Source organism: Lynx rufus, unplaced genomic scaffold, assembly GCF_022079265.1.
Source record: "Lynx rufus isolate CCGP_SWC_20201006 ecotype Redwood Valley unplaced genomic scaffold, mLynRuf1.p SCAF_38, whole genome shotgun sequence".
Taxonomy (NCBI): Eukaryota; Metazoa; Chordata; class Mammalia; order Carnivora; family Felidae; genus Lynx; species Lynx rufus.
In genome coordinates, this window is record NW_025814854.1 from 2,569,758 (window position 1) to 2,697,398 (window position 127,641).

A 127,641-nucleotide genomic window follows, 5' to 3' on the forward strand; every position below is an offset into this window, starting at 1 on the left:
TAATTATATTAAATATCAATAATCTAAACCACCAATTAAAAGACAGAGATCATTACACCATACTGAGAAAAATCCAACATGCTGTCTATACAAATCTGCTTTAAATATAACTGTATAGGTAAATTAAAAGTTAAAGGGTGTAAAAGGATAGACTGTGGAAACACTAATCGGAAGAGAGCTGAAGTGGCTACACTACCATCAGATGAAGGAAAATGACCAGGGGTAAGTGGACAGTACATAATGATAAAAGGATCAATTCACCAAGTAGACAGAAACCTAAATGTGGGCTGTCTGGGTGGCTCGGTTAAGCGTCTGACTCTGGATTTCGGCTCAGGTCATGATCTCACCGTTTGTGAGTTCAAGCCCCACCTCAGGCTTTGTGCTGACAGTGTGGAGCCTGCTTGGGATTCTCCTTCCCTCTCTCTTTGCCCCTCCCCTGCTTCGGCTCTCTCTCTCTCTCAAAATAAATAAATAAACTTAAGAAAAACACACGTAAATGTGCATTCACCAAACAACAGACTTTCACAATACATGAAGCAAAAACAGACAGAACTGAAAGTTGAGATAAATTCACAATGATGGTTGTGACCTCAACCGTTCTCCCTGTGTGTCGACAGAACAAGTACAAGCAGATCAGCTCAGGAGGTAGAACTGAGCGCCAATAATGGACTGGTCCTAAATGACATTATCCTTTACACATGTGCATGGAACATTCTCCAGAAAGATGAGATCCCGGGTTATAAAACCAACCTAACAAACTTAAAAGAATTCAATGTACACAAAGTATGTGCCTGACCACAGTGGAATTAAAGTAGAAATCAATACAGAAGGGTGTCTTGAAAACCCCAGAGGCTCAGACATTAATGCCCTTGTAAATCACACAGGGATCAAAGAAAATGCCTCCGGGGAAATTAGAAAACATTTGAAGTAAATGAAAAGTTTCAGTATCAAAATTATTTGTGGAATGCAGTTAAAGCAGGGCTTAGAGGGAAATTCATAGCATTAAATGTTTATACGGGAAGAGAATAATCCAAGCTTCCTCCTGAGTGAACTAGAAAAAGAAGAAACCCAAAACAACCAGAAAAAAAGTAAATCATAAGGATGAAGCCCAAATCAGTAAAATTAAAAACAAAAAATTTACACAAAATCAATGAAGTAAGAGATGGCTTTCTGGAAAAGTCTATTACAAAGATAAACCTGCAGCCAGGCTGATGAAGAAAAAAGAGAAGACGCAAATTACCAATAACAGGAGTAAAGACAAGGTTATCACGACAGAGCCCAAGGACATTAAAAGGAAGAGTAGGATCTACACAGATTCAGATTCCACAATCTCAACGGATCGGCCAAGTCCCTGAGATCCACAAGCTATCAAAACTTGCCCAAGAAGAACTGACAACCCGACAACCCTCTATCTACAAAAGCAATTGTGTTCACAGTAAATAACGTTTCAAGGAAGAAAACTCCAAACCCAGAGCGTTTCACTGGCAAATTGTAAAAAATAGCTAATAATTAACAACAACAACAACAACAACAACTCTACATAATCTTTTTAAGAAAATAGAAGAGGGGCGCCTGGGTGGCGCAGTCGGTTAAGCGTCCGACTTCAGCCAGGTCACGATCTCGCGGTCCGTGAGTTCGAGCCCCGCGTCAGGCTCTGGGCTGATGGCTCGGAGCCTGGAGCCTGTTTCCGATTCTGTGTCTCCCTCTCTCTCTGCCCCTCGCCCATTCATGCTCTGTCTCTCTCTGTCCCAAAAATAAATAAACGTTGAAAAAAAATTTAAAAAAAAGAAAAAGAAAATAGAAGAGGGGCACCTTGGTGATTCAGTCAGTTAAGCGTCCAACTTTGCCTCAGGTCACTATCTCACGATGCATGGGCTTGAGCCCCACGTCGGGCTCTGTGCTGACAGCTCGAGCCTGGAGCCTGCTTCGGATTCTGTGTCTCTCTCTCTCTCTGAAAAATAAATAAACATTGGGGCGCCTGGGTGGCTCAGTCGGTTAAGCGGCCGACTTCAGCTCAGGTCATGATCTCGTGGTCTGTGAGTTCGAGCCCCGCGTTGGGCTCTGTGCTGACCGCTCAGAGCCTGGCGCCTGTTTCAGATTCTGACTCTCTCTCTGACCCTACCCCGTTCATACTCTGTCTCTCTCTGTCTCAAAAATAAATAAACGTTTAAAAAAATTTTTTTAATAAATAAATAAATAAATAAATAAATAAACATTTAAAAAATTGGGGGGGGGACATCTGGGTGGCTCAGTAGGTTAAGCCTCTGACTCTTGATTTCAGCTCAGGTTGTGATTTAGTTTGTGAATTCGAGCCCCACATCAGGCTCTGTGTTGACAGTGCAGAGCTTGCTTGGGATTCTCTCTCTCCCTCCCTCCCTCCCCCTCCCCCGCTCGCGCTCTCTGTCTCTCAAAAATAAACTTAAAAAAAGGTTTTTAAAATGTTTTAATAAAACAGAGGAGATAATATTTTCCCATTTTATGAGGCCAGCGTTCTCCAACTCCAGCAAGAGACAAAGATAGGACAAGATAAGAAGCTACCGAACCATGAACATCTATGCAAAATCTTCAATAAAACGCTAGCAAATCGAATCTGGCAACATACAGAAAGAATAAAAACATCACGACCGAGCACCATTCCTTCCCACAATGCAAGAGGGGCCTGGCATTGCGTCACTGACCGCCCTGCCCGCCACACTAACAGATGAAAGGAAACCACAGGGCCCTCAGGAGATGCAGAGAAAACACTTGATAAAAATCATCTGTTCGTGATAAGAACTCTCAGAAAACCGGGATTAGGAAGGAACTTCCTGAACCTGGAGATATTGTGTAAAAAAAAAAAAAAATTAATTTCAGCCTCAAGTTATCGATTGCTGGTACATAGGAATTCAACCTTTTGTAGGTCATCTGACCTCCCCAAGTGGCCCTGGGAATGGCTCCTAGGTCTGCACAGGGCAGGGGCGGTTTGAGTTTTTCCTTTCCAACCTGTACACGCTTCATCTCCTTTCATCGACTGAAGTGGTTACAGGCGAAGACACCTGGTGTGCGCAGATGCGCTTTAAAACGTCCCAGAGAGAGAAGTGGGGTCTTGTGACGCCTGCTGGGCCCGAGCGCTGGGTACCTCTGGCTCTTCTCTGCGCTTCTGTGTAGACTCGACATAGTCTGTAATAAAGGGTTTTTTTTTTTTTTTATTTTTTTTTTTCAACGTTTATTTATTTTTGGGAGAGAGAGAGACAGAGCATGAACGGGGGGAGGGGCAGAGAGAGAGGGAGACACAGAATCGGAAACAGGCTCCAGGCTCCGAGCCATCAGCCCAGAGCCTGACGCGGGGCTCGAACTCACGGACCGCGAGATCGTGACCTGGCTGAAGTCGGACGCTTAACCGACTGCGCCACCCAGGCGCCCCTGTAATAAAGGGTTTTTTAATCTATTACAACAACCCCAACACTTGGACGAATGGAAAAGGGACAAAGGCCATTAAAAACACACACGACCAGCATTTCATCAAGGAAAACTTGCATCCTCACCAGCACGTTCCGGCGAGAGGGTTTGCCCCCTGTGTGTGTGGAGGGGTTGGCACGAAACGATGTGTGTCCCGGCTCGTTGAGTCGCTCCTGCCCGTGAACCCAGGGACTCACGTCTGTTTTCCCCTAAAGAGGGGAGGAAAGTCCAAACACGGGTCCACACAGCAACGTGTTCAGAGTAGCAGGAAGCTAACTGAGGGGTGGCCAGCCCGGGCCCCTCGAGGTGAGCAGGGACGGTGTGTGACGTGGGGTCGGGGAGCCGAGACCAAAGCTGCACGCGCAGCGCCCACGAGCACGTCTTCAAAGAGCAGGGAACACGGTAAAAGGGAAGCGGCAGGATGTACGCCGAGGTCCTGCTGTGCTGCGGGTTCCAGAACATGCTCCGGCTCCCTGCGCCTTCTCCAGGAGCGCGGCTTACTTTTGTCGGCAGAAAAGAACACGGGGGCAGCAGGATCCTTCCCGGGCCCCCAGGCGGGGCGGGTCTGGGTCCGCAGGGAGCCCACGTGGCATCCCTCCCACGGCCGGGGCCACAGCCCCCGCGCCAGGGCCCCTGCCCCCTGCCACCCCGGCTGGCCTATGCCAAGTGCCGCCTGAGCTCCCGTGCTCACCAGGCCCTGGGCTGTGTGGCTCTGGGGAGGCGGGATCTTTGAATGTCCCGCAAACGGTGCGGCCTCCACCCGTGCCCAGTAAAGTGGGCGGCCGGTGGGGGACAGGAGCGGGGCCATCTGGGCAGAGCCGAGGGGCCAATGACCGGAAAGGGGAGACACCGACTTGCAAAGGCAACAGCCCTGCAGAGGTCAGGAAGTTCACGGAGGGTCAAGGTACCCAGACTCCTTGTGGGTCCGAGGCCGCTGGACAGAGAACACTGGGCTCCGAGCCACAGCCTGACCCTGTTTTCTAGGACACGTGTGGGCACCCAGCCGCACGCCTCCCGGGGCCACCCTCTCAGGGCCCGACTCCTGAGAACCAGCTCATTCTGTGGTTTTAGTAGAGCAGCCCAGTGGGGGAGGGCCGTGTCCCCCAGGGCTGACCGCCCAGAGCAAGGCTCCCCGCGGCACCAGAAGGCCAAGGAGAAGCAGCACATCGCCCAGCAGCTGCTGTGGGGGACGCACCCAGGCACGGGGCCTGCCGTCACCCCGCTGGAGCTCACTCCAGGCCACTGCCTCTGTCTTGGTTTTTCCCCGAAGGTCACTCCCCTCCGGAGCAGCAGAACCGGTGTCTGTCATACCTCCATTCCGCCAGCAAACAAATACATCAAGCCCTTTGGGCAGTCTCGGGGAAGAGCTGAGCCAGGGCCTTTAGGGGGTGCTGCCGGGGCAGAAACGAGTGTCGGTGCGAAGCCGGGCAGTCGGAACCAGGCGACCTCCGGTGCAGAGGCCGTGGCGAGCTCGGCTCGGGGCCCAGCAGCGGCCGGCGGCCTGACGGGGGTGTGCCGAGCCCAGCAAGGAGGGGGACGCGGGCCGAGCCTCTGTGACCAAGGCCACGGGTTTGGGTTTTGTTCTCTGTGCGTCGTCTGGAAGATGCTGGAGCGGGTGAGGTGAGCCTTGGCATGCACGCCCTGGGTGTTGGGAAGCGGGGGGCCCTCACTGCAGAGAAAGATGGGAAGGCAGGTGGGGGGGGGCGCCCGGGGACCAGGGTGCCCGCCTCCAGCAGGACGTGCAAACACCCCTCAGCTGCTGGGCCCTGGGGTCAGAGACCCCATCCTCCAACAGCCCCACTGCGTGTGACCCCGAGGACCCCTGGTTCTGAGGGAGCCGGCTGGCGGGGGGCAAGGCCAGCAGGACAGGCACGCGTCCCAGGCCCGCCCGGCCCTCCTAGCACCTGTCCCCAGATTAGATTTCTCTTTTCTCATTACCGCGGTAATAGGTCCTTCAGACCTCATTCCAGCCCTAGATATTATCTGACCCGTATAATTAATTAATTATAGCCCAAATATTATAGATTATTAAAAATAGCATAACTAATAGTGTAATATCTCAAGCTGTCGACTTTAATAGTCAACATTGTCTTGGCCGCGCTTATCAGCCCGGGACACCCGGTGAGAATATTGATTCCGGGTAATTTTAGCCGTCATCTGCCATCCTGACGGGGAATTGTCAGGGCCTCACCCAAGCCGGGGCTCATTTGAAATCGTTAAACTGCCGCACGGCTCACGGTGGATCTTAATGTTCCTTTTTCTCCCCTTCAATATGTTTCAGCAACAGAGAGGAAAATAAATAGAGAAGTGGAGGGGGAAAGGCGGGGGGAGGGGGCGAGTCCGCTCTCGAGGGGAGGGGAGGAACGACTGATTTGTCTCTCTCCCTGGGGACCCCGCACTCGCACCGCAGCCCCCCACCCCCACCCCTCTTTCCCGGAGACCGTCCAGCGCCGGGGAGGCTGCGGAGAAGATCCACGCGCGCTGCAGCTCGGCCCGGATCCCGAAGCCCTGACTTTGCCGGCAGCGTGGCCCCCACCCCCCACCCCCATCCCGGGCTGCGCCCCGGCGACCCCCGAGACCCACCCGCGCGCACAGGGCGCTCAGGCCACAGAGTCAGCCCCTCGCGGGGCACACGCGGCGCACAGACCCACACACGAGCGGGCACACGCACGCGGAGTCACGTGGACACCGCCACCACCCCCACGGAGCAGACTCATGCAGGGCCACACGTGCGCATGAACACTCGGGCACATGCGTGTGGAGCGCACACACCGTCAACCGGCGCGTGCACTCACTGAGGGCCTCCCGGGGGCCGGGTTAGGTCCGGGGGCTCGGAATGCGCGGGGGTGCCCACGAGGAGCCAGGACCCCGTGGAGTGACCTTGGAGAGGGGGCCTGGGGTGCCGCACTGCCAAAAGGCGTCGGCGAGGGGGGTCTCCGGAGAAGAGGGAAAGTGGAACCGCGAGCCCCTCCCGCCCATCACCGCCCCCCCCCCCCCCCACTGCTGCAAACCCATCGCCAACTTCGCTTGGGGAAGGAGGGCAACTGCCAGCAGGCAGGCCGCAGGGACCCTCTCACACGCAAAAGACCCCCAAGGGGCGGGGTTCGGTGGGGGGGAGCAGTTGGGGCGTGCCTGAGTCTCCCCCCAATCCTCCCCATCCGGGTCCCACGCAGTTCAGCGGCTCACCGGCACCGGGAGCGCGCTCAACACCCCCACCTCTGGGCGTGCTCACCCCACCCTGACCCTACTCGCCCCTCCCCCACTCCCCCTGCCCGCTGGAGGGGGGGGAGCACCCCCTGGAGCGGGGAGGGCGCCGGGGCAGCGGAGCTCCACAATCGCTCCTCGGAGGCTTCCCTTGGAGTGTTACTCAAACTTCTAATTAGGATTCACGCATGTGATAATAATTTAATAATCAGGGAGCCGTGCAGGAGGCATTAACCTCAATTAAGCTCATTACGCGGCGTGACTGCCCCCACCGCATGCCCTCCCGACCCGAGTGCGTCCTGCGGGGGTGACGGTGGCATATACGTGCTGGGCGGGAAGTTTCACTGCATGCATTTATTGAACACTTTCTGTTTACCTTGCCTGGCCCTCTCCTCGCACCCCAGTTCCCGGTGCCCTCTCCCTTCTTCCTCCCTGGAGGACCCGGCTCCCAGGACACTGTCCACTCTTCCTGACCAGGGAAGCGCCTGACCTTCCCACCCACCCTCACGACCTCCCGCCCCCTGTCAAGGCCTATCAGGTGGAAATTGAAGGACCGCTGGTGGCAGCCCGCTCTCCACGGTAACTGGATAACTGCCTACCCTCCTTGATGGCAGACCTGCCTACCTTGCCCATTTCCGCCCCCATGCCCACCACCGGACTCACCCTGTCAGAGGTGTGGCATGGAGAGTAGCCCAATGCGTGGTGGGTGAAGGAATGAGCCCCCCGTAGGATGTGGGGAGGGGGGAAAAACACTGGTACCTGGGTCTGGGTGACTGGAGAGATGTCGCCCAGGGCTCGTGGGATAGGCGAGCAGTGGATAGGTCAGCTGGTGGACATACGGAGGTCTGGTCACAGAAACCGAGGCAGGTAAGCCAGGCGAGATGGGAACTGAGCAGACAAGTGGGCGGGTACTCCTCAGGCCGCACCTTCTCCACTCTAGGATGCCATGGGTGGGTTAAGGGCCCCACTTGTATCAGTCCGGTTTCTGCTACAACACTGCCGTGTAACAAACAGCCCCACGGCTCTCAGTGGCCCACAGCCGTCACCCCCATTTCCTGCCTGTGGACCATGATCAGCTGCCATTGGGCGCCCCCCCACTGGGCTCATCAGGTGGGGTTTGGGTGGGCTCCAGACCTTGATTCCTGGTCCCAGCTGAGGGAACAACGGTGTCCAGAGCATGATCTCTTCACAGACGACAGTGGACGCTGCAAGGGGCAGAAGCACAGATGCTCTTGAAGCCTGAGCTCAGAGCTCCTGGTCCCTTCTGCCCACGCGGGTCATGTGGCCAAAGTATAATTTCAGTGGGTGGGAGGTATACTTTCCCCATTGAAAGGCCGTGACCGAGTAAGCGGATGAAGGGAGAGAAAAACTGGTTAAACTATCCAGGGGCACCTGGGTGGCTCAGTCGCTTAAGTGTCTGACTCTCGATTCTGGCTCAGGTCATGATCTCACGGTTTGTGATTCCGAGCCCCATGTCAGGCTCTGTGCTGACAGTGCAGAGCCTGCTTGGGATTCTCTCTCTCTCTCTCTCTGTCTTTCTCTCAAAATAAAAAAAAAAAAAATGAACTTTTAAAAATTATCCAGTCTGTGATATTTCTGATTTAATTCGAGTTTTCCCATTGGATGGGGCTGGGGGCAGGGGGGAGGGGCAAGAAGCACTACTGTGACGCGCCCACGTGCACAGACGCATCTTGGGTCGAGAAGTAAGCTGTGCACTGAGACACACAGCCCAGCAGGGGTAACGATTCCTTCCCTGGGCAGGGACTTCCCATGTCGGTCTCCATGCCATCCCAACCTGTCACCCCTGGTGAGACCCAGGCAGAGCCCGGGAAGCATGGATTTGGGCACCTGGGATTTACTGAGGCAGGAGAAATCCAGGAGGTCGCGTAGGAAAGGCAGGGACAGAACACAGCAAGGATGCCTTCTGGAGAAGTCTCGTCTTGGCCTGATCTGCAGGGAGCCCTGGAGTGTAAATCCCGACAGCTGTCTAGCCTTGAAGGAGGGACAGTGTCCCCCCAGGTGTCTCTAGGAATGAGTCTCTTATCAGCCAAGGACAGTTCTGAGTAGCTCGTGGGTCTGAGCTGGAACTCCTTACACTCCTAGCAGCAGGGGCAGGGATCCAGGTGGGAATCGGGGCAGAGATGTGGACAAGATCTGGAAAAAGATCTAAGCAGGGATCTGAGTGCGGATCTGGTCAGGGGTCTGGCGGGGGATACCACCTTCATCCACCACACCAAGGAGAAAGTTAATCAGCACCAGACCCGTCTGTTGGTGGAGGACAGAGCCAAGGCGGCCAGGGCCCTGACTCCCCAGCCAGGGCCATCTCCCTGCTCACAGGGGCCAGGGATAGACCGGGAAGTCAGACCACGGCGGGGGTGAAAGTAGAGTGTGTGGGCTGAAGTGCTCGCCCCACCCCTCAGCGCCGTGCCTTCCGATTTGCCTCGTCACTTTTTGCATTTTGCATTCCGCCTTTACTTTGACGGGGGACACAGAGCTGAGTGAGACACACACAGTGTCCGGGAGCCCACAGTCTGAAGCCGGAGCCACATGTGAACAGATAAAGACCCCGTGATGTGTTAAAACATGACAGAGTGGAGCTCGGGTTTCGGAAGGACACTCAGGAAGGTGTCTGCCTCCACACAGGGAAATCAGACAGCTCCCAGGTGGTGCTGCCACTAAGGTAAGTGGGAACGATGCACGTGGCCAAGTGGCCAAGGGCACTGGTCAAAGAGGGAACTGCAGATGTAGGCACATGCCAGGTTGACCACTGGGCTCAGGAGCTCTGGGCACAGGGCACAGGTTTAGGGACTGTGCAGGACAGCCTACGGGGTCCAGGGAGGAAGTCCTTAATGCCGGGCTGCAGAGCCCAGAGGCCGGCCCTAGACCCTGGCAGCCTTCAGGTGTTTCTGGAAGGGGCATGTGATTTGATTTGTGCTTTAGGATGATGGAGAACAGACCGGAGGGCTAGGCTGTGGCAAGGGCAGTAAGGGGTGAGGGCATTCATCAGCGGGAGACTCTGACACCACACGCCCAAGGCATCCCCAGACCCCCTACTCACAAGGGGTCTTCTGACCGCCCACCTCAAACAGGGAGGCTTAGGGCATTCCCCCGGGTAAAAAATCTATAGAAAGCCCAAACTGCTGTGGTGATTACTGATGGCGAGAATGCCTGCGCTTGGAGCCCTGGGTACTAACAGAACTCTGTAGGTCAGGGACACAAGGTGGCTGTTCTGGGCAGGACTGAACCTGGACATCCTTGTCGCCCTTGTGAGGTGGACCAGTGGCAGGCAAGCAAAGCAGCTGGAAAGACCAAGGGCAAAAAGGGCCATTCTAGAGAGAGCCTGCAGTGGCAAGGACCCCTCGGGGCACCCCACCTGGACTACCTTCCCTTTGGCATCTGGTAGCTGATTATGTCACTTTGCATGAGTAGGACTCGCATCCACATCAAAGTTCACCACATACGGGCTGGGTGACATTGGAGCATGTGATCAATTGTCTTCATCCTCAGTTTGCCCACGTGTGAGGTGGTAATCCCCACTGCTGCCCTACCTTCTGGTCGGAAAACTCTTCGGAGCTAGGATGTCCTCCGTGGCCAAGGGAGGAAGCTGGCCACCACCTCCTCAGTGCTGATGTGGGAGTTGGGTGCCCTGCCCCCCCGCCCCCCCTCCCACACAGCACCCTTGACTGCACAGCCCGAGAGCCACTTTCAGTTTTGATGATTCAGGATTTTGTCTTTGTTTTAAAGGGTTTAAACCTCACCTTTGCGTTTGACTGACTCCTTGCCATGATCCAGGACCAGTGCTACGTGCTTTTCATCTTTGAACTCATGCAGCTTAGAAATAGAAGCATTCAAACCTGGACAGTGAAAACCTTGTAAAAATCCCTACCCTTTGGTTGGCCCTGGCTTGGCCAATGTGAATGGGCTGGGGGGTAGCACGCACTGTGCCCGGACGCCACACCACACACACAGCCTGCCGCCCTCGTCCTCCGGTGGGATATCCTAGAGTCCAGGGAAGCGAGCCAAGCTCGGGGCACAGATGTTACAGCAGGTGGACAACCGAGGAGAGCTTAGCCGTGGGTGGCAGTTTGCGCTGTCCGCGGTGCTGAACGCTCGAGCGCGCGGGGTGGGGGGGGGGGCGCCCGGCGGCGGGTGCGCTGTCCGTGGTGCTGACGTGCTTTGGCTCTGTCTGTGGGTCTGAAGACGCCCTCGGTGCCGCGGCTGCGCGGTCCGTAGGGCGCAGGCAAACGCCCGTGTTTCCATCTCTTCTCTGCTGTTGAGTGTGGCGTACCCTTGCTCGAGAAGTCAGGAGACCCCAGGAGAGGTATATCTTAAAGAAGATGAATAAAGAAATCCATAACTAGAAAGTTCCCCTCTCGTTTTTCAAACTCGGGGCGAGCAAAATTGTTCCCCGAGGAGCAGAGGGGGTGCAGAATCCTCTTACCTCTCGCCTCTCCACGAGGAGGGAGCTTAAAAGCCTCTTGTTCTCATCCTCCTCCTCTGCCTCCTGCATCCTCCCCACAGTCGCACAGGAGGTTGGCCTATTCGGAGACACCAGCTCATCAGCGGGACTCGGCATGGACTCGAGGAGTCAGAACACTAATGTGTAGATGGAGGTGATAATGCCTTCCCTGCATATTTCACAGCGATGTTGGGAGGGCCCTGGGCAGTCTGGGGTGGGGGTATGCTTTGCATGAAACGTTGTACAAAGCGGGGGTTATCCATCCATGTGCCCCTGTAGACCCCTGAACGTTGCTGCCCCTCCATCCTGCCCGATAAAGCTTCTCCAGCAAGAGAAGGGAGGACCCCCCACCCCCATGTACACGAAGGCTGTGACTGTGTTGTTACTCGACTCCCAAGGGGAAGGTATAAAAATCACATAGAATCCAACCCCCTACAAATGACAGGTGGAGACACTGAGTAGGGGGTTCATAGGCACATATGTTAGTGGTGGGGTGTCCCACCTGCTCTTGTGCACCCCACACTCCCAAAAACTCTGGTGTTGGGGAGAGAGTACGGCTGGAAGCTCAGCCCTCCCTGTACCTCTCCCTCCAACACCTCCCCTTCCTCTTCTGCATAACCTCAGTCCCCACCCACTACTGTTCCCTGGGCCACTTCTAAAACCTTGCAGCCCCAGTCCCTCCCCCAGATTTCTACACTTGTTCCGCGTCGGTCACTGTCTTGGTGCACACCCCCCACCCCAGCCTGCCAATGACCCCATCTGGTCCTGACTGATGTGAGGTGAGTGGAGGCTTAGCAATGAAGGGGTGTCTCCTGTCCACCGGGTAGGCAGAGGCATCCCTATCTCAGGCACTGATTTCACCTGTCAGTGCCCACCTGGGGCCCTGCAAGGGAAGCTGGTGGCTTGGAGATAACCCGATATGGCAGATGGGCAAAGATTGCACAAATGAGGGTCTAATTGACAATCAATTGTGATTAGGAGCAAAAGGACGTCTTTATAGCTAGCCCTAGACGCTCCGAGTTGAAGTTGGGGGGAGGGGAGGGTTGTTCCGGGTATCTGAGAGAGTAGGGTGGGTGGGTGCTGTGCATCCCTGTGAACGGGGTTATTTCTTAAGAGATGGGGGAGGGGGAGGGCAAGAGAGGATGCTAGGATCTCCCTGAGCCTTGTCCTCACACAGCAGCCCCCTTCGCATGGGAACGTGACCCGAGGTTGCCTACGGAGCTCTGGAGGCCTCCCCTCACACCCCATTGCCCTCCCCCTGCTCCCCTGGGCCAGACTTTGCAGTTCATTACTCAGACCACTGCAGCTCCCATTAGACTGTTGAGAGCACGGAAGAGAGAGGGAGAGGAGGACCAAGGAGGGAGTCTTGGCACCTCCAGACTCCAGGACACTCACAGCACTTTTGTCCCAGTAACACTCAGCCCCGAGCCAGCCCTCGCCTCTGGGCAGGGAGCACTTCCTGCTGTGCTGAGTGTGTGGATGTGCTTGGTTGTATATTACAATATGTTATTTGATTATGCCTATTACATATCATATTTAATATACTGTGTTCCCTCTACTATGCTTTAGTGATACTCACCATACATTGTACTGCATCTCCATGACATAAAACATCATCTTACGTGTGTTTGTGTTGAATGAACGTTGTAGCGAGACGCCTCACATCTCTCTTCCTCACCTTCAGGTGCCCAGTGTGTATAACGGGGGTGAGAGCAGACCCACGTCCACACCCTGCCCACCCGGCAGGGTGTGGGGGTTGTGACAGCCATGTTTGTGCCTCCCTGGTGACCTGCAGTAGCTAGGGGACAGGTGCTGTGTGGCATGGAGTGTGAGCACGCACATGAGGGGTAGAGCCAGGTCAGAGGTCTGTAGTTGGGACCCGCCCCTAGGGCACCTCATGCTGTGCCGGGGGGGGGGGGGTGGGCGGGAGCAGTGGCAGCTCAGGGACTGGCCAGGCAGAGGCCCTGGGTGCCCTCCTCACGGAAAGCGTTAAAGAGGGGACCGAGACCAGTGCAGAGCTGGTGGGCACTGGTGAGGCTGGCTGCAGGGACGTGAGTGCATTAGTGGGTCATGCGCCTGAGATGGTGTGCCCAGGTGCTCATGAATGAATCTGCGACTGTATGTGGTGCCTGCTGCTGAATGAGTGTGTGTGTGTGTGTGTGTGTGTGTGTGTGTGTGTGTGAATGGGGTGTGCACATCTATATTCAAACTTAGCTGGGGGAGGGGTAGAGAGAGCCTAAGAGTCCCACCAGGAAGGTGGGGGCGGGAAGGAAATAATTACCTCCCTGTGATGAGAGATTATCCACCCTCCTTCCCCCAGAGGTGATTTATAATTTAAAGATAAAGAATAATCAAGTCCTGGCAAGGAAGGACACAGTGTTGTGGGTCTGATTAGAATCTCGGGATGGACCAGCACGCGGGGGAGGGGAGGGGAGGGAGGGGAGGGGAGAGCCCCTGCCTCCCCCCAGTCCCAGCCTCCCTGAGGCTCAGCATGTCCGAGCTGGGCCCAAATTACAGCCGATTGGTCCCCCATTATTTCTCCCAACTTTTAATTTCTGCTTCCAAAGGATCATTGCCCGCGGTAATTGCAAAGGACCCGTCCTTGTGCGCGGAGCAGGCTCCGGGGACCGCAGTGTGAGGTGGCGCGCACACCGCTCGTGCACACGCCCGCGCGCACACTCACGCCCGTCACACACAGCCTCACACCCCGCAGACCCTCGCACGCGCGCTCCCACCGCCCGCTCCCACCTGGGTCCCACCGGCGACGCGACGGCCGAGGAGCTCGCGGGCTCTGCGGCGGGAGGAGGGGGGAGGGCGCCGCCGAGGGGCAGCAGCGGTCTTACCCTCGGACGCCGACGCTGGCCGGTCCTTCCGAGGGCCGCAGGGCCCGGTGGTGCACACGTGGCAGCTGTGGGTGAATACGCGCAAACACAGCCCCGGCCCGCGGGGCTTCTGGTTTCTCCGGGCGCGGGGGGTGGAGGAGTTTGCCGCACGATGCCCCCTTACTTGAAGGGTATCGATTCTCGTGTAGGCCGCCTGCCGTTTGTACGATTCTTCCGTCCCCATTTGGGGGGGGCGGGGGCGGGAGAGCCGTCCGGCCTCCCTCATTTTCGATCCCACTTCTAACGAGCGACCCAGGGGCCGCCGGCCCCGCCCCTCGCGGGGACACGAGGCCGGGCCCTAGTTTGAGGACGCGAAGGGGGCGGGAGCGGGAGGGGCCGGAGGGACCGAGACCCTGAGCCAGGGAGACCCAGAGACTCGAGAGGCGACCCCGAGACGAGCGCCCGGGAGAGGCGGGAGCGAGGTCCACCGAAGGAGAGGGAGGGGGCCGGAGACGCGCGGAAGACGCCGAGAGTCTGCCTCCGGGGACACCCCCCACCCCCCGCCACGACCCCACCCCCTGCCCCCAGCCGCGGAGGGACGCCGGGGCCTCGGGGACCGCGGTTGCGCCGGGACTGCGCGCCCCGGAGCCGGACGAGAGGCCGCCTGCCCGCCGCGTCCCGCGCCGGGATGTCCCGGCCGAGTCTTCGCGCTCGCCGGCCCGCGCGCCCCGGGGCCTCCGCGGCCCCTCCGCCGACCGATCCCGCAATTATTTAAAAGCCAGGGCGGCTCCTCCCCCTTCGCCCAGGAGGCAGGCGCACCGTTTCTGGACGAGCGGAGGCGCGGCGACGCGCCGCTGACCGCGACAGCCGCTCGCGGCCCGCACTCGGGCTCCGGGCTGCGCGTCTGTCGGTCGGGCCCGGGGCTCCGTCCGTGTGTCCCGCGCGGGGCCCGCCTCCTCCGCCCGGGGCCGTTCGCAGCCAATTAGGCGCGCGCGCTAACGAGGGCGGCGGCGCCCCGCGGCCGCCTGCGGGCGCACGTGTGTGCGGCGTGTGGGCGCGTGGGCGCCGCCGGCGGGGTCGCCATAAATGCGCGGGCCGGGCGCGGCGGGCGCCTGAGGCGGCGGCGGAGGCAGCGCCGGGCGGCAGCGGCCGAGAGCCAGCCGAGCCGAGGCCGCCTGCGCCGGGCCGTGCGGCGGCGCCCGGGGCCGCCGGGGATGGGAGCCCAGTAGCCGGCGGGGCCCGAGCGGCCGGAGCGGCGGGAGGCCGGCATGAGCGCGAGCGGCCCGGCGGCTCCCGGGGACGGCCCGGCGCTGCCGCCGCCGCCGCCCGGGCCCGGCCCGGGGCCCGCACCGCCCGCCGCCACCGCCGCCGCCACCGCCCGGGACGCCATGGACGGGCGCGCCGAGCTGCCCGCCTTCGCCCGCGCGGGACCCCCGCCGCTCGCCGCCAGCGACACGGTGCCCGCGGCGCCCGAAGGGGCCGGGGCGGCCCGGCCTGGCCCGCCGCCGCGCCCCACGTCCTTCTCGGTGCTGGACATTCTGGACCCCAACAAGTTCAACAGCAGGAGACGCCGCTGTGTGCTTCTGGGCCCCGCCGCGTGCGCCCCGTGCGCTCCGGCCCCGTGCGCCCCGGCCCCCTCCGCCCCAGGGCGCCCGCCGCGCTCAGAGGACCTGGAGCGCCGCGCCCTCGCCGCCGCCGGAGGAGCTGGGGCCGCCACCGGAGCTGAGCCGCCGCGTGAGTAGGACACGGCCCGCTCCGGGTGCGGGGGGCGGGGGGACGGGCCGCATCTACGCGTTCACGCTCCTGGGCCCCTCGGCGCGCCTGGCCGGCCGGGTGCCGGGGCGGTGTGCGAAGTTCGCAGCGCGCGGGGCTCCGTCCGACCCGGACTCCGGGGCCCGCGCCGCCCCGCGCCTCCCGGGATGGCTCCGCCAGCGGGTCCCGGGGCTGCGGGGCCGCGGGGCCGCGGGGCCGGCCTCGGAAGGTAGTTGGTGCCGGAGGAGGAGGGCGCCTGCGAGGCTGCGGGCCCGTGACCTCCCCGCCCCCACCACGGCTGCCCGAGGCCTCCCTTCCTCCCCCTTTCCTCCTCCTCCTCCTTTTTTTTTTTTTTTTTTTTGGGACAAATCAGACTAATTGTGACAAAACGCTGGTTATCTCTGGAAAAACAATTAAATCCCTTCGATTACAGTTAAGGGGAAATGTGCTTAGCGGCGGAAAGCGGCCGGTAATGGGGCGGCCCGCGCCCCCGGCCCGGTCGATATCCCATTACGGCAGCATGCATATCTCTTTCAAGCACCTTGCAAACTCCCCCCGAACATCTAAATTATAGGGTCAAAATTCGGATAATTACTCGATTAAAACCTATTACACTTATTAGGGGCCGCTATTGATCGAGAATTGCATTCGACCGGCTCCTGATTGCTTTTGGTTCCCCCTCCTCCGGCCCTTTCTCCCTCCAACTTCCCAGCCCCTCGCCGAGCAGGGACGGGAGCGAGCGCAGGGCAGCCAGGGCTGGGGCCGCAGCCTTGGGGCATGGGGGCCTCAGGTACTTGGCTTTGCCGGTTCCAGGTGGGGTCTAGATGGAGGGGGAGCAAGCCCAGGCCGGCCGGAGGGAAACCCTCTGGGCTTTGGGCCTAGCCTGGGTTCTGGGAGTCTCCACCCCGAGCCTGCACCCGCATCGGGAGCCCATCCCAGCGGAAGGCCCTGGCTCTCGCAGCTTCAGGGAGGGAGCCAGGCCAGGCCCTCTCCCTCCTCAGATCTCCCCCGGACAAGGCAGGGCTGTAAGGCCAGGTGCTCTCAGGGTCCCCTAGGGGATAGCCCCTGCTCCCGCCAAGGGGTGTGGCTGGGGGGCCAGGCCACCTGCCGTGCCGACTTCCACCTAACCTCTGCGGTTGCCCTGGAGGAGTCTGCTGGTACCGAATTTGACGTTTGTTCCCGGGTTCTCCATGTCAACCTGACTCAACAGCAGGGGCCTCGGTGCCGACTGGGCCGCACTGTGTAGGGCACCTGCCTGGCTTTTCTCACGGTCGGTCGGTGGTACCACCACCTGTGGGGGTGGAGTCTGCGCGGATGCCCTCCCAGGGCCTGCCCAGGACAGACCCTTTCTTGCAAATTTCCGCGACTCAAAATGCAGCCACCTCAGGGGCCTCTGCTGGGAGGAGCCCTGCTGCCGCGCAGACTGGGCCTAGCGGGGACACGCCCCCGACTGAGCGCCGGCTCCGGACCCCCACCGCCCAGGACCGGACCTCCTGGTCAGGACCCCGACCCACCCGGGTTTCCGCGGCGGGGAGGACGGCTGCCAAGTTCCAGGCCCAGGAGGCTTGAGGTGGAATCGGGGCCAGGGCGGCCGGTTCTGGTCCCCAGGAGCCCCCCACTCCTTGCAGGCGGCGCCAACCCCACCGCCGCCGCCTCTGGCCCGCAGGCTCTAAAATGCCGGGTAATTGGCTGGCCCTCGCCTCTCCGTAATTGGAGGGTAATCTACGCCGAAATAAATTAAATGGCCGTTAACTAGTTTGTACATTACACAAAATGAGTTTAATTAAGTTTGTATCTGCCCCGCGGATCGATCGGAGCCTTCACTCCGCTGTAAACCCCGCGCGCGGAACCGGCCCGGCCCGGCCCGGCCAGGGAGGCTCGGCGCAGGGGAAGCTTCGAGAGAAGCAAGCGAGGAAGGGATAGCGAGGCGCCCCGGGCGCGCGGGAGGGGAGGGGGGGGGGAGAACGAAAGCGCCCAGGGGAAGAGGAGGGGGGGAGCGGAGAGAAGGGGACCCTCCCCGGGGCGGGAGCGGGAGGGAGGGCGCCGCGTCCTGACTGTGCTGTGCTCCCCGCCCGCCCGCAGACGCCGGCGACCCCTACAAGGCGGAGGAGGCCGAGGCCAGCGGCTACAGCAGCGGCGGCGGCGGCCGCAGCCCGAGCGCGGACAGCGGGGACGAGGCGCCCGACGACGACGACGACGACGACGACGGGGCGCCCGAGGCCGGGACTGCGCGCGGCGCGGAGGAGGCGCGGGGAGGCGGCGGCGGCGGCCTCGCGGCCCGCGGGTCGGGCTGCCCGGGCGCGGCCGAGGCCGAGGCGCCCCCCGGCGCGGTGGACGAGGCTGCAGCCCCCGGCCCCCGCGGGACCTCGCCCGGAGCCCCAGGCCCGCCGGGGGTCGCGGCGGCGGCGGCGGCGGGGGGCGCGGGGACGACCCCGCAGGGCGCGGCCGCGGCCGCGGCCAAGCCCAAGCGGAAGCGCACGGGCTCGGACTCCAAGTCCGGGAAGCCGCGGCGCGCGCGCACCGCCTTCACCTACGAGCAGCTCGTGGCGCTGGAGAACAAATTCAAGGCGACGCGCTACCTGTCGGTGTGCGAGCGCCTCAACCTGGCGCTGTCGCTGAGCCTCACCGAGACGCAGGTGAAGATCTGGTTCCAGAACCGCCGCACCAAGTGGAAGAAGCAGAACCCCGGCGCCGACACGAGCGCGCCGACCGGTGGCGGCGGGGCCGCGGGGCCGGGCGCGGGGCCGGGCGCGGGGCTGCCGGGCGGCCTCAGCCCGCTCAGCCCGTCGCCGCCCATGGGCGCGCCGCTCGCCATGCACGGCCCGGCCGGGTACCCGGCGCACGGCCCCGGCGGCCTGGTGTGCGCCGCGCAGCTGCCCTTCCTGTCGAGCCCGGCGGTGCTGTCGCCCTTCGTGCTGGGCTCGCAGACCTACGGCGCGCCCGCCTTCTACGCGCCGCACCTGTGAGCGCGGCGGCGGACGGGGACCGGGAGGCGCCCGCCGCCGCGCTCGTGCAAGGCCTCGGTCGTGGACTCTGTACATAGCCCGTTGCTACAGGAGAGTTTTAAATTTATAAACGACTGTTCGCGTCGGGGCCGGGCTCGGCCCGCTCGGAAGCACTTTGCTGAACTTGACTCAATCAATAAACCGCAGGAGGCCGAACCCGCGTCCCTCAGGCTCCCGCGCTGCCTTGCGCCGGTCCCGTCCGGTCCCGTCTGTGCGTACTTGGCGCGACCGAGGCGCCTCGGGGGCTGTTGCGCCAGGCGCCGCGTTCAGGCCTCGGTTTCCCCGCGGGCGTGGTGTCCCGTGGCCAAGCTCTGCGGTCGGAGGGCGTCTGGGTTCCGCCACAGGCGCGCGCTTGGTGCTGGCCGACTGAGGCTACTGTCCGAGAGTCCCGCGTCCCCGCGTCTCCCCTTCCCCCACCCCGGATCCTCTAGCTTCGGGGACGCCCCCCTTCCACCTCCGTGGAGCCTTGGGGGGCCCTCAGGGGTGCGGGAAGCCCGGCGGGACGGAGCCGGGCGGGGCGGGGGCCGCGGGTGTTGGGCGCATCCTCCCCCGGCCCCGCAGGGACGAGCTCCACCGTCGCTTCCCAGCGGAGGAAAGCTGGGGCGCGCCGGGCTCCAGACACTTGCCCGAGAGCGCCGAGCTGGACCGCGAGCCCGGCCCGCACGAGTCCAGCGCTCCAGCCCGGCGCGGCCACCTCTCCTCCAACGACTGGCGGGTTCCCCTCCAGTCGCGGTCCCCACGCGGGTTCCTGGAGCCCCGGAGACGCGGGGAGGCTAGAGGCGGCGGCCCCCGGGCGGGCGGCTGCCCGACGCGAGAGCCGAGGCTACGGGGCCGCAGGCCGCCGGCCCGCCGGGACTGCGAAAGAGCCCGCAGGGGCGGCAGGACCCGGGGCGCCGTGGGGCCCGTGGGGCTGGTCCGCGCCGAGCCCGGCGCCGCAGAGGGAGCCAGGGCGCGGCGGCGCGTGTCTAGGCGAGCACCCCCCTGCGCCTGCGAGGAGGCGGCTGAGCTCTCCCAACTTTTCCCTGCGCCAGGCAGCCCGCCACGGTCCACTTTGGGGAGGGCTGGCGGCCGAGGCTGGAGCTGCGAGCGAGACGGCGCTGTGGGGGTGGGCGGCAGCGATCCCCCACCTGCCTGGGTAGGAGTGAGGAGAGCGCCCCCCCACTGGCTTCACCATCACTAGTGGGTAAAGGGCGGCTGAGGGGCAGCTGGGACCACCCTGCCCACCACGCCCCAGGCTCCACCCCACCTGCCACCCCCCCCCCGCCCCTGCTCCCCACCTGCACAGCGCCGGCACCAGGAGATTTTCCGCTAAGTAAGCCTGCTGACTGACTCCCTCAGCCCCAAGAGGGGGGCTCTCCCACTGGCCGAGCTCAGCACGCCCCAGGAGTGGGGCTCAAATCTGCTGAATCTAACGGGAGAGGGGAGAGGACGTGGGGACACCCCTGGTCTCACCACTGAGGCCTGGGCACCCAGGGTGTAGGCAGCTGACAGAGGAGACCCAGAGCTCCAGAAAGCTCCAGAAGGCTCTTGGCCTGAAATCAAATCACAGCATCGCGGTGCACTTAGCCCAAGTGGGCTCAGGGGCGGCCAAGGCAGGAAGCCACAGCCTCCGCTTCTGCCGAGCCGAGCCGGGAGGACAGGCCAGAGGAGGCAAGCCTATCAACCTAGAGGGTGTGGGGTCCGCGCTCCAGGGAGCCCCTGCTTCCCCTAAGCCCACCTGCTGAGCCCAGTGGAGTCTGCTGCTCCACCGCCCTCAGAGGGAGGGGACGAGGCAGACCCCAGGTACCGCGTCTCCAGCGCGCCCAGCCCGAGCTAGAGGCAGAGGGGAGAGGCGGTTTTCCGGATTCCTCAGCACTGCCCCTGCCCCACGGGGTGGGGGGGGGCTGACTTCGCTGTTAGTGCCAGGAAGGGCTGTCTCAGTCCTGGGATCCGAGTGCACCGAGGGATGGCCCCTCCTCGAGCTCCGAGGACCAGTCCTGGCTGCAGTCGCAGCCGTCTGTAATCCCAGAACACACCCACGTACCTTCCGTCACCTGGAAGGAGTCTCCTGTCCAGCAAGGCACAGGCCCTGCAAGTATGAGCCCAGACGAATACAGGCCTCCCTGAGGGCCTTGCTGGGGAGGCTCTGCTCACCACACTGACCCCCAGGCTCCTGCCCAGGAACCGCCGAGCCCAGGCAGACGCAGAGCTCCCTCCCCGTGAGGCCACTCCCCACACCACCCAGCCCTCCTCGTCTCCCTCCGTGCCCAGCCCACAGCTGGCGCTCTGTGGTCCCCTGCTGGTGGGATTGGCTGTGGCTGCATGAAAGAGAAAATCCAAAGAACACAAGTTGAAAGGTTATTTTCTTTTGTGTGAGGAAAATCTGGCCGCTGGCAGCCCCAGGCAGCCATGACACCTACAAAGAGCCCTTGGAAGCCCTATTCCATCCCACTATCTGCTACAGCTTCCCTGGGCTGGGTCCTCATCCTCAGAGATCCATATGGAGGGTGACGCTCCAGCCATCACATCCCCATTCCAGGCAGCCAACAGGAAGGAAAGGAGCAGAGGGGCACACCCCTTTTCCTTTTAAGGCGCTTTCCCAGAAGCCTATGTAACACAGCTGCTCACAACTCATTGGTCAGAGCTTGGTCACATGACCGCTCCTTGCCACGGGAGGCTGGGGAATGTAGTTTTTTAGAGCCGGTGGCAACTCCTAGTGAAAAGGGGAGAGTGGATGGATATGGGGGCCGCTAGCCGACCGGCCACCCCCGCATAGCACCCTCCAGCGTTGCCCCATTCCTTGCCTGCCTGCCCAGCTCCTTTGCCCATCTTTGTTCCGTCCCCCCCCTCCCCCCCCCCCCCCCCGCAGCTGGGCACGCGGGGGCCGTGGGCTCACCCAGCTGTTGGCCACACCCTCCAGCGGGCACACCCCAGTGTGTTCATTTCCCTCTGTCCGTGACCCCCCACCGCCCCCTCGCCCCCACTGCCGGCTCGGGCCACCCTCCCATCCCGCCATGTGCCCTCCCCGCCCACCTCGGACTGACCCCTGCGCCCTCCCTCCTCACCCACTCTTTCTGCTAGGCGGTGTCCAAACATGCTCTAGGGTCCACACCCTCCTTCGAGCCGACCCTGTCCAGCTGCCCTCCCAAAGCCAGAGTTACCCAAAGAGCTGTCTCCACTCGCTGTCCACTTCGGTGTCTCCGCCCGCGTCTCCCCTTCAGCCCCGCGCGGCCCTGGCCCCACCGCCTGCCGGTTCTTCTGCTGGACCCCGGGCCCCACGCACCCCTCGCGCCCCACCTGCAGTCCCGCAGAGGCGACCCTGAGCGCAGCTCCGCCCCCCCTCTGGGACCGTGCCCGCCCCGCCCCCCCACCGTCTTCCAGCAAACGCTGGTGGCCCGTGCGCCCTGACCCACCTGACTCCCCACCCTGCCGCCCCGGCCGTGGGGCCGCGGTGCCCTCGTCCACGTGGTCCCCTCCCCACACCGCAGCCCCGCAGCAGAGGGGCCATCTCTTCAGCCTCACAGGCCTCCCCGGCGTGTCTAGAGCTGTCACCCGACCAGTCCCCGTGCCCCTCCCGCTCCTCCTCCCTTGCCCGCGGTTAGTCACGTGTGACCACACGCCCCCGCTCCCAATCAGCCAGCCTCATCTGTCACATCGCCCGTCCCAAAGTGGCCCCCTGAGGGCCCAATGTGGAGTCCCCAGGTCTCTGCTCTGGGTCACTTGAGGTTCACAGGGCTCTGTGAAGTGTCACTCAGCTCAGAGGGGTCTCCCTAGGCTATTCGAGGGATGGCGGGGGGGGGGGGGGCTTCCTTCCGGGAGGGAATGACGTTTACATAGGGAGGGCAAGGCTGACAGACAGCCTGGGCACCAGGGGCACCAGCTGGGGGAGGGGGGAGGGAGGGGAGGGTCAAGCAGGTCACTCTCAGGGACGTAGGCACTGTCACGTGGAGGGACACGGGTCCATTCCAGGGCCCCACCCCCCACACGTCCCACCCACACCTGTTGATGGCCCCTTCAGAGCAGCCCTACTGAGGGCACATTCTCCCCCTTGCCCGGACACGGGCCAATGGTAGCTGGAGGCTTATCCCCATTTCTTGCTTTCTGGGCAGCTAGGGGCTGCCATGTGATCAAGTCTGGCCAAGGCCATGCAAGCAGTGTGTGTCTTCCCTTCCCAAGAGGGGTTCCCGGAAAGGCCCTTCACAGAAAATGGAGGCAACACCCCACCGTGCCTCCTTCCTTCTCCAGACCCTGTGATGGCTGGAGCCCCAGCAGCCAACTTGGGCCAAGAGGTAGTCTGGGGAACGGAGGTCCTACGCACTGGTGCTGGGAAGAGACGAGGCTCCAATGGCACCGTGGGTGGCTTCTCACCAGCTTGGGGCGCTCACCTGATAGGCACACATACAAGCCAGGGCCACTCGGGGGTTTCCCATTCTGCGCAGCCGGTTCTGTGACACGCCATTTCTGTAAGCTCCGTCCAACCCCAGTCCTGAGGCCGCGACCCTGCAATGATGCTCCCTGGGCCCTGCCGGTCGTCCCTCCTGCCATCCCTCTGCTGTTCTGCAGGCTGGCCCGGGCGGGGGCAGCAGTGCCCTTCGGGACCACGTTCCTGGGCTGAGGTATGCAGGTGCCACGGCCCCGCCCTCGCCCCTCTGGGCTGGGAGCCCCTTCGCGGGGCCTGTCACCACAGCCCGGCTCCCAGCCGGCCACGGGCGTCCGCGCTGCACCAGGCCAGCGGGCCTGCTCTCCCACCGGCTAGAAACACACGAGCGCGCAGGCCTGTCCTTCAGGAAACTCCGGCAGAGGCAGCACCAGATGAGACACAGAGGCACTCAGGCCTGAGTGAAGTCTCACAAAATCCCTCCTCCTCCCTCAGCGCACCCCTCGTTTTCTAACTGCCTCAGAGCGGACAGAAAGACATCTCTGACGTAAAAACGCAGGACAAAGCCACAGTAATCAAAACAGGTGTACTACATAAACGGGCGGGCTGACGGGACAGAAGAGAGTTCTGTCTTCCCTGGGTGTCGACCTAAGAGAAAGGCGGTGTTCCACGTCTGCAGAAGAGACAGCTTGTTAGAAATGGATGACACGAGCAGCCACCTATTGGGAATGGAAACTGGGTTTCCGGGCTCGTATTTTGTATCAAAACCAATGACAGATCAGTGAGCGAAATGTGAAAATGAAGCCCAAAAAAGTACCGGGAAATGTGGGAACATTTTTTAATGTAATCTTGAGTGGGGAAGGGACACAAAACACAAGAGGCAGGAGAGGTCGGGAAGACGCAAGGCACACAAAATCCACCCGGCCGAACGGCGATCGCAGAATCGGCAGACGGCAAATACTCGAGGCTCATCACACTGAGCTACTTGTCTTTTTTTTTTTTTAGTTTTTTTTTTAATGTTTATTTATTTCTGAGACAGAGACAGAGCATGAACGGGGGAGGGGCAGAGAGAGAGGGAGGCACAGACTCCAAAGCAGGCTCCAGGCCCTGAGCTGTCAGCACAGAGCCCGACGCGGGGCTCGAACTCACGGACCGTGAGATCATGACCTGAGCCGAAGTCGGACACTTAACTGACTGAGCCACCCAGGCGCCCCTGAGCTACTTGTCTTAACTAATAAAGAGCTCCTACAACTCACACAAGTTAGTAAGTCAACAGGAAAACGAGCAAAGGATATGGACATCCAGCTCCCAGAAAAGGAGAAACGACCAGGACTTTGCCACAGGAGAAATGCCCAGTAGCTCATCCCCCTAAGAGGCACATCAACCAGAACTCCCAGGTGCCACTGCTCCATGGGGCAAGCACCCGGTGCCGCCACCGCTGCATGCCCAGGGCTCCGGGAGTCCGCGTCTTCGCAGGCTGCTGCCACTGGGAAAGCGAATGGAGCGGTCCCACGGCAACTAGCACAGTAGCAGCTGCACAACCGCTGGGGCTCCGCACTTGTGATCCCGGGGGCCCAGAGAGACACCCGTGGCTGTCGTGGATGCGTGTGTGCAAGCCGTGTGCTGGACCTCCGGGAACGGTCAAGGGCTAGGAAGGGCCTTCCTGCCCAAAGTCGGGACTGCTCAAAATGCCACAGAACCCGAGGGAAAACGGCCAAAACTAACATTTTCAAGACTCCGGAAATCAACCAGAGACCTGGACCGATAGGCTGAGTCATGGTGGGAGGTTGGCGATTCCCAGTCCCTCTCCTGCTTTGCAGTGTGACCTTTAAACCCAGCAGCCTCACAGCCACAGCGGCTGTGGGAATCAGTCCGGCAGTCACTGGGAGGTGAAGACGAGGTGTGGAGCCCCCCGAAGCCCTCCCCTCAGAGAACTGGCACCATTTGACCTGTCTGGCTGCTGCCTGGAAAAAATCCATTCGCCAGGCTGGTCTTTTTCTGGCCTGACTCAAGTGGCCGAGTGTGGGTTTGTGGCAAACAATCAGCGGCGCTGTTTAATGATGCGGCCGCCCACAGAGGCAACGTGCGCTTGGGCAAACGAGAGGCTGGCCAAAAAAACCTCAGAAGACCTGAGAAGTACCTAGCTCTCACCTCCGGCTGAACTCGAGGCCCTGTACAAGCAGGAAGTATGAGTTCTCGGTGAGAACTGACTGGCTGAGCAAAGTGAGCCCCACATGCACACACAGCTTGTCTACAAAACCACAAGACTTCTTGGGTCAAAGCATTTAAGGAAGTCTCTGTTCAATCATTAGCTGATCACTAAGCTAACCACAGAGACTCCAGTGACCAAGCATAACAAAGAATACAGATTTACATAATTAGTCCAGAAAGGACATTAAACAAACAGCGACAACAAATGTGGGGGGGAGGGGGGAGGATCTGATTTCCAGAGTTGTCATGTTGTATTATCTAAAATGTCTAATTTTCAACAGAAAAATTATGACACATAAGGTATCGGGAAAGTGTGGCCCATACACAGGGACAGAAGCACTCAATGGAAACTGTCCCTGAATAAGCCCAGATGTGGAACTTGTTAGACAAATGTTGTAAATCGGTTATTATAAATATGTTCAAAGAATTAAAGGAAGACACGTATAAAGAATGAAAATGAGAATGGCGTTTCACCAAATAGAGAATATTGGTAAAAAGAAAGACATTATAGAAAAAAAAAAACAAATAGAAATTCTGGGCTCAGAAAGTATAGGTGAAATGAAAAATTCATTAGAGCAACTAAACATTAGATTTTTGTTGGAAAAGGAATCTGTGATCTTGAAAACAGATCAACAGGTTCATTCTGAGGAGCAGAAAAAAGAATGAAGAGAAATGAACAGGGCCTCAGGGACCAGAGAGACATCAACCAGCTGACACACACATAAGGGGAGTCCAGTGACAGGCGAGAGAGAAAGAGGCAGGAGAAGAACAAATGGCCCCACACCTCCCAAATTTGATGAAAAACCACCTCTAAATCCAAGAAGCTCGACCAATCTCAAAGACGACACAAGCAAAGACACACAATCAAACTGTCAAAAGTCAACGACAAGGAGTACCTTGGAAGCAACAGGGAGAAGCCCCAACCTGTTGTGTACATGGCATCTTCTAGAAGGTGAACACTGGCTTCTTGTGAGAAACCATGGGTGCCAGAAGGCAGTGAGATGACACAAAGTGTTAGAAGAGAAAGACTATTACCAAGATTTCAAAATCCGGCAAAGCCATTCTTCAGAAGCGAAGAAGAAAACATTCCAGATAAACAAAAATGGGGAGAATTCACTGCCAGCAGACGTCTCCTACAGGAAATAACTGCAGGGAGCCCTTCAGGCTAAAGTGAGAGACACTAGTCAAATCCACAAGAAGAAACACAGAGTGCCGGTAAAGGCAACCACGCAGCCAAAGGGCAGACAGAATGAATGTATTTTTGATTGTAAACGTTTTCTTTTCCCATCTGAGTCAAAAGAGCTGCATAAAGCGATAATCACAAAACTATGCTGACGGGCTCACAATCTATCAACACGTAATTTGTACGACAAAAAATGGCACAAAGAAGCTGGGAGGGAACAGACTTATGTTAGAGCAAATGCTCCTGAAATTAAGTTGGTATGAATCCAAACTAGACCATATTCAGTCGTTCACTCTGAAGGTTCCAGAGCAACCACTAAAAAATTGCCCCCAACACAAAAACAAACACCCAGTGAAAGGCACAGGGGGATTAAGTGAACGTCCATCCAACATACAAGAGAAGGACAATGGGGAAAAGAGAGATAAAAAGATGTGTAGAAAAGCTGAAAGGTGACAGATGTAAATCTTTCTTATCGTAATTACATTAAAGGTAAATGGAGTAAACTGCACTATAAGTGCAGAGATCGGCAGAACAAATGAAAAGCCACAATTAGCTACATGCCACCTATAAGGAGCACGTTAGGATCAGATAAAGATGTACCACGCAAACAACAACCAGAAGGCGTACTGATATCACACAAAAAGAGACTTAGAGACAAAAGCTGTTAGAGACAGAGAAGGCTGTGTTACAAAAGGGTCAGTATATCAGGAAGAAATAATAGTATAAGCATATATGCACTTAACAACAGAGCCCCAAAACACATGAAGCAAAACCAACAGAAGTGAAAGGAGAAACAACTGGACAGGAATGGCTGGAGACCGCAATCCCCCACTTTCAATAGTGGGTAGAACAACTGGGCTGAAGGCCAACAAGGAGAGAGGGGAGGTAAGCAACACTACGAACCAACTCAACCTAACATGTGTCTACACGACACCCAACAACAGAATAGTTTCTCAAGTGCATGTGGAACATTCTCCAGGGTCGCGCATACACAAAATAAGTCCTAAAGGAGTGAAACCATACATGATGTGTTCTTTGGCTACGTGGAATGAAATCAGAAATTAAGTAACAGAAAAACATTGGGAAATTAACAAGTATGTGGAAATTAAACCAACTCTTAAATCACAAGAAAAATGAGAAAATACTTGGAGATAAAGACGAGGCAGAGCACACACAACTTACACGATAAGCTAAAGCAGCACCTAGATGGAAACTTCCAGATGTAGACACCTAATGAAAAAGAAGCTAGACCTCAAATCAGTAAGCTAATCACCTATCTTAAGTAACTAGAGAGAAAACTAAGCCCAAAGCAACCCGAAATAAATAAAAGAGTAGAAAATAATGAAACAATGAAAAAATAAAAAAAATCAACAAAACCAAAAGCTGGGTTTTGAACAGATAGTAAAATTGGTAAGCCTTTAGCTAGACTGGCCAAAAAACTTGAGAGAGAGAGAGGACAATTTTCTAAAATCAGGAATGAAAGAATAGATGTTACCACCACACTTACAGAAATAAAAAGGGCTGTAAAGGAATAGTATGAACCACTGAGATCAACAAATTACAATAAAAAACCTAGGTGAAATGGACACATTCCTAAAAATACAGAAGCTACTAAAACTGGGGAGCCTGGGTGGCTCAGTCGGTTAAGCGTCTGACTTTGGTTCAGGTCATGATCTCACGGTTCCTGGGTTCGAGCCCCGCGTCGGGCTCTGTGCTGAAAGCTCAGAGCCTGGACTTGCTTCAGATTCTGTCTCTCCCTCTCTCTGCCCCTCCCCTGCTCATGCTCTGTCTCTCGCTGTCTCTCAAAAATAAACGTTAAGGAAAAAAAAAAAAAGCTACTGAAACTGACTCAAGGAAGAACAGAAAATCTAAACAGATCTATAATAAATGAAGATAATCAGTTAATTAAGAAAAAACAACTTCTCACAAGGAAAAGCCCAGGACCAAATGACTTTACTGGCAAATTCTACCAAATGCTTAACGAATTAACACAAATCTTCCATAAATTGTTCCCAAAAAAGCAGGAGAGGAAGGAACACTTCCCAATTCAACCTATGAGGCCAGTAGTACTCTGGTACGAAAGCCAGACAAAGACAGCACAAGACGAAATACACACTGATATCTCTTATGAATACAGACACAAAAGTCCTTAACAAAGTACTAGCACAATAGGTCAATGGAATCACAGAATACTAGCAAACCAAATGCAGCTATAAAAGGGGCGCCTGGGTGGCGCAGTCGGTTAAGCGTCCGACTTCAGCCAGGTCACGATCTCGCGGTCCGTGAGTTCGAGCCCCGCGTCGGGCTCTGGGCTGATGGCTCGGAGCCTGGAGCCTGTTTCCGATTCTGTGTCTCCCTCTCTCTCTGCCCCTCCCCCGTTCATGCTCTGCCGTTCATGCTCTGTCTCTCTCTGTCCCAAAAATAAACGTTGAAAAAAAAAATTAAAAAAAAAAAAAAAAAGAATTATCACGACCAAGTGGGATTTATCCCATGAAAGCCAAGAGTGGTTCAACGTACAAAAACCAACTAACATAATAAACCGTATCATCAGAATAAAGGACAAAAGCCACATGATCGTTTCCGTAGAGACAGATGGATGGACATCGGACAGATGCAACGTCTTCTCAAGACAAAAACACCTGACAGAGTAGAATTAGAAGGTCACTTTCTCAGCCTGGCAAAAACCATCTTCAAAAGCCCACAGCCCACACCGTACCATGGGGTGAGACTCTGAAAACTTCCTCCCCAAGCCCAGGAACAAGGTGAGGATGTCCACTGTCACCACTGCTACTCGACACTGTACTCGAGGCTTCTACTTTGCCAAAGCAGTTAGGCAAAAGAAAAAAACGAAAGCATCCAAACTGAAAAGGAAGCATTTTGTTTGCAGATGATGTGACTGTGTGTTGAGAAAATCCTTAGAAATCTGCACGCACGTGCTAATCTATTGGAATTAACCGAGTTGAGCAAAGTTTCAGGCTACAAAACCATACAAAATTCAGTTGAGTTTCTATAAATTGAGAACAATCTAAAATGAAATTCAGAAAAAGTTCCATTTGCAACAGCATTAAAAAGAATAAAATACTTGAGAACACATTTAACAAAATGAGTGCAAAATGTGGACACTGACAAAACGTTGCTAAAAGAAGCTGGGGAAGAGCCTAACGATCATGAGACCCCGAGTGCATAAGCCACACGGCTAGGTATTAAGTATAGTGACCCCTAGATCCAACAAAACCTCTATCAAAATCTCAGCTGCCTTTTTTTTTTTGGCAGAAACTAACAAGCTGACCCTAAGACGCATTTGGAAATGCAAGGGACCCAGGCCAGCCAAACAGTCTTGAAAAAGAACAAAACTGGAGGGAGGACTCACTTTCAGGTTTCAAAACTTACCACCAAGCTACACTAATCAAGACACTGCAGCACTGGCATAAGGACATATAGGTCAGTGGAACAGAACTGAGAATCCGGAAATAAATTCATACATTTATGGCCAACCGACAATCAGCAAAGGTGTTAAGATAATTCAGTGGGTCGGAAAGAATAATCTTCTCCACACACAAAAGGACAAAGTTGGGCCCCTACCTCACGCCATATACAAAACTAACTCAAAACAAAACTGACCTGAATTTAAGAGCTAACCCGATAAGGACACTTAGAAGAAAACGTAGGGGCATATCATGACCTTGGATCAGACCATGCTGCTTAGACAGCACACCAGAAGCACAAGAAACAAAAGAAAAAACAGATCCTGGATGTTATCAAAAGTAACAACTTAGTGCTTCTAAGGGCACTATTGAGGAAGTGAGACAGAATGGGAGAAGGTATTGGCACACGATATAAGGATCCGGCATCCAGAACAGATAAAGAATTTTTACAACTCAAAACAAACTATCCGACTGAAAATGGTCAAAGGATCTGAACGGATATTTCTATGGCCAACAAACACACGAAAAAATGATACCACTGGTCACTAGGAAAATACAGACTAAAATACAAATCAAGACACCACTTTACGCCAATTACAGATAATAACAAGTGTGGACAAGCGCAGACAAGAAATTGGAACCTTCACGCGCTGCGGTGGAAATGTAAGTAAAATGGGTCGGCTGCTTTGGAACAGTTCAGCAGTTCATCCAAAAGTCAGACAGAGTCGCCATATGACCCGGCAATTCCGTTTCTAGGTGTAAACCCAAAAGAAATGAAAATATTATGTCCACACAAAAACCTGTACACAAACGTTCACGGAAGCATTATTCATAACAGACAAGCGATGTGGAACGACCCACATGTCCGTGATGAACAGATAAACAGGGTGTGGCATCCACTCAATGGGTATCATCACTAGCCCACAAAAGGGGCTGGAGTTCTGGCATATTCTATCACACGGAACAACCCTGGAGACACGGGGCTAAGCGGACGAAGCCGGACGCGAGGGGCATTCACGTGAAACGTCCAGAAAGGGCGCAAACCCGCAGACAAATCCAGAGGTGCTGCACACGCCTGCCCACGGGACAGGGCTTCTTCTGCGGTGATGCAAAGTTCTGGAATCAGGTGGTGTGGGTCGCACAACACCGTCAACGCACTTAATGACACTAAGTTGTACGTTCTGAAAGGGTGAATGCTATGGTATGTGGGTTCTGTCTCAGGAACGCGGTCCTTGGAAGAACAAGAGCAGTGAGGTAGTTGTGGGCATTCTAACGCAGAACCACCACCCCACACGTGTGCGTTGGAGGCACAAGGCACAGCGCCGTGAGCGGTTCACTTCCGGTGTGTTCGTCTTAGGAACGGTGTGCGCGTAGAAGTGTGGGTTTCCTGGAGCCCCTCCGAGCGATCACCGCCCAGGGAAGGGGCCGGGAAGCGGGGGCCGGGGGGGGTCACACGTGGCCCATCGACTCAGCCACGTCGTAAGATGTACAGGCTTTGTAAGAGGCCCCACTGAGACACAGCTGCCCGTGTGTCCTCCAGGCTCTCGGGCCAGACGGGAGCCCAGAGGACAGTGGCACCCCCACGGGAGGGACAGTCCACGGCTCTAAGGCACTTTAATTAGAATACGCGCTGGGGCGCCTGGGTGGCGCAGTCGGTTAAGCGTCTGACTTCAGCCAGGTCACGATCTCGCGGTCCGGGAGTTCGAGCCCCGCGTCGGGCTCTGGGCTGATGGCTCGGAGCCTGGAGCCTGTTTCCGATTCTGTGTCTCCCTCTCTCTCTGCCCCTCCCCCGTTCACGCTCTGTCTCTCTCTGTCCCAAAAATAAATAAACGTAGAATACGCGCTAACTCCTCACACGAAGCACACACAGGAACGGTGGCTGTGGTGGTGGCGACCCGGTCCCGTGCCCGCTCGCCCGTCCTCGAGCGCTGGCACAGGGCGAAGAGGAGCTGCGGCCAGAGGGGACCACACACGCCCAGTCTGGCCCTCTAATTCAGCGCATAGTTAAACTGGTTTGCAAACTTCTCGTGTTTCTTGCGGTCCATCTGGTTCATGGCCGTGACGACCCTCTGCACGGCTGCCCTGTGGGGAAAGCAAAGCGGGGCGTGATCAGGGAGCCCCGGCTAGGGCTCTGGGCTCCGACTGTGGTCTGGCTGGGCTGAGGCACCGGTCCCAGGTGGCTGCCACACTCCGGCCACCCAGGCTCCCTGCAGCTCAGAAGCAGCTGGGCCCTACCCGCGCAGAGCCCAACGACAACCTTGGCACCACCCCTGTGGGCTCCCTGAACCCCCAGAGCACCTCCCGGGATCCCGAATCTCGCCAGAGCCAGGCTGCACCCCAGAACCAAGTGCCAGAACCAAGTGCCAGACCCAGCCCCCGCCCAGCCTGCTTCCCCCCCACCCCGAGCCCCCTCGCCGCCCAGCCAGCCCCCACCTCAGGTGGGGCCGCAGGAGAACACCGCAAACGTGCGGCAGGAAGACGCGGAGTGGCGGATGGGGCGCGTCTCGCTGCCCAGCCTGGCTGCTGTGAGGCCGAGGGCCTGTGCCCGGTGCCCACATGACTTTTGGGCGCGGCCCCAGGGGCGCTGCCACCCGGCCCTCCAGCAAGACGAGCTCTAGGCCACCAAGCTGCTGCAAGGAGCCAGCCCGAAGGCTCTCCTGAGCATGGTGGGAGGGTGCCGGGCACAGAGGCCCCTTGGCCGGCACTCCTCTGGGCATCAGCACCCAGGGTGCCCTTTACCCTCGGCTGATCCACCAGAAGCCAGCTTCGTGCCCGGAGGCTGGGGGCCAGGCCCTCCTCAGGATGCCGACTCCTACGACGCGCCAGCAGTGAGGAGGTCCTGCACCCCCCCCCACCCCTCGGGGCTCCGTGCAGGCGCCGAGGAAGCCGTGCTCTCCCGTCCCCTCAAGCCAAGTACACGGCGATGCTGGCCAGGAGAGCAAGAAGGGCCTCCGTTGCCCAGGACACTGAGCCAAATGCCCTCCAGGGTCTACTGGAGGAGGCTGCCCCGCAGGCACGGTCTGAGGCGCCTGTTAAGACCTGTGCCTAAACCTGACCCAGGAAGTGACGGCCTCACAGGCTTCCTGAACAAGCACCCCAATTCCTTCCGGTAGCACCTCGTATAAGCAAGGTGGCTCCGGCGAGCCACAGTGGCGAGCAGGCAATCAGAGTGCTGGCTCGAGGCCCTGACCCACTTCCCTGCGGCACCGGCCAAGTGCTGGGGCGGAGACCTGGGTGGCAGGTCCCACCGGCCTTGGGAGCGACTCCCCTGCCCACGGTCACTAGGTGGACGTCCTGGGCACTGACCTCGAGAGAGCCCAGCCCGGGCCAGCGCCCGGCCCTTCTAGGTCAGCTGGGCAAGGAGACACAGGGCTGGCTCTGTGCCAGCAGCCCCCGCTGAGGCCTCAGCCCCTCACTGGGAAATGAGGATGTGCTGGCCGGCCGGTCCGCGAAGCCCCACCCCTAGGGGAACCGCTAACCGGTGACCCTCGGGGTGACCGGCTCCAGGCCCTGCCCCTGCTGGCTAGGAGCACCTGGCCCACCCAGCGGCCTGGTGGTCAGCGGGAGAAACATGTGGTAAAGCGGAGTCGGGGCCCCGGGCTTGCCAGGGTCTTGGAGTCCAGTCACCCCCCCCCGGCACCCCCAGACGCAGGGGGTGGGGGGCAAGGAGGCCGCCAGAAGCTCTTACTTAGCAAACACCTTCTTCGCAATGCGCGCACGGGCAGTGTTGGCCTGCTGCTTCAGGTCGGTGAGGCCACGGCGTCTCCTCCTCTTTCCTCTGCCTCTCCCGCTGGGCCCAGACGAGCCAAGGTCTACTCCCGTGGCGGCCTCCACGTCTCTCATAAACTCGGGGTCCTGCCACTCTGCAAAGAGGCCTCGAGATTTAGGAGAACTCCCGACACTAACCCGAGCGTCCCTACTCAAGTCCCGATCCCTCCCCGCCGTAGGGGCCGGCTGGGCTGGGGACAGCGGGGCGGGGGGCAAGGCAGACCCTCCCCCCGCCACCGTCCTGTGCCCCGCAGGCCCCTGTGCCCACAGAGGCCAGGAAGGGGCCGGGACAGGACCCAGCAGCCTCTCCCGGTGCATCCACTGACCCCTCAGGCAGGAAGGCAGCTGAGGCTGGTGGCTGGGGGACAGTGCCATCTGCAGGCTGCTTCCCGGCCTCCAGCTGGACTGTGCCCCGCCAGGCCCCCGAATATGGCTGCCAGGCCCGTCTGCTGGCTGGTGGGCGCGTGCAGCAGCGGTGGCCACAGCCAAGGGGTCAGCGCGGGCACAGCCTTCTTTCTTTTCTTTTCTGTGGTCTGGCTGGGCTGAGGCACCGGTTCCAGGTGACGGGCGCGGGCTTCAGCAACGCGGGGGTCAGTTCCCCCAGACAGCTCTGAGTTTCCTGCCACGTGCCTTCTGCCACGGCCCAGCCACACAACGCGGTGGGGGACAGCGCTCCGAGGGGAAACACGCGTCACCCGGTCCCAGAGCCCAGCCTCACCAGCCCCGAGCTGCACCGAGGCCAGGTCGGCGCGCTCACTGCCAGAACCGAGGGGAGCTTTTGCTGTCCGACGGTGGGGGCTCCCGGCCTCGGCTTCCAAAGGCCCGGCTACCGCCCACCTCAGTCTCGGCTCCCCGGTCCCAGTGGGGGCTGCTCTGCCCATGCCGGCCGTCCCAGGAAGGCCATCCCGGGCAGGAGCGGGACGGCACAATGTCCCTCCTGTGCCCAGACCTGTGGCCGTCGACCCTGGCCCGCAGGAGGGTGCCGGACGCCCTGCCCACAGAGCCGACGGGAACCCCAGGGCCCAGGGTCAGAGGGCTGGGCTGTGCGCCCCAGACAGACAGATGGCCAGGCCTCCCCAAGTTGATTTTTTGAAGTGAAGGAATACAGGGCCGCACAATTCAGGCCCAGGAACGATTAATCCGAGATTAAGGAAAAGTGTCTAAACAGTTTATCTCCCGTAATAAGAAGGCGCCACAGTTTAGGAGCCCGGTGAATGGAGCAATTGTTTAAACACAACAGAAAATGCCAGCGCCCGGTGGAGATGGAATGAGCATCTCAGTAAAATGAAGGACCAATTTAACAGCCTTTGAAGAAAATCAATAGAAGCCGGGGCCGCGCGGCCTTCCTGTGCGCTGACGGGCCCTGGAGCTCGGCGCGCATTGTCACCAAGGTTAGCGCCAGGGAAAAGAAAATTGCCCCGCGTGCGAGGGAGGCGGGGATCGATACTGTAGTTAGTGAAGAGATGCTATTTCACATCTGACTGGCCAGCGCCGGCCCGCGGCCGCAGCCCCGATACCTGTTGTTAACAAGTCGCCGAGGGCTGGAGAACCACCCGCTCTTCGGGGCTGACACAAAAAATAGGCACTTAATTTGCTCCTGAGTGTGAGCCACCAGGGAAGGCCTCACCCTGCGGATTAGCAGGTCAGGGGCCCCTCCCCGCCGCCATCCACTGCCCCGGGTGTCAGCCTGAAATCTAACATCTGTCAAAGGGAGAAACCCCACTAATGACGACAAACAAAGCCTGGCTGGGACCCTCACGTGCAGGCCAGCGCTGCCCCCCACGCACGCGGCCGCCTGCCCTTCGTCGGGGCTCTGGGTCTGCGACAGGGCTTTCTCAGGTGAGCGAGAGCCCCAGGCAGTCCCGGGGCCTCCAGACACTGGCCCGGGCTGGACAAACCACGGAGACACGGAGACAGATCAGGGGCCTGGTGAGTGTGCCCGCGCGCTGCCCCGTGACGGCCACTTCTGGTGACGCCCCCTGGCCCTGCTCCTCAGGGGTCCTGGGAAGCCGGGAGGCAGCCAGCACATGGCACGTGCCCAGCACAGGGCGTGGACACCCGTACTGGGATGAGACAAGTTCCCTGGGTTGTCCTGAAAACAGTGCTTATGTGGCTCAAGTCCACCGTCCTGTCTGCATCTAGCCTACGGGACAGGACCCTGAGATGGCCTCTGTGGAGACCTAGCCTCCCGAGGCCTGAGGCCTCAGGACCCGCCCGGGACCCACTCGCTCCTGCCCAGACGGGCACAGACGCACGCACCTGCACGTGCCTGCAGCTCGCCCTGCTGCAGAGAGCGAGCCGGTCGTGCGGGGTGGCAGGGGGCACAAGGTCTGCACGGGGGACACGTGGGCAAGTGCGTCTGCCTGGCGGGAAGCAAACTGCTCTCCTCCCTGGAGCCCGGGCTTCGGCCAATTAACTCTTCTTGCCTCCATTTCTTCACCTCCTTAAAACTGATTGAGGGGCGCCTGGGTGGCTCAGTCGGTGAAGCGTCCGACTTCGGCTCAGGTCATGATCTCACGGTTCGTGAGTTTGAGCCCCGCGTCCGGCTCCGGGCTGACGGCTCGGAGCCTGGAGCCTGCTTCGGATTCTGTGTCTCCCTCTGTCTGCCCCACCGCTGCCTGCACTCTCTCTCACATTGTCTCAAAAATAAATAAACGTTAAAAAAAATGAAACAAAAAAAACTGATTCAGAGCCCAGAAGCCAAACAACCGACCAGCCAACAACGCGGCCTTCTCGGGCCGTGAGCGCATCCACGTCTCCACGTGGCAGCTGTGCGAAAGCACCACCCCGCTGTGTCCCAGTTGCGCCGCCGTGAGCCGGGACCACGCTGGTGGCAGGTGGCCACAAAGACCCCATGGGGAGGGTCCCGGCCGTCCCCACACAGCCCCCAGACCTACCCGGGCGTCCCGCCTGCTGCTGCTGCTGCTGCAGCCGCCTCTGCTCCCAGGCCCTGTCCTCCGGGCGGAGGGGCCGCCCCGCGTCATCTCTCGGGACGATCTTCCCGTGGAAAGGACACTGTGGCAGAGAACAGAGCAGTTCGGACGGCGGGACAGGAATGCCCCTTCCTTCGCACACCCCGGAAAGGAGGGGCTCGTGGGGTACGTCTGTGAAGGCGGGTGGGCCGAGGGAGGGGGGAGGCTGGGGCCCACGGCAGTCCCGCGCCCGCCGCCCGCCCGGCGTGTTCCGTACGGAGTGGGCTCAGGAGGTGCGGTGTTAAGCAAGCGAGGGCGCCGGAAAAAGCGCGGAGCGCCCCAGCTCCCAACCCCGGCGCGAGTCCCCGCCTGAGCGACGCGTGACAGCCACAGGCAAGCCCTCCCTGGGGCGGCAGCGGCCAGCGCGGCAGCGGGAGGCTGAGCCTGGAGCCTGGAGCCGCGCACTGCCGCCCCGCCCCGCCCCTCCCGGCCTCGGCTCCCGCCTCGCCTTCAGCCGGTCCTGGCGCTCGCAGAGCCGGCCGTCGGGCCTCGGGGCGCGGCAGCGGTGCCGCACGGGCTCAAACTTCCCCGCGAAGGTGATGTAGCGGCTCCGGAGCATCTCTGAGACGCTGGCATTGTCCACTTCCCCGTGCACTTCACTGGGCTTCCAGAAGCGGTGCTCAGAGGGACACCTGCAACACCAGGCTCTCAGCGCTGCTGCAGGGAGGCCGTCGGCCGGCCCGGCCGGCGAGGCCTGGGCCGGGCAGGCCGGGGAGGAGGGCACGCCGCAGAGACCCCGGGACCCGACCACAGGTGCCGCTGAACGCCAGCAGCCCGGCAGAGCGGAGACCTCGGGGGCGATCCCGGCCCGGGGAACACGCAGATGGAAATCGTGCCCCTTCCCGTCGGCGGCCCCCAGGGGGAAGGGAAGGCCGGCACAGCCGGGGGGCAGCTTCCCAGAAATTCCCGGCAGAACCCCAGGCCTGGCCCGTGGGGGGGCGTCTGAGAGCAGCGGGCGAGGGGTGGGCGGGGCGGCCGTGACAGGGGCTGGGGTGCAGAAGCACTGAAGGAGCGCGAGGGGTCACAAAGGGCCCGGCAGCCCATCTTTCGTTCCCGGGGTGATGCCAGACCACGCAGGACGGCGAGCGACAGGATGGGGCACCTCAGACAGAGTGCAGACGCACACTGCACACGGTTCCACGGCCGCCACACACCCGTGCCACGTGGCGGCCGTCCCCACGCCCTGCTGGCATCCGCAGGGGCTGCGGGGCAAGGGAGCGAGAGTCGCGGCCGGCGAGGGCGGTGGGGTGGGTGCCTGCGGGAGCCAGACCCACACACACTCACTCACTTGAAGATCTTCCCGGCCGGCGGCTGCTCCTGGCCCCAGTAGCACAGATCCACCCCAAAGGGCACGACAGGCGCCCGGGCCCTCTCTGCGGCCAGCTTCCCAGCCTCCTCTGGTCCCACAGGTGCCCTGGAGAGGCCCCGAGAACAGGACACACCGACTGTGCACGCCTGGAGCCGGCCACAGCCACCCGCCTCTCCCTCGTGTCCTCCACTCTCCCCGGGCACAGACACGGGCCCCCACGTCAGCACACTCGGGCCCGGGCTCCTGGGTGGACACCTGGGCCCGCGGGAAGCCCAGCATCGGGCCCCAGCCGTCCCCGGGGAGCTGCGCAGGGAGCTGAACGCCCCACGGCCTCAAGGTGGCTACGGTACGGCCCTCCGCGGGCCCCTGTACGCCTCATGACCCCTGGCCCGGGCATACGCCGGGGACCGCCTCCCAGGGGCCAAAGGGGCCTCGGCAGCTCGAGGACAACGGCCCGCGAGGCGGGGCACCCGGGGGTCACCTGGGGCTCGGGGGCGGGGGCAAGCGTCCGTGCAGTGCGTGCAGCTGGGCGGCAGCACAGGTGGGGTCCTGCGCCTCCTCATCCCTCCTCATCCTCTTCTGGGCCCGCGAGCCCCGTGCCGCCGGGTCCCTCTCCAGCCCTGGAACAGAGAGGTGTTGTTCCCCACCACCCTTCCCACGACCCCGGACAGACCCCTGGGGCCACCACGCCCCCGTCTCACGGTGACAACACGCTAGTGAGCGCGCGTGTTAGTGCCAAACCCTCCAACTGCCAAACCCTCGGCCACGTTCCACAGAGAGCCTGGTCTGCCACCAGCAGGATGAGGCCACCGCGCTGGGGTCTCCCGACACCTCAACGGGATGCGGGCAGAAGAGAGGCTAGGCTGCCAGGCCACCGACCTCTGCGGGCCGGTGTCCATCCCCAAGTCCCCCAAGTCCCCAGGGCAGGGTGAGAGATTCCTCAACTCTACCGGGCCCTGCCCTGACCCCTGCTGACTCTCTCCGCTGGGTGCGGAGGCCACCCTTCCCAGTCGCCGTGCGGGCCGGCGCCCCAGGGCGCACGGGAGGCACGGGGCGGAGTGTGGATTCGGACACCAGGGGCGCTCCACCCCAAGCACATCGCACCCCCCCCAACTCGCTGTGGGAGCCAGGGGCCTGGACTGAGCACTCTCCCCACCGAGGGGCTGAGGGCCCGCGGGCCGAGCATGGCTCACACCGTGAGGACCGTGAGCTGCCAGGAAAGGAAGGAAACGAGCTGAGTGATGTGTCCCAGGCAGAGGACGAGAGGTCGAGCAGGCTGCACAGTCCTCCGGGGCCGAGGAGCTCGGGACTTGGAGGGGCACACGTGAGCAGCGGGCACCCCCAGGAGGCACGCGGGCATGAAGCCGGGGTGGCGGGGGGTGGGGGGGGGCTCTCCCAGGTGGGGAGAGCAGACGCACAGACACCGGCACCCTCGCTCCTGGACCCAGGAGGACAGAAAGACAACTGGAGGGTGAGAGACCCGAGAAGGAGGCAGCGCTATTTTGCTGGAAAACGTGGGAAAGATCGGAAGGGCCTGCCGGGTGTCAGGAAGGAGAGAGTGGGGGAAACCCAGCTGCTAGAGTTACAGGGGCTGCAGGAGACCCACAAAGCTTCTGAGCAGAAGAGGCGGGTGCTCGGAAAGACCTACGCGAAGACCCACGCTCCCTGTGACGTGACAGTGAGCGGGCAGGGGCGAGGCCTCAGGAGACTGAAGGAAAAGCCAATCACACTCCCAGCGTTTTCTCCTATTAGCTTTTGCAGCCAGCCTGAGGGGCAGCCTCCCACCAAGACCCCTTGGCAGGGTGGGGGGCGCACACAGGAAGGTCTGCCTTGAAAACACTCCAGAAGCAGCAGCCAATCGGCTGGGGGGGGGGGGAGGGGGGGGGATGTGACTGGCTCTGTAAAAGTCAGGGGACCACGGGGCGGGCCAGCAGACCAAAGCCCAGGACAGACGTTCGAGCGTGGTGACGAGGGCAGTGCATGGGACAGAGGATGAATCTTTCAAAACGGTCCTCAGGAAAATTAACATTCTTACCATTTCACTAACATTTAACGAACACTTCCAAAACCAGAAGACACGTCATCCTACCGCATAAAAGGCGAAGAAAGAAGACAACAGAAACTGGGGACCAAGGCCCGGCACAGGCAGCAAAGTACTAACAACTCGCTAAACGGATCACCATCAGCCGAGAGGCAGACCGATCGGCCTTAAAACACGGAGCGACCTGCTGTCTACACCAGACCCACCTAAAACCACCGGTCAGCAGAAAGCGGGAACGAGGACGTGAGGGAGGATTCACTCTGCAGGCGCCAAGGAGCGCGGACCGCTGACAGGCGGCACGGGGGCTCCGCGGACTCTCGCGGGGCAGACCAAAAGGGCCCACGCGACGGGCCGGCGGGACGCTGTATCCCAGGGGCCCTTCCGGGCACACGCGCCCCGAACAGGAGCAGCGTCCCCAGACCACGTCCCGGGGCCACGGAGCGGTCAGAGGGTGCACAGCAACGGGCAGTGGAGACCCCAGACGTCAGAAACGGACACAGACACGACGTATTCGGCGCACACGCGTGCCTACTTCCCGAGCGCACAGACCGGTGGTGTAGACAGTCCCACCGAACAATCCACTCCGCACCGCCCCCTCCCCCACGGACTCACGACTGCCGACTCCGCCCAGCCACTCTGCTAGGGAGCCAGGGCCCCCGGGGAGGGCGCCAGGAAGGGCCTCGCTGCGCCGGCACCACCAGGAGGGGCCGCGCCCGCCTCAGGTGGCCTCGGGCTCTCTGCGGCAGGATCGGACGGACTCGGCCCAGAGGCGGCTGCCCGCCCTCTGCAGCTTGGTGGGCGGCGGCAGACGGCTTTGGCCGTCGCACAGCTGGTTTCTCGGGGGCCCCCGGAGGCCGCAGGCCCCTCGCAGGCAACATCTGCCCGTGCCCGCTCCAGAAGACCAGCGAGCCTGCCCGCTGCCCTTTCTCAGGCTCCCGTGGCTGAGAGCAAAGGACAGAGCCGTTCGGGCGTGCTGGGTCCCCCGAGGCTGGGGACCCCAAGCAGGCTCCATCATCACCACGACACCCCAGCTCCAGCTCCCCAAAACCCCCCAGCGCCCCCACTCGGGACGTGGACGAGGTGGATCGCTAACCGCCGCAGGGCCCGTCGCGGTGGCCCGGCGAGCGTGCCCGTGACACACGCGCACGCCTGGTGCAGGGGGGTGGCGGTGGGCAAGACCGGTAAGTGGGCACTGTGGCATTTAGATGGATACAATCACAGCCCAAGGATCGATACGAGAATTCCTAAGAGTTACAAGAATGAAATATATTTTTCATTGATTTGTTGTTTTAAACCATTAAAAAGATGGGTAAGCGTGTTAAGGCAGAGTAAATACTCAGGGCACGAAAAAAACCACTACCACTTTCACGTCGTTGTAGAAAATCAATCTTGCTGACACACTTCCAAAGGAAAACCCCAAAAAGCAGACGGCATTCCTCGGGCCCGGGAGCGCGCATCTGCCGGGAGAGCGAGGCCGCGGCCGCCCCGCCTCGCCAGCTGCGCCCGCCCGGCCCAGGGGCGTGCGACTCGAGTACGGGAGCGGGAGCGTGGCTCCGAGGTACTCCCACGGTCGCCTTGAGGAAGCGTCAGAAAGACGCCCAAATCCCCGTTTTTGTTTAAATTGACCAAGTGGCACCCGTTTGCCTGGAGCCCGAAGGCAGACAGGGCGGGAGAGATGAATCGATAGCAGGAAATGGAGAGGCTGCGGCTTCGCGCGGAGTTAGGCCGCCGAGCTTGACACTATTGATTCTACCTGGTTCAGCTGGCCTTGTAATTAAAATGTAAATTTGAGAAAGAGATTACGTCCTGACAGAAACGGTAGGATTAAGGGGAAGATAAAAGCCCCTTGGTGAAAATTCAGAGAAAGGAATGAGAAAGAAAGAGCGCCAGCGTCCTCAGCCGTGTGGATTTAGACGGCTCTACTGCAGGGCTCACCTGCGTTTAATTGAAAAAACAGCGACGGAATATAAAGCAGCGTTATGAACTGCCGCGCCCTGGCACACTTGTGTTTGGAAACCCCCAGGGCCCTGGAGACCCGCAAGGGCTGCCGTGCGGGTGAGGGTGGGGTCGCCCGGGCGCACAGCCGTCTCGGCAGCCGATCCCGGGTCACGAGCGCCCCTGCCTCCCCCAACCCCAAGCTCACTGGGACCCTCACTGCCCCTGGGACCCTGTGACCACCCCCCCCCCCCCCACAGCTGGGCTGTACGGGGCTGGCCTCGTCCCCTGCTCCATCGCCGGCCAGGCCCTCGACAGCCCACCTGTCCGGGAAGGGACTCAGTTTAGCAAACACAGACGGACGGACAGCACCTGGCCGTGACCCGCGTCGGCCATTAGCATTCCCTTCCGGGTCACAGACAGCATGTTGTGAGCCTTCCACAGAAAAGGGGCGAGCCAGTGGCGGCAAGACCGGCGGGGTCTCTCCCAACACGGGCCCCGCGGGCCTCACGAGGAAGCGGGTGTCAGGTGCAGGTGACAGGAGGCGGCATTCTGCTAACCTGCTCCTGCAGGGCAAACGCTCCGGGGCTCAGCGGAGGGACGGGGCACCCTGTAGGCCTGTGGGTTTTTCTGGGCCAGAAATACCTCAGTGGGAACAGCTGATCTGTCTTGCCGGGGCCTTGGCCGGGGAGACGAGCGGTTAGAACCCCTGGAGTGCGCTCGCCCTCTGTGGTCACCTGGGGAACCTGGGAGCAGGACTCAGCTGGGCTCGGCACTCAACGGCTCTTGCCGGTGGGCCCGGGGCTTTCTTGTCACACAGCAGCAGGGCAGGATCCCATCGAGTGTCCTGTGAGAGGCACTGTGACACCCAGTCCCCCTCTGCCACTCTTGATTAGCAGGATTCCAGGGAGGCTCACCACCCGGCCAGTGGGAGTGGCGGGAGCTCCCCCACCCCCGCCGGAGGCTGGCAAGGCCAGACCACGTGCCAGCCCCTCGGTGGTAAGGCAGATCCATGGGCCACGGTTGTGGTCACTGCTCTCCTCACGACCGGCCACCAAGCACAAGCCACAGGCCAGAGGGAAGCTCTCCCTCCTGCGGGAAGGGCTCAGGGCCCTCAAAGCGAGACTGCAGGGGGCCCAGGACAAGCGGCTGTGGCAGTAAGAGCTCAGCGGAGGACGAGCCGAGGGTCAGCGTGGGCTCCCAGGCCCCAGAGGCAGGGCCAAGGGGCTTGCGGCCCAACCACTGCCGGGCACCCTGCCCAGGCAAGGGAAGCAAGAACAGGGTGGCGGGCACGCCCCAGGAGGCGCTCGGGCACGGGCTGCAGAGGCCCGGAGAAGTGACCGGACTGAGGGGGGGGGGGGCCGTTCCCCGGGGGTCCCATCCCCACCGCCCACCGTCCCAGCCTGGGCACGAGCGGCCTCAAGTGCGGCCGGGCCTCTGCTGGGCTCTGGCCTGGCCACGGGGGAGGCCTTTGGCCACGGGGAGCCCCCGCTCCGGTGGGAGGACAGCAGAACCCAGGGACAGCAGAAGAACACACAAGACCAAAGGGCAGGAGGGCCGCCCAGTGGTCGGGCGGGGGGGGGGCCCAAAAAGCCACAAACGGAAGGTCAGCACAGCCAGAGCAGAGGGCGGGACGCACGTGCAGGCCGGCGCCTGGGGAGAGGTCACCTGGCCGGCAGACGGCAGGCGTCGGGTCTGGCTGTGCTGCTCGGGTCGTGAGGCCCCTAACGGGCCACAGCACCACCCCTGAGCGGCTGCCAACCACCCACTCTTCACACACCTGCGCTTTGCCTCACAGCCTCGGGCAGACATCCACCTGTTTTGCCCCCGAAACCACGGATCCGGTTATTTGGCTCCTCTGGACGCGAGGGGTCGGCCCCGTGCGCCCACACCCCTGCTCCCGAGGGCCACCACCCTGGGCCGCTGGCAAGGAAACCACAGGGTGACACTGCCCAGGAGCAACCTTGCCCTGCCCCACGGCAAACAGGCGTCCTGGGCCTGACGTGCCGCCACCGTCCGCGGCTCCACAGTCAGGACGGAGGGAAGGGCGCTCCGCCACGCGGGGGCCGGGGACCAGGGAGGAGGCAGCAGTCTCTGTTGCCCGGTGCCCCTGCCCCAAGCGGGAATCGAGCCCCTGGACGTGGGAGCCGGCCCCCCCCCCCCCGATTCGTGTGTCCCCAGCAGGGCTGCCCCTCGTGCGGAGCCGGCCTGACCATGCCCCCAGAAGGGGCGGTGGCGCCTGCCCGACTCGGGGACGGCAGGAGCCCAGCACGGGGCCGGCCCGGGAGAGGGGCCCTGGGCACGAGGGGGAAGATGGCATGATTTTCGGTGACAGATGTGCAGCGTCACCAGGCAGGGCGCACACCAGGGCTGGCTCCCCGGCTCAGGGGGCCCCGGACCCCAGACGAGAGGTCACGCCCGAGGGCCAGCACCCTCGGTTCCTGCCACCCCACCGCCGGCCGCACTCACCACACTCGGGCTGCAGGTGCTCGGGGACGCAAGCCTCGTAGCCCTCCTTCTCTGGGACCTCTATGAAGTCGTCGTCCTCGTCCTCATCCTCGTCCCCGACCGCTGGGCCCGTCTGTGGAAACACACCTGTGTGTGAGAACAGCCCAGAGGCCCGGAGGCTCCCGATCCTGCCGGGGGAGACCTCGCTCCGGCCTGGGTTTCGGCGACGGGCTCGAGGCAGCCCCAAACACCAAAGATGGCCTCCAGGCCCTGCTCCTCAGCTCAGGCCAGCCCCGTAGCTCCTCCACTGGCCAGCCACCTGGGGTCCACATCCAGCCACACGTAAACCTGCCCCGCTACCTCGTTCCCTTTGAAACTCATGCAAGAAACCCGGCTTCAAGGTCTCACGGAGCAGACGTGCTCCCAGGGCCCCGTGAGGCACGTCTCCCCCAGCGAGAGGCAAGATGCCCCCGGTTCCGGGCCGAGCTGAGGGTGGCGTCCAGCTCAAGCCAGGCCCCCCGGGCACAGTGGTGTGCCTGTGCTGCTGGAATAACCTGCCCTTAAGAGTCACTCGTGACTGGGGCGCCTGGGTGGCGCAGTCGGTTAAGCGTCCGACTTCAGCCAGGTCACGATCTCGCGGTCCGTGAGTTCGAGCCCCGCGTCGGGCTCTGGGCTGATGGCTCAGAGCCTGGAGCCTGTTTCCGATTCTGTGTCTCCCTCTCTCTCTGCCCCTCCCTCGTTCATGCTCTGTCTCTCTCTGTCCCAAAAAAAATAAATAAACGTTGAAAAAAAAAAAAAAAAGAGTCACTCGTGACAGAGCCACCGAAGAGCCCGTTCCCTTTGGGCGGGGCCACCTGCTCCTTAGCGCGCCCGGAGGGCCTGCTTCGCTCCTGGGGCACCGGGACCCTCTGCAGCACCCAGTCCGTGGCACAGCAGGGGCGGGGGCTGCCGCACACCCAGGAATCGGGCTTCTGAGGCTGGTCCTGTGCAGCCCCCTCCTCGCCCCCCTTCTCAGTGACCCCTGTGGCCCTAGGGCAGGACGCGAGGGAGAGGATCCCAGCAGGAGCCCGGCCTACTCCACACCACAGCCGCAGCCGATTTCAGACCAAGTGGAGGAGACTTCCAGAACGGAGGCCCCCGTCGCGCGAATGCCGACTGCCAGGCCTCTGAAGGTACAAAGCAGCAGCCTTGGAAGAACGGCCCTGTGACACACGCCTGCACCGCCAAAACCTCTCTCAATAGCACACCTCAGAGGCACAGCGCAGGCCTGAGCAGGGGGACGGAGAGCCTGAGTGACCCAGGGGACAGGAGGCCTCGGGCCGGCCCCACACCAGGCCCGGCCAAGTCACAGACGCCGGCAGCGCCCGCCCGCCTGCACAGCTGGGCCTGGTGGCGGCCCCGGCAGCGACCCGGGGACCCGGTCGTACCTGCGGGCCCGGGACGCCCATGCAGGAGCCACCGCCCGCCCGGAGAGGCATAATCAGATGCAAATGCACTTTGTTTAGGTACAACCCACGGCTGTGCATCTGGGAAGCACGGGAGACATTAATCACTGGAAACTGTAATTTTTGTTATCAGTCTAACACTGATCAAAAGGGAAGCCTGTCTCCACCACTGACCTGTGAAACGTCCCAATTATGCTCTTTGGAAATGACAGGGGCACTTAACTCCCGAGCTGGGCAAATGACGACGATCAATCACGTTTGAATAACAATGAGCCGCGGACCTGAAAATTATTTTTGTATAGAATCTACCCAGGAATTTATGAAAGGTGGAAAGCAGCCCAAGGTTTTAGGGCATTACGGTTCTCGGCTAGTGCAGCGCGTATCAAACACTAAACAGAATTTATGTGTTTTAATTTTCTAAAAGGTAGATGTGCACTGGGTGCTACAATGCATAACATATAGTGCTGGGTTTTAAATACGGGGTCATTTTCATAAAATATTATGCTTATTGTTCACACCCTTGAATTTCACCAGGGACTTTTATTAAATTTTCATTTCTTAAAAAATATTCGGCTGCTTAGCTAACTATTAGGAATTATGCCCTCTTTCTCCCCAACTAAAATTGTTTATTCCTGTGAAAAAACACGGAGCCCTGAGCTGCTCTTTGTTCTTAAATTAGCACCGATCAGGCCGCACGAGGCCGCACACACACCACCTCCAGAACGCCGCCCCCTGGGTCTGTGCAGCCAGGTCCCCCGGAAGAACACGGCTGACTCGACCGCAGGGTGCTCACCTCCGGTCCGCTGGTGGCCCACCCAAGCCACAGCGACGCAGTCAGACACGGACTTCGCCGCCAATATCGAAGCCACGCTTGAAAGCTTCCACTTTCTTTTGGTTCGCGGTGTTCGCTCGGCTGTCTGAACCCCCCGGAGCTCAGAGTGACCCTGGATGTCGGGCACTGAGCACATCAGCAAAGGGCAGTGACATCTGGTGTCCAGAGGTGGAGGGGGCGCCACGTCCAGAACAGTCACTGCTGCTGTGACACCTGTGTGACCTGCCCAGGCGCCTCACACAAAGGCCTGTTCAGAGAGCAGGAGCACCGCCACCAGGCAGGCCAGAAAGCCCTCTCCATGAGACGTTGGTGAAGCAGCATGGATTGGGGAAACTGAGGCCGGCAGGAAGGAGCCCATGGGAGCCAGTTCCGGGGCAGGACTTCCCCTCAAAGTCAAAGGTCACAGGCTGGTAAGAAACCAGCACTGGATGAGGCAAGGGGAGGCACTGGGGGCAGGAGGCAGAGGAGGGGCGCCCGCTGGGATCGTCCTGTAAGGAGGCATCCAGTTGAAAGTGGGTGGTCCTCAAAACCGAGTGGGCTCATAAGCTGTTCTGTGTTTGCCAGAAGCTGAGTTTCCCTGTCGCAATAAACCCCACGAACACTCTCGAGAAACCAGCCCCCGCGTCCCCCCCACCTTCCCTAACGGAGAGCCCCTGGGCAGGTGGACGGAGCCCTGCGGCCCCTGGGACGCCCCCCCGCACCGCGTCACCCTTTTGGGAGAGGCCAGACCCGAGGGACGAGGGATGGGGGACAGACACCTCCCGGGCACAGCCTGTCCGCAGCCACGGGGAGGCACAGAGGAGGGCCTCGGGCCTTTCGCGGGTCTTATACAAATGGATTCGCACCCACGGTTAAAAGGATTTAGAAAAATGAGCCTCTGGGATCGTAATTAAACAAGCAATAAAACGGCTAAAATATACAACGCAATCAGCTTACAGCAGTGGGGGTATCGGGGTTACTGATTATTTGAGGAGGAACAGAACGAGCGACCTGGCTCCGGGAGCGGGTCTGCCCGCCAAACGCGCGCCCGAGATGCAGCTGGGACCGTTAAATAAATTTTGTACGATCTAATTAACTTGGTGCGCAATCTCAATTACTTTTCACCCAAGAAATCACTTTTGTTCAGTTTTATGTGTGTCTGTTTCCCTTTTTAAAAAAAAAATGATGTAAGGCCTCGTCAGACAAGTGAGCTCCAACCTGCATTTGTCTTTCGGCGGCTTGATGGCCATGCATTTAAAACCCCATTCTATCTTATAAACTAAAAATTAAACGTGCTCAGCTGTGATGGCCGTCATCGCATCTGCTATTTATATGCTAATGCCCTCCCTGGAAGGCCGTGCAAATTGCCCAGCCAGGCCAATATCTCATGCACATCTCCAGCTGCTGGGGACGCACGCTCACAGGGCAGAGGACAGCAGGGCGTGGGACTGGCCAGGGCAAGAGTGAGGACACAGGGACCCTCGGTGACACCACTCGGGCCGCAGAGCGCACGGTCCCCGCTCAGCGAGAGCAGAGCTGGTGAAGTGCGTCACCGGGTTCTAGGACGGCCCCGGCCCCCCCCCCACTCCCCAACCCCCCCCCCCCCCCGGCTGGTCTGATCCAGCCCTGAGTCCGGCCTGCTGGCAGTGCAAGAAACCGCGCCATGGGTCCACAGGACACGGGCAGGCCCGCTGCCAGGGTGAGGCTGGGGCGCGAGGCCCTGCAGGGTCACCAGGAGACTAGGGTGGGTAACTCGGGTCTGTGCCATGGTCCACGTGGGCATCCTCCCCTCGGCCGCCACGCTGGGGCTCGCTGCTGGACTCAGCAGGCCGCGAGATGCGCTCCCCTGGGCTACCTGACAGCGCATCTGGCGGAGGGCGCAGCTTGCTGGTTAGACCGGGCAGTTCCCACCGCCCGAAGGAGCCGTGTCCACACGGGAAGAGGAAAACCTTCAGCGCGCGCCCTCCTCCCTCAGCCCAAACTTCGCAGGCACAACGGCAGGTGGCCGGCACCCTCAAAGGCCGAGGCTCACGCAACTCCCCCCAGACTCCGTCTTCTCATCTGTGAAATGGGGCGGTACCATCATCTACCTCAGAGCATGCTCGGGGACTCAAGGGCTGGTACCTGAAGGTGTTCCGGAGGAAGGGGTGTGCGGTGTAGACACACAGGAGAGGCCAGGCACGGCGGGGCTGGGCCCCAGGGCCCCCAGGAGACGGCTGGCCCTGAGCAGGGGGCGCTTGAGCGGGAGCTCCAGTCCTCATGAGAAAGGCAAGAGGCGTCCAGACCCCTCCCCCGGCCTCCAGCCCCTCGCTACGGCGGCTCGGCCTTCAGCGTGATGGAGGGGACCGCGTCACCAGGAAGGCTGTTTACTGGCCCTGCCGAGCACAAGGTCCCCACCGCCGGCTGATTTAGTTTCCCTGCCTCCCTGGGGTGCCTGACTCGTTCAACATTTCATTCCCTGGGTTCCCTGCTCTGTCCTTTTCACCTACAGGAAGCCAGCACTCACATGCCTTCAGCAGCAGAGAAAACCTGTCCGACACCAGAGCAGCAGGAGCCCCAGGCCGAGGGGCCTCCTCCCTCAGACAGGTCTGCCGGGGACGCTGGCACAGAGCCACGGGGCTCCATCTGCTTTTAGAACGAGTGACGATGCGCCCGCCGCTCAGACCATGTGGCTGCCACTGGTGAGCGGTGAGAAAACATAACCCAGGCATTCTTAAAAACCATACCGCGGATAGTCTGTATAAACGGATGCTTGAAATTCATTTTTTCAGACATACCGGTTGGTGGGAAATTAATATTTTGTTAATTACACAACAGAATAATTGGTGATCTCGGCCACATAATTAAACCGCAGGCAATTTAAAAGTTTATAAAGGATTTTTATCAGTTTAACAAATGTAGCAGCCACGGATTATTACACCTCTCCTACGACAGCAGAGCCGGAGACTAAATCTACCCGACGACGCTCCACATTGATCCGTTCAGGATTTATCCCCGGCCTGCTTCCCGCAGGACGGAGATACGCTCTATAGAACAAACACTTACACGTATTAAAGGTGGAACTACGTCAAAAGGAAAACAGTCTGTAGAACCAACAGCAACACAAAAAACAACCCGAGGATGGCTTCTGACACGCAGAACCCCCGCCGGGCTTTCCGGTTGGGCTTCCGCAGTCACACGCTCCTGGCCGGCTCGCTCTCTCTCTCTCTCTCTCTCTCTCTCTCTAGCGTCCGTTCTGGCCTCCCACACATTGGTCGTTAGTTCTGAGACACTCAGATCCCTGTCACCGAATCGGCGTCCCCGGCTCGGCCACTGTGCAGGCGGTCGCCAGGGCGAGCCCCGGCTGAGTGGGGGACGTGGCGGATGGCCCAGGCCAGTGATTCAAAGTCTCAGACGTTTTACTTGGGACTGGGCGGAGCGCGCCCGGCTCCTAATTCCCCGGAGGCCGGCGCCGCTGCGGGAGCAGATGTGCAGATACGGCCCGCGGCTATTCCGGGAAGCGGCGCTCACCTGAGCGGGGCGCTGCCACTCAGCCCCCCCCCCCCCCCAGCCCCGATCGCTTCGTCTCCAGGCGCCACGGCCCACCAGCTGGCGCCGACGACCGTCTCCAAGGATTTTGGAGCGGTGCCTTTTTTAAATCAGTTCGTGGAGAAGCATCTTCAAAGTGTCCTTTCGGCTGACAGAGGCGCTGAAGCTCCCCTGCCTCCGAAGTCACCTTCCCACACTCAGCTCCACCCTCCGGGGCCATCCTGAGCCTCGGCGCCCTGCTGTCCTCCCGCCGGAGGAACAGTGTCCTATCTGGAGCACACCCACAGCCCCTCCTCCGGCGGGTCCCCCACCTCGCCGGCCCCCCAGCCTTCAGAACGGAAACCGGCGCCTCTGACTGAGGGCCTCCCATCCCCCAACCTGCTGGGCCACAAGCAGCGTACCCGCCCCCACCAGACACTCCCTCGGATGCCTGGGGACAGTGCCCGGGATGGGGGGGCTACATCAGCGAGGGTGTGAGTCCTGCCTGAGCGAGGGAACCATCGAGGCTCTGACTGTATCGCGGGTGGGGGGGGGAGGGGGCAAAGCCCCAGCCCAGCACCCACAGGGCACCCAGGGCAGGGCTCCTTCCACACGGGGAGCCTGAGCCCTTCAGTCTCCACCGGCCTGTGGCCTCTGCTGGAGAAAGGACCCATCCTGGCTACTGTCCGCAGCCCGCCCTCAGATTTGAGCCCCGTGGGGCCCCAGGCCGCAGGGCTGCAGCAGCCACGGACAGAGCAGCGGGCCTCTCCTCCCCTGGGGGCCCTAGAGCCTCGAGGCGAGGGTGGTGCCTGCCAGCTTCAGGCACCTGGGTGGCTCTGCCCGCCCCGCCCGGCTCCGCTGCCCCCGAGGGCGGGCGAGGGCACCTGCTACAGGGAAAGCGGGAGCCAGCCCAGCTGGGCCTCTAGCAGGAGAGAGGCGGGCCCCAGAGCACCGCGAAGGGGGCACGCGGGGAAGCCCCACGGCCCCCGCACCCGTCCCTGCTCTCAGGCCAGCCTGCGCTCTGGCACCGTGACCCCGGGTCACCTCACGTTCCAAAAGAAACCCCTCTGCACGTGTGGGAACGAGCTGACCACATCACCTCCTTCCCGACACCAGAAAACCACCCTCTTTCGTTGCAAGAAGAGTATCTTTTTTCACAAAACTAACTTCTTACTCAGGGCACACACCCGAGCAGGGTCCTCCGTGGAATGCTGCACCCACAGAAGCCGGGCTGGGATCTCAGCGCCAGGTCAGGAACTTTCCTCACCCTCTTGAGGCCTTGCGGGAGAAAGGCAAGATCGCCCTCTGCCGGTCCCTGGGGGCCGCTGCGCAGTCACCCCTCTCCCGGGCCCCTCCCACACGAAGGGCGGCGGCCTGGAGGGCGTCTAGTGGCCCTGGAGGGGACAAGGTCACTAGGTGCCGAGACTGGGGGTGTCGGCCACTGTCTGTCCTAGGTCTTGGTGGCTCTGGACTTGCTGTTCCCAGCCCGGCAACGCCATTCTTCCCACCCTAGAGCTTCCTCTAGCAACAGTTGTGTCTCCCTGGAGCGCAGCCCCGCCCTCCTCCCTCCGGGGTCCTGGGGTTGCAGGTGAGGCTGGTGTCCGGCTCCCAGGCTGGAGCCCAGGTTCAGGGTCCTGGCACCCGGCGGAGAAGGACACTCTGGGGCCTGCCTTCTCGCTTCTGAGATAGCGGTGCTGTGCCGGCCCCACCGTGGTCTGGCTACGGCTGCCTCTCCCTGCTGGCCCGCGCCCAGTCTCTGAGGACACCCGCAGAGGACACGGCTCTCAAATCCCTCTCGGATGTTAAGTCCCAGGTCCTGGCCCAGACCCACCGGAGGGGGGCCCGGAAGTCACGGTCTTTAAGGCTCAGGGTGGCTGCATGATGCCTGCTGTCTCAGGGGCTGGCGGCCTTCACTCGGGCACCATCACCAAGTGCGGGCCTGTCCTGCTGCCTGGGGACACGGCGCTCAAGAGCACCAGCTTCCCCCGCCCAAACCACCCAGTATCTGTGAGGCGCCACGACCAGCCACACCCGGCCTCGACCACCCTCCCCAAATTAGGCACCAGCCGCACGTTCAGCCTGCCCGGCGGCGGCCGGGGAGCTCCTCCGTGGGGCACTACCAGGGACACCGCCCTCTGCACAAGCCTGGAGCAAAAGTCCTGATTTTCTGTCTGCCGCAGGCATCCTAACTCTGTGTGTCCTTGGCTACGACGCAGGCGACAGGATGAGACCCCGAAGCCTGGAAGGTTGACACCAGCTCACGGGAGGCTCCGCTGGGGCGCTCGGGGAGGTTCAGGGGACAGCAGGGCTGGCCTAGGTCTCAGCTCAGCCCTTGGCCTCCTCCTCCTCCTCTTCTTCTTCCGGGGCCCTGGGACCTCCCTCCCGACCAGAACCTTCTGACTGTTCCCCCAGCTCACCTGCCACGCCCTCCTGCCCCAGACCCCGTCCCAGCCTCCAGCGGCCAGGGGGCCTCAGCTGCTGCGCCCTCTGACCTTCCAAACCAAAGCTTCCGTTTCGGGAACCGAGCACCCGATGAGGCAAGAGCCAGAACATCTCTGAGCCCCCAGTCATTCCCGCTCAGAAAAGCGAGCACAGGCCAAGGAGGAGATCTCCTTGCTGTCGCCTCTGCCCCAGCCCGCGGGCGGCACTCACCTGCCCCCTGCGCCCCTCCGCAGGTTTGACGTCCAGCTCCGCAGATCTCCTCAGGGCAGTTTCCAGTTCCGCCTTCAGGTTGATGGCGGCTTCCAAGTGCCCGCCACGAGTCCCCGCGCGGGTGAACAGCTGCCGACAAGGAGGCACATCACTGGGGCAGGCCAGGGCGCCCTCCCCTTCCACCCAGGGGGTCAGCCGCTGCACAACCCTGACCCTGGCCTGCACCCGAGCACGTGTGCGCGGTGGAGACGGGCCTCACCTGTACCCAGGAGCGCACGGCCGGCAGGAACTTGTTTCGGATAAGCTTGAGCGCGTCCCGGGCAGACTGGATGACGGCGTGGTTGTCCTCGTCCTCGTGCACCCTCAGGCCATCTGGATCAAAGCACACGGGGTCACCAGAGGAAGCAGGGCAGGTCACCCAGCACCACGGATGGACCACCCGCACTTGTGTGCGTCGGCCCCCAGCCACGTGTCGCCCAGGACCCCACGCCTGATGCCACAGAAAGACGTTCACTACTTTAAGATTTGGGTGGAAATCATTTCAGCCCGACCCCAACGCCCGGCCCGGTGTCCTCACAGACACACGCGCCCCAGCCCATGCGCCCGGCCCCGCGGCGGCCCTGAAGCCCCTCCCCTGACAGCTCTCAGGACGGAGGCCCCAGCCTCAGCTCGGCCCCAGGGTCCTCCCTCCGTGTCCTGCCCCCTAGCCCTTCTGCGGCCGGGTACCCTCCTCGTGCTCCCCCAGGCCCGGCCAGACAGCGGGCAGCTCCTTGGGGCTGGTGGGGCTCAAGATGTCCGGGCGTGTGGGGTGTTCACACAGCATCGTGCCCTGACTGCCCTTCCTCTGTAAACACCCCCGAGGGGCTCTCAACCCACCCAACACCCCGCACAGGGGGCCAGGCCACAGCGGGTCCCGTGCAGCACACCTGCGTCATCGCCGACGTGGCGAGAAGCCGCTCTGCAAACACGTTTCCTCCAGACCAGGGCGGACAGCCACCCTCCGATCCCGACGGGCCCGGGACCAGGCCCCACAGCCTCCCGCAGGGCTCCAGGCCACTTGTGGCATCAGCCCCTCTCAAGGAGCACCCCGGGTGGGGCCGTGGGACCCAGAGCCTCAAGTCACCCGGGACCCCAACCTCGGAGGACCGGCCCTGCCACGTCCCGAGAAGTCTGAGCTCTTGCCAGCACCCCGAGGGCCCACGGCCAGCCCCCGGGAGCCGGTGGTTACCTGAGGAGAGCTCCACGTCTAGCGTGTACTTGTGGGAGCCCAGTCCGTGGCGCCGCACAAACCCTTCGTCGTCACCGTCGCTGTCCTCGTGCCGGTCCTCGTCCTCCTCCCCTGAGTCCCCTGCGGTCCAGGGAGGGGGAGACGGAGGGCGGGCACAGGCGAGCAGGCTCTTGCTGCAACAGGGCTCCTCGTCCCCAGGCCTCACGGCACCGGCCAGGCAAGGGGCGCCCCCCTCAGACGCACCGAAGGCCACGGTGGGCAAGGCGGCTCCCGGGCCCTCGGCCAAGTCCAGCGGCACCAGCAGCCTGAAGCAGCTCTCCACCTCCGTGAGGCAGCACCGGATCTCCTCAGACGTTTCTGCAAAGATGCGGGAACTGCCTGTTGGGTCGTGATGACAAGCAGCAGCACCTCCCCTCAGGCAGAGCCCAGGGTCGGAGGGAGGGCTGCCCGCCCCTCCTTCCTGCCCCGGACAGAGGCCAGCCCTGGGCGCACGGAGGCTTTGTCGTCTCTTAGAAACCACCCGACTGTGCAGCACCCCACCACCCGCCCCGGGACGTCCTCAGTAACACCCTCACGCCTGGACTTCTGGGAGGCTCACGGGCGCCCCGTGAGTACCAAGCGGGGTAGGCCACCGTGGGCGGAACTTCCGGAAGAGAGCGGCCAGCTGAGAGCCGTGGGGACACACACCCTTCCCAGCCCTCCAGCCGGACCGCACTCCAGCCAGCACCTGCCTTGGGGCCCAGGAGCGCCTCCAGCTGGGGCCTTCCTCTCGAGTTCCTCTCACCCTGGCTGCCCCTCGTGGAAAGGGGTGTCAGCAAGAGCTGTCCCCTGCCCCACCTACGGGACCTTATGGGGAGCATCGTTCTCAGACAACACCACCAGGGGGCGCAGGAGAGGAGGGCCCACCCGGAGCTTCCTGGGGACGGGCTGGGGGCTGCTGCCAAGGTCAGGCCAGCGGTCTACCCACCTGCAGCCCCACGGGGTGGGGAGAACTCACCCTCCATGTCCCTGACGGCCCGCTCACACCTCTCCCTGTAGATTCTGTCCAAGCGTTTCTGCTTCTCCTCCTCCCGCTTTCTTTCTGCCAGAGTCCGTGCGCTCACATCCTCAAAATCCACCTGAGGAATCAGAGGTTAGACCGGACTACACGAGACACGTGGAAAACACAGTAAGTCAGACAGACACCCAGAAGAAGGCGTGTCGGCACCGGCACACGGCCCTCTGTGCCCCTGGGGCCCGACGGGATCAGGGCCAGCAGCACTTCCAGCGAAGCACACGCCACGTGGGAAAGCAGCATGGCCCCCGGGGCCCCGGACGAGCAGCAGCACGTTCAGGCTGCAGGGGGACTGGCCAGCGGCCCTGGCCGAGGCGGGGGCTGCCGGGGAGGAGGGCCCGGCCCGGCGGGTTTCACGCGGCCAGGACCGCCAGAGCCCACGGCAGACCCAGGCGGGACTCAAGCTCGGGGCCACAGAACAGGGCCGCGTCCGAGAAGCTGACTCCTTTCCCTAGTTTCCGCTTCCTGTGGAAGTCAGGACCGGAGGCTCCGCTCCGTCCACACGTCGCCCTCTTAGAGCTGCCGTCCCCTCCCGGGAGCCCCTCCACCACGCCGGCCGGCAGCGAGACGCCAGGCAGGCCCGCCCCACCTGTTTGCTGTGTCTCAGGAAGTGGTAGCCCAAGGCGAGCTTCTTGTAGGCGGCGCCGTACTTCCCGTGCCATCCTTGGACAGCCCTGGCGGCCGCCTGCCTCAGCCTCTGGGCCGCCTCCCTGGGGGGCGGCAGGGGCTGCTCGTGGTCGGTGCCCAGGGTGAGCTCCAGAAACTCCTGGAAGTTGGAGACGACCAGCACCCGGAACCGATGAGACCGGGCGAAGAGCTGATCTATGACCTGGAAGGCGGAGAGGCGGACCTCGGCGTGCTCTCGGCTCAGCTGGGCCATGAGCAGGTGGTAGGCGCGGCGGAGCGGCTCCTCCGAAGACCTGGGGAGAGCAGCCGTGCTGGCCTGCCGGGCGCCCACTCCCCGGGGACGCTTCGTTCAGTGACCTGCGTGGGGACACACCCTCTCCCGACCCCCCGCCTCCGTCCACGGCAGGGCGGACGGACGCTGCCTCGGGCCTCTGCCTGTTTCTGCGGGCCCCACGAGCCAAGAACGGTTTTTACGCTATTTAACGGCTGAAACAAATCAAAAGAATGATACTTGATGACATGTGAAAATCACAAGATCCAGCGTCAGTGCCCATAAAGTTTTACTGGGACACGACCGCGGCCGCACCTTCACCTCATTCGCCGCTACCGCCCACAGCTGAGTGGTCACGGCAGCGACTTTATGGCCCGCAGAGCCTACCGTATTCACCACCTGGCCCGTTACACAAAGTCCGAGCTGACATCTCCAGGGGACACCACAGCCCCCAGCCTCCCCTGCAGGTGCAGCCACCTGACTGGAACAAAAGGGAAAGGTCACGGGGCTCCTGGGGCCCGCCCTCCTGTCGCTCTTCCCAGTTAGTTCCCCTGCAGAAAAACCCACTGCCGTTTTGGAGTTTTGTGGGACGTACAGTGAGACCTGAGCCGAAAATCTTGTCGACGTGCAAAGACTTCACTACTTAAAGTCACTTAAACTTTCCTTTTTGTAAATACAAGATAAAGACGATCGGCGAGTTCTGACTTAAGCTCTCAACAGATCCCAACCGACAATCTTTAGAAAGCGTTCGTGCCGCACTCCCCCACCCTGGGGCCGCTGCCCCACAAAGTGACTGCCTGCCAGACCTGGACGCTGCAGGGCCCTGGGGACACAGCCTCCGGAGAGGTGATGGTGGGGGGCAGGGAAGGGCTGAGACATGCAGGTGGCGGAAGGCCTGACCGACCCAGGGGAAGCCCCACAATCCCCCAGGTGTCACAGGCTGGAGGAGCCAGCAATCGATCGGCATGACATCCTGAGCCTGAAGACATACTTGCAAATTTTCTTCAGTTCCTTCATTTTCTCAGGACTCAGTTGGGGTTCTCCTGAAGTCGTGAGCTCTTCTACCAACTTTGAAAGTGTTTGATCCATGTCTAGAAATACGTATGGGAGAGGCGAGAAATGACCCCCTAGCACTTGAAGGTTCTCTAGGTCATTAAACGTTTACCGGGCTCCACCGGTTCCTGGGCATTCCGGGTGGGGGGCTGCAAGGCTGGGCTCCCCACGCCCTTGCCTCTGGTACATGGCCTCGATGCTGAAACATAACAATTCAAGGTGATATTCTGGACACGGCCAACGAGACCTCTTCGATGGTAAATTAGGAAAAGCGCAACAACAAAATACTAATTCTGGAGCTCTACAGTCACACAGATCAGAGCTCAGCAATGGATGCTCGGCAACACGTTAGCGACAGAACATAACTGTGCAAATAAAATTTAGATTAGCTTTTCCCAAACGTGACAGGCGTTTTTTCCCTTTCCAACTATTCACTCCCAAGCCACGAGGCAGCCTCTCGCTACAGACTTCGGTAACGAAAGACCCACTCAGGGGCCAGCCTAATGGCTAGGAGCAAGCCAGCAGAGGCGCACCTACCTAGCACTCCAATGCTAAGCACCTAGCAGGTGTGCACAAAGAAGAGGAAAGGGTGGGGGTGAGGGGAGAATGCGGGCTGGGAGGAGGAAGGCCCGGGGAAGGCAGCCACTAGGCGTGGACAGAGACTGGGGGCAGCACGGATGCCAGGCTTGCCCCAGGCTGTTTTATTCGGAGGAGGGAGGCCAGCAGGTGTACAGGGAGCCAGGAGGAGCTCTCGAAAAGTAACGTTTGTCAGGGACACTGACTCCACTCAATGCACACTTGGCAGGAGCAAGGAGCCGCTCAACTGAGCGCCCTCCCAGCACCTCCCACTGATCATGGATCCCTCGGGGGGACTTTGCCAGTGTTTCTAAGCCCAGCGCACCACAGCCAAGGACAGAAGAGGGGGCATCCCAGAAGAGAGCAGTGTTCAGGGAGGAAGAGGGAATGTCCTGGAAGGAAAAGGAGGAGGAGGAGGAGGAGGAGGAGGAGGAGGAGGGAGGAATGGAGTCCCAGGGAGGAGGAGGACCATGGGAAGGTGTTCCAGGGGAGGGGAAGAGGAGGAGGAAATGGTGTGCGGGGAGGCATGCATGGCATCCCCATCCGGACGAGGAAGAGGAGGGAAGGGTGTCCGTGGAGAAGGAAGGGGAAGAGGAGGGATTGGTGTGCGGGGAGGAGAAAAGGGCGACCCTGGGAGGGAGGAAGAGAAGAGGACGGTGTGCAGGGAGGAGGGAATGGTGTCCCCGGGAGGAGGAGGGAGGGGAGAGGAGGAGGAGATGGCATCATGAGGACGGGTTGGGAAGGGCGTCCCAGAGAGGAAGGAGAGAAAGAGGAAAGGACGGTATCCCAGGGAGAAAGCGGGCGGGGCGGGGAGGCGGGGGAGGACGCAGACCGGGAGGCCGGAGGAAGTCCAGGGGAGGAGGGAGAGGGAAGGGCGTCCCAGAGAGGAAGAGAAAGAGAGGACGGTCGGTGTCCCAGGAAGAAAGCAGGGGGACGGAGAGTCCCGGGGTGAAAGGGCATGTCCCGGGGAGAAGGAGGGAAAACGCCCGGCGGGGCGTGGAGGTTTGTGGCGGGGGGGAAATGGGCCTGCCCTCCGAACCCCGGCTGGGCCGCAGCCCCTTGCCGGCATTGCGACGACCGCGACACGTACCGCGAAACCAGGCCGCTCGCCTCGCTCCTCCCTTTCCGGCGGAGAACCCGCCCCTGTCACGTGCCGCAGATCACCACAGTCATTGGCTCGCCCTGGCACAGGCAGCGCGGGGACGAAGGTCAGCGCCGCGACGACCGCACCTACAGCGCAAGCGGACCAGTCACCTTAGCCCGCCCCTTCCGGCGAAGGCCCAACCCGCCTCCTGTCACGTGCCCCCGAGCTCGGCAGCCAATGGCTCTCCCTGACCCTGGAGGCGCGAGCGCCAGGGAGGGGCCGAGGCCTGCGCGGTGACGCAGGCGCGCTCCCGGCAGGTCCCGACTGCTTAGGAGAGAGAGAAAAAGGAAGCGGGCGGGCGCAGCAGGTCCTTAAAGGGGCCGTGTGCCCGGCTGCCAGGGCGACGCGGAGCGGGCCCGAGGGGTCAGAGCTCGGTCTCCACGCCGCGGTAGCCTAGGGGTTTGCGATCCCCAGTCCTTGCCATCGCGACGGGATGGCCCGGGTGGGAGCCGGTGCACGTTTCTACTGGGGGCGCCGGAGACTACCCTCCCCCCGCCCCCGCTTCCCACGTGCTACCCAGAGGGGTCGAGGGGCGGCGGGTCCCCCGGGGCCGGGGTCCGGCCGGGGCTTTTCCTGGTGCTGAGGTGGGGGGTCGGCGGCGTGGAAAAGGGCGGTCCCCGGAGGAGCGTGTGCAGCCGCGGGAGGGGCGACACGACCCGGCCCCGGGAACCTGCCGGCGCGCCGGGCCTTAGTCCCCCGCCCTGTGGTCGGACGCCGCGCAGGTGCCCGCACCCCTAGTGGAGGCGCTGGCCTGGGCCCCTGCCGGGCTCCGTCCTTCCCCAGGACACCCCTCGCCCCTGTCCCTGAGCAGTGCAGGCTGCGGCTGGCCTCGCCGGGGCCCCTCACTCAGTCTGGGGACACCTCGGGTTTGCGACTCGCTCCTCGTGCGGCCCGAGCCCGGAGCCGCCGGGCCTGTGCGCACCTGGGGTTCCGCGGGCTCCGCGGCTGTGGGCTCGGGGGCCAGCGGGCCGACCAGGGCCCTGGGGGTCTGCTCCTGACACGTTCCCGGCCCTGGTGAGCTGCTTCCTCCTCACTTGTGCGGCCTGCTGCACCCCAGGGTCCTCTAGGGGCCAGGCTGGTGGCCTCACTCGCCCCTGCTTAGAGCCTGCGCGCTGTGTGTCCCCCACCCCAGGGCTGAGGGGCCACCACCCCTTTTGGCTCCTGTCTCGCCCTTTCTTCAGGAAGGCCTGCCTCACCCCAGGTACTGGGCCCCCACCCCCGTGCTTTGGGCTCTTTGAGGGGGTCTCCACCGGTGCACAGCGAGCTGGTTGGATGTTTCTAGGCTCTCCGGTGGTTGCAGAACGGGAGGAAAGCACCGAAGACAGGGCCCACTGGAACAGGACCGTCTGGACCTGAAGGCCCACAGCAGTGGGGCTCTCAGTGGCAAAGGTGGGAACGGCTCAGATGTCCGTCAGTAGACGGTGGGGTCTGTGCTTCACACCACAACGCGGATGAACCTTAAAAGCAGGGCGCTGAAAGAAGCCAGACAAAAGGGCCAAATATTGTGATGCCACCTACGTAAAACGTCCAGAAAGGGCAGATGCGTGGAGACGGGGGCGCGTGACCGTTGCAAAACACTGAGTTGTATGTTTTCAAAGGGTGGCATTTATGGCACACGAATTCTCTCTCAAAAAAGCGGCTGTCGGAAGAGAAAAGGAAAGCGGAAAGCACGCCGGCCCTCGCGGGGCGCCTGACCCCGGCCCGCGGTCCGCTCCGAGCAAGCCTCCCTCCGTCTCTGCTGTGGTTTGGTGTTCCTGCACCACTAGACTGTCCTCAGCGGCAGGAGAGCAGTTTCTCCTGTCCTAACCAAAGCCTTGTGTGCATGCCGCCCCTCCCCCAGCCGTTCCGGGTTTGGTCCTCTCTTGCAGCAGGACTCCTGGAGACAGCTGTCTGTGCTTTGCCCTGCGCCCCATCTTCTCCCTGCGACACCCGCGTCCACCCCAGTGCCCTGTGATGTTTGCACGGCCCGGTCCCGTCTCCTGCCCACCGCCCTCGTCTCAGCCGATAGGATGTCAGTCCTTCTGCTTCCGCGGCCCGGCAGCCGCCTCCTGTCCCCCCACTTCTGTCCTCACACCCCTCGAGTCCACTCACCTCGCCCAGCCAGCGTGGAACTCCGTGCTGCCCCCAGCTGGCTGCTTTGCTCCAGGGGGCCGGCTTCCGGGGGGCCAGCCCCTCTGCCTGGAAGGCCGCTCCCAGCCGGGCAGGGCCCTCGCTGGCTGTATAACAAGCCTCCTCCTGCCACTTCCTCAGGCAACTCTGCCTTAGCAGCACTCAAAGCACTGAGACTTCCGGTCACACGAGGTTTGTAATCTTAGTACCTTCTTTTCTCTGCTCTGAAAACATGCTCCACGAGAACAGGCATCTTTGTTTTGTTTCACGATATCGGGCACACAACAGGCGCCAGTATTGAATGCCGAATACATAGAATTAGCTCAGGTGAATATGTCGAGGCCTGGAAGATATGGTAGAACCAACTGGGACTTTCAGAGATGAACCCCAGCAGAAGGAACACGAGCCCATCCAAGGCCGTCACGATCAAAGTGTGGGAAGGCAGTGACGAACAGGAGTGGAAGAGAAGGGGCCTCATACGAAGTTACAAAGAGCAAGCAGTGGAGTTCTTGGCCAGGACGCCACAGGCACGGAGAGAACGGCATGACACCTAGAGTTAAAAGGAAAACTGTCAACCCAGAATCGTGTATGCCACGAAATACCCCTCCAGAGTTGAACTAAGCTGAAACAGAGCACTTTCAGACAAAGAAAGGCTGAGTGAATTCCTCGTCCGCAGGTCGACCGAGGGAGCGTCGGTACAGTAAGCTCTTCAGATGAAAGGCAAACGCAGATGCCAACCTACGTGTACAAAAGCTGGGGGGAGCACTGGGATCGGCAAATATGGGTAAATAGAAGATCTGTCTTGTTCTAAATTTCTTTTCTAAATCATTGGCTGCTCATTGAAAGCGTAACAGTGTATCACAGGGTGCAGAATGTCCGTAGAGGGAAAATATGCCATAGTTGGGGCAAAGGACAGAGGGGAGAAAGGCAGTCAGTTTCTCAGATCCTTGTGTTTACGTGAAGTTATACAGTATTTGAAGGCCCTTGTGGGAAGTTCAAGGTGTACACTGAACTACAGAGGTGTAGCTAAAAAGTCAAAGATTAAAAGGAACAATGTGGGGGCACCTGGGTGGCTGAGTCAGTTGAGCGTCCGACTTCGGCTCAGGCCGTGATCTTGTGGTCCGTGAGTTCGAGTCCTGCGTCGGGCTCTGTGCCGACAGCTCGGAGCCTGGAGACTGCTTTGGATTCTGTGTCTCCCTCTGTCTCTGCCCCTCCCCCACTCAAGCTCTGTCTTACTCTCTCAAAAATAAACGTTAAAACAATATTTTTTTTTTTAAAAAAGGAATAATGTTTAAATAAAAAAAGGGAACAGAAAACAGACTGGACAAATAGGCCACAGATTTAAATCCAGCAATAATAATAATTACATTAAACGTCAACGGTCTAGACACCTCAATTGAAAGGCAGTGGTTGTCCAACTGAATTAAAAAGACTCGAGGGGCGCCTGGGTGGCGCAGTCGGTTAAGCGTCCGACTTCAGCCAGGTCACGATCTCACGGTCCGTGAGTTCGAGCCCCGCGTCAGGCTCTGGGCTGATGGCTCGGAGCCTGGAGCCTGTTTCCGATTCTGTGTCTCCCTCTCTCTCTGCCCCTCCCCCGTTCATGCTCTGTCTCTGTCTGTCCCAAAAATAAATAAAAAAAAAACAAAAAAAAAAAACGTTGAAAAAAAAAAAAAAAAGACTCGAGTGTATAATGTCTACAAGAAACTCACTTCAAATTTGACTTGGATTGGAAGCAAAAGAATCGAGAAAGATGTAACATACTAACACTAAGTAGATGAGGGCCAGACTGGCTGGACCCTCATCAGACAAAGTGGACCTTATAAGAGATATTGGCAGCTAGGGTGCTCGCTCCTAATAACAAATTACAAATAAATGAAGCCAAGGCTTGCAGACGTAAAGGGGACATAGACAAATTCATCTGTAAGCTTTAAGAACCAGCAGGGAGGAGATCAGGAAGGGTAGGAGAGACTAACCGCCCATCGTGGACTTGACCTGGTTTGCACTTGGCAGGACGCTCCACCCGATGGCAGACGATATTGTCTAGAAGTGCACACAGAACACTTATCAGGGCAGACATAAAACAAATCGCTACAAATTTAAGAGGGTCGGAACCAGACACAGTAGATTTTCTAACAGAATTACATTAGAACTTAATAACAAAAAGATTTGGAAAGTCTCCAAGTATTTGAAAATTAGCTAACAGGCTTGTGTAATCCATGGGTCAAAGGAGAAAAAAATCACAATGAAATTATAAAATATTTTGAAATGCATGAAAATGAAAACAACAAGAACGTACGGGAGGTTTATAGTAGAAATGAAAGGCCCAAAGCAGTTATCTAATCTTCCCCTTAAGCCAGAAAAAGAGGGGCACCTGGGTGGCTCAGTTGGTTGAGCAGCTGGGTTTGGCTCAGGTCATGATCTCATGGTTCATGAGTTCGAGCTCCACATTGGGTTCTGTGCTGACAGCTCGGAGCCTGGAGCCTGCTTCAGATGCTGTGTCTCCCTCTCTCTCTGTCTCTCCCCCACTCACACTCTGTCTCTGTCACTCAAAAACAAATAAATGTTAAAAAAAAATTTAAAAGAAGCCATTAAACTCAAAATAAGCAGGAAGAAGAAAACAGTAAAGAAGAGAAATCAATTAAATGGAAAACAGGGAAACAGCAGGGGGGAAAAAATCAAACAGGTGTTTCTTTGAAATGATCTGCAAAATTGATAAGCCTCTGGGTAGACATCAAGAAAAAAGAAGAAACAAATGACCAGTATCGGGAATGAGAGGAAGCATCACTACATATCTTACAGACATTAAAAGAATAATAGAGTGCACGTCATGGACACTTTGTTCAGCAAAGTACCAGCAAGTCAGATCCAGCAATATATGAAACCTACACCATGACCCAGTGATGCTTGTCTCAGGAAGGAGAGGCTTGGTCCACCACTCAAGGTCCATCGAGTAGTCCTCCCTGTCTCCTTTATTATCAAAGCAAAGAAGAAGAATCCTGTAGTAATTTCATTAGATGAAGAAAATAACATTTGATAAAATTCAAAATGCCCTCATGATGATAACTCAGGGAACAAGGAGTGAACTTCCTTAACCTGATAATTGCACCCATGGAAACGTACAGCAGACATCGTCTTTCGCGTCCTTCCTGGCAGGAGACCACACCTCCCCCTGAGATCTGAAACAAGTCCAGGACTTCCTTCTTCCCTTCCTGGTTCACACTGTGCTGGAGGCTTTACCCACACAGGAAGGGGAGAAATAGATATAAAAACCATAGAGATGAGAAAGGAAAAGGCAAAATGGCCCCTATTTGCCGGTGATACAATCGCGCACATAGAAAATGCTTTATAACCTACCAAAGAGCGCCTAGAACAAATGAGCTTAGAAAGGTCACAGGATACGAGATCAATAAACAAAATCAGTGCTACATATATGTTAACCACACTGGAACATATGGGAAGTTAAATCTAAAGATGACAGTGACAACAGCAGTAAAGTCATGAAACACTTAGGATAAGCAAGAGAACTGAGAACTGTAACGTGGTGAGGTCTGGACACAGACACCCCGTGTTCACAGGCCGGTGGCCTCAGTATTGTCGAGATTTTAAAGTCTCCATTGTGGACTGAACTGTCCCCCTCACCCAAACTCGTGTTGAAGCCCTGACCCCCATGGTGACTGTACTTGGAGGTGACTAAGGTCACGTGACATCATGAGCCGGACCTTGGTCCGGCAGGATTGGTGTCCCCCTAGTAGGCAGGGGTCTCTGTCCGTGTACACAAGAGGGAAGGCCACGGAGCCCACGAGAGGCGGCTTCTCGCCGTCCACAAGCCAGGAAGAGGCTGGCAACCAGATCTGACTTCTGGCTTCTGGAACTGTGAGGAAATGATTTTCCGTTGTTGAAGCACCCAGTCTGTGGTGGTGTTGTGGCAGCTTGAAAGTCCCCAGGTTGATCAATAGATTCAGTGCAATTCTAGTTAAAATCTCAGCAGACTTTTTTGGGGGTAGACTTTTACAAGCTGACTCTAAAACTAAAGCGAACAGGCAAAACAATTTTATTTTGAAAAAGTAGAAAATATGTAGAACAAAAGGGACTTGTTTGTACTGTACTTTAAGCCACAGTGAAATGACAGGATGCCGGGGGCATAGATTGAGGGCCACCCCAAGAAACAGACCCAGAGAGACACAGCCAGGGGATTTATCATCTGATGGACAGAAAAGAGCCTTCAACAAATGACGTCTGAATAACAGGATGAACACATGGCGGGGATGGCCGTCAGCCTCTTCCTCACACCACAGACAGAAGCTCATTGTGACGGGTTACAGAGCCAAACAAAAGGTAAAACTGAATCTTCCAGAAGACAGAAGAGAAGATCATTGGGACCTTGGGGTGGGCAAATGTTTCAAAGAACACAAAAAGTCACAAACCATAAAAGAAAAAATTAATTGAATGTTACCTGCTGGTCAGGGGCGCCTGGGTGGCTCAGTCGGTTGAGCGTCTGACTTCACGATCTCACAGTTTGTGAGTTCAAGCCCCGCATCAGGCTCTGTGCTGACAGCTCTGAGCCTGGAGCCTGCCTCAGATTCTGTGTCTCCCTTTCTCTCTCTGCCCCTTCCCTGCTCATGCTCTCTCTCTCTCTCAAGAATAAACATTAAAAAAAAAAAAAATTTAAAAAAAAAAAACAACAACCCTGCTCGTCAGATGACAGGCAACCAAGTGCACTCAGGTGTGTCAGAGGGTCTGTGTCGCAATATGTACTGCATTCCTGCAAATCAAGAGAGGCCACCCAATACAAAACGGGGAGAAGAACAGGCACGTGACCGACCACTCGGCACCTGAGAAGGGGCTCGGCATCCTTAGGCATCAGGGAAATGCAAATGAAACCCAGAGGGAGGTGCGAGCACACACCCATCCAAGCGGCTCACGGGAAGAATGACCCCAGCAGATGCCAGCAAAGATGTGGACAAACCGGAACCCTCACGCACTGCCAACGGGCATGAACGCTGTTATCACCACTTTGGGAAAAATCTTGGCAGTTGTCAAGTTAAGTATACAACACCATGGCGCGGGTACCGTACGTCCAGATGTTTACCCACGAGAAATGAAAATAATGTCCACGAAGAATTGTCCAGCAATGTTCATAGCAGCTTTATTCAGAGTAAGAATGATGCAAACGCAAAGGTCTATCAAGAGAATGGACAGCCTATGGGGTCTGTGGACTGGTTAACTCCTCAGCGATGCTCAAAGGACCGCCAACGCCCGGGAGGAGCACCAATGTGGGAGCACTATGGACACCGGGAGGGCTGCCGACACCGGAGGACTATGGATGCCCAGGAGCACTGCCGACGCCGGGAGGAGTGCAGATGCCCGGGAGGAACACCAATGCTGGAGCACCACCGACACCGGGAGGAGCACCAATGCTAGAGGACTGCCAATGCGGGGAGGACCACGGATGCCTGGAGCACTGCCGACGGCTGGAGGAGCGCGGACGCCGGAGGATCGCCGACGCCAGGAGGAGCTCAGATGCCCAGGAACATCGCTGACGCCGGGAGCACCGCGGACACCAGGAGGGGCGCCGATGCCAGGATGACCGCAGACGCCCGGGAGCAACCCCACCGCCCGGGAGGAGCGCCGATACACGCAGGCATGTGGACGCACCTCAGGCACCTGCTGAAACGAGCACGGCACAAAGGAGCACATCGTCTGTCTCCACATAACCCGAAGGCAAAACTAATCCTTGGTGGTCAAAGCCCAAGTGCTCGTTGCACGCAGACAGACGGTGTGGATAGCCTGGAAGAAGGCGGAGGTGCGGCTTCCTGGGGTCTGGGGGTGAATGTTGGCCGCCTGGGCCCGGGGGTTACACCTGCACACACGGTTATCAAACCTGCTCACACTGCTTCCTGAAGATCGCCGTGTTTCAACGGATGCGATTCGTACCTCAGTTAAAACTCCCGTGAGCACAAGGCCGCAAGCCTAGGACTCCAGGGAGGACGCGGAGCAGGTGGGGTGGCCTCGAGGCGGGTGGGTGCGGGCTGGCACCGGTGCCTCCTGCGTTAACGAGCGGGCCGGCACCTCCACGGAGCACCTGAGCGCGTTTGTGCGGCGTCACCCATCACAGCCTGTACGTCCCAGCATAGCGGGGCCCAGCCAGCCTGCGCCACCCACCCTGTGGCTGCCCGACGGCTGAGCCGCTCTCGCCGTGGATGCGGTCGCTGGAGTGGACCGGAAGGGGCTCCCGGGGTGCGTGGCCACACGCGTGCGTGCACACGCCTTCGGGAAGAAGGAAAAGGGGAGGCGGCACAGGTGGTGGTCAGAGCGCGGCTGGAGGACTGGAGGGCGCGGCAGGGAGGAGCCTCCACCGCACTACTTCGACCCTGAGCTCCGAGCAGGGACTCTGGAAGAGGCCGCCCACGGCCACGTGTGTGTGCCTGGCGCTCACCGGCAGCATGCCGCCAACGTGTGCCGGCGACTCGGGAGACCCCACTCGGGTGGCCCTGCCACCCTTGCCTCCCCGAGCAGAGGAGGCCGACCACCTGCGTGCTGGAGCGCGGCTCTGGGATGTGGGCACGAGCGGGCCAGAGCTGCGGGGGCTGCTCCCGGGACCCCGGCCCCACCGGCGGTGCGGCCGCAGACTGGGGGGCTGGGGGGGGGGGGCCTGGGGTGAGCAGAAACGAGCAAAGGTCCTGGACTGGGGGCGGCCCGGGGTGAGCAGACAGGAGTGAGGGTACCGGGGTGCACAGCGGCTTCCACCTCACACAGACGTAAGAAATAGAAAACCCTTTTATTAACATGTTTTACATTTACAGTTTATTAGCTAATCAACATCAACATGCAAAAATAAGCGCTAAGTACAAACCTCTACGGTGTGGTTTCGTGTAAACTACAATGGTTCGTTGGATTTGGAAAGTCACCGGTGGTTACTTCAACTGAACTACTAGCTTCTGTAACGAACAGCGTTACGTCTACAGTTACGGAGCCATCGGCAAGGCCTCTGCAGAACTCGGTCCAGTGGGTCTCCACGTGAATACATTCTCAAGCAGGAAATAAGGCGGCACGAATGACGTGACATTGAACCTAGCACACCCTAACCCCGCCCCGGCGCGCGGTCCTGGGGCCGCAGTGCGGTCCTGGTGCCTCCGGGCACCTCTCCGGGCCCAGGCTCAGGCCCCGGGGCTCGGCGGGCGGAGACAGGGTCCGGGGCGCGGGAAAACAACCGACTCCTGTTTCCGAAGCGGCCGAGAAGGTCTCTCTCTTTGTAAGGGGAAGGCGGCCAGGAGCTCGCGCGCGCTCCGGAGTCCTACCAGCGGAGAGGCTGTCCCCAAGCACACGCGTGCTGATCCGACTCCTCTCCTCTTAGGGGGCCCATCGTCGCTCACTGATCTTTGGTCGCAAGAAACAGAAACGCAGGCGGGCAGGGGCGCAGGGGCGCGGGGGCCCAGGGGCCCGGGGCGCGGGGCGGCCCGGCCTACATGATGTACACTTTCTCGGCTTGTGAGAAGTGGAACACTTCTTTGGTCCTCGGGCACACGACTTTGTCATCTTGACGGATAGACAGCAGAGACTGAAAGACAACGGGCCGCACGCGAGCATGTAGACGGGCGCGCCCACCACCGCCCGCTGCGGGAGAGCTCCGCTCCCCCTGAGCCCTGCCCGCGAACCCCTGACCCTGCAGCTTTCTCGGGTGGCAGCGCGGGGCCGAGACGTCCGCACCTGGTGCAGAGCACCTGGCGCAGAGCAGGCGGAAGGCCAGGCGCGCCGCCGCCCCTAGCCCCTTCCAGGCCCCACGGCTCCCACTTCCAGCGCCACCTCGACCCTCCCGCGGCCCCTCCAGGCCCCGCTCCTCCACTTCCCGAGCCCCCTTCCAGGGCCCTCCCCCCTTCCCGCCCCCCACCCCCTCCCTGCCCCTTACCCACTCCCCTTCCCAGGCTCCCCCTCCTCCAGGGCCCTTCCCCCTCCAGGGCCCTTCCCCTTCCCACCCCCTCCCAGGCCCTCCCCTGGACCTCCTGCCTCCCCAGCTTCCGGGGCCCTCCCCACCCCCTCCCCGGACCCGCCGCCCCCCCCCTCCTCTCCGGCCCTCCCCTCCACGCCCCACCCCAGCACCGCCCCTCGGCCCCGCCCCTCACGTTGTAGCCGTAGACGTAGCCGTTGGGCAGCATCATGGGCGGGTTGTTCTCGTTCATCACGTCGCCGGAGATCTTGCAGACCAGGCGGGAGTTGGCGCAGTGCGCCATGGGCAGCGGCTGCGCCAGCTTGTTCAGGGAGCGGCTGCACACGGGGCAGTCGGGGCTCTTGGAGCTGCCGTCCTCCTTGTAGCACTGCCTGTGCTCAGGTTAAGGAAGGGGCGCGGGGCAGGAGACAAGCCCAGAGCTCTCTTTCACGGCAGAGGAAACACTGCATCTGGCGGGGAAATGGCCCCACCGAGGAGGCCGGAGCACGTCCCGGCCACCCCAGCACGTTCCCACTCACGGCCCTCAGGGCAGGTCCCCTCACACGCAAAAGCAAACAGCCCGGGGTCCCAGGAGGCCCACGTGCTGCACCCGAGAGGGGCCCTCCGGCCTTGGGGCGCTCGGCCGCAGCCTGGGCTCAGACCCGCAGAAGTTGGGAGGGGATGCTCAGGAATCACACCGGGCAACGGTTCCGCATGGTGAGGGTCCCAGCCGCCAGAAGGCTGCGCACACTGGCGGCCGTCCGGTCGGCGTGCGGCGTGCCAGGCAGCGTTTGGGGGCGAGAGAACACAAGGTGCGGCTCCATGACCGGGTTCCCACAGACCAAGCGGGGCCCCCACAACACAAGCCAAGAGCACGGGTCTCGGGTTGGGAGGGCCACAGCCCCCGGCTTTTCCCGGGGGGGGGGGGGGAGGGGAGGGCACGGGAACCCCAGGCTCGGAAGGGCGGAGCTGGCGCGGGGCCCCTTGCCTGCCAGAAGGATACGGTGTCTTTATCGCCGAGAGGCCAGCCTGCAGCGTCAGGGTGAACACGGAGTTGTTCCCCAGCTGGTGCAGCCGGTAGTTGTCGTACCGGAACTGCTGGATCAGCATCCGCCACCGGGCAGGGTCCAGCAGGTCCTGGAAGAGACAGGGCAGAGCAGTGCTGGGGGCACCCCGGGGCCCACTGCAGTCCCGGGCAACAGAAGGTGGGCCCCCACGAGCCCGCAGCCGCCAGCCGGAGAGCGGCACAGCGCGCCCGAAGCCCGGACCCCACGTCTGCCCACAGGCCCGCCCGCCAGTGTGTTCTGTGCGGACAGATGATAGAGGGTGCGGGTCCTGTGGCCTCGCGGCAAGAAGGGGACTCAGTGGGTCTAAAGACAGCCGGACACGGATAAAGGCACTGAGGTTCCAGAGGAAAAGTCTCGTTCCAGAAAGGGACCTGCTGGCATGGGACCCAGCAGCCCAGCTCAGGGTGGAGAACCGCAGAACAGAACGCCGGGCCTGATGAGCCCATCTCCAGAGCTTTCCAAGTTCAGAGCCTACAAGAGCAGGGAGGGGAGGGCACACACCAACAGGAGGGAAACCCTGGACGTCAAGCACAAGGGTCAGGGGTCCCGCGTCAAGGCAGAGGCACAGGCAACCGCTGGGGGGGAGCCCCACGGCGAGCCCTAGTCCGGGGCAAATAGCACACTTCACTCCAATGTTAAAAACACGTGTCTTTAATGTTATTTTTACCACAGCAAAGCCCACAGAGGACCAAGCCCACAGTCCAGAGGCTCTGCAAACCCCTCTCTCAACAGACCCTTGGCCTCGGGCCACTGGTGTGGCCACCTCTCCGAGACCAGAGCACTTCATCCTGCCTCTCATGTGACCCACTTAGACCTGTGACTTCCTGCCACAAGGGGTCAGGGATGTGCCCCCTCAACACGGCCCCCAGGGCATGCCACCGCCTCAGCACTTCCCTTGACGGCCCGCGCCCCTCCGCTGAGACTGTGCACGTCCCGGCCTTCCTCTCTTGTGCCGCCCAGCCTCCCTTGGCTGTGCACTGGCTGCCGTGGTTTCTCTTCCACGCCGCCAGGATGTCTCCCAGACGGTCAGCCCTCCGGTCCTCAGGCTGCGATGGCAGCACCGGCCCTGCTCCTTCCTGCCGCCGTGAGGCCTCTCCAGGGAGGAGAGTGGGCACGGGCCCCACGGATGCCATCCCGAGCAGGCCTTCTCACGCACTAAGGGCAGGCCCCTTCTGCACTCCTCGCAAACCTTCTCCAGAGCAGGGAAGAGACCCGTGATCACGCCCAAGATCTCTGTGAACAGAGGCTGTATCACAGGACATGCCTGACACCTGAGGACTGTGTGCGTCCAGTCGGGACAAAGAAGCAGCTTCCAGCAGCCCGGAGAAGGCCTGCGGCCAAGCACTTCAGTAAGGGGGGGCGAGGTCTGCTCTGCTGTGCCCGGGACAGGAGCTGGTGGCCCACAAAACCGCAGGGGGCACGTGGGACCTCAGAGCCCAACGTCCAGGCTCAGAGAACAAGGCAGTTCACTTCCCTCCCTCCTGGGGACAGGCTGACAACAGCGAGAGGGAACGCCAGGGTCGAGTGCCGTGTCCCTCGCCGTGACGGTGTCGGCAGGTGGACCTCCGGGAGCCTCACCGGACCCTGCTGGTGCCACGATCCAGGGCTCCCAGGCGCGAGACTGCGAGGACTGAGCCGCCAAGCCTGTGGGATTGTCCCAGAGCCCAGGCGGACGACGACGGAAAACCGAGGGAGGAGCCGTGCAACGAACACCCAGAACCGGGGCCACAGCTGGGACAGTGCGGACGCGTGACCACGCAGAGTCCATGCTGCGGCGATGGGACTGGTCCCACGCGGAGAGCCCCAGTCTTCATGGAGGGCGAGCGGCTAGGGGGTCAGGAGCGGGACGGCGGCGGGGAGGCCGAGGAAAGGCCAGCCCTGTCAGAGGCGGCAGAGAGTGCGGCGGCTTTGTGCTGCTGTCCCGGAGACCCCGGAGGACGGAGATGTGCGAGGACACTGAGGGTCCGGCCGAGGTGGTCTCTAAGCAGAGTCCCGTTTATAGTAACACACATGAAGACAAAAATGACTTCAGGGCGGAACTGCCCACCAAAAGAGAGCAGAACTTTATGATCTGGAAACTTCTGTCCGTGTTGCGAAACATGAGAAGGCTGCTCAGAAAGAGCATTAAGGGTCCAGCCAAGCGGCCTTTATAAGGACACTCGTGTGGGCGTGACCAGACTGATGGCCAAGGGACCCCGACGGGGAGCAGCCACAGGAACGGGGGAAAGTTGCTGGAATCCCCAGATTTTCCAAGACGGGACCGTGAGCGACTCAGCTGTGAACACGTTGACGTTTTTCGAGACAAGAGAAGGAGGAACCCAAAGGCGGATCAAAGATCGCCAGGGCTGCTCCTAGGCTTTGGGGGGTGGGGGGGGCACTGCCTGATTTCAAGAGGCCAGACACCCTGCCCCAGCACCCAGCAAAGCCAAGGGGACTGGTTAGCGACGCTGCATGACCACGCCCCGCCCGGACCCCACGTGGACCCACGGAGACCCCGAAGAGAGGACGGAGGTCAGGAAGGACACTGGCAGTGAGGGAGAAAGGTGAGGGGAGCAGGTGACGCGCTCAGAGCCGAAGGGCCTTCTAGGCTGACACCCCCGTGCGTCGTTCCGATCCAAACTTCTCCCCGGCCAAACAGGAACAAGATGGGAAAGGGCCTGTTTGGGGTGCTGGCCACACTCTGAACGTGGAAGTGACCACAGACGAAGTCCTCCCAAGCCCTGAGGGCCCACGGGCACGGGTTACCTTGTAGGGCGAGATGTGCGTGTCTGGTGGGAAGGCCAGCATGCCCATGACCTGGCGGACCTCGTCCAGCTGGCTCCCCTCGGCCTGACTGAAATGCTTTCTCGCGTGTCTGGAAAACAACATTTGGGGCCGTCTAAGTTTGCAGCTTTACCTTTAAGAGTCTGTGCTCACAGTGTATGCCGGAGCCTCAGTGCCGAAGAAGCCCCCTCCTCGTGTGCCCTGGGCCAGGGTCTGCTGGGAGCTCAGCTCAGCAGGGCCCCCTCCTCACGGACACAGGGTCGGAGGTGAGGTTCGAGGCACCGAGCATAGAATCCCACTCAGGGAACAGCCAGAGGCAGCGACCCAGCTGAAAAGGGCACCTGCCCAAGCTCTTCCAAGTGACCCTGGCCTACACGAACCCAAAGCCCAGCAACATTAATTGCGCCAGAACGCCCACCGGTCCCCCCCGCCCCCGGCACAGCCCTGGGAGGCCCCGGAGACAGTCCGTCCCCCCGGGTTCTGACTCTCAGGAGACACAGAGCCCACAGGTCGAGCCCCAGGGCTGTGCCTTCCCGCACAGGCCGCACCTGGGGACCCCACGTCCCCGTGCCTGCGTGCCAGCCTCCTTCCCAGAGGCCCCCCCTCTGCCCTCACGCACGCCCTCGGTCCACCCCCTAAACGGCACATCGCCGCGCCTGAGTGTCCTCCAGCCTGGGGCCGGCACCGTCCCAGGACAGGTGGACACAGCAGAACCCGCGGCCCTGTGCCCACACGGTAAGTCGGCCTCGTGCCATCAGAACGGTCGTGTGCACCAGACAGGAGGAGCCTGGGTGCCCGGCCCCAGCGTCCTGCTTGGGGACGGGGAGAGAGGCCTCGAGTCACAGGCAGGGCCCAGCCAGTCAGGGCAGGCCTGCTGGACACTCCACGCTTCACCCCCCAGAGCCCAGAAGGCCTGCCCCGTGAAGTCAGGGAGGGAGTCTGCCCTCTGCGGAGAACCGGGAGACCACCTCCACGTACCTCACGGCGTCCAGTCTCTTGTTCTGCCGGATGAGTTCAATGAACTCCTGAATCCTGAGGCTGAATTCCAGGCAGCTCTGGGGGCAAAGACGAGACAAGGCCTGGGTAGCGTCCCCACACAGCCACGCCCACGGGCCGGCCCCGCCACATGGGCCGCACACCGTACGCCCTGCCGAGGGAGCTTCGAGCCAGCAGGGAGGTGGGACGGACGCCAAAGCTGTAGTTTCAGCTGCAGCCCATGCCTCCCCAGCACGGCGGGAGCAGCCCTGCACCCAGGGGGCCGGGGCCTTGCGTGTGCACCCGTGGGCCAGGCTCGGGGATGGCGGGACAGGCACCCCCTGAGGGCGAGGATGCCGGAGGCTGAGGGTTCGGAGGGCCCGTGGCACGACTTCCCGTGTGTGTGAAGTGACCCCATGAAGACAAGTTTCCAGCCCCTTCACAATCCCGGCTGCTTCATCCGCACAAAGGCGTCAGCGTGTGGGCACGCTGTCACAGCCTTCTCCTAGCCCAGCTGCATTTCCCAGCCTCGGCCCCGGGGACCTGGCCTCAGGATCCCGTGTGGCACTGTCCACCTCAACCTGCTCCCCACGTGAGGCCCCAACACCCGGTTGGAAGAGGCTGGGAGGTGGTGTCTCGCAGGGGAGCAGAAGCAGGAGCGCCAAGCGGGGAGCAGGGGAGAGAACCCAGGTCCCCGAGCAGGGACACGGGTGAGGACCCTTGGGGTGGGGTGGGGGTGGGGACAGTGCACAGGGACGCCGGGACACGTGTTCCAGGCAGAGAAAGAGCCAGTTCAAAGGCCCTGGGGAGGGCGGGGGTGCCGGGATTTGCAGAGGGCACAGGGGGCGCGAGGTCTGGGGCAGCAGTGGCCGGTGGGCCTCGTGGGGCAGTGAGGGGCAGCTGACAGGGTGCGGCACCAGCACGGTCATTTGTGTGGAAGCCCAAACGCTAACTCTGAAATCTCAACAATGCCGGTCCAATTTGGGTTCAAACTCTGACTGAGGATGGGTGAAGGCAGGCAAAATTAACTTCTGTGACCTAAAGATGAAAAGCTGGATTATTCTACAAAAGTAGTAATTTAAACTATAGTATCTTTGTGGTTTCAGAAAATGCTCAGTATTTCCAACCAGAAACAGAATAAGCGGAGTTAACGGAATAGGAAAATCTCTGGGTTTTCCACGATTTGTCACTCCGTCTTCTGTCGTACCTGGATCGCAGGGCGGTGCGGACAGAGTTCTACGTGGTGAGTCAGTCAGCCAGCCCCAAGTGTCTCAACTGTGACTCGAGTCTACCAATCACGTGGACCTTTCCCACCCGGGCCTCCGATCGTGCACACGGACATTCTGACGAAGGGTCTCAGCCGGACCCCTGCGAGGGCGCCTCCAGGGACACGAGGGCAGAGCACCGGCTGACGGGACCTACCTTGGGGCCCGCCAGGCCGTCGGAGGCAAAGGTGCCGAGAACCACCTACCTGGTGCCCAACACGTCCACAACACAGGTGCTCGGGGCAAGCGGTTTCCCCGCCCTCACCCCACCTCCCCTGCCCTCTGCACCAAGGCAGCGGTCCGTCCTGGCCCCCAAATGGATGGAGCAGATGCCACGTGCTGAGTGGCGGGCCCGGCACCAACTGTAAACAGAAAGGAGGTCCCACCCGCAACGACGCGCTCCCTTCCGAGGTCAGACCAGCAGAAGCCAAGGGGGGGAGCCCGGGGGGGAGATGCCCTGCCTGCCTCCCCAGGGCGGCCGACGATCGCCGCTCTGGGCTCAGGGGACGCCAGGAGCTCTAACAACAGGGGGGAGCCACCAGGTGGATGTCCCAGGTGAGAGCGCCACGGCGCGTTCCACGACAGCTATGACTGCACGTGCGGACGCGTTCGAGGATTTATAACGGCTCTGCTCTCGTAGCTCACCTTCCGGTCTCACCGGCAAATACAAACGAACTGGAAGTCGGGTGCCCAGACTCCAGCATGAGACAGCACAATTCTAGGCGATCGTGCCAAGCACCCACGGCTGAATAGCGTCCCTCGTGTGCTACCTGGGGGGGCCTGGCGCCTTCACGGTTGTGACTCCACCGGCTTTCCGGACACGCAGCCCGTGTGCTGCCGCTCCGATTGCCCTGAAGCGTCTGGACCCCAGAGTCAACAGACGCCCACTCGGCACACCCATCGGGAAACTCGGGTCTCAAATCTGTTTTCTGGCCTAGGGCCTCTGACTGCTCCGAGGGGTTTGCTGTGGTCCAGCACGGCCCCTCCCCGGCCTGCGCGCGTGAGCGCACGCGTGTACCCACACATATGTGCGCTGCGGGTGCTTCGCCGCTCTACCCTGTTCGGCCGGCGCTTCGTAACAAGCCTATCTTCACGCCCAACGCACTTCGGGGTGGCTGTCCACGTGCTTTCCAGCGCACGGGCCGGTGACAAGAAGCTGCCAGCCGCGGACTCGGCCGCCTGCCCACCCGCCCTCCCCCACAGTGGCTGTGAGGCCCCGCCTGAGACCCGGCCCAGGGGGACGTGCCCTGGCCAAGCAGCAGTGTTGTCTGGAGGCATCGGGGCTTGCAGAAACTGGCTGTCAGGATGGGAAGCCTACGTTCCTTCTGGCCTGGTTCCCACCGTGTGGCACAGCTGTGGGGGCTGGAGCAGGAGTGCAGGGTAAGTGTTACATACCAATTCTGGCTTTCCTTTTATGGTTTCCATACCAAGATCCTCACTCTCTTTAGGGGAGCCACTGGCCACTCTACTTTTCCGTCCCGTCTTCGCGTCGTGCTCGCTTTGGCGGCCCTGAGTGGCAGAGAGCGTCACCCTTGGCTGGTGACTATATGCACACGACAAGCTCAACCGGGGAGAGGTTAAAGGCGCTCGGTTTAGAAAACAGAAAACAAACAGTTTTTCTAACGGAGGCAGGGGAAGGTTAATAGAAGTTAAACATTTCTGCAAGCCCCATGGTGACAACACCTTTCAGTAAGCACGTTTAAATTCTGCAATTTAAGTGTCCATTTTTTAAGCTGCTTGTATTGTAGCTCTCAAGAAAAGCTCTCAAGAAAACCTAGCACTTAGCACCTCGGCAGGTGGACAACGCTTCCCGGCGGGGCTCTCCTGTACCGGTGACTGAGGGGCTGGGCGAGCCGGAGGGACCCGGCACACGCAGGCAGTCGGCACCTCGCCCCTTCAGAACCTCATGCTCAGGCCATTTGTCAAACCGTAATGCAGAGGGGGTGCACTTTTCAGGGATTTTACCCAAAACCCAAACACGGTGACCAAAACCGAAACCCCACACCCCCACCCTACCAACCGGAAGCTCAGAACTCTGAACCAACAGGTGAAGAAGCGTTGGTTCCCGCCGGTGCTCGCCCGCAAGCCCCGCCCCGCGCCCGCAAGCCCCGCCCCGCGCCCGCACACCTTCATCTTGCGCAGCCGGGACTTGTTGTCGTGGCACCAGGCCAGGCAGGTGGCGGTCTCGCGCCTCTCCAGGGACTCCTCCACTTCTTTGGCAGTCAGGAACATCTCGATGTTCACTAAGTCCTTAGGGGAGGGTAGCGGCGTGAGCTCCGTGCACTGGGCTCTGGGACCCCCGCACCCAGGCCCCATGTGCTCTGTGCTCCCTCCGGTTCGGCGGGGCCCAGCCTGGCAGAAGGGCTCGGCCCGAGGCTCTTGTGGGCCGTCTGAGCCCAGCGGCCCCAGCACCGGCTGAGCCCAGCGGCCCCAGCACCGGCTGAGCACAGCGGCCAGAGCACAGCGGCCCCAGCACGCCAACCCCAGCACTGGGCCGAGCACAGTGGCCCCAACACCCCGCCCAAGGCCCATTCTGCGCCCACACACGGTCTCCCAAGAGCAGCTGTGGGCCCCAAACCAAAGCCCCAGGTTAGAACCTTCCCCCTCCCGGCGGGAACATACGCCTGACCCCATTTCACCCCTTCACAATTAGATCCGGGAATCCATACCCTCATTTTCTGGGCTTTTTTTTTTCCTCTGAAGATTTATTTGAATGAGATTTTAGAGAAGGGGCAGTGAGGGTGGATGAGCAGGGCGGTCTCTGTGTCACGTTTGCTCTTTCCCCTTCTCTGGTGCCTGTGCAATTGGGGAAGCAGCCTACGCAGCCGCATCTGCTGCGCTCTGGCCGATCTAGGCAGGCCCAGGGACTCGGGGTAAGGACAGCCACCAGCCCCGTCACGTGTCTGCCAGAGTGAAGGAGCCCACGGGGTGCCCGGGGCCTGCACGTCCCCAGCAAGGGGCTGGGGCACCGCCAACAACAAGGACGTGGCCATGCAGGCTGGGAAGAGACAGCGGATGCTTGCACATCACCAAAGGGACAAGCCGTGAGGAAGACGAATGTCAAGCGGGAAGTTTCTCCCCCTTCTGGAATGACCGGAGCAAACACCGTTACTGAAGATCAGTGTCTCGCTAAGCGGAGGGGAAGCGTCCAGCACGAACCCTCGGGGGAGGGTTGAACCACTTGAACTCTCGGGGGAACCGTGCTGCTCTGCACGCCAGTGTCCTGTGGCCAGCAGGCGAGCGTTGGCTGCACACGCATCCCGGTGTCCTCAGGCAGGCCTCACACGGAGCCACTTGGCACGGCAAAGTGTGGGACGAGTCCGCTCTCTTGCCATGCTGTCTCCACGTAAGGTCTGCCCTGGGGCCAACCAAGTCAGGAGCTCACCACCGAGCTTCCCAGCCTGGGCAGCCAGGGCCGCGGCCTGCTTCTCGCACAAGCGGTGTCTGGAGAAGGGAGGACTGTGGCAGAAGACGGGAACTTTCAAGTAAAAGTGACCAAAGCGAAAGCCAGAAACTTTCCTTTCTTTCTGTACGTTAAGAAGTACATCCTGGGGGCGCCTGGGTGGCGCAGTCGGTTAAGTGTCCGACTTCAGCCAGGTCACGATCTCGCGGTCCGGGAGTTCGAGCCCCGCGTCAGGCTCTGGGCTGATGGCTCGGAGCCTGGAGCCTGTTTCCGATTCTGTGTCTCCCTCTCTCTCTGCCCCTCCCCCGTTCATGCTCTGTCTCTCTCTGTCCCAAAAATAAATAAACGTTGAAAAAAAAAAAAAAAAGGAAAAAAAAAAAGGAAAAAAAAAAAAAAAGTACATCCTGGACAGGGGCCCGGGTGGCTCAGTCGGTGGTTAAGCGTCCGACTCGGTTTTGGCTCAGGTCATGATCTCACAGTGTGTGAATTTGAGCCCCGCCTTGGGATTTTTTCTGACAGTGCAGAGCCTGCTTGGGATTCTCCTGTTCCTCCTCTCTGCTCCTCCCCTGCTCATGCGTGGGCACTCTCTCTCAAAAATAGATAAACTTCAAAAAAAAAAAACAGTACGTCACAGCTAACGATGCTGCAGTATCATTAACACCGGATGTTTATCGCAAAAGTAACCAGAAAACATACTAATCAGAGTGCCACCACACAGCGACCCTTGGGCTCAGCCACACCAGGGCCGAGGCCAGCACAGGGACTGCTGGGGCGTGTCGCCGTGGAAGGCGATAGCCAGGCTCGGGCAGAAGAGTAGCTGACCTAAGGACAGGGGTTGTGCCACTGTCGGGGTCGGCGCCCTGGACACGGCCCGTGAGCTCTGCGGGTTTCCGAACGGCAGCTTAACGGAGGGCAGTCTGGGGTGGGTCACCCCAGGGCCGCTTCACCCAAGTCGTCAGGAGCCACCGGACGGATCCCCAAGCTCATACGGCCGGAGACCCAACCGTGGCTCCCCTGCCCCACGTCCTGACTGCCAACTTTGGGGTGAGGGCAGGAGCAAGCAGCAGGACAGCGAGCTCGGAGGGGGGCCGGCCCAGTGAGAGAGGGCTCCGTCCTCACGCAGGGGCGGTGGGGGGCAGCTAAGACTCCCGCAGTGCTCCCCGGTTCCCGCCCCGCCCACGCCTCGCCCTCCCGACGCGAGCTGACGGGTAAGCGCCGCGCGCACACACGCCTCGCACGCCGGTGTTCCTACTTATTAAGCGGGGCGAGGGCCAGCACAGCGTCTCAGCGGTTGGCTGTCTTCTTGAGCCACTCCTTCCGCCGTTTCTCTGGCAATTTCTTCTCTCTTTTCTAGAACCTCCCTAACGGGCAAATGCTGGGTCTCCTACACGAGGATCGTCTTTGTCTACTTCCATCTCTGGTTGCGAGTTTCACCCTGAGTTCAGAGGCGGTCTCCCCTGCTCGCGTGTCAGGGTCCACCTGTGTGTTTGACCGGTGCAGCCTCTGAGTCTGGACCCTTCGCGTCTTTCTCCTTCCTGCCCACGGGGTCTCCGAGGTCCACGCGTGGCCCCTGGGCTGGGGGACTCACACCAGAGGCGCCACGCAGGACGGTGGAGGTGGGCCAGCATGCGCAACACGCGTGGAAGCTGGAAACCGTCCCAGACGATCAGGTGCTGGCCCCGCGTGAGAAGCCAGACGGCGCACAAAGACACCCCTGGGGCTGTGCCTCTCCTCCAACACCGAGGCTCCGCGTGGGGCACGCGGCCCCATCCGGGCGGCCCCGGAGCTCTCTCTCCACGGCGTCTTGGGATGGACGGAAGTTAAACGTTAAGGAACCTTGATACACCGGCGTCTTCGCCGGTGACGGCACCCCACTCTGCTGGGAGCCCTCTCCCCACCCAAGGGCATGAGGGTCCTCCTACACTTCCTGCTGCAAACAGCTGCGAGCCTGGGTTCCACCTGGAAATGCTGCAGGGCCCCCTTCATAGGATGTCCACGGTCTGACCACTGCCATCACCGTGAATCACAGTACGGTCCCCCTCTGCCGCCCACAGTCTGTTCTCACAGAGCAACCAGGGTGAGCCTATTAAAGCAACGCCTCCAGGGGCGCCTGGGGGGCTCAGTCGGTTGAGCGTCCGGCTTCGGCTCAGGTCATGATCTCACGGTCTGTGAGTTCAAGCCCCGCATTGGGCTCTGTGCTGACGGCTCGGAGCCTGGAGCCTGCTTCGCATTCTGTGTCTCCCTCTCTCTCTGCCCCTCCCCCACTCACGCTCTGTCTCTGTCTCAAAAATAAGCAAACATTAAAAAAAAAGCAATGCCTCCAACTCAACCCCCACCCCCCCACCATGCACACATTTCAGCTGAGGGGAAACCCCAATCGATGAGTTCCGCATACGCTCAGACACCCGCCCCAAATATATGGCAGCTCCCGGGCCTGGGACCCTCCCCTCATCTCTGCAAGCCCACCCCAACCAACTTTTTTTTTTTTTTTTTACTTAATGTTTACTTATTTTGAGGGGGAGCAGGGGAGGAACAGAGAGAACACCAAGCAGGCTCCACCCTGTCAGCACAGAGCCGCACACAAGGCTCAAACCCACCACCGTGAGACCCTGACCCGGGCAGAAATCAGGAGTTGGACTGAGCCACTCAGGTGCCCCCCGAAACCAACCTTCTGAAAATCCCCAGTCCTCCTGCCCCTGTGCCCTGTGCGCCCTGTACACATCCTGTTTGACTCGTGCCTCTCTCCCCATCAAAGCACACGTTCGGGGCCAGGAGCATTCGGCCACTCCCTCACGGGGCAGGAAGACGGAGGGCGGGGTGTCTGTGAGAAGCCCAACGACCACCGCGGATGCACAGGCCGTGCCAGGCAAACAGGACAGGATGCCCCGACAGTCAGGCACGAGCTGGCTGTACTGGGCAGGGAAGGTCAGGGAAAGAAAAGCGTGGGAGGACCAGGCTCGAGGCACCACTGGGTGCCGCGCAGAGACTGGTGGGTGGGGAGGCGGGTGTGCTATGGACCCCCCACCACGGTAGACGCCGCCCTCGGGAGACCAGAGGGACCGCTGCCCAACGGCAGAGGCGCAGCCCCCAGCTGAACCGGCCCGGAGGCCAGAGAAAGGTGCACACGGCTCCGTGAGGCCCCCGGAAAGGGAGCGAGGGCCCCGCGTGCCAACCTAGATGGCTGCAGACACATCCCGGTGTCCTCGGGCAGGCCTCCCCCGGAGCCGCTCGTCACTTCGGAAGCCGGCCCGCGCGGCTCCCGAGCCACCGAAAGGGGAGCGCGTGTGCGTGTGGGTGTCGGCCTCTCTACCCGGAGGGACCTGCCCCGGGGAGCTGGCCCCGCGGCCCCGCCCCGCGCCCAGGCCCACCTCGATGCCACTCTGGCGGGCCAGCTTCACGGCCGTGTTGTAGTAGCCGCAGCGCAGCAGGTGCTCCACCATCATGCGGTCCATGCGCTTCCTCTTCCACATGCTGGCCGCCGCGGGCTGGTCGCTGCTGTGCTCCTTGAGGTGCTCGATCCTGCGCTTGCACAGCTTGGCGCTCTCGTCCTCCGCCTGGATGGACTCCACCGCCTGCGACACGACACGCAACGGAGAGGCGCTCGGGACGGGGCGGCGGCCAGCCTGCCCCGCCCCCAACACCCGCAAACAGGAGGCAAGAACAAATCCGAGGACGGCAGGGGACGTGACGGTGGCCAAAGGGAGGGTCCCACACACGCCCCGGAGGCAGGTGCGGCTGCGTCCGTCATTCCCGAGAAGGCAAGTCAACACCCACGGCTCTGCGGCCCCCACCTGCTCTTCCGCGACGCGACTTTTTGCCCAACGTGCTCTGCTGCCGTGCTGCCAGACGCGTAGTTTTGAACTCGCTTCCCGGTTAAGTAAACCACCTGTTTACGACTACCTCTCGTGACACTTTGTGCGGCTCCCCGGAAGTGTTACGTGCCGGCGCCGTCCGCGACGGCAGCCGACTCTCGAGCACCACCAACCGTGGCGCCGGTGTCACTGCCGGCTGGCGCTCGTCGGGCACGGTCCGCTCCTCTGCGGCTTCCGCCTGCTGCCAGGGTAGCTGCTAACCCTTTGGAAGTGGTTTTCTTCCTCCTGCCGCTTTTCAGATTTTTCTCTCTCTTTTCAGTTTCACAATGTGAAATCCTAGGTAGGTCTATTTTTATTTGTCCCATTTAGGACCCTGACCTGGCGACTCCCGCCGTTCTGAAAATCTCAGCCATTCCCCCTGCACCGTCCCTTGGCTTTGGTCAAAGTCTTTGCTCTATTCTCCCAGGCCTCCTACCCTCTTATGCATTTTCGCGTTCTCCTGCTCTCTGTGCTGCATTCTAGATAATTTCTTCACACCTACCTTCCAGTTCACAAATTCTCTCTTTAGCTTGGTCTGACTGTTAAACGTTGAAAAGTCTGTTACAAGCAAACACTTGCGTCTTTCGTCTCAGTTATTATACTTTTAATCTCTTGAAGTTCTGTTTGGTTCACTTTAAACCCACTCACACTGTACACTTCCCGTCCCCTGTGTCCCCCGCGGATGGTCTCAGCTGTCTGTTCTTCAGACGCGGTAGAGTCGGGCGGGGCCCGACAGCCTCCACGCCGTACCCCCCGAAGACCGCACGGCGTCCACCATTTCTGCCGTGCCTCGGCCACACGTCCCGTGTGCCCGGTCATCTTACTCGACAGATGTGACGCCCTGACGGAAGCTGTCCCCCGCTCGAGAAGCGCTGCGGTCCGCCTGGCGCCTGGAGGTACCACCGGCGGGGACCGCTGGCACCAAGTCGAAGAGGAGGGGTCGTGGCTCACCTGGCTGTCCTGAAACCGGCCGCGATGTCTGCCCCTGGGGCACCCTCACCTGACAAGCAGGGCTAGCGGGCCCCGGCCCCGGGGAGCAAGGCCCTCAGAGGGCTCACCTGTGTGATGCAGTCCCCAGGGCGGCAGGGGGTCCCGCCCTTCTCTCCTCTTGTCCCCTGCCCTCCGATTCTGGCGATAAACTTTGTCTCGTGAGCCCTTTGACACGTTCAGCGAGATGTTTTACAATAGCTTCTGGTATTTTCCAGGTTGTTCTCGCTGGGCGTAGCGTACACCCTTCCTAGCTCTCCCAGCTTCGTGAGAAACCCGACACAAAGTTCTGAGGTGAGATTCTGGAAGTAAGAAGTCATCTGTCTCCCCATCTGCACCTGGGACACTCTGGTGCCAGGACGACCTGGCCTCACAGGAAGGGGAGCGTGGAACTGGAAGCCGGCCTGCCATTCCCACAGAGGGCGCGGGGCACGCACGGCGTGGAGTGGCTCGCCCCTCCCGCACTCTGGCCCTGAAAGCCCACCTCCCCACCTCAGGGCTGCCTGGCCTCTGCCGTGGCCCCGATCCCACAGAAGACGGCCCCTTTTTGGGACAGCCCGGGCACACGGTGAGGCCGGGGCCACGGACCCACCCCGCAGCCCGAGCACCGGGGGGCAGACGGGACGGTCCAGAAGCAACACTCACCTTCCTCTTGAGGACGCTGAGCTTCTCCACCACGCCATCCAGAAGGCTGACCACGGAGTCCACGGCGGGGCAGCCGCTCAACGTCTTCTCCAGCTCGGCCACCACCATGGTGACGTGGCTCGTCTCTCGGTCAATGTTTTTCTGAGCAGCCCGGAAGCGTTTATTCAGTGTTTCATAGGGCACCTAGGGAAGAGAGGCAGCTGGCGTGTGAGCACCCGCCGTCCTACGTGTGGGACCCCAGACCTCCTTCCTGGTACTTTGTCAGGCAGAAGTCCTAGGCTTCCAGGGGTCTAAACACACATCTACTACCCACAAAGGGCCTGTGTGAACCGAGGACCATTCGCGTTCCTGGACGAGGACACTAATGTGAGGATGTGTCCTGTCCCCAAATGCACAGAGGTAGTGCAGCTGCACTCTTTCCGGAGAACGTTTACGGGTACATTGTGACGAAGTAATCCCCAAGTTCATCCAGAATGACAAACAGTGAAGGAAACGACCGAAAACGCGTAGTGCTGGGGGCTGCAGAGGGCCCATGATGGGCCCGGTGGGGGCAGCGGGGACGTAACAGCGGGGGGTCACGCAGGACGAGGGGGAGGGCGCGCCAGCACCTACGGGAAATCGTGAGCGCGCGTTTAACTACTACGTGAACCGCCTTCCCCTAATACCCACCAAGGATGGCGTGTCCTTCCAGAGAGAACACCCCTCCCAGCCCTCCTCCCAGCTGCGGGCCCAGCACTTCCCACCCACCAAGGGCCAGCAGTCACTGCAGAAGTCTGTGACAAGCCGCGCCAAGCGCACACCTTCCCTACAGTGGTGCCGACCACGGGGAAGGATCCGCTCCCAAGGGGCACCGCGCTCGGTGGGGAGGAGCCGGGATTCCCAGGGGCGGAGACACCAAGGTGACAGCATAAATCAGAAGGGCCGGACCCGGCCAAGGAGGGCCATGGCAACAGGACTCTTCCCCGGGACCCGGCGAGGCCACTGCCGTCCTGTCCCCGCTGCCACTCCCACCTCGCCTCTGTTGGGCACACAGTGGCAGTGGGCAAACACTCCTGTCCACACCTTGGGTCTTATGGGCCCAAGAGGCGCAACACCACCGGACAAGCCACGGGCGCCACACGGGGAGGTCTCGTCCCCTGCAGCCTCCACGCTGGGTCCGGCACGAGCAAGACACGAGAGTCTCTGAGAGGAAACAGAGCAGGGCCGTCCCCAACGTGGGGTGACACACGACCACCCACGGCACCTGCGCCTCTTCAGCTGCGTGAGGTCGACGGCCAACCAGGTCTGCCCTGATCTCACGGTCCCTGACGGGCGTGGACGAGGGGGAAGCTGCAGGCAGACGGCCGGCCGCAGACACGCACCTGTCCCCGCACCCAGGGGAAGAGACACCCTGCGCCGAGCCTCAGTTCTGCCACGCGTACCTCGCAAGAGAGTAACAAAGCGCAGCACAGAGACCTGGGTGCTCGCGCTCGCTCGACTCCGGTCAACCTCAGAGGAGGCGCCGAAGCCGGGTGCTGGTGGGATGCTGCCGCGAGCAGACTCCCTTTCAGAATCCCGGGCTGTTCTCAGAGCCTCCACCCACCCCAGCGGCCCCGCAAACCGACCGTGTGAGGACAGGTGTGTGTCTAACCTGACCCGGCCGGCACTTTCGTAAGACACAATAAACAGGATTACCGCAAAATGTACTGAGACAAATCCCGTGACGCACGGTAACAAAAGCTTCAAAGTTTTACTCTCAGATTCGGACGTTAAAACTACACTTCAATAAACGCGGTCAAAAGGAAAAGAGAAAAAGTCACACGTCCGCACACACAGTCAGTCCGAGCACGCGCCAGGTGACGGTAGTGTCCCCGCTCCACGCGGCTGTATAAGGCAGGTGAGCACCACTGTGCTCTGTCACCCACGCTGGACACGGTCGTGCTCCTAAGTGCCAGCAAGACTCTGCGTGGTCGACATACCCGCGCTCGGCGGGTGACAGCACGGGACTCACAGGAGTGACGTGTCTCAGCATCCCGCCTTCCGCTCGGGACACCCGGCCCGAGGCTCGTCCCACGGGGCCAAAGGGGACACAAGAGGAGGGTCCCAAGCAGGTGGCACAGGCTTGAGCCCTCCACTTGTAACTTGTATCCAAAAAGGAAGCCGGCCACGCCCTGACGTTCACCTTCAGGGCGTCATCAACATCCAGGCCCGACAACGCCTGTTGTCAGGTTACAAAGTGAATTACTCTCTCGACGACCTGATGCGCTTCTGGGTGCGGCTAACAAAACCACGTGACAGCACTGCTGGTGGCGCCGAGCCCGGCCGTGCTCCTCTCCGGCCCGCCGTGTGACCCGACCCGAGCCCGCCCCTCAGCCGCCGCTCCTGGCTCTGACCTCCGGATGGCCCTGCCGCGTGCCTCCTGCGCCACTCCTCCCACCCGAGGACTGGCCTCCTGCCCTCCGGGCTCCGGCCCCTGTGAGGGCCTCACCTTCTGCTGCCCACACCCCCATCTGCCCAAGCCCCCCACCAGCCTGGGCCGCACCCGGAGGTCGGCGTGGGACCAAGGCCAGGGATGTGAGCGCCCGCCACCGCCCCTCCGCAAACACGCAGCAGGAGCTCCCAGAGCACGGAGCCGCCTCCCGGGCCAACTTCCGGCCCGAGGACACAGGGCAGCTGACCCCGGAAAGCTCCTCAGCCTCTGCCCGCAGGGCCCGCAGCCTGGGGTCCCTGCCTTTCCCCAGCTGCCCCCTGCCGCTCCGTCACCAACGGCTCCTTCACAGGCTCCTTCCAAAAGGCCTTTTGCCAAATGAAGGAATGGAATTTCAGAAATGCTGAAGATTCTGAACCAAGCAGCCATCATTCAAGAAGGAGGGCAAAATTAAGACACTTTCAAACACGGAGACACTGCCAAGTTGAGCACCCGCAGCCTTTTCTGGGAGGAAAACGACTCAGAGAGTCCTCCACGAAGCAAGAATAACCACATGAATGAGAAGAAACAACAAGATACAAGAAAGAGCTGAGAGGAAAGAAACGAGTAAAAGATACAATCAAACCAAGAGGGGAAAAAACCAGGTAGTTAGTTTAAAAGGAAAAAGAAAATCCATGGCCTAAGTAACGTGGATATGGGGACGATAAGTTTCAGAGATTTTGAAAGAATCCCAAAATAAGAGGCAGACACTAAAAACATACTCTTAAATGTATAGGCAACAAAACAGAAGTAGACAAATGGGGACACCAGGCTGAAAGCACCCAAGGGAAAGGGCTGGAGCAGACATTTCTCCCAAGAAGACGCCGTGGCCGACCCATGAACGAAAACGTGCTCGGCGTCACCGAGCCTCAGGGAAATGCAGAGCGGAACCAGGAGACCCCACATCACACCCCGGGGGAAGACGGCCCTCAGAAAAGCGGGTCCACGGGCCTTGGCGAGGGTGTGGGGAAACTGGGAGCCCGCGCTCTGTCGGTGGGGACATAAACTGGTGCCGCCGTTGCAGAAACAATGTGGCGGGTCCCACAAAAATCAAACAGGGAGCCCCTGTGATCTGGTAAGCCCACGCCCGCCTACCCCTGCGACCCAGCAAGCCCACGCCTGCCTCCCCCTGCGACCCAGTAAGCCCACACCTGCCGCCCCCTGTGACCCAGCAAGCCCACGCCTGCCTCCCCCTGCCATCCAGTGAGCCCACGCCCGCCTCCCAGTGCCATCCAGCAAGCCCATGCCCGCCTCCCCCTGCCATCCAGCAAGCCCACGCCTGCCTCCCCCTGTGACCCAGCAAGCCCACGCCCGCCTCCCCCTGCCATCCAGCGAGCCCACGCCCGCCTCCTCCTGCCATCCAGCGAGCCCACGCCCGCCTCCCCCTGTGACCCAGCAAGCCCACGCCCGCCTCCCCCTGCCATCCAGCGAGCCCACGCCCGCCTCCCCCTGCCATCCAGGGAGCCCACGCCCGCCTCCCCCTGCCATCCAGCGAGCCCACGCCCGCCTCCCCCTGCCATCCAGCGAGCCCACGCCCGCCTCCCCCTGCCATCCAGCGAGCCCACGCCCGCCTCCCCCTGCCATCCAGCGAGCCCACGCCCGCCTCCCCCTGCCATCCAGCGAGCCCACGCCCGCCTCCCCCTGCCATCCAGCGAGCCCACGCCCGCCTCCCCCTGCCATCCAGCGAGCCCACGCCCGCCTCCCCCTGCCATCCAGCGAGCCCACGCCCGCCTCCCCCTGCCATCCAGCGAGCCCACGCCCGCCTCCCCCTGCCATCCAGCGAGCCCACGCCCGCCTCCCCCTGCCATCCAGCGAGCCCACGCCCGCCTCCCCCTGCCATCCAGCGAGCCCACGCCCGCCTCCCCCTGCCATCCAGCGAGCCCACGCCCGCCTCCCCCTGCCATCCAGCGAGCCCACGCCCGCCTCCCCCTGCCATCCAGCGAGCCCACGCCCGCCTCCCCCTGCCATCCAGCGAGCCCACGCCCGCCTCCCCCTGCCATCCAGCGAGCCCACGCCCGCCTCCCCCTGGCATCCAGCGAGCCCACGCCCGCCTCCCCCTGCCATCCAGCGAGCCCACGCCCGCCTCCCCCTGCCATCCAGCGAGCCCACGCCCGCCTCCCCCTGCCATCCAGCGAGCCCACGCCCGCCTCCCCCTGCCATCCAGCGAGCCCACGCCCGCCTCCCCCTGCCATCCAGCGAGCCCACGCCCGCCTCCCCCTGCCATCCAGCGAGCCCACGCCCGCCTCCCCCTGCCATCCAGCGAGCCCACGCCCGCCTCCCCCTGCCATCCAGTAAGCCCACGTCTGGCCCGGGTGTGCACCCAGAAGAACTGAGAGCAGGGTCTCCAAGAGGTGTGTGCACCCCACGTTCACAGCAGAAGCGTTCACATCAGCTAAAACGAGCAAGAACCCAGAGTCCGTCGACAGACGCGCGGGTAAGAAAACGTGGTCCACCCGAAGAGAGGAAGTCCCGACAACTGGTGTGACACGGGTAACCCGCAGGACACTGTGCCAAGTGGCGTAGCCAGGCACAGAAAGACTAAGCTGTGTGATTCTTCCTACATGAGACAGAGGAGCCGTGTGATCAGAAGCACAACACAGAAGAGCGGCTGCCAGGGGCTGGGGGGCAGGGGGAGCTGTTTAATGTGCAACCGGGACTGAATGTGTCCCCCATAGTTTGTGCATTGAAATACCACCCCCACCGGAATGGCGTATGGAGACGGGAGCTCTGGGAGGTGACTGGGTTACCCGGGTGGGGTCCTCAAGACTGGAATGAGCGTCCTTACAACAGGGACCATTCACTCTTCACCACACGCAATGCAGACAGACGGTGGCCATTGGCAACCCGGAGGAGGCCCTCACCAGAACCCCACCGGCCCAACGCCCTAGCCTCCAGAGCTTGGAGAATACCTTCCTGGGGCTTATAAGCACGCGGTCCACAGCACTTTGGATTGACTGAGACAAACGGGTACATAGTTCCAGTTGCGCAAGGCGAAAAGGTCTGGACACCTGCCGCACAGGCCTGAGATGGCTGGTTCGCGCCACGTTTCACCACAACGAAAACGATATTCCCGATACTGATGCTATATGACAATGGTATCTGATTTCAAGACTTAACCGTGAAGCTATAGCGATCAAGACAGTGTGGCCTTCGTGCAGCAACACAGGGACCGGCGGAGTGTGGAGAACCCTGGAATGGACCCTCATCGTGTTCTGTCCAAGGAGACAAGCAATCCAGGGCGGAGAGGACCATCTAGACAGTGACATGGGAGGGGGAAGGCTTCAGTCTATACCTCAGGTGGTCCATAAACCCCCCCTTAGAAGATCATGGACTCAGGGACCCAAACAGAAAAGCTACAGCTACAGAACTTCTAGATGGGCACATAGAAGAAAATCTTCATAACCCTAAGACAAGCAAAGTTTCCTAAAGGGATATAGAATGCACTAACTATAAAAGAAAAATTGATCAATTACATCTTATCAGAACAAAATTCTGCTCTTTGAAAGACAACTTAAGAATAAAGACAACGATGGCAAGACTAGGAGAGAACATTTACCATATGGAAATCTGACAAAGGACCTGTGCCTAGAACATACTTAGAACTCTTACGACTCAAGACCAAGACAATCCCATTTTTAAAAATATTTGTTTTGAGACAGAGAGAGAGAGAGAGAGAGAGAGAGAGCGTGCGCACACATGCAGGGGAGGAGCAGAGAGAGTGAACCCCAAGCAGGCTCTGTGCCACCAGGGCAGAGCTCCACGCGGGGCTTGAACTCACAACCGTGAGATCATGATGTGAGCTGAAGTCAAGAACCAGACACTCAACCGGATGCACAACTGACTGAGTCACCCAGGCGCCCCTGGGAGGGTTAATTTTATGTGTTGCCGACCTGACTGGGCTACGAAGTGCGCAGACACTGGGGGAGACACGGCTCTCGGTACGAATGGCCATCAGCATTTGGGTGACGGGCTGAGTAGAGCAGGCACTCCCCAGCAGGGGTGGGCCTCCTCCAATCCACCCAGACCTGGAGGGAGTAAGAGGCTGGGAGGAGGGACTCTCCCCACTCAAGGGCAGAGCCAGGACGTCAGCTCTTCCGGGCCCCCAGGCGCTTTCGACTTTCGGACCCGGCTGCTCCGTCCGCTCTCCAGGGGCTCCAGCTTGCGCACTGCAGACCTCGGCCTCCGTAATCCCACGAGCCAATTCCTTCCGGTCAGTCTCAATCTCTCTTCACCTCCCCTCTCCGTTTCTCCCTCCCTTACTGGCTCTGTCTCTCTGGAGAGCCCTAAGACTTCACACCACCTGCTGGCCAGGCTGAGGACACCTGGATGCCATCGCTGGCAACAGCCTGGCTGTTTAGTACGACTAAACACACGCGTGTCGCTCAGCAACTGCAATCCCAAGAGAAACGAACACACGGTACTCACAAAGACAGTTGTGCACAAATGCTCATAGTAGTTTTATTCTTAAGCCCGAGACCGGAACCAACTTGGACGCCCACCCACGGGGATGGTAACCTGGTGCCCGCTGATGTGGGGTGCAGCACACTGAAGCTCAGACACAGGTGAGGGACAAGCGAGACCCAGAAGGTGATGTTCTGACACCGGGACCAGTGGGAGGGGCGCTTCTCCACCAGGTCGACTACCCCCTCCCCCCCCACCACTCGGCAACAGTGTCTGGAGACTTTTTTTGATCTGTCACGACTGGGGTGTGGTTGTGAGCCTGCCAAACCACAAGAGGAAATTAAATGGAACAAAGAAAACCTTATCAATTTACAAAAAGGAAACAGAAGACACACAAAAGCACAGGAGACAGAAAACAGAGTAAGGGGTGAGGATACGCCCACAGTATTAGTAATCACTGTGAATTGGATGGCCGTGGGAAGAAACACCAGAGCAAGGCTTTTTTCTTTTTAAAACACCTCTCAGAAACAGAGTAAGTAGACAGACAAAAGACAAATGGGAAGGAGAAAGCCACAGAGCGGGGCCGCCCAACGCAACTCTGAGTCGCACACGCGTGCAATTTTAAGTTTTCTAGTAGCCCACCCAGACTGCTAGACAGAGCCCACCCAGTCACCTGCTGAAAAGAGCGGGGTTGAACGGATTTTTAGTGGATCTTATTTAATCCAACACCCCCCAAATATTTACAGACATTTTGCATTACCTTTTCTCTTTGTGCTAAATCTTTACGAGTGAGTGTACGTTCTATTTCACACTTAGAGCACGTATTTGGACCAGCAGCCCTGCAAGCACTCACTGCCACGCGGGGCTCAGGGCAGCTGCGCTGGATTGTGCCGCCACGGAAAACCCGGGGTGAGGTCTGGGGAAACTCGGACCCCATTCGCGGCTGGCGGGGAGTGCAGATGGACGGGGGGGGGGGGGGGACTTGACAGTCGCCACCCAAACCGTGCTGAACCTTTGACCCGGCCGTTCTAATTCTGTGGGTCCATCCGAAAGGCCGACCAGCACACGTACGCGGACCCACGGGCCACCGGCACTGGCCCGAGCCTGGTGGTGCTGTGCAGGAGGGCTCCCTAATCGTCTGTTGAGATGGGCCGTACAAAATGCTGACAGGCTGCCGTTAACTTCCCAATTCTAAGTTGAAATACAACTCAGATATCATAAAACTCACCCTCTGACAGTGCACAACTTAGCTTTTAATGTTATCGCAAGGTTGTACAACTATCACCACAAACACTTCCAGAACATCTCATCAAGCCAGAGAGAAATCCCTTACCTACTGAAGTCCTCCCCTTAGCGAGGCGACCAAGCACCAGTAGCCAGCTTCCTACCTACACGGATCTGCCCACCCTAGATACGTCACATAAATGGAATCATACATTCTATGGCCTTTTGTCTGGCTTCTTCTTTTTTTTAATGTTTTTATTTATTTTTGAGACAGAGACGGAGCATGAGCAGGGTAGGGGCAGAGAGAGGGAGAGACACAGAATCCGATGCAGGCTCCAGGCTCGGAGCTGTGAGCACAGAGCTCGACACGGGGCTCGAACTCACGGACCGTGAGATCATGACCTGAGCTGAAGTCGGACGCTTAACCGACTGGGCCACCCAGGCACCCCTGGCTTTTTTTCCTTTATTTAGCATGTTCCCAAGGCTCCACACCATGACGTAAGTACTTCGATCCTTTTTATGGCTGAATAGTATTCCACCACACGAGTTTACCACATTTATTTACACACTCATAAGTTGATGGACATCTCGAGGGCTTCCACATTTTGGCTATTATGGATAATACGGCTACAAAGACTCCCATACAGGTTTTTGTGTGGACATCTCTTCATTTCTCCGGGGGCGATATCTAGGAGTGGAATTGCTGGTAACTCTATGTTTAACTTTTTAAAGAACTGGCACACTGCTTTCCAAAGTGTCTTTTATGGTCCCCACAAGTCCGTGAAGAGTTCCGGTTCGTTCACATCACCATCCAACACTTGCTACCGTCCATCTTGCCAATTACAGTCGTTTCAGTGTGCATAAAGTGGCATCTCACTGTGGTTTTCAATTTGTATTTCATTAATGACTAATAATATAGAGCGTTTTCTCACATACTTATTAGCCATTTGTATATCTTCTCTGGAGAAGTCTATTCAAATCATTTGTTCATTTTAAAACTGGGTTCTTTATGTTACTGAACTATAAGAGTTCTTTGTAGATTCTGGATACTACTAGATTCTTTTTTTTCTTTTTAATTTTTTTTTTTAACATTTATTTTTGAGACAGAGAGAGACAGAGCATGAACAGGGGAGGGTCAGAGAGAGAGGGAGACACAGAATCTGAAACAGGCTCCAGGCTCTGAGCGGTCAGCACAGAGCCCGACGCGGGGCTCGAACTCACGGACCGTGAGATCATGACCTGAGCCGAAGTCGGACACTTAACTGACTGAGCCACCCAGGCGCCCCACTACTAGATTCTTATTAGATGTGATATGAAAACATTTCTCATCATTCTGTCCTTGGAGGCACAAGCTTTTCACTTAAAAAAATCTTTTTAATGTTTATTTTTGAGAGAAAGAGAGACAGAGCACAAGTGGGGCAGGGGCAGAGAGAGAGGGAGACACAGAATCGGAAGCAGGCTCCAGGCTCTGAGCTGTCAGCACAGAGCCCAACATGGGGCTCAAACTTCTGGACTGTGAGATTATGACCTGAGCTGAAGTTGGATGCTCAACCGACTGAGTCACCCAGACGCCCAAGCTTTTCACTTTTGAAGTCCAACCTTCAACAACCAAGAATTCTGTTTTGGTTTCTTATGCTTTAGATGTTCTTACTCTTACATTTAGCTTTCTGATCCATTTGGAGTTACTGCTTGCATATGGTGTGAAGGAAGAATTCAACTTCATTCTTTTGCAAGTGGATCTCCAGTTGTCTTAGAACCATTTGTTGAAAACCCTCTCCCTTCCCTATGGAACCCTCTTGGCACCCTTATTGAGAATTATGTATGGACTTATGTCTGGACTTTCAGTTGTAGCCCACGAATCTATTTTTAGCCATTTAGCCAATAAGCAAGAAGTGTAATTTGGGGGCACCTGGGTGGCTCAGTCAGTCAAGCGTCCAACTTCAGCTCAGGTCATGGTCTCATGGTTCGTGAGTTCAGCTTAGAGCCTGCAGCCTGCTTTGGATCCTGTGTCTCCCGCTCTCTCTGCCCCTTCCCCACTCACACTTGCTCCCTCTCTCTCAGAAATAAACATCAAAAAAAAATTTTTTTAAGTGTAATTTGTACTAAGTTTTGAAACCAGGAAATGTGAGCCCTACAACTTTGTTCTTTTTCAAGATCATTATTGGCTGAATGTTTGGGTCTCCACCCAATTCCTATGTTGAAGCCCTAATCCCCAATGTGACGGTATTTGGCGTTGGGGCCTTTAGACATAATTAGCTTTAGACGAGGTCACAAGCGTGAGGCCTCTATAATGAGATCAATGTCCTCATGAAAGGAAAAGACCAGCATGCATCTTCTCTCATGTGAGCACACAGTGACAAGACAACCATCTGCAAACCAAAGAGGGTCACCGGGAACCTGACTGTACTGGCACCTTGATCTGAGACCTCCCAGCCTCCAGAACTGTAAGAAATAAATGTCTGTTGTTTAAGCCACTCCAGTCTATGATCTCTTGTTATAGCAGCTTGAGTGGACTCAGATAATTAACTGTCTTGGCTATTCTGGATTCCTTGCATTTCCATATGAATTTTTGGATTGGCTTCTCAATTTCTGCAAAAGAGCCAGCTAGTATTTTGATATTTGATACGGATTGGGTCGAATCTGTAGATGAATCTACTGCTATCTTAACGGTGAAGTCTTATTCCTAAGTACTTTATTGTCTTTCATGCTCTTATAAAAATTTCTTCCATCCCTTTTTGATTGTTCGTTTCCAGGGTGCAGAAGTATAACTTGTCTTTGTATACTTATCTTGTGTCCTGCAACCCGGCTCTCGCTCTAGTTTATCAGTTCTATTGAGTCGTGTGGGTATGTATGTGCATTCCTCATGACTTTTCGTATACGAGATCATTTCATCTGCAAATAAAGTTTTGTTTCTTCCTTTCCAATGTGAATGCCTGTTATTTCTTTTTCTTGCCCAACTGCCCTGCTTACAACCTCCAGGACAAATTTGAATGGGAAGTGGCCAGAATGGACATCCTTACCTCTGTCTTAGGGGGAAAGTTTTCAGTCTTTTACCACTAAGCATGACATTAGCTGTGGTTTTTGCCACAGCTCTTCATTAAGTTGAGGAAGTTCTCTCCTTTTCCTATAAATGGAGGGTTTTTATCATGAAAAAGTGTTGGATTCTGTCATGTGCTTTTTCCCCTGTGTCTATAGAGATGATCACATGGCTTGTGCCCTTTATCTATTAATGTGGTATGTTACGTTGATTTTTGCATGTTGAACCAACCTTGCATTCCTGGGGTAAATCCCATTTAGTCATGGTACACAAACCTTTTTGTATGTTGTCAAATATAGTTTGCTAGCATGTGGTTGTGGATTTTAACACCTATATTCATTCCTAAGAAATATTGCTTTACAGTTTTCTTGGATATCTATGTCTGATTTTGCTATCAGGGTAATACTGACCTCACAGAATGAGTTGGGAAAAGTTCGTTTTTATTTTTTTAGAAAGAGTTTAAGGATCAGTGTTAATTCTTTTTTAAACATTTACTAGAATTCACTAGTGAAGCCATCTGATCCTGGGCTTTTTTCTTTATGGAAAGTTTTTTGTTTTTTTTTTTTAACCTCTTTTCATATCATAGCCTGTTCAGCCATCGTTTTTTAACCTACAAAATAGCAATTTTACATGGTTCAACCCGATACATTTTCCCTTTGTGCTCCTTGCCCAACATTCAACAAGAAAAAGAGGTTTTGGATCTTTCTCATCAACGTGAATCAGTTCTTTATGGTTCATATTTGGTAAATTTTTAAAAAATTGTTATTTGCTTTTATTTTTTTAAGCTTTTTTATTTAGTGTTTATTCATTTTTGGGGGGGGAGGGGCGGAGAGGGAGACACAATCGGAAGCAGGCTCCGGGCTCTGAGCTGTCAGCACAGACCCCAATGCAGGGCTCAAACCCACGAACCGCGAGATCAAGACCTGAGCCGAAGTCGGATGCTCAACCAACCGAGCCACCCAGCACCCAAATAAAATTGTTATTTGCTTTTAAATTCCGGTTCTATTTTTATCTGGGTATCCCCAGGATTTAAATTTGTATTAATCACATGTACTCCGTCTTTCCTTGCTAATATGTTGCATGACAACTTCTAAGATCACAGGATTTGTTTAGTTAGCTGATGTTAAATTATACTTCCTCCAGTACATTTTTCCCCTTCAGTGACTCATAAAAAGTAATCCTTCCTGTTTTCATGATTGAAACAGAATCTGGCAAACACCGTAAGTTAAGTTTTGTAGAAAACATCTGTACTTTCCTCCAGCTCTATAGCGATCCTCCTACACCATGTCATCTGCCTGAGTGTGTGTTTGTTCAAACGTTCTCCGGTGTTTGCTCTGGGATTGCTGACAGTATTTGCTGACAAAGAAACGCACTTTAGTTTGTCATCATAATGTCTGCAGCCATTTTTACCAGCACAGGAAGGAAGTATTTCCCCAACGGCACAGGACTTATCTTTCACAATGAAGAAACCTCACGAGGGGTCTCGACGTATTATTCCAAAGCTAGTGACATCTTCTAAAGTGTTCGACTGAGCCCTGAATGGCGGGAGACATCTCTCTACATCCCAGAGATCTCTGTCTCACGTTCCTGCGTGTGGCATGAGACGTCTCCCCAATCACAGCAGCTCCCTGCTTCCCTGGGCTGACCTCCCGAGCGCAGCACACACCCCGGGGGAGGCTCGTCCGGTTTCCAGTGGGTTTCTTGAAAAAAGACGTTTGCCGTCAGCTTCCGGGGGCCATCGTGGGGAAGGGGGAAGAGCACAGCCAGCGCCCCCATGACCTCTTCTCCGGGTGCGCGACCGTCTCACCTGCCGCCCGCCGGGCACTCGCAGAGATCTCTTCCCGCGCTGGCCCGTTTTAGAAAGGGAGGTACGAGGAAAGCGGCGCGAGCTCCAGATCGAGTCAGCCCGAGCCAGCCAGAGCGCACGGCGCAGCCGAGCAGCACCACCGCGGTGGGAGCACCGGGGCCGCGCTCCACGTGGTCGAGCGCCTGCGGCCCTCAGGACGGGCTCGCCGACCCAAGGCGACGCCAACCGCCGGCAGGCCCCGCCATCCGCTGGCGTCGGTGGCTCCAGCAGCGCGGGCGTCCCGGCTGGTTAGCTGCGACGGGTACCCGGAAGCAGCTCTGCACGAGGCCCGCACGTGCCTCAGCGTCGGGCAGGCCCGGCCCGACGGGCGCCTCCGATTACAAGTGAGAAGTATGCGATCGGGGGCATCTTCGGCCGTCAGCGTCCTTCCGACAGACACGACGTTCCCTGCCGTTGCCAAGGTCGTCCTCTAGGCCTTTCCTGAGAAACCACGTGGCGTCTCCTCAGTGTCCATCACCGGCAAAGCTCACTGTGAGACTGTATCTCCGTTGCCGTTTTGTTACCGTGAACAACATTCCCCACCAGGCGCTTCTCCACGAGGTGTTTTAACGGGTTATTGCTGACACAGAAAAGTGACTGATTTGGGGGTATTTTTCGTGTGCCCGTTACTGTGTGAGACATTCTCATTAACTGGAGTAGTAATTTTCCAGTTAGTTTGCTTGTGTTTTCTGAGTACATAAACACGTCTCATCCATTCGAAGTTACATTTACTCGTGTTTCAGTTTTTACTTCTTTGGACAGAAATGTCAAAGTAATGTTTAATAGTTCATTTCCTTTTTTGTTTGTTTTTATTTAAAAACATTTTTTTAATGTCTTACTTATCTTTTTAAAAAGTGTTCATAATGTTTATTTATTTTTGACAAGGAGCACGAGTGGGGGAAGAGCAGACACACACACACACAGCATCCGAAACAGGCTCCAGGCTCTGAGCCACGAGCACAGAGCCCAACGTGGGACTCGAACCCACGAGCCGTGAGACCATGACCTGAGCCGAAGTCAGATGCTTAACCGACTGAGCCACCCAGGCGCCCCTGTTTGTTTTTATTTTTGAGACAGCGCAAGTGAGCGAGGGGCAGAGAGAGGGGGAAAGAGAGAGAGCATCCCATGGGGGCAGAGAGAGGGTGGGGGAGGGAGGGAAGGAGACAGAGAGAGAGGGAGGGAGGGAGAGGGGGAGAGAGGGAGGGAGAGAGGGAGGGAGAGGGGGAGGGAGAGGGGGAGGGAGGGAGAGAGAGACCGTCCCACAGGGGGCAGAGAGAGGAAGAGACAGTGAATCCTGAAGAGGGATTCAAGCTCCACCTGACACGGGGCTCAAACTCATGAACCACGAAACCATGACCCGAGCCAAAGTTGGATGCTTAAGTGACTGAGCCACCCAGGTGCCCCTAATGGTTCACTCGTTAAATGAATTATTTCTTCTCTGCCCTCCACAAAGTTTACAATCCCAGGGGTCAGAAACAGACGGAAGCAAGATACAGAACGTCTCAGATGACAGTAATGGCGAAGAAGAAAAACAGAGAGGAAGATGATGAGGCTCCCAGTTTAAATAAGGTGATCCCACCTTGAGGGAGATCCCTAAGCAAAGATCCGAGGAAGAGGGTTCCGGGCAAAGTAAACAGGTACAGAGGCTCTGAGGAGCCACCAGCACATCCTCTAGCAGCAGGGAGGCCACCGTGGCAAATGCCCAGGGGAGCAGAGGTGGGTGAGGAAGAGGAGATGGGGGCAGAGGCAGGGGTCAGGGCCCAAACCCACTCTGGACCCACGGAGAACAGGGAAGGTGCTGTCTGGGGCAGCCTTGTGGTAGCTGTGCCAGGCTCGGGCAGAGCAGGGACCGGTTAGGAGGCCACCTCAACCCACAGACACATGGGGGCTGCGGCCACGGTGGCAGGAGGAAGGCAGTGAGCTGCGGGAGATTCTGAGACGCTGGGGAGCTACAGAACGACATACAGACGTTAAGCTGTGAGGACAGAGGGGTCACGGCCCTAGCCTGAGACCGGGAAGACGGGGAGGAGGCAGACAAGCTAAGAAGTTCAGATCTACTCATGCTGAGCTACGTCACAGAGATCCAGGTGACCCTGGACCCTGGGCTCCGGGGTGGGGGAGATGACCTTTTGGCAGTGACTGGTACGCACGGAGCGTCCTCGGAGCGCATGAGATCACACACGATCACCAAGATGGCGCATGGTCACAGCCGGGAGGAGGGGGCAGCTGTGAGCTGGGGAGGAACCTGGCCAGGGTGGAGTCCTGGGGGCCCGACAAGACCCTGTGCAGGGAGGAGGGGCCATCAGTGGGTGCTCCCTGGGAGACACCATCAGGATCACGGGAGGCCCGGCCAGAGCGCCGGCGGGCAGCATGGCTTCTAACGGGGCCTCCGACAAAAGCAAGCAGACAGAGGTAGTTCCGTCAGGCTGTGATTAAAGCCATAAAGAAAGCCAAACAGAGGAAGGGACAGATCACAGCAGGAGCCACAAACCCCAATTTCATTCAGGCCCAGGGCAGCAACAAGCCCACAGTCAGGCTGTTTTTTTTTAAGGTCCCTTTGAAGCTAGATACAGCCAAGCCCAAGCCCCGGCCCCGAGCTTAAGCACAAATGCTGAACAGCACTTCTGGGAGGCCCCATGGAGGGAGCTGGCACCTTCTTCCCTCCTCTCCCTCGCTGTGCTGCCCGCGGCACGGCGGCCGCGGTCCCACGGCCAGGGCAGAACAGCAGGGGACCACAAGGATCGTGGGAAACACAGGCGTCAGGAACACCCCCAGGTTTTGAAGGGACCCTGAACAAGCGGCAGGAGAGTGCGGGCTCCGCGTGGGATGGGCCGGCCGGGGGCCAAGGAGCAGGGCAGGGCACGGTTTTGCGGGCCGCGTCCTCCAGGCCTTGCCCAGATGTACGGAGAGACCCAGCAGGCGGGAGTCCAGGGGAGGCCAGGCGGGAGTGGCAGGCCGCGGCACAGAGACCTCCCCAGGGCTGGCGGCTGCCACGGTCACCCCGGGCCGGAGGATGCCAAGGGAAGAGCAAAGGCATCTGCAGAACACAAACCATGAGAGGAAGCGAGAGAATGGCGCCCCGGGGGCCGAGAGGAGGAGGCAACCGCCTGGCGACTGGCACTTATACCGAAGGCGAGCGGACCGTGACCTAGGGGCACTTCTGACTCAGACCGAACAGACATGCGGGAGGAGGGGGCAGAGAGAGGAAGCAGCAGCTGGAGGGCACGGGGCGACCAGAGCCGTGTGCGCGCTGGTGGAGCGAGCCAGCGAAAAGGGGAAACAGAGGCAGGAGGGAAGAGACGAGAGTGCGGGAGCCACGGGCCAGGAAGGGCGAGCGGACCACGAGGGGAGGGAGGCAACCATCGTGTGGGAGGAACGTGCGGGAAGCGGAGGGAGGGGGGGTGCACAACGAGGAGGGGACAGTCAGCGAGGCCATCTGCACAGCTGGGTGTGTTCCTCCCTTAGCCACATTCGGCCACGCTTCAGTTATTAAACTACTTAACAACACTTAGTTACTATTACTTAGTTGTTATCCAAACAGCGAACACATCGGTTTCCTCAGAAAGCTTTCAAGAGTGGCCCCCAAGTGTAAAGACTAAATCAACGCACAGCCGTGAAAAGCAGCAGCTACCTCTGGAGACCGTGCCCTGCCCTGATTAGATCAGAACCAAGCGGCCCCACTCATCCAAAGCCTGAAGGGGGGGTGCCGCGCTGCACACACCGGCCGGCCTCCTCCTTCCTCTAGTGCTCGGGGGTCTTCCCAGCTTGCTCCCCACTCCTGCTGAGCCGCACACGCGGTCCGTGGGGAGGTCTGGGCCCTCGGGGCCCCGCTGTCACAACCTCCGTGAGGCTCTGGGGACATCCTGGGCCCTACGGTTCCGGTGGGACTGGATGCCAATGGTGCCAGGGTCCGCCTAGGCTTCAACACAGCCCGCGGAGCTTTTCCCCCAAGTGCGCGTGCCCTGGCCGCCCCCGGAGGGCCATCGCACCCCCCACTGCCCCACGCTCGCCTGACTCCACGCGCGGTTCCGGGATCTGAAAGGCTGGCACCTACTTGTTTAACAGCTCCCTCCCGCCAAGCCCGGTGGCACCAGGATGGGGACAGAGTTCTCGGGGAGCAGCAAGGAGTGCGGGCCGAAGGAGCTGGCACCTCTACCCTGGGGTGCCTCGCGGGGGGGCTCCGAGAGGGGGGCGGTACCAGCAAGCCCCGCCTTCGGACCTCACGCCCAGGACCTCTGGCTGCTGCCTGCCTGGCGCCGGGCTTCCCATGCCTCCAGCTGCCACAGCCCTTCCTCTCCCGGCACGAGGCTGCTTCCAAGCATCATGAGCAGAGCGGGCACATCGACCTGTGCCCCCAAGTGTCTTGTCTGTGGTTAAGGATCTGAGCAGCGGTGCAGAGACCAGAGCGGAAGGCCGGGAGGATTTCGACCACGCTCTAGCTCTGGGGGGTTCTGGAAGGCGAAGGCAACACGGGGCTCTTGCAGGGAAGAGCAGATGGGACTCCGGAAGGCTCTGGAGGTCCCACCAGAGGAAGGGAACCAGGCCCCAGGCCGGATTCAAGTAATACAACCACCTTCTGGGGGAGGGAAGGGCTCACTCGGTCAACCAAATGATCTCAAGGGAAAGGAAGTAAAGACCCAGCCGACTGCCACTCTCTAGGGCTCAGCACAATCAGGATATCTGTCCCTTAAGAGCAAACGCTCGTGCCGACCACCCTTCCTCAAACTTGAGAACCCGCAGTCCCTAAATCCCCAGCTGAGTCTGGGAAAGTTCACCGAAAGCTGGAACTCTGGGCCTCGCGCTGGCACAAGCCCGGGACGCTGCAACACTGCCGTAGAGGACGCCGGGACCCAGGAGGTAGGCCCACAGACCCCGCTGCGAGCACTGCCCCAGGCCCCAGCCTGTCACGAGTTAGGGAGAGGGGCCAGCTAGGAGGGGGCACTGAACCTCCCTCCTCCGGCTGGGAGGGCCCGGACGAGGTCCCGGGCGAGACTCCAGATGAGGAATCAGGGTCCGGAGCCAGGTCTCCCAAGGACCGATTCTAGACCCCTTCTCCTGGGCTGTGATGAAAACCCTGCCTAACTTGGGTAGCGGTAAAGGTCTCTAAAAAATTATCGTAGTTCAGCTCTCTGAGGAAAAAAAAAATAGAATGCGCCAAAATATTAACAGGATGATCAGAATGATTTGGAAAATAAAGATAAGGTACTCTTATGAGAGAACGCTTTTTAAAATGTAATTACATGGGGCGCCTGGGTGGCTCAGTCGGTTGAGCGTCCGACTTCGGCTCAGGTCACGATCTCGCGGTCCGTGAGTTCGAGCCCCGCGTCGGGCTCTGGGCTGATGGCTCAGAGCCTGGAGCCTGCTTCTGATTCTGTGTCTTCCTCTCTCTCTGCCCCTCCCCCATTCATGCTGTCTCTCTCTGTCTCAAAAATAAATAAAACGTTAAAAAAAAATTTTATAAATAAATAAATAAAATGTAATTACAGCAGGGCCTCTGGTTCAGGGCGCTGACAGGAAAAGCCTCGACCAGGCCCAGGACACAGGGCTCGTGTCCCACCGACCCCCCTCTCCCTGCTGTGGTCAGAACATAAAAACAGGTTCCGCAGAGCAAACTCCCGGCCGGTGGCTCTCACCGGGACGCTTCTGCCCCCCCCGGGGACATCTGGCAGTATCTGGAGGCATCCTGCGGGCATGCCGCTGGCATCTGGTGGGCAGAAGCTAGAGGCGCTGCCGGGCCCCCGCCACGCAGTCGCCCAGCCCGAACGCGCCTGTGCTGGCCACGTCGCCCGCCGCACACTGGAAGGCTCCCGAAGGAGCGGGTGCCCGGGTGGGCACGTGCGGGCAGCAGCGCCTCACGGCCATGCCATTCTCATCCCGCTTCGCCAGCGGATGAGAGCGGTGCCCACCAGGGCCCACGAGCCCCCTCCCGGCCCCGAGGCTGTGAGGAACCTGCCTCGATTGGCCGATGTTCTGAATCGCGAAGACCCCTGTCCCATCACGTGTGAGGAGGAACGGCCGTCGGGACAGCAATGGGGGCTCGGCCCTGCTCCCACCACCCTGCTGCACAACGCACCCTTGAACCGGAGAAGCGAGCACCGGCCTCTCAGGACACCAGCCCCTCAGCCCTCACTCCCCTCGCCCTGATGTGGATTCGGTGTCCCTCCCGCCTGTGGCACCTGCATCTGTGACCAGCACAGCTCCTAAGCGTCAGGCCTCCCAACGTTCTGTGGAATTCTGCAGAATTCTGTATTAGCGTGCGTTCCTAAGGCAAGGGTCCCTAGCTTCCTGGTGAAACTTCCTCATCGTGCACTAGGAATCACTCCTGAAAACTTCTAGAAAAAAATGTTAACTCTCAACAGGGACACATGTGTCAACAGAAAATATGTCATAGGTGATCTAAATCTGTGAGAGGATATGGTGGAAATAGCTTCTCTGATCGCAAAAATTCATCTAAAAGCTTTCTAGGGGCGCCTGGGTGGCTCAGTCGGTTAAGCATCCAACTTCAGCTCAGGTCACGATCTCATGGTTTGTGGGTTCGAATCCCGCGTTAGGCTCTGTGCTGCACCTTGGAGCCCAGAGCCCACTTCGGATTCTGTGTCTCCTCCTCTCTCTGTCCCTCCCCCGCTCATGCTCTGTCTCTCTCGGTTTCTCAATAATAAATAAACGTTAAAAAAAAAAAATGTTTAAAGCTTTCTAAAAGCTGGGTGCCCGGGTGGCTCAGTCGGTTACGTGTCCGACTCCGGATTTCAGCTCAGGTCGTGATCTCGTGGCTGGTGAGACCGAGCCAGGTGTGGGACTCTGTGCTGTCAGCGCAGAATCCTGCTTGGGATTCTCTCTCTCTCTCTCTGCCCCTCCCCCTCTCGCTTGCCCACATGCTCTCTTTTGCATGCGTGTGCGTGCTCTCAAAAACATTTGAAAAATCCTTTTTTTTTTTTTTAAGTTTATTTATTTTGAGAGAAAGAAAAAACATGGGGGGGCAGAGACAGGGAGAGAGGAAATCCCAAGCAGGTTCTGCGCTGCCAGCACAGAGCCCCATGGGGGCTCAAACTCACAAACCATGAGGTCATGCCCGAGCCTAACTCAAGATTCAGAGGCTTAATTGACTGAGCCCCGCAACCGCACCCGAAAAAAATCCTTCTAAAGCAGAAGTAAAACTCTTTTCAATCTGGTGAGCTCACTCGAAATGACACTACAATATTTCTTCACCTGTATGAATACCTGCAGGACTATTTTTAATCAAAGACTATTTAATAATTCTAGAAGTCAAATCACATTCACGGCTGTGAAACAACAGAAAGAACTCGAAAGGGAAATCCCTTCCTGCCCGATGTTGCCCACACTCACCAGCCAGCACCACAAATGATGAACTCTGCCACAATTCTGTCAGCCCCAAGACAGGCCTCGTGGTGGACTGAGTGAGACAACAGGCCAGCAATCAACAGCTCCCCAAATAAAGCCTTTTTTTTTTTTGGTGGAGGGAGATAAACATCAACCCGAATGATGCCTGGTCGGGGCCTCAGGTGGCACGATGTGAGCCACAGGGCCTTGAAGGAGTTGGAGATACCACCACCCAGCACCTAATCTCGAAAGGGCCTGGCGAACAGGCAGCTGGTTCGCGTCAACAGCGCTCTCCTGTCCTCCTGGATCAGACAAGGCGCCGAGAAACACCACCGCTCCACAGCCCGTTAAAGAAAAGCAACAAAGCCTCACTTCTGCTTTCTGGTGAGGACAGTGACTCTCTGACGAATTGCGACAGCTATCCCATGTACCTTCCAAAGAGTGCCGGCATCACTCCAAGCATTACCGGGTCCCTCAATTCACCCAAGGCGACGCTGCTGCGATCACGCCTCTGTCTGACAGGAGTCAACGATCTCAGAGTGGTCTCTCAGTAAGTGACGAGCAAGGCGGGGCAGTATTCACACCCCAGCCCCCCGCCCCCCTCCCCGGGCTCAGCACCCACCGCACCCATCGCCGCCACCTGTCACCACTGAGGTGGATGGGGACGCTGGGCTCTGCCACGAGGAGGAAAAAGCTACCCGGCCTCTCGGGAAAGGAATTTGGAATCACAAATGCCTAGCCACAGTTCTCCGGGGAATGTTGCGGCCTTCGTCTCCTAAGGAACTTGTTTCCTGATGCTTTGTTCTCATCAACTCCTCTGCGAACTAGGTAAGGAGCCAGTGCAGCCCCTCCTATGAGAGACTCGGGCTTCAGCCTCAAGGAAGGCGACTTGGCTAAGTGGCCATCCAAGGTCACACAACCGGCAACCGAGTGGCAAGGGCTGTATTTCAGGTTTGGTGACGCCCCACAAGATGGGTTCCCATTAGGTCGTCAGGTCTCTCCCTGTAGGCTCCTAATTAGTGACTGGAAGCCAACATACCAACACCCTCTGACGTTAAGCTTCCGGGAGGACAGCTGGACACCCACCGCGAGCCACATCGGGCACTCTTGCGCCCGCGACCCCACACCCTGGAAACGCCGGCCTCCACCCCGGCCCTCAAAGTCACCAGCCTGCCTACCGCCGGAAATGTCACTCGGGCAGTTCACGGTTTTTTTGTGGGTTTTTTTTTGTGTGTGTTTTTTTTCTTTAGGATGAAGGGGCCACAATCGGACTCCAGAGGGCGAAGCGGGGCGCCAGACAGACGCGCTCCACGCCCTGCCACGAAGTCCTCTAAGGCCGGGCAGGGGCATGGGCGGCCACACGCCACACCCGCCGGGCCTGCAGGACCCCAGACCCCACCGGCCCTAGGGAGCCCGGGAGGCCGGTCTCGCGGGTCCCCAGACCCGGGGGAGGCCGGCCCTGCAGACCCCCACACCCGGGGGAGCCCAGCCCCGCAGACCACCCCCAGACCCCGAGGAGGCCGGCCCTGCAGACCCCCAGGCCCCGGGGAGCCCGGAAGACCAGCTCCGCAGACCCCGAGACCTCGGAAGCCCGGACGCGCAGACCCCCAGACCCCGCCCGGTGCCCCAGGCCGCGCCCCGGCCCCCACCCTGCCCCACCTCCCTCTCCTCGGAACCCCTGCGGCCCGCGGGCCCCGGCCAAGCGCGGCCGCTACCCCGGCCCGCAGACCCCACCTTGAGGGTCGGGTACTCCTGCACCTTCAGGGTCATGGAAAGCTGAGCAGCTGACTCCTGCACCGCCATCTTGAATCGGCCAAAACATTAGCGGGTGGGGGAAGCGCCGCGCGCGGCACGCCGGGTAGTGACGTCGCGCTCTCCGGCGGGGGCGGGGCGCGCCCGGGCGGGCCGACGCGCCTGCTCCAATCGCGTCCGCCCACCAGACTGTGGCGGCGGAAGGAGGCGCGACCGCGGCGTGCGCGCGGAGAGGCGTCCGGCCGGACCAATCACCTCTGGCCCTCCTCGCGTTCGGCCAATCAGCGGGAAGCCTGTCTGGGCGGGTTCCTCCTTGAACTCGCGGCCGGGGACGCTCCCGCCGATCCCAGCCTCTGGGCGCGGGCGGTCCGGGGCGCTCCCTGGGGTCGGGAGGCTGAGGCTCGTCGAGTGGCGCAGCCGTGGGCGCGACTGGGCTCCCGCGGGGGCGGGCCCCCGAAACAGTGACCCTCTGCATGGGACGGTGACCCTCGCCGTCGTGACCCCTTACGGTAGTAGCCGAGAGGTCTGCAGGCCACCATGCATGTCAGGCAACTACTTTCCATTGGGCTGCATTTCCGCAGAGTGGCAGCTGCTGGAGTCCTGACGTTTCCTATCGGAAAAGGAAAGGAAATTTTTGTTAACTGATTTTCAGGAAAGAAGCTCCCAAAGTAGAACAAGGGCCTGTGTGCCTTTGTGTCCTCACCAATGTCACACGGCCCTGGCACCTAGCAAGGTACTCCAGTTCCCTTTCAACCGTTCCACATTCTATCCTTTCAAAATAACTAGTCCTTTCATTTCCCTTTTTAAATAGAAATGAAATTAGTTTTCATTAATTAGAAGACTTCCCAATTAAACCGTTTCTCGTGTTGCACACTTATTCCTGAAACGATTGTTTTGAAACTTAAGCTTAGCGTTGAAAAAAACACCTAAGGTTCGACACAAGGGAGGCCGATACTGTGGGAGTGGGAGCCGCGGGGAGAAGCAGCTTCCTGCCCAGGCTCACACCAAGTTCCTTGTACCTGAGGCCATCCGCGTGAGTGAGTTCATCAGGATCATTAGAAGGGGCTGACAGCTCAATACTAATCAAGCCTTCCCACCGTTGTGAATCGATGTAGCACGGTGAGTGTCTGATGCTGATTTCGGAAGCTTGTGAAAGTGAGAAGGAGGAAGATAGATTCCTGTGCATGGCATATGCCTCTAGGAGACATTTGGAGTGAAATTGGTGTAAGACTAGAAGAATGCACTATTCTAGAATTTTTAAAACCCTTACCAAGGAGAAACAGGGATGTTTCCAACTGTGATTGATCACAGACCTAATCACAGATGATCAGAGTACTAGTGCCCCCGTCTAGGAGTTTTAGGAAGTTGTTTCTGTATTTCAGGGCAAAAAAATTGAGCTTGAAATGAGCATGCGCAGCTTTGGAAAACTGTATTATTTAACTAGGTTGTCTTGTTCTCAAGTTTCAGAAGTTTAAAAATAAAATACTGTTGAAAGGAAACGTGGTTTAGAGTGGAATCGGGTGGCCAGCAGGGGGAGCTCTCAGCCCTACCACTCCGGCCAGTTGCAGCCCCAACAGGAAGGGACGCACCTCGCACGCAGGTGGATTCCACGGCAGCTACCGCTTTACTAACCCAGTGGGAGGAAGGAAGGTTTCTTCCTCCCCCAGCAACAACCCAGGCAATGAGAGCCAGCCACAGCCCAGCCAGTGAGAGACTGCTGTGGATCAGCCAATGAAAAGCCATTACACTTCCAGGTCCCAGTTTCCGCCAGTGGACTTTCTGTTTACAACAGCCCTCCTTTTCTCTATAAGAGAGCCCCCTGGGGGCATCTGGGTAGCTCAGTCGGTTCAGTGTCCCACTTTGGCTCTGGTCATGATCTTGGGGCTAGTGGGCTCGAGCCCCGCATGAGACTCTGTGCTACAGCTCAGAGCCTGGAGCCTGCTTCTGATTCTGTGTCTCCCTCTCTCTCTCTGCCCCTTCCCTGCTCACACTTTCTTTCTCTCTCAAAATAAACAGACATTTAAAAATTTAAAAAAACCAGAAAAGAGTCTCCCGTACCTTATTCTCACTTGTCTATGGTTTTTCCGTGGATCACTTTTCCTGGGTTGTAGATTTCTGCTATTCCTGAATAAACCCAGTTTTGCTAGTAAAGTAGCTGGTGGTTTTGGTTTTAAGGTTAATGCATCGCATTCTAAGTTGTCAGTGAAATAAGTCCTCATTATCTTTATGCTTTTTCCCAACAGGAAATGCCTTTTAAACATTCAGAGAGACAGTAAGTCTTTCCTAGAGTAACAGAACCCCCCGACGTTTTTTTGTAGAGATATTTGACAAACAACATTGTGTGTAAGTTTAAGGTGTACAATGTATTGATTTGACACACTTATATTGTAATATGATTGCCATTTTAGAATTAGGAACACCTCTATGGGTCACATAACTATCATTTCTTCTAGTGTTGGGAGCAATTCAGGTCCAATCACCTAGCAGGTTTAATGCTCATGATACATTTTTGTTGTCTATAATCACAGCACTGTGAAGTAGGTCTCTGGGACTGACTTACTTCCAAGCTCCAAGTATGTACCTTTAAACAATCTCTCTCCCATTCCCCCGCCCTGCAACCCCTGGTAACCATTTTACTCTCCACTTTCATGATTTCAGCTTTTTTAGTTTCCGCACATAAAAGACACGAATCATGACGTATTTGACTTATTTCATTTAGCATAATGTCCTCAAGGTCCATCCATTGTTGACAATGGCAGAGTTTCCTCTTCTCTCATGGCCAAATAGTAGTCCGCTGTGTGTGTGTGTGTGTGTGTGTGTGTGTGTGTGTGTGCGCGCACAACATCTTCTCATCATCCATTGACGGACACTTAGGTTATTTCATATCCTGACTATTGTGACTCAACTGTCCCTCCACAAGGGCATGTGTGTTTCTCTTGGGTATCCTGTTTTCATTTCCTTTGGATGTATACCCATAAGTTGGATTGCTGAATCATGTAATAGCTCTGTTTTTAATTTTTGGAGCCACCTCATACTGTTCTCAATGGTGGCTGAACCAGTTTACAGTCCCACAACAGTGCACGTCCTCACCATCGCTTGTTATCTCTTGTCTTTTTGATGATGGCCATTCTGACAGGTATGAGGAAATATCATGCTTTTGATTTGCATTTCTCTGGTGATGTGGCTGTCAGTTGTTTGGAAGTCTTCTTTGGAAAATTCAGTTATAGTCCATTTAGTTTCTCTGTCCATTTTTTTTTTAAGTTTATTTATTTCGAGAGACATAGAGTCAGTGCGAGTGGGGGAAGAGCAAAGAGGGAGGGAGAGAGAGAATCCCAAGCAGGCTCTGTGCTGTCAGCGCGGGGCTCGATGTGGGGCTCGAACCCACAAAGCTGTGAGATCATGACCTGAGCCGAAACCAAGAGTCAGACGCCCAAGTGACTTAGCCACCCCGGTGCCCTCCTCTGTCCATTTTTAAGTTGGATGGTTTGGGGTTTTTTGTTGTTGTTGAGTTTATGATTTCTTTACATATTTTGGATATTAACCGCAAATGTATGGTTTACAAAAATTGTCTTCCATTCTGCACATTGTCTTTTCATTTCGTTGATGGTTTTTTTGCTGTGCAGAAGCTTTTCGGTTTGGTGTTGTCCCACTTGTTGATTTTTTTCCTTTTGTTGTTTGTGCTTTTGGTGTCATAAAACAAAATCGTTGCCAAACCAATGTTGAGCGACTTCTTCCCTGTTTCCTTTTAGGAATTTTAGAGTATCAGGTCTTATGTTTAAATCTGAGGCATTTTGGGGCGCCTGGGTGGCGCAGTCGGTTAGGCGTCCGACTTCAGCCAGGTCACGATCTCGCGGTCCGGGAGTTCGAGCCCCGCGTCGGGCTCTGGGCTGATGGCTCAGAGCCTGGAGCCTGTTTCAGATTCTGTGTCTCCCTCTCTCTCTGACCCTCCCCCGTTCATGCTCTGTCTCTCTCTGTCCCAAAAATAAAAATAAAAAACGTTGAAAAAAAAATTTTAAAAAAAAATCTGAGGCATTTTGAGTTACTATTTGTGAGTGGTGTCAGGAGGAGGCCCAATTTCATGCTGCTGCCTGTGCTCATCCAGTTTTCCCATGTTCTGAGTAGACTGCCCTTCCCTTACTGTATGTTCTTGGCTCCTTATCAAATATTAGTTGACTGTATGTGTGAGGTTTATTTCTGGTCTCTATTCTGCTCCGTTGGTCTATGCGCCTATTTTTATGCCACTACTACGCTATTTTAACTACTATAGCTTTGTAGTATAGCTTCAAATCACAGCCAACTTTTATAGAAGGATTTCTACTCAACTAGAGAACTCTCCATAAAAGGATCTTTAAGTCTCAGTTGTGAAGCATGGCCTCCAAAATGCACTGGTCATAATAGCTGGCAAAAAGCAGGGTAATGGGGGTGTATCAGAAAACTCTGAACTGCTATTCAAGGCTCCCAATTTCTTTTTTTTTTTTAATTTTTAAATATTTATTTTTGAGAGAGAAAAAGAGAGTGCGAGCAGGGGAGGGGCAGAGAGGGAGACACAGAATCCAAAGCAGGCTCCAGGCTCAGAGCTGTCAGCACAGAGCCCGACAAGGGGCTTAAACCCACAAACCATGAGATCATGACCTGAGCCGAAGTCGAATGCTTAACTGACTGAGCCACCCAGGTGCCCCAAGTCTTAGTGGATTTTAGAAGATAGATATAATACCAGGTATCTTTCCGACCACAACAGAATGAAGATTGAAATCAGTAATGGAAGGAAAACTAGAAACTTCACAAAATTATGGAAATTAAACAATCCACTTTTATTTTTTATATATCTTTACATATACATATATGTTATATATGTATAACTTAAATACAAACTCAGATTTTAGAAATTGTACAAAGAAAGCTAGAAACATTTCACATATTTATGATTAGTTTTGATATTTCATATCTCCTTTTACTGTACCGACTTAAAATGTTTACATTTACTGATGAGGACCAGATATGCCCATCACCATCTGAGCAACTTGCAGGGGATTTATGATTTCTTCCATGTTCTCTCGTCTCAAAACTCAACTGGTTTAAGTCTTGAAGCTATTCTCGTTCTCACAGGTATTTCTGGAATAAAAGGAATGCTTATGGATGAATTCTTCATTTTATGTTTATAAGCTGTAAGTTTGTAGAGACTATAAATATGGTCAACAATTTTGGACCTACTTTTAACACTAGAGGCTCAATTTGTTGTCCAAACAGCACATTTTTAAACAACCAATGAATCAAAGAATAAATTATGAAGAAAATTAGAAAATAATCAAAGATGAATGGAAAAGAAAACACAACTTACCCAAACTAATGAATTCATTGACAGTGGTGCTTAGGGAAAATTTATAATTCTAAGCACATTAAAAAAATGAGTGATCTCAAGTCAATGACCTAACTTCACAACTTAAGGAATTCGAGAAAGAACAGACTAAGCACGAAGCTAGCAGAAGAAAGGAAATAGTAAGGATGAGAGCAGAGAAAAACGAAATAGAGGATAGAAAAACAATAGAGAAAATCAATAAAAAAATTTGGTTCTTTGGAAAGACCAACCTAATTGACAAACTGCAGCTGGATGGACTAATCAAAAAAGACAAGTTACTAATATCAGAAATGAAAGTGGAAACATTCAAACAAATGTGACAGAAATAAAAAGGATTATAAGACAGTACTATGAATAATTGTACACTAAGAAACTGGATAACCTAAATGAAATGGACAGATTCTTAGAAATACAAAACCCACCAAGAACAAATCATGAAGAGACAGAAAATCTGATTGACGTAATTAGTAAGTAAATTGAATGAACAGTAAAAAGTCTCTTGACAAAGAAAAGCCCTAGAACTGATGGCTTCACTGGTGAATTCTACCAAACATCTAAAGAGCTAACACTGGGGTGCCTGGGTGGCTCACTCAGTAGAACACGGGACTCTTGATCTTGGGGTTGTGAATTTTAGTCCCACATTGGGTGTCGAGATTCTTTGAAAATAAAATCATAAGGAGCACCTGGGCGGCTCAGTCAGTTAAGCTTCCAACTGTTGATTTCAGCTCAGGTCACGATCTCATGGTTCATGGGATCAAGGCCATGTCAGGCTCCAAGCTGACAGCACGGAGCCTGCTTGGAATTCTCTCTCCGTCTCTCTCTGCCTCTCCCCTGCTTATGTGCTCTAAATAATAAATAAAGTCATAAAGAAACACAATAAAATATTTTAAAAAATTAAATGAAGAAAGAACTAATACCAATTATTTTCAAACTCTCAAAACATTGAAAATGAGGGAACCTTTCCTAACTCATTCTAAGGTTCCGGGGAAACTGCACATCCACAAGCAGAAGAATAACACTGGAGCCTTACCTCATACGAAAAAATTAACTCAATACGGATCAAAGACCTAGATGTAAGACCTAATAACACAAAACTCTTAGCAGAAAACATAGGACTAAGGCTTCCCAACATTTGGCAATGATTGTTATTTAAAAAAAAAAAATTTAATGTTTATTTCTGAGAGAGACAGAGCATGAGCAGGAGAGGGATAGAGAGCGAGCGAGACACAGAATCCAAAGCAGGCTCCAGGCTCTGAGCGGTCAGCACCGAGCCCGACGTGGGGCTCGAACTCACGGACCGCGAGATCATGACCTGAGCCGAAGTTGGCTTAACCGACTGAGCCACCCAGGCACCCCGACAATGATTTCTTGGGTAGAATAGCAAAGGCACAGGCAAAAACAAAACAAAACAAAACAAATTACATTTCTTGAAAAACTTTATGTGCATCAAAAGACACTCTCAACAGAGTAAAAAGGCACCCCACAGAATGGGAGAAAATATTTGCAGATCACATTTCTCATGAGGGGTGAAGATGCGGAATATGTAGAGAACCCCTAAAACCCAACAACAAGGAACTTGACTCAAAAATGGGTAAAGAACTTGGACAGACCTTCCTCACAGAAGTTATGCAAATGGCCAACAAGCCACGAAAAGATGCTTAACAGCGACCAACGTCAGGGAAACGCAAGTCAAAACCACAATGAGGTCCCACCTCACACCTGGTGGAGTGGCTGCTACCCGAAAATAGCAATTGTCGACGGGTGTGGGGACTGGAACCCTGCACACGGTCGGCGGGGCTATAAATGGTGCAGCCGTGTGGAGAACGGTGTTGGGGTTACTCGAAGAATTAAAGAAAGATGTTCGTCGCGTGTTCCAGCAGTTCCGCTTCCAGGCATTTGCCTGAAAGAATTCCGAGCAGGGTCTTGAGGAGACGTCTGCACCCGCTGTTCACTGCAGCGTTATTCACGATAGCTGAGAGGCAGAAGCAACCCAAGCGCGCGTGGGCAGATGAACGTGTTACGAAAAACAGCGTGTCATTCAGCCTCAGAATGAGAAACGTTCTGACACCTGCCGCAACACGGATGAGCCTGGAGGACGCGATGCTCAATGGAATGAGCCAGTCGCAAAAAGACAAATCCCGCACGACTCCACTGGTACGAGGCCACTGGGGAAGTCAGATCGTAGGGACAGAAAGCAGAATGCCGAGTACTAGGGGCTGGGAGAGGGGGGTGGAGTCAGTGTTCGACGGGGACAGAGTGTCCGTTTTCCAGGTGGAAAAGAGCGCTGGACGTGGAGGATGGAACACTAGGAATGTATTAACTGCTACTGAACCATGTAGTTAACAATGGTTAAGACTGTAAGTTTCATGGGATTTATATCGTATTATAATAAAAAATTGAGGGGGGAGGGGAGGCAGGCAAAACGGGGGAGGGTGGGAGGTGGAGGCTCCTGGGTATGGAAGGAACCGGCGGAGGGGATGAAAGGTGCCGCGTAGAGGATACGGTCGGCGGTGCTGTGATGGCGTGGTGTGGTGACGGGTGGTGGCCACGCCTGTGAGCACGGCGGGACCGAGGCGGGTGGTGGGTCACCGTCATGCACCTGCACCTAATGCCACGTGGGTGTCGGCTGTACTTCGCTTTTTAATGAGAACAGTCAAAGGGACAGGCTCTGGCGGCAGGCCCTGGGGTCTGAGCTCCGGTGAGACCGTGCGGGTCTCTGGGCTTTCCAGCTGGACGCCGGCTTTCTGAGCCGTGGGATCTCTCTCCCTGCCAGGTGGCACTCCTGTCCCGCCCCCAGCTCTTCCCATCAGGATGTCCCTCTGCGCCCTTTGTGCTGCCCCCAACTTTGCAAGCGCTCGGCACAGCCCTTGTCCGGGAGGGTGCTCTCCGGCCTCGGCTCCGCAGGCCCTGAGGGGGAGCCCGAGGGGTGCAGGCCCCACCTGGGTGAGCGGGCTCCCCGCGTGCTAATGCCCGCGCCAGCCACGTGCCGTCCTCACCTGTCAGCTCCAAGTTCTGCCGGCGCCGTCCTGCTCCTGACCGTGGCGGTCTCACCGCCACCCTGTGGCGGTGAGAAGCAGCCGCGGGTCTCTTCTCTCCCACAACAGCCACGTTCCTCTCCGGAATCTACTTTATCGTCACATCCTTAGCTCTTTGGCGAAGTTCAGAACAAACAAACAAAGGACATTGATGTGACCCCGTTGTGCCAAATCTGGCGAAATCTCAGTGGCAGGGTTGGAGCAACGGTCCCTGCCACCGTCTACACCTTATGTGGAGGCGGAAGTCCTCTCTGAAGGTCAGTGTCAATGCCCAAGGAGAGACGGGTAACGTGGTCAAACCTGTGATCGCGCCTGCTGCGTGCTGTGATCCCGTCCGACACATTTAGTGGGGTTGATACTCCGATTCCTTCAGCTCATTGGGATTTACTGGCTTTTTACTACAACAAAAGTGGCTGTGTCACTGTCGCTAGCCGAGAGCCCCTTTTGCTTTCTAAGGGTAATGACTCCTTCTAGATTTTCCACATTTCACATGGTCGCTCTTTGAATTCTGATTTTATTTCCGTGCTAAACCGCTAATGCACCTTGACGGGTTTATTTCGTTCACTTCAGTTCACAGGCGGAGTAGTAGTTACATAGCCCCTTTCGAGCAGGTTGACGAGACAGCCTCCGAGGACCCTCTCCCCGGTGGAGCTGTGGACACTCCCACATTTACGGTTGGCGTGTTCGTGCGTGGAGCCCTCTTCCTCACGGGGGATCAAAGCCGCGTGGCACTGCCTTGCCATGTGCACGTGTCTGTGGACACCAGACCCAGTACTTCCCTCGGTGTCCGTCTGGGGTTACGCTTGTCTCCATGAAAAAGGAGTCTTCAAGGCCAAGGGGCCATGCCCATCCACATGCCCTCTCCTTTTCTAGAACCTGCTCCAGACGCCTGTGGCTGTAGAGCCCCACTTAACCAGTCTGGAGCCTGCTCCTGGGGCCCATGAGGGCTGACCCTGACCGCTCACCTGAGGGTGGACGGCACAGTGAGTGGGCCCACTCCTAAATTTTAGAGCTGGCTAAGGAATTGGAGAATGCAGGGGTGGCCATGTTAAGCAGAGCCAACCGGGAAAGAATGGACAGGTCCTGGACGTCATTATGGAGGCCACCACGCGGGCAGAGCGCGTGGAGACGGAAGGTGCAGCAGCGCCAGGGACAGGTGAGGACAGAGATGCCAGGGCAAGACTGCACTCAAGAAATCTAGGCCTCAGTTCGGTGTTGGATTCTTAGCTGTGACACCAAAAGCACTGGTAACAAAGTGAAAAAAAAAATAGAAAGATTGCTCTTCACTAAAATTAAAAACTTCTGTGCATCAAAGGACATTATCAAGAGAAGGCAAGCTACAGAGGGGAGAAAATGTTTGCAGATCATACATCTGACACAGATAGATAAGGAACTCTTACAACTCAGTGACAAAAGGACAGACAACCTCGTTAAGAAGTGGACAAGGCACTTGGACAGATGTTTCTCCAAAGAAGATTCACAGGTGGCTGGTAAGTACATGGCAAGATGCTCAACGTCATCAGTGAAGCTGCTCAGGACAGCTGCTCCAAAAGATGTCACTTCCGCATATTGGTCATTGGCACCAAAGGCACTTGAAAAACAGCAGGTGCAAGAAAGGCTGTGACCCCCCCAATAAGGCTCTGACCCCCCAAACAAGGCTCTGACCCCCCAAACAAGGCTCTGACCTCCCCAAAACAAGGCTCTGACCCACCCAACAAGGCTATGACCCCCCAACAAGGCTGTGACCCCCTAAACAAGGCTGTGACCCCCCAATAAGGCTGTGACCCCCCAACAAGGCTCTGACCTCCCCCAAACAAGGCTCTGACCCCCTCAAGCAAGGCTCTGACACCCCCCAATAAGGCTCTGACCCCCCTCAACAAGGCTCTGACCCCCCAACAAGGCTCTAACCTCCCCCAAACAAGACTCTGACCCCCCAACAAGGCTCTGACCCCCTAACAAGGCTCTAACCTCCCCCAAACAAGACTCTGGACTCCATGTGGAAGGCAGCCCCGCCCCCCCCCCCCCCCCCCCCGCACCAAATGGAAAGAAACGTTCTTGTCACCGGAGACAAGGAGTCAAGGTGAGGGGATTCTGTATGGATAGACCTTGTTAAAAGCTTTCCTCTGCCTTCACCCTCCCCACACCTTTTAGCTTCGTTCCCACAGTCGATTCTCTTTGTTTACCTGCTTTGTAAACACCTAGGCCTCATCACTTCTTTGGATCTTTATTTTCCTGTGGGGACTCCCATGGACATGTAAATTTTAATTAAGTCAAACATATATGCTTTTCTTCTGCTACTCTGGCTCAGGTCAGTCCTAGTCACAAACCCTAAGAGGGTGATGGATACATTCTACCTCCCATACCTTAGTCACTGGGGAAATGCAAATCAAAACCATAATAGAATGTCACTTCACACCCACTAGGACATCCATAATCCCCAAAGGGCAAATAACAAAATAATCCCAAGCCAGAAAACAACAAGTGTTAGTGACAGAGTGGAAAGCAGGACTCTCCTACTTTGCTGGTGGAAATGTCAAATGGTGCGCTGTTTTGTGGAAAACCGTGGAGGTTCCTCAAAGACTCAAACATAGAATTACATGATCCAGCAATTCCACGATAGCCAGAAGGTGGAAACAATCCAAGTATCAGCTGATGGGTAAACAAAATGTGGCCCATCCCTACAACGGAAAATTATTCAGCCGCGCAAAGGAACCAAGTACTGACACCTGCTATATACACACAGCATGATGCACCTTGGAAACATGCCGAGTGGAAGGGGCCAGACACAAAAGGTCACATACTGTATGGTTCCATTGATGTGAAACGTCCACATAGGCAGATCCATAGAGACAGAAAGTAGATTAGTGGAAAGTACAAGTTTAGCTTATTGACATAGATATTTATAGAACACTGCACTCAACAATAGCAAAGTTCATACTGTTTTCAAGTGCCCACAGAACATATAACAATATGGGACATATTTTGGGTCATAAAACAAATCTCAACAAATTTAAAAGAATTGAAATCATACAGAGTATGTTCTCCATCTACAATGGAATCATACTAAGAAATAATAGAAAGATTACAAAACAATCTCCAAGAACTTGGGAACTGAACAACACACTTATGTATGATACATGGGTCAAAAAGCAAGTCCCCAGGGGCTCCTGGGTGGCTCAGTCGATTAAACATCCAACTTAGGCTCAGGCCACGATCTCACAGTTCATGAATTCAGGCCCCGCATCGGGCTCTGTACTAACAGCTCAACGCCTGGAGCCTGCTTCCGATTCTGTGTCTACCTCTCTCTCTCTGTCCCTTCCCTGCTCACACTCTGTCTGTCTCTCTCTCAAAACTGAATAAACATTAAAAATAAAGCAAGTCCCCAGGGAAATTAAAATGGATGAATTAAATTATAATAAAATATGTTATTAAAATTTGTGGGACACAGTTAAAGCGGTGTTATGAGGGATAGTTACAGCATTAAATGCTTACTTTAAAAAAGAGGAAAAGTCTTAAATCAATCCTCTAAAGTTGCACCTAAAGTAATAGGAAAAAGAAGAGCAAAATAAACCCAAGACCAGCAGAAGGAAACAATAAAAATAAGCAGAAATCAATAAAATTGAAAAAAGAAACAGAGAGAATCAATGAAACAGCAGGCAATAAAATGGACAAACCTCTAGCAAAATTGATACAGAAAAAGAGAAGGAACAAATGATCGATATCAGGGTTAGACCAGGGGTATCGGCTCAGACTCTGCAAACATCAAAAGAATGAGGAGGAAATATTCCGCCTACACAAATTTTACACCTTAGGTGAAATGGACCAAGTTCTCAAAAAAGCACAAACTACTACATGTTCTCCATTTGAAATAGGTGTTGTGAATATCCCTATAACAAAGAAATTCAATATATAATTTTTAAGCTCAAACAAACAAACAAAAAGATATCTCCAGGCCTAGGTTGTTTCACTGGAGAATTCTTCTAAACATTTGAGGAAGAATTACCATTAGTGTTACATAATATTTTCCAGGAAATGGAAGGAAAACAAGGGAGAAATTCCTAATTTGTTTGATGAAGCTGGTATCACCCTGAAACTCAACTTGTCAGATAGTATAGAAAAGGAGACCTCAGATGAATATCCTTCATTAATAGAGATGCCAAAATCCCCACCAGAACGTTATCAAATAGAACTCAACACTGTATAAAAACAATCAGGTACCATGACCACATGGGGCTTATTCCAGATGTGAGAAAGTTTTCATACTTGAAAATCAATCAATATTAATCCACTCTATCAACAGGCTAAAAAGGAAAAATCACAAATGCACATCAGTTGACGCAGAAAAAGCATTTCTTGCACTTCTAAATTCAGCAGTCATTTAGGATAAAAACTTAGAACACATCAGAATAGAGGGGAATTCCCAACCTTGATGAAAACCCTCTATAAACCCCCAGGTACCATTATACAGAATAATGAGAGACTGATGCTTTTTCTCTAAGATCAGGAACAAGGCACAGAAGTCTTCTGAACTCACCACTCTTATTCAACATAGTGCTTGAAGTTCCAGCCAGTGCAGTTAGGCAAGGAAGGGGGTCAGGGAGTCATACAGACTGGGGGAAAAATCCTCTTTAGAATACATGAGTTCAGCAAGGTTTCAGGAAACAAGATAAACATACAAACATCAACCTTATTTCTGTCTACTAGCAACGAACGTATGGAAACCAAAATCACAATCTTTAAAAATTTATAATCATTAAAACACTTAGGTACAAATCTAAAAAACATGTACAAGACTTACCTGCTGAAATTTACACAGCACTGATGAAAGAAATCAAACATCTAAGTGAAGGAGAGACACCATGCTCGTGGGTTGGAAGACACAACACCGTAAAGATGTCAGGTCTCCCCAGATCGATATACTGGCTTCACACATTTCCTAAAGAAACTCCAGCAGTATTTATTTTATAGATATAGACAAGATTATTCTAAAGTCTATACGGAAATGCAAAGGAACTAGGAGAGCTAAAACAGCTTTGAAAGGGAATAAAATGGGAGGAATCAGTATGCTGCATCTCGAGACCATGTGCTGGTGGTGGAGGAAAAGATACAGATGAGCGGGAGAGAAGGGAGGACCCAGAAGCAGGCCTCTGCCAGTGTGACTCACTGAATTTTGACAAAGGTGAATAATCCACTTCATGAGAAGGATGAGCTTTTCAACAAATGGCGCCAGAGCCATTGGACATCCATTGGCAAAGAAACAACATCAAAGCAAATAAACAAAAATACCTTGACCTAAACTTCATTCCTTATACAAACGTGAACTCAAACTGATCACAGTACAGATTCAAAGTAAAATGTGAAACTGTAATGCTTTCAAAGGGAAGTGCAGGAGAAAATCTTCAGGACCTGGAGACTGGTGGCTTCTAAACATGGTACTAAAAGCCCAACCTACAACAGAAAACACTTGATAAACTGGAATTTACCAAAGTTAAAAAGTGTCGCTCTGGTAAAGATCCTGTTAGGAGGATGAAAAGACAAGCTACAGACTGGGAAAACATTGTTTGCAAACCACATATCTGAAAAGAGGACTTGTATCTAGAATATATAAAGAACTCTCAAAAGTCAACAGGAAAACTGCAAACTGGCCAAATAGAAAATCTTCAAAAGACAGACTTTTCACCAAAGACAATATGCAGATGGCAATGAAGCACACACACGAAAGTGTTCAACATCACGAGCCATTAGGAAAATGCAGACGAAAACCTGAATGAGATATCACCACCCACCTGTCGGCTGGGTAAAATAAGGGAAAATGTCAAATGTTGGGGAAAATGCAGCTCTCTCGTATACTGCTGGTGGGAAAGTACACGGCACAGCCCCCCTGGTCAGACAGTTTGATAGGCTCTTCAAAAGCTAAACACGAACCCTACGGCCCAGCAATCACACTCATGAACCTTTAGCCCAGAGAATGAAAACGATATCACACAAAATACTGTGCGCAGATGTTCACTGTGGGCCTATTGGTAATGGCAAAGACTGGAAACTTGAAAGGTGACCGGATGAACAAACTGTGGCCCATCCACACAAGGGCACCCTCCTCAGTGATAAAGAAGCCACTGCACGTTGCTGAAGCATAAAACACATACAACTTGGATAGATTTCAGGGGCAAGTGTTGAGTGAAAAGAACAGCCAACCTCAAGGTCCCAGCTACAGGACCCCGCTCAGGGGACACTCTCCTAAGGGCACAGCTTCCGAGGTGGAGAACGCATTGGCGACTGCCACGGGCAGGGATCACAGGGGCAGGAGTGGGTGGCCTGAGGGAGATCTCTGTGCTGATGGAACAGTCCACACCTGGATCGTGTCGTTGGCTACCTGAGTGTACGCGATAAACAGCCGGCCACGCCCAATGAGCCAGTGTTGGTTTCCTTGCATTAACGACGTTCTGCAGTAATGTGAGTTGTGACGCTGCGGCAAAATGAATGAAGGATGCCTTTCTGAAGGGAACTCCCTGTACTTTCTGCAGCTTCCTGTGACTCTATAAATACATCACAATATACACACTACTTGCGTGCCCGTCAACACAGCCCAGAAGAGTTCCCTGAAGCGAGCGGTCCCATCGCTGCTCCCTGGAGCTCAAAGCTTCCCCACGGGTCCAAGGGCTCTGACCTGCTGGTGCCGAGCAACAGTGGAGGAAGCAGGAGAGGTCTGGTGCTGTGGCCCGTGACCCGCGAGCCATGACCAAGAAGGCAGAGGAGGCCCCCGGGAGCCGGTGCGGAGGCTGGTGGAGAGAGACACCAGCCGTGTGAGACAAAGGCAGCACCCGGGGTGCTCTCCTCCCAGAGCTGTTGCTCCGGCTTCAGCAAGGAAGGGCCGGGACCCTCCCTCCGTGTCTCCTTCCTCGGGTCTCCATCTGTGTCCTGCCCCTGCCAATCCCCTCCCACCTCCGCCATCTCCTGCCTCCCGCCCACCCCATCCAGAGTTGTTTGCATTTTACAGATGAAGGAACTGGGGACTCACGGGGTGAACAGCTCTGGATCACACCCCCAAGGTGAGGTGCCGGCCCCCGCCCCAGGACCCGGGGTAGGGTGAGCAGGGTCAGATCAGCTGAGCAGAGGAGACCCCCAGCCCTGGGATCACACAAACTTTCCACTGTCCTTTCAGGCTGGAGCGATCTGGACTCCACCAGCCTCCCCACCCGCTCCCGAGAACAGCCGCCCTCGAATCAGCTCAGACACCATCCATCCTGGAGGCAAGCCTCCCTCGTCCCACGTCCATCTCGAGTTCGCCTCACCCCCAAAAAGCCAGCTTCCTCATGGCTCCCACCAGTTCGTGCCCAGGTCCCCTAAGCGTGCTGCCTCCAGCTCTGCCTAGGGGCCCCAGCGCTGGGCTGTCCTCCTCCTCCTCGGCTGCAGCCACAGGCGGCCCTGGCTCTCAGGGACCCGCACATCCTCTCAGCTCCCACCACACATCCCTGGAGCTAAGAGGACATCGTCCACGTCCACAGGCACCCTACAGTCTCTGAGATGCACCCATTCCCACCTGTCCCCTGTTCCGCCTTACTCCGCCCACCCACCCCTGCACCTAGAGCAGCTGGCATAAATCCCACAGGTCTCCTCCAATCCCACAGTGCTTCCTCGTCAGGGCAGAGCCACCCTCCAGCCCCTCACTCCCATGTCTGCCTGCTGCCCTGAGCCCACAACCCCTGGCCCAGAGGCAGGGAGGGCCCCAGGCCTGCAGCTGAGATGCTCCTACTCTTGTGGCCAGAGTTTGGAACTGTAACGTCTGGGTCCAAACCCAAGTTTTACCACGATCCAGCTGGGAGGTCTCGGGCAAGAAATGGTTCATGCAGAAACACCTGCTTTCCTTCCCTTTCCTTTCCTTTCCTTCCCTTCCCTTCCCTTCCCTTCCCTTCCCTTCCCTTCCCTTCCCTTCCCTTCCCTTCCCTTCCCCTCCCTTCCCTTTCCTTTCCTTTCCTTTCCATCAGGATGGTGCTGACCTCAGCGGTGGCCTGTGTTCTACAGGAGTCAATGGGCGTGAAAGGGCTGACGGGACAGACAGGTCGTGCTCAATGTCAGCTCCCCACACTTTCTCAGAGCCACGGAGGCCCCTGTCCCCCATCTGGAGGAGGCGGGGACACATGAGGTGTGGTGGGGACCTCAGTCCTGGGCTACCCCAGGACCGTTTATCTTAAATTATTTTGAAATGATTATGTGAAATTCTTTATTTAAAAGTCATATACATCCCAGAGGTGGCCCTCACCCAGCCCCGGCTCCCCCTCTACGCCCTCCTGGTTGGGGGTGTGCAGGTCTCACCCCTCTGAGAACTTTCCCTGGAAGGCAGACTTCCAGGAAAGCCCTGTGTGTTGCCAAGGAAGCCGTCCATCTCCCGGCACGGGGCCTGCCTCTGCCCGTGCTGCCGGGCCCATTCTTCTAAGACCTCATCCTCTCCTCCAGGAGGAGCTTAGCCAGGACTCCTCCCCCAAGCTCAGGGCCTGGGTCTCCACAGCTCGCTCCCAGTCCCTTTCCTCATCTCGTGCTGCGTCCGGGGAGGCCTGGGTCTCTGGCAAGGCCTTTAAACTGTGTCCCCCTTGTGACACCAAGTGACAAAGCAGATTTCTCAACTTGATTTTCTTCTTCACACATGAGAAGTGAAACCTCTAGCTTAGACTCCTTCTGAAAGAGACATCAATTCCTTTCCCTGCTTGCATTAAAAGCCGCTTTCTGGGGCGCCTGGGTGGCTCAGTCGGCGAAGCGTCCGACTTTGGCTCAGGTCATGATCTCACGGTTCGTGAGTTCAAGCCCCACATCTGGCTCCGTGCTGACGGCTCGGAGCCCGGAGCCTGCTTCGGATCCTGTGTCTCCCTCTCTCTCTGCCCTGGCTCCCTGGCTCACTCTCTGTCTCTGTCTCTGTCTTTCAAAATAAACGAACATTAAAAAAAATTTTAAAAAGCTGTTTTCATAAATTCAAGCTTTCTGCCAAAATTGGTCAGAGATGTATCAACGAGTTTCATTCCCGTGGACGGCTCTTCCAACTTCTGCTCTGTCTCTTAGTTTATGGCTGGTACCCTTTGCTTCCTCTGAAGACAACTCCCCAAAAGATAAAGGCTCCCGAAATGGCATGGCACCGGGACACCAGATTGAAGTCGGTCCCAGGCCGAGGACTACTGGCCATGTGCCCACCAGCAAGTCCACACAGCAACCCAACAGGACTGCGCTTGAAAGGGCTCCAACAGCCAGGCTTTGGCATCCAGCCATGACTGAGTGACACACGGGAGCCAGCCTCCAACAGAGGAAGGGACCTCTGCCTTCATAGACGGCGCCTGACCTGGCTCCTCCACGGGAACACAGATGTTCACGGGACTCCTATGCCCTGCACTAAGCTGTGTTGAAGGGCTCCTGGTTGGCCAAGTGTCCAGGAGGATCTTTGGCCCTGCGCTACGCTGGGTCAAATTCCTGATCAGTAGAGGGTCTGGGAGACACATTCACTCCATGCTGAGCTGCCTCAGAGGGCTCTCAGACAGCCACGTGTCCTGTGCATGCATTCGCCCTGTGCTGAGTTGGGTCGGAGGGTTCCCTGTCAGCCATGTTTCCTGGGGACTCGTTCAACCTGTACTGAGCCGGGTCAGAGGGCTCAGGCTGGCCAGGTGTCCTGTGGATGCATTCTACCTGTGCTGGGCTGGGTCCACCCCCTGGGCTGCGTTTCCAGGGACTCGTTCACCCTGTGCTGAGCTGGGTTGCAGGGTGCCTGGTCTGGGAGTCCTTGAGACTCACTTTCCCTGAACTGAGTTGTGTTGGAGGCTCCTGGCCAGCTGGGGGTCCTGGAGACTTGTTCTCCTTGGGCTGGGCTGGGTCAGAGGGCTCCCAGCCAGAGGATTCCTGATTAGCTGGACGTCAGTGGGACTCTTCACCCTGTGCTGATCTGGGTGGTAGGTGTCGAGTCCCCTAGGGGACTCGTTCACCCTGTGCCGAGCCAGGTTGTGGCCTTGGAAGTCAAGACGGGCTCTCCCTGGATGGGTGAGGGTCCCTTGTACTCTGATTTTCAGTGCCCTACTCCCAACTGCTGAATGACAACACATAACTGAGCAATCTGGCCAGCCCCTTGTTGGGCTTGGGTCCAGGAGGTGCCAGGTGTAGGTATGTGGGACTGCAAGGCGGCATGAAGGTGGGCACCAGCCTTGAGGTGGAGCACAGAGTCCGCGAGAAGCTGGGGGCAGGACGAGTGGGCGGGGCCTCGCCATCAGCAGGGACAGGAACGGAGAAGCAAGGAGGAGCTAAGAGAATCTGCAGGAAACGTGCCATCTCTCTATTCAGTGCGGCTCTGCAGGTGACTGGCTTTTCTAACAGCCAGGGTTTCACAACGCCTCCTCCTGATGTCGCCACAGCACCCTCCACAATCACCAGGGGTCTCTCACTGGGTCTTGTCTGGGAGGCCCAATTGCCAGGCAGCTTTCACCCAGGCCCTCCTTCCCTCATCACCTGGACGCCATCCTGGGTCCCCTACCAGCTGGACCAGCGCCCACGCTGGCCTTTTCTCCGGGCAGCACCACCCCCGGGTACGGGGTGTAGCAGGGACTTGCCCACGTGAAAATTAGTGAGAGGAAACCTCATTTAGAATGTTGTCGGGTGGCCAGCAGGGGGAGCTCTCAGCCCTACCGCTCCCGGTCAATTGCAGACCCAACAGGAAGGGACGCACCTTGCAGGTGGATTCCACTGTAGCCACCACTTTACAAGCTCAGCAGGAGGATGGAAGGTTTCCTCCTCCCCCAGCAACAATCCAGCCAATGAGAGACTGCCACAGCCCAGCCAGTGAGAGATCATCACAGCTCAGCCAATGAGAGACTGCCACAGCCCAGCCAATGAGAAGGCACCACACTTCCAGCTCAGAGTTTGCTCCAATGAACTTTCTGTTTACAACAGCCCTCCCGCCCACTCCACCCTCCCTTCCTTATAAACGAGCCTCCTGAACCGTATCGTCTTGGCCCGTCTAGGGTTTTCCCTCCTGGAGTTGCTTGGCCTGTGTTGGCCTCTGCTGTTCCCGAATAAAGCCAGTCTTGCTGGGGAAATAACTGGCAGTTTTGTTTTTGAAGTTAACGCCCAGGCGGGGCAGCTCGGGAGTGCGTGAGAAGGGGCTGGGCTGAGGTCCTCCCAGTTCTGGCCAAGGGGACCTGAAGGACACCTGCTGGTGGGGGCAGGCGGGGTCCGCGGAAGTCTTCTTCACCCAGGGAAGGCGGCCGGTAGGAGGCGGTCCAAGCTCTTGCCCCGGCTGGGTGATTTCGTGATGCCTTCCCAGAGGAGCTGCTGCAAAGGCCTGCCCTGTGACCGGATGCGCTCCGCACCCCTGCAGCCTTGTGACCTCCGACCCCTGTGGGCGAGGCACCTGCACTGAAGCCACTTCGGGCAGAGATTCCGTCACAGAAAGCCGAAGTCACCCTCGCGGGTCCGTTTCGGAACAACCTAAATATCTCACCCGAGTATGTCCCGTGCCTCCCCTCCCGTGGAGCCACGCACCCGTCCCACGGGGACCGGTTTTTGGCTTCCGCGGCCGCTGTGTTCCTGTGACTCCGGGCTGGGAAGAAGGGCCTCGTGGGATTTCTGAAGGGGTCGGGAGGTGATGCAGCCGCGCCTTGGCCGATGTGGAGGCCACATGTGATGGCCGGACCCCTCCGCCGCACCTCCAGGATGGAAACCTCCGGAAGGCCAGGGAGCAGAAAGGGGGACACAAAGCCCTAATCTTGTGGAGAATCCGGGCTTGTTTACACGAGAGAATTTCATTTTCCTTTTTCCCAGTCCCTACGGTGGCATTTTGTTCGTAGCGGATTCACCGATCCCCACCTGATCGGGGGTACACGCCGGCTGCACAGCTGCCTTGGGAGGGGGTCCCGGACACTTGTTCCCCCCGCCCCCGACAGCTGCCGACCTAGGAGTGGGGCCCCTCACGTGCCCACGCTGACCCCTTCTCCGGCTCCCTCCGCGTCGACTGCGCAGACTCCCCAGTTCCCAGAGCTGGTCAGTGTCCTCAGGCCCCGGGGCCTCTGCCCGGGGCCTCTGCCCGGGCCCCTCCGTCCCGGAGTGTCGGCTGCCGGGCGTCGCTTCCTCCGGGGTGCCCTCCCGCCCGCTAGCCGAGACCCCCTGACTTCACTGTCCCCCACGGTTGCCGTCGCGTCTGGGCCCGGTCGCCCTTCCCCGTGACGCTGAGCTGCCCGAAGCGAGCGGCCGCGTTCGTGCTCCCGCCACCGGCAGCGCCGAGCAGAGGCCCTTTCCGCCGTGTGATCTCAGGCGGGCGCCGCGGCCACCACCAAAGCGGGGGAGAGGGGACATGCAGCTGGCAGAGCCGCAGGGGACCCTCCTGAAGAGCACGGAGCCCGCGCGTGACCTCCTCATTGTCACCGCCCCGAGGCGGGCACACCAGTAACACCGGACTCTCTCCGCCTCTGTCCTCGCCGGCGGCTGGAGGACGTTCTCCCGCTTGGGACGTTCTCGGAGGTGGCGGGTGACAGAGCTTGCGGGTGGTGCCCCAGCCCGTCCGGTGTCCAGCGGGGGCTCGGGACGCGCCCCCCTGGCCGCCCCCCTCCCTGGCCGCTGGCTGGAGAAGCCCTTCCCCCCCCCGGAGAGGAACGGGTGGGGGTCCTGTGCGGCTGGAGCCCACGGGTGAGGTTGTCCGCAAGGCCGCAGGGGGAGGGGGCGGTGGTCAGGGTGGCTCAGTGGACGGACTGTGGGCACAGTCTGAGATGTACCTCAGGGGTCTGGGCCCGGCCCCCGAGGTCTTTTCCACAGCAAGGGGGACGGACCTCAGGGGTTGGTGGGTGGTTCCCAGATGCTGCTGGTGTGGGTAGACCCCGAGAGAGACACGGGGTCACTGGGAAGACTGGAGGCGCAGAGTGGGAGCCCTGGGGCACAGCCGGGACTGACCAGAAGGCAGAAGAGGGGCCACCCGGGGCCGGCCACGTGAGGGTGTAGGCGGGGTTCTCCTTGGCATTACAGGCCACCCTGTGTCTGGCCCGGAGGACGCCTGCTGTTCTTTGGGACCCCGCGGCCCTCCCAGCCGTGCACGCTCCGGGTGCGTCACTGCCCTGTTCGGACGCCCCTCGGGGCCTCGCACGGTGACGAGAACACGTTTTCTCACGGGGGCCACTCCCTGGCCTCGAGCACCCGGCTGGTGAGCCCGGCGTGGGGACCCCCAGCACCGGGCTCTGGGGCCCGTGCCCCACAGCTTCCGGGAGTTCTGCGTGGGGCACTCGAGGAATGGGCGCGGATGTGCTGCCGGAAATGCCCGATAATCATCCGGAGAAGAAGGTGGGAAATTATCCGAGCAAACCTCGGAGCTGGGGCGGGAGCAGAAAGGGGAGGTAACCTGTTTCCAAGGACCTCACGGTGGCATGGGGACACCCAGAGGACAGAACGCTCCGAGGACGCCGTCTGGACACAGGCTCGGGTGAGGGAGGCTGTGTCATCTGCTGACGTCATCTGCTGGCTGTGCCCCGCCCCCCCCCTCGTGTTGACAAGGTGAAGGAAGGACCCTC

At 58.1% G+C, this 127,641-nt stretch overlaps 3 protein-coding genes across 9 annotated transcripts; 1 reads left to right on the top strand and 2 right to left on the bottom strand.

Moving 5' to 3' along the window:
- The first annotated feature begins 15,191 nt into the window (after positions 1-15,191).
- Positions 15,192-18,641, top strand: NKX1-1 (NK1 homeobox 1). Its single transcript, XM_047094161.1, has 2 exons — positions 15,192-15,657; positions 17,758-18,641. Exons 1-2 carry the CDS (start codon positions 15,192-15,194, stop codon positions 18,639-18,641), a joined length of 1,350 nt encoding a protein of 449 aa, XP_046950117.1.
- Positions 18,642-31,615: 12,974 nt separating this feature from the next.
- On the bottom strand, positions 31,616-58,730 carry UVSSA (UV stimulated scaffold protein A). 3 transcript variants are annotated; one of them, XM_047094187.1, is made up of 14 exons: positions 58,644-58,730; positions 56,916-57,015; positions 55,616-55,946; positions 54,970-55,090; positions 53,973-54,329; positions 53,004-53,116; positions 52,745-52,873; positions 44,351-44,462; positions 38,387-38,525; positions 37,885-38,010; positions 37,045-37,228; positions 36,522-36,639; positions 33,545-33,719; positions 31,616-31,938 (listed from the first exon to the last, which is right to left on the bottom strand). In XM_047094187.1, exons 2-14 carry the CDS (start codon positions 57,011-57,013, stop codon positions 31,845-31,847), a joined length of 2,097 nt encoding a protein of 698 aa, XP_046950143.1. In that variant the 5' UTR covers positions 57,014-57,015; positions 58,644-58,730; the 3' UTR covers positions 31,616-31,844. The 3 variants fall into 3 exon arrangements, with proteins under 3 accessions (XP_046950143.1, XP_046950142.1, XP_046950145.1); XM_047094186.1 differs by having other exon boundaries at positions 56,916-57,176; positions 58,644-58,658; XM_047094189.1 differs by lacking the exon at positions 58,644-58,730 and having other exon boundaries at positions 55,616-56,405; positions 56,916-56,995.
- An 8,835-nt stretch (positions 58,731-67,565) lies between these two features.
- Positions 67,566-105,816, bottom strand: MAEA (macrophage erythroblast attacher, E3 ubiquitin ligase). Of its 5 annotated transcripts, none has more exons than XM_047094245.1 (10): positions 105,713-105,816; positions 83,687-83,869; positions 81,572-81,775; positions 76,928-77,050; positions 76,196-76,309; positions 73,539-73,615; positions 72,543-72,651; positions 69,734-69,867; positions 68,927-69,122; positions 67,566-68,364 (listed from the first exon to the last, which is right to left on the bottom strand). In XM_047094245.1, the coding sequence occupies exons 1-10, from the start codon at positions 105,779-105,781 to the stop codon at positions 68,269-68,271; spliced, it is 1,305 nt and encodes a 434-aa protein (XP_046950201.1). In that variant the 5' UTR covers positions 105,782-105,816; the 3' UTR covers positions 67,566-68,268. The 5 variants fall into 5 exon arrangements, with proteins under 5 accessions (XP_046950201.1, XP_046950203.1, XP_046950202.1 ...); XM_047094247.1 differs by lacking the exon at positions 105,713-105,816 and adding an exon at positions 103,985-104,117; XM_047094246.1 differs by lacking the exon at positions 76,196-76,309.
- Positions 105,817-127,641: the final 21,825 nt, after the last annotated feature.

Coding starts and splice junctions, on each gene's coding strand:
- UVSSA (XM_047094187.1), bottom strand. CDS start 57,013: ATGGATCAAACACTTTCAAAGTTGGTAGAAGAGCTCACGACTTCAGGA. Junction 52,874..53,003: donor CCGTGCGCTCCTGGGTACAG/GTGAGGCCCGTC, acceptor CCTTGTCGGCAG/CTGTTCACCCGCGCGGGGAC. Junction 38,011..38,386: donor CCCCCGCCCCCGAGCCCCAG/GTGACCCCCGGG, acceptor GGGCCTCTCCAG/GGCACCTGTGGGACCAGAGG.
- NKX1-1 (XM_047094161.1), top strand. CDS start 15,192: ATGAGCGCGAGCGGCCCGGCGGCTCCCGGGGACGGCCCGGCGCTGCCG. Junction 15,658..17,757: donor CACCGGAGCTGAGCCGCCGC/GTGAGTAGGACA, acceptor GCCCGCCCGCAG/ACGCCGGCGACCCCTACAAG.
- MAEA (XM_047094245.1), bottom strand. CDS start 105,781: ATGGCGGTGCAGGAGTCAGCTGCTCAGCTTTCCATGACCCTGAAGGTG. Junction 73,616..76,195: donor TAAAAGGAAAGCCAGAATTG/GTATGTAACACT, acceptor CTTTGCCCCCAG/AGCTGCCTGGAATTCAGCCT. Junction 69,868..72,542: donor CGCACATCTCGCCCTACAAG/GTAACCCGTGCC, acceptor TGTCTCTTCCAG/GACCTGCTGGACCCTGCCCG.